At 38.1% G+C, this 144,179-nt stretch overlaps 1 protein-coding gene across 1 annotated transcript; it reads left to right on the forward strand.

Moving 5' to 3' along the window:
• The first annotated feature begins 1,007 nt into the window (after positions 1-1,007).
• On the forward strand, positions 1,008-90,744 carry DNTT (DNA nucleotidylexotransferase). The gene is made up of 11 exons (XM_074159078.1): positions 1,008-1,210; positions 4,530-4,704; positions 14,699-14,824; positions 26,172-26,342; positions 27,521-27,592; positions 30,608-30,731; positions 32,039-32,171; positions 59,381-59,483; positions 67,983-68,246; positions 69,700-69,783; positions 90,658-90,744. The coding sequence occupies exons 1-11, from the start codon at positions 1,008-1,010 to the stop codon at positions 90,742-90,744; spliced, it is 1,542 nt and encodes a 513-aa protein (XP_074015179.1).
• Positions 90,745-144,179: the final 53,435 nt, after the last annotated feature.

Below are 144,179 nucleotides of genomic sequence, written 5' to 3' on the forward strand. Positions count from 1 at the left end.
ATGGAAATGGGGATATTTACCGCTGAAGGAGATTTGTGCTGAAATAGATGCACATGCTGTAAACCTGGCTGTTGGCGCTCACTTTGCTTTGATGGAAGTTCAGGGTGATACCTACCTGGATCCAACACAATGTCTGCAACAAATTTTAGCGTAGTTCTCTGATTACCAATACCCCATCATCTAGGAGAGAACGGCACCTAGCCTCCATCATCTCCTCTATAGTTGTCTGGAGGTCACTGGGTGCTTAAAAGCAGGAAGGTAGTTACATTTTCCCTACTGAACCTGCCACAAATAGCAGTATTTCAGGGCAAAAAGTAGACAGCAATGTTGGCAATGCATGCCAAAGGTATATTTGCTAATGCTTTCTCCTTGTCTTTCATTGCCTTATTATCAAAACAGCAAAGGATTTCTTTTATTATAAATTTAATTTCAAAAGCTTATTTTTTGTTTGCTCTCTTAAAAAAAGCTATCCCTTTAAAATCAAATTGATTACACAGTAGTTGTAAGCATACAGGCTGTTCTACAATATACTATACTGCTATACTGTTATTTAGCTGTGTTCTAGGACATTGTTAGGAACTATAGGAATAACTTATTTTTTTTTTTAATAAATAGAAAATGAATGTGCCCTGCAATTTGGGAAAGTAATATTTGGAAAATATTAGAAATCAGAAATTGATGGAATGGGCCATTAAACCAGCTGAAGACATGGTTGATGTTTTGAGATAATTTTGCTATGAGCAATATTATTTGGATGAAGTCTTTATAGGTAATGGCTGTTTTAAGGAATTACAGCATATTTGCACCTGACTGGGGTAGTTCTGTGCAAGAAGTCCCAGCTGGTAGAAAGCAAGTGATGTTTCTGCTTGTGTAGCACCTGTTTTTGATTTCAGAGAGGAAACAGAAGAAAGTTACTTCAATGGGTGGTGACCTTAAATACAGCTGCTGCCTGGCAGAAAGTGTCTTATCTCCCTTTTACCCAAGTGAAAACACTTTTGCTTTGCGTCATGGATAGGATCAGAGCTCCAGCTGTATTCTCCCAGAGGAAGAGACAGAAAGGGATGCATTCCCCAAACCTTTCCTGCAGTTATGAAATAAAATTCAGTAAGCTTGTCATTTTTATTATGCAGAGGAAGATGGGAATGACCAGAAGGACCTTTTTGATGGAGCTGGCAAGAAGAAAAGGTTTCAGAGTAGAGAGTGAGCTAAGGTAGGGAAATGTTTATATGTGTAGAAATAACATGTAGTAATGCTGCTTGAAGCATTCTGATTTCATAAATGCAGTCATACAAGTGACTATGGGTTTTGCCTATGTATTTGGGGGATATACTTTGGTCTTCCCACTGTAAAGATGCTTCCTGAAGCATAGTTCATTTCTATTGTCTTCTGGGTGGAGAGCAGGCAGAACACATACATTAGCAAAACTTCTAATTTTTAACCTCTAAAATTTGTGGTTCTCATTTGTCTTAAGTCTGTCAATTTTAATGTGTCTGTATTTTTCAGTGTGCTGCTTCTCACGTGGAAAATAAAAAAAATGTAAGGTGTGAACTTGCACATGTTTTTCATAGCATACGTTTCTATGCATTTGTATAGTCTCACTGGAATTGATGAATCATGTCTTTAGCTGATCTAAATCAGCCATTGCTTATTTCCCCCTTGAAATCAGGTTAAAATTAATATAAACTGAAATGAAAAAAAGTTAAATATACAGGAATGGAAAATGTGATGGGTTGAGGGGGGCATTCCTCTAGAACATCTCTGGTATCTAGTATTTAATCTTCCGTGAGTATTTAATCTTCACTGATGTGAAGTTACTGGCTTACACATTGGTACAATCTGGAAGAGTACTGGAGAAAAAAACCTAGGAATAAAATACCACAAATTTGGCATTTCAGGGTGAAAATATACTCCAGCTGTAATAAGCCAACTCATTTTAAACTTCCTCCAAACAGAACTTTTCATGAGCGCTAGTTATATCATTATACGGTTTTCTGAAAGCTACATCATTATGTTGGTTCTCTGAGAAGCTGGAAGAAAACCAAGTATTGATCATTTCTCTGTATCTGTGTGCAGATAGTATACAACTGGGTCCAGGAGGATAGGGATATAAAAGGGATATAAAAGCTCATTTCCACAGATTTTTCAGTCCCATCAACTTTGAAAGCCTGAGGAAGAAGGGAGGATGAAATAATTTGTAAAGCAAGATTCAAGCAGAATATTGAACAGAAGTAGGCAATTAGCATCTGATACAAAACTAATGGAATTCTCAGGGGAAACAAGTGAACTGGGCTGTTCTGAATCCTACATTAACAATCCATTGAGGATCGAGCAGAGGCTTTATCTGGGCTGCTTTGACACACAGGTATTTACTGCCAATATTTCAGACTTTCTGTAAGTTGTATGCAAGGCAGGTGTTACATTTAATTTCAGATTAGCTGCTATTGGATAAAACAGAACTATTTAACTGTTGATTTTTGTTTTTGAAAATACCACAGGAAAAGCCATATTTGTTATGTTCTGTGCCAAGAAAAATGCACAGCTGTACAGGTACCAGAGGCAACTGGTGTACAGCAGCTAAACTGCTGCTGCGAGCATAGTGATTGGCAAAGTTCCCAGATCTGCAGCTTGGTAGAGATACATTACGATGAATATTTTTATAAAAAGTGAAATAAACCACAGGAAGCAGAAGCTCTATGTCTTTAACTGAATTTTTTTTTCTCAAGTAAAGATGTGACAGTTTAATTAAAGTAGAACCTAGCAGGGTTACGTAATAATACTATTAATAGTATTTTATGGGGATTCACCTAACCTAGATTTGTAATCTTACAGGTTAAAATAAATTGGAATTTTTAAAGGTTTTTTTTTTTTCCTCCAATGGACTCTGCTCTACAAGATGCACAGTATGGAGAGAAAAAGTTATGCTATCCCAGTTTTCATGTTTCTGAAGTATAGTACGTTCAATACATTTCTTATAATTCCAAAATGTAGTACATTGAATGCATTGTGGAGTTATGTGGTAACAGTTTGCTATGGAATGACTCCAGTATTTGTCACTGTGATTTGGCATTAAATCAGTGATTATTGGTATGAATCGGGGTCACAGGGATAGACCAAGGGGTTTTGTTGGCCTCCTAGTAAGTAGTTTGCTTTGAAAGGTTGTGTAGTCTGCCTTTAACAGTTAGCACCCATCATTTTTAAAGTCAATACTATCCAGCTTGCTCTGCCAGTGGTGCCCTGACTGCTTGGACGGGCTGATGGCCTAGCTTCTCCAGGTGTTACAGAAAGGCTGCAAAGCAATCGGTTAGGTCCATTAGAAATTTACTGTATATGCACAAGGCTGTCACCAGCATGGGCAGCAGGAGGCTACAAAGGCTTGCAAATGGAGCCAGCTGCCTCAGGACAATTTATGTTCCAATTCTAGGCTTATTTCTCTAAAAACTAAGTCAAACAATGACACTGTCTGTCTGTGCCTTTTCCCCAGTTTAGGAGTCTGTTGACTGATATCAGTTATTTTTGGCATATATCAGTTTCATGAAAATGAAGAGTTTCCTCCTTTATCTGTTGTTGTCTTTGTGGGTGACAGCACCCTCCTGGGATGTGTACGGAGGGGGAACTCTAAGAATCACTCAGAATTTCCTCCCAAGTTAGTAGTTTTCTAAACTTGCTGAGGAACATCAGCAGGCCAGGTAGAAATTTACACATCATCTTATGTATTGAAATTTTTTTCTTTAAACGTAACTTTGTCCTTGACCACTCTTTTCCTGTGGAAGGTGCAGAACTGTGTCTTTTTAATCGTGAACTATCGTGGGATTCTTTCCAATGTTATTTTAGTACATCAGTCCAAATTTAGTGTAATAAACTTTGTGCTACTGTATTTTTAAGAAATGTATGCCATATAATCTATTGAACAATAACTCAATTTGTAAATTTTGTATTCACTAAACTAAGATACCAGTTTTGTAAGAGACTGGCCTCTTAGTAGCAAGGCAGTCATCTTTAGATGGAGCATATAATTTGTAATATTTAAGTCATGAACATTTGACAATGCCATATGTAAAGAGCATAATGTAAGTGCAGAAAAGTTAAATTTGGAAAAGGATATTACTAACTGTAAAGATTTAAAGAATTGTTATCAGACTTTTTCATACTGTAAAGCTTTCATTTGTTGATCAGAAATATTGGGAAGGGGCTGTCAGGTATCATAAAGCAGCCTTTTCGTTATGGTACTGCTTGTGAAAGCCAAATATTCTCAAAGTTGCCAAAAAACGTGTAATAGGAAGGCAAATGATGCTGAAAGAAAGACAATGCTGCACCTCCAGGAGCTGTCAGGCTAAAGTCTTTCCTCAAAGCAGATTCAGTGACTGGAATAGATATATTGTGATATGAAAACACTTCCCACATCCTAACATGCAATATATACTACAATTTTCAGGAAATACATGGTAAGTAAATATGGAAATAGCGGCTCTGCATCTGTGTACGGTTGGGTTCAGGAAAAAAAAGAAAACTTTTTGTGTACTTCTTGACAGTGACTCTGTCACTCATATTGTGGCTGAGAACAACTCTTACCTGGAGGTGCTGGACTGGCTGAGAGGACAGGCTGTGGGTGACAGCTCCAGGTTTGAACTACTGGATATCTCCTGGTTCACAGCCTGCATGGAAGCGGGAAGACCAGTTGATTCAGAAATGAAGTATCGTCTCATGGTAAGAGATCCTTCAGTGCAAATACAGTGATTGATTTTTGATTTTTATTTTTTTTTTACCTAAAGACACATATACTTCTGTTGTGATATAATTTTTTAACTTAAAGACCTTTTTCCCTAAAGTTTACATGAGTAATTCGCACAGTTTTAACAGATTAAAAAGACCTTCCATATCTTCTGTATCAGTGTCTGGTGCTATTGAAGGGGAAATAGCCATCAGTGAAGCACTTGCTGCTGTTGTGGTGCTTGTGGTATTTCAACAAATACTTCAACGTCATGGTAAATGTCCCACTGAGAGCAGCATGTTTTAGTGGGTTCCTGATGGAATACTTTGCCTCTTCAAAACAATACAAAAATATTAAAACCTTTGCTGTTTGGAAGCAATCAGCTAACTGCTGGACCTCTGAAGAAACTGTGAAATAAAAGCTGCTGCAGTCTCTGGACATGCAATTACAAACTTGCCACCATCAAGTAAAACTGTGCTAAGAAAAAAGGTTTTATTATATTGTATTATCTGTCAGTGGGAGCTGTAAGTCAGAGGATATTATGAACGGCAGGCTGATTATTTGGTGAATGGTGTTTTATCTTGAAGCAATGGATGATGACCTATTTTCCTCAGATCTACATCTGACAAAGTTATGTGCTAATTTCTCAAATTGGAGCGCAGTGTGAAGTGGTGGTATTCAACGTCCCCGGTACAGAGTGTAAATGATGAGGGTGTAGTAGGGATGCTCAGGTGTGCTGTGCCCAGCGTGACAACAGTAGGTGCTGCTGGGCCATGAAACAGACCCTGCGCTGCAGTGGGGCGAACCCGTTCCCGTGTTCTACACGCGCTCAGACCTCGTGGGGATGGATTTAACCTCCACTGGTGAAGAAATAAATTCATACATCAAGAGAATTGGAAGGCTGACCTAAAGCTCTCTGAAGGGAGGGATTCCTGCTGATTCCTGAGGGTCTGGATTAGGCTCCGAGTGAACTGACACACCACTGCAAAATGATAACTGGGTAAGCCCTGGGACAATGGCAGGATCTGCAGCCTGTACCTTCCTGTGAGGCAGAGGATACCCGAATATTTAACAGCAACTTTGCACTGTTTGCTGCTTCTTCATCCTGATGTTTAGGTTATGAAGGGTCATTCATAAATACCACCCTTCCCCAAGAAAAACTGTGGCTCCTGATTGGTTTTTTCAGTCATCTTTCATTGCCAGAAACTTTTTTCCAGGATTTTACATATAAGAATTGCTATTTAATAACATTTCGGGGCAGGGGGGAAGGAGTGAATACACCAGATGGAGCTATTGCTCTCAGACTCAACATAATTCCATGACAGAATATATGTTTGTATTTGCAATCCTTCCAATGAAATATTTTTGCAGTATATTTATAATATTTTCAGTGAATCTGCTGGAGGGAGAATAGACCTAAGAAATTAATGCAAAATTGCAAAAAAATGGAAAAGCTTGTAACTACTGCATTATGTAATCTCGCAGGCAAACAGGTCATAAAAGTATAAATTAATATAAAGGGGAATACAAAGAAGTTCTCTAAACAAGAAATAAATCCAAAACATGAGCAAAATCTTGTCATCTTTTCATCTTGTCATCTGCAAATTAAACTGCATTAGTTTTCTTTTTTATATAATAGTCCTCTTGGAATACTGCTGGAGCAGAAACTTCTGAAAAAGGTAGCAGCACTGTCAGGAGATCATTATTATACTTTGAGACTGGCTCTGCAAGTAAGAGTTTCCATTTTTATTCCTACATAAAGATTTCATGCTTAAATGTAGAGTGTAAAAAGGAAGCCAGTCGGCTGTACTGTTAACTTTAAAGCTTATAGTTAAGACCAAACTTTGTTGTATAGTGGCTCTAAAGTAATAAAGATTTTTGTGACACAAACAAAGAAGGAGAAAAAATTCTAGTAATTCAGCAAATTTAAAATAATTTTATTGTTGCAGTGTCACCATGATTTTTTAAATTTATTTTTCTGCCTTGAGAAATAAGGAAGGATTGAAGTAAAGATTAATTTTCTTTTTAAGTACTAGACTGACTTGTACATAATGCAATTTAATTGGAGTTTCAATGAAGACAAATTTGGTCCATTAGGTCAGTCTTGTAAAATATGAAATGGAAGTGAATTAGCAAACCTTGAACTCAGGCTACATCATGAAGGCTTTGAGGTAAAAGGAATGGATTGCAGTGGGGGAATGTTTTGGGTGAATTCTCATCTACTTGGTAAAATTCCCATTAATGTCAATAGCAGTAAGATTTCATCTTTCATATCTTACAGCAGCCTATTTGGAAGGTTGTTCTTCTTTCAGGACATTTGTTTTAATGCATTACTAAAAAGAAATGTCTTTCTCCATGCAAAACAAGGGGAATAAAGTCAGAGTTCCCAACCATTAGCTAACATATTAATTACAATTGTCACTAAAGTACATCTTTCAGTGGTCATGAATGATCTGAGAGATATTCTGATGTTAGTGATTTATAGAGTATAAAACGTTGGGTGACCAGATCTAAGATGATCTGAATTCTTATTGATTCATTTGGTAACAGTTGACTTTTATAGTTAATAGCCATCTTTGATTTAATAGGCTACGGAAGTGTGGCAGCTAAACATCCGCTTTAAAGGGAAATAAAAATACTTTTCTGGTAAAGAAATGCCTTTGTCCAGAAACACTTTTCCCACCACAAGCAGATGGGTATTTTGGACAATAGCAGGACATGGACATTAATATGTATGCAAGGGCATTCCCACATGCTGGAAAGTACTGCTGTTTCCTGGGTAATGGAAAAGAAAGGAGGGGAAGCTGTCAGAGGGATAAAAAGAAAGGAAGAGAACCATAAATGCGTTGGCATCCTCAGCGGCCTTAGGAACTGTGCTGTGACTGCAGCTCATCTGCCTCTTCCTCAGTCAGAACCCAAAAATTGTTAGTTGGTTATTTTTTTAGAAAGGAAGAGATCTATTTCCTTGAACAAAGGATTTCCCTCCACATTAGTAAAAGGAAGTGCTGCATCTTTTGATGCCTTGCCATATCATGTAACAGGCAACTCCTATTTAACATTTTCTGGAGGGTCTTACTGTTGCCTTGTGAAAGAGAGAGGCTCTAACTAATGGAAGAAATCCTTCATACTGACAGTTAGAGTTTCCCAGAAAATAAAATGAAACTTATAAACTGGCTGCCTTCTCTTCATAAAATGCTGCATATCAGCAGAACTTACTATTTGATCAATGCTGTCTGGACTTATTCAACAGCTAGCAGCTTTGTAAATGTGGCCTGACACAATCTCTAGTATCTGTGCACCTTATTTGCTGCTGCTCCGTTTTCTCTCTCTTTATTTCCTTATGTCATTACACTTTGTGTATTTAAAAAAAAAAATTGACAAAGAGCAAAGTAGTCTACTGCAAGATTAATTCTGCAACTAAGTCTCGCTGCTGCACAAACTGATGCTAGTGGTACAGGCTGATTTTCCCACTTATGCCATGTGGAAAATGTCACTGTGAAGGAGTGACAGTGACATTCATTGTTACTGCAGCCTGGATGTGCGGTACGAACTCTGACTAATTCTAGCAATTAAATAGCCTACACATTTGGATATTTTTCAGTGATTGCCCCTGTGCAGTGTGCAATAATTTTATCTTAGTAGAGTGGAGTTACCTGCAAAAAAATTTCGGTCCTCATGTTTTTCTCATATCTGTAGTTGTTTCTTCCCAGTGCTACAAATTATCTTGAGGTAGTGTGAGTTTCCAGATTTGCTTGTTCTACACTGTGATTTCTACCGGATGAAACTTTAGGTTTATCCCATAATCTGTACTAATGATTTTATCCTATCTGGTCTTCCCACCAAAAAGCAGTATCAATCCTGTTCTTATGTTCTACTGATGATAGGATATCAGCTCTGTAGTTCTCATGCAGGCATCATAATATTCCACAAAAATCAAGCTATAGTAGTTACTATTTACTAGACATTTTTGCTGTTGATTTGTAGCCGAAGCTTCTTCTCTTGTTATATATAATCAAGTTATATAATCCTCTTAACTAAAAGCATAACTATTACCGATGCTCAAATACCTTTGCTAAGGCAGGAACAGGATGTTTATGTGCTGGTCTATCACCCTTTTAAACACATAGACTTTTTGCATTAATTTTTCTCTCATCCACAGTGCCAGCTAATGATACCTGTAGGGTTCTTGTTCTTTGTGTATCTATGTCCTAATGAAGACAATAGCTTATTATATATTCAGTAATATTCTGTTTGTTCACCGTCTTTGCAGCTGGCACTATCATTTCAAGCAGTATATTAGCTGTAAACAATCATAGTTTATATGATTTAAAATAAATTTTAAAGTATAATTCATGAATGTGTGCAAAAGTGGATGAGTTGTCTTGTTGATCCTGGCTGAAACCCTTTTCGGTTATTCCCAAGAGTGGTCTTACATGTAAAATAGCTTCCTTCATTTCAGTATATACTATGAAAACTGCCACATAATTCACTGCTCCTTCAGCTGTGCAAGCAAATGCCTCTTTTGTGTGTGTGAATACTGTTATTGAACTACTCTATCAAATACAAAGGCAATTTAGCATGAAATTATATGTGCGGGGTGTGTGTGTGAATGCACATACACATATTTATAGGCTTGCCTAGCACAGAAGCTAGCTTTATGTCTGTGTGTATTTGGAAACAGGGGAGAAAGGGCTCATCATTCTATTATTGAGGTGAAAATTTCCTCCATGTATCTTTGTGATGTTTTTTGTTGTTGCTGTTGAACGATTTCCTTGTGGCTTTTGTATAATGCAATATGTTTTTGACAGATCTGCCAAATGTTTTCAGACAAAATGACAAATAGCAAAGAATACACAGAGATGCTGAGAACACTGGATGTTTCCAAAGTAGTTCAGATGGGCACTTTTAATGAAAGCAAAGGAATTAAAGGATTGGGCATATAAAGCAGCAGAAAAGCTGGTGCTAGATTGCCTTTTTCCTGTTGCTCAGTGGTCAGGACACTCTCATTTTGAAGACTCATGTAAGGGACTCTTGCCAATGGGGACATGACTCTGTGCATCCTGCCTTTCAGGAGAATTCCCTTCCCACCCTACAGGGGTGGGTTGCCCACAGACTTTTTGTTGATCTTTATTGATTTTGCATGGAGCAAAATCAGGTAAAAAGCAAACGAGCATGTAGGTAACTTGGTGCTTGGGAAACTCCCATTTAAGATTTGGCACCTGGGTCCTTTTTCTCACTCCACTGAACACCTAGCAATGGTGTCTGAATTGGATCAGCATGTACAGAAGTGGCTGAGTGAGAAACCACATCAGAAGGTGAACACTGGCTGTCCAGGTGCCAGGACCACTGGTAACGGGTGGCAGCTATGAGAACTGCTGTGTGAGATGTGAACAGGTGAATGATCTGCTCAGCCTGGTGGCAGAGCTGAGAGATGAAGTCAAAAGGTTGAGGTGTACTAGGGAGGAAAGCAGACAGGGTCTAGTAACCCCTGTATCCAGCCCCGGTCAGGCTGAAGGCAGAAGCCTAAATGAAAATAGTGAATGGAGGCAGGTTCATGGTTGGGGCAGCAGATGAACTCCCCTTTTGCCCACGTTGCCCCGTCCGGTACCTCTGAAGAACAGATATGAGGTTCTGGTTGAGGAAGTCCAGTCGAGTGAGGATGTCAATGATGGGCAATCTACACCACAGATGCCGCCTCGGTCAAGAAAGTGTACACCCTGGATCACCACCACACCCACAAGGAGAAAAAGAAGGGTTATAGTTGTCGGTGATTCCTACCTGGGGGAGACAGAGCACAATATGCTGAGTGCACGCTCCTTATAGAGAAGTCTGCCGTCTTCCTGGAGCCCGGGTTAAGGATGTCACCAGGAAACTTCCTGGCTTAGTACAGTCCTCAGACTATTATCCATTATTGATTTTCCATGTAGGTGGGGAGGAAGCTGCGACTTGCAGTTCAAAAGCAATAAAAAGAGACTTCAGGGAGTTGGGAGGGTTGGTGAGGGAATCTGGGGCACAAGTTATTTTTTCCTCACTCCTTCCAGTTGTGGGCAATGGCACTGGGAGGAACAGACGGATCCAGTCGATTAATATGTGGCTCCATGGCGTGTCACTGCCATAACTTTGGTTTCTTTGACAATGGATTGGCCTATACAGCACCGGGCTTGCTGACATCAAATGGGAGACACCTCTCTCAAAGGGGGAAGAGGGTTCTTGCCCAAGAGATTGCAGAATTGATAGACAGGGCTTTAAACTAGATGTGAAGGGGGAGGAGGGTAATAATATCAGGCTTGTCTGCGATGAGCTGTGGGGTATCTCATCAGGGTTAGAGGGACGGGGTGCTAGTAAGGGCCTTCAGCCTGTTGCCCTGAGGCAAGCTGGTGGCTGCGCTGCAAAGTCTTATGGAGATGGACCAGCAGCTCCTGAGGTAGTTGAAGTCAACAGAGAAACACTTGTGAGACACTTCAAGGGGTGTTCTGCTAAGAAGGTGACACAGCCAACAGCCCAGCTGAAGTGCGTCTACACAAATGCATGTAGCATGGACAACAAACAGGAGGAGTTGGAAGCTACCACGCAGCTGGAAAGCTGTGATATAGTGGCCATCACTGAAACCTTGTGGGATGAATCCTATGACTGGAGTGTGGCTATTGAGGGCTACAAGCTGTTCAGAAGGGACAGGCGAGGAAGGAGGGGCGGAGGTGTTGCCCTCTATGTTAAGGAATGGATAGAGAGTGAGAAGTCCCTAAAGCCCTCCCTGGGGTCAGATGAAGAGACAGTCGAGAGCTTGTGGGTGAGGATTAAGGGGCAGGCCAGTATGAGAGACACTGTTGTGGGTGTTTATTACAGGCCACCTGATCAGGATGGGGAAGTTGATGAGGCCTTTCACAGTTGGCTCAAAGTTGCCTCACAATCACAGGCCTTGGTTCTGTGGGGGACTTCAATCACCCTGAGATCTGCTGGGAAGGCTACACAGCCAGGCATGTACAGTCCAGGAGGTTCCTCCAGTATATTGATGGTAACTTCTTGACACAAGTAGCAGAGGAGCCAACAAGGAGAGGTATATTACTGGACCTAGTACTGACAAAGAAAGAGGGACTTGTGGGGGACATTAAGGTTGGGGGCAGCCTTGGCTGCAGTGACCATGAAAAGACAGAGTTCAGGATTGTGGGTAGTATGTGCAAAACAAGTAGGACTGAAACGTTGGATGTCAGGAGGGCTAACTTTGACCTCTTCAAGAAACTGTTTGGAGAAATCCCATGGGTTAGGGCTCTGGAAGGTAGGGGGGCTCAGGAGAGCTGGCTGATATTCAAATATCGCCTTCTCCAAGCTCAGGATCAGTGCATCCCTAAGAGCAAAAAATCAGGCAAGGGAAGCAGGAGACCTGCATGGTTGAGCCAGGAACTTCTGAAAAAGCTCAAGTGGAAGAAGGAACTGACCACTTGGGAAGATTACAAGAATGCCGTCAGAGTATGCAGGGACGAAACAAGGAAAGCCAAGGCCTCCTTGGAATTAAAATTGGCAAGGGATGTCAAAGTCAACAAAAAGGATTTTTTCCAGTATATTGGAGGGAAGAGGAAAACAAGAGATGATGTGGGCCTGCTGTTGAATGAGACGGGTGCCATGGTGACAGAGGATGCAGAGAAGGCAGAGTTGCTGAATGCCTTCTTTGCTTCAGTCTTTACTGCTCAGGCCAGCCCTTGGAGGTAACAGAGAAAGTCTGTAAGAAGGAAGACTTTCCCTTGGTTGAGTAAGATCAAGTTAGAGAAGTTAGGTAAACTGGATATCCGCAAGTCCATGGGTCCTGATGGGATGCACCCGTGAGTGCTGAGGGAGCTGGCAGAAGTCATTGCTGGGCCACTCTCCATCATCTTTGAAAGGTCCTGGAGAACAGGAGAGGTGCCCGAGGACTGGAGGAAAGCCAATGTCATCCCAGTCTTCAAAAAGGGCAAGAAGGAGGAACCGGGAAACTACAGGCTGGTCAACCTACATCCATCCCTGGAAAGATGATGGAATGGCTCATTCTGGGCATCATCTCAAAACACACGGAGGAAAAGAAAGCTATCAGAAGTAGTCAACACGGATTCACCAAGGGGAAATCATATCTGACTAACCTGATAGCCTTCTATGATGGCATGACTGGATGGATGGATAGATGAAGGAAGGGCGGTGGATGTTGTCTGTCTTGACTTCAGCAAGGCTTTCAACACTGTCTCCCATAACATCCTCATAGGTAAGCTCAGGAAGTGTGGGTTAGATGAATGGACAGTGGGTTGGATTGAAAACTGGCTGAAAGAGCTCAGAGGATTGCGATCAGTGGCGCAGAGTCTAGTTGGAGATCCATAACAAGTGGGGTCCCCCAGGGGTCAGTACTGGGTCCAGTCCTCTTCAATATATACATCCATGACCTGGATGAAGGGATAGAGTGTACCCTCAGCAAGTTTGCTGATGACACAAAACTGGGAGGGGGGTGCTGACACACCAGAAGGCTGTGCTGCCATCCAGCGAGATCTGGACAGGCTGGAGAGTTGGACAGAGAGGAACCTGATAAAATTCAACAAGGGCAAGTGTAGGGTGCTGCACCTGGGGGGGGATAACCCCCTGCACCAGTAGAGGTTGGGGCTGACCTGCTGGAGAGCAGCTCCGAGGAAAAAGACCTGGGAGTCCTGGTGGACAACAGGATGCCCATGAGCCAGCAATGTGCCCTTGTGGCCAAGAAGGCCAATGGCATCCTGGGGTGCATCAAGAAGAGTGTGACCAGCAGGTTGAGGGAGGTCATCCTCCCCCTCTACTCTGCCCTGGGGAGGCCCCATCTGGAGCACTGTGTCCAGTTCTGGGCTCCCCAGCTCAAGAAGGGCAGAGAACTGCTGGAGAGGGTACAGCAGAGGGCTACAAAGATGATGAGGGGACTGGAGCATCTCTCTTAGTGAGAAAAGGCTGAGGGACTTGGGTCTTTTTAGTCTGGAGAAGAGAAGACTGAAGGGGGATCTGATCAACACCTATAAATACTTGAAGAGTAGGTGTCAAGAGGATGGGGCTAGCCTTTTTTCAGTGGTGCCCAGTGACAGGACAAGAGATAACGGGCACAAACTTGAACATAAGAAGTTCCATCTAAACTTCTTTCCTTTGAGGGTGGCAGAGCCCTGGAACAGGCTGCCCGTGGAGGTGGTGGAGTCTCCATCTCTGGAGACATTCAAAACCCGCCTGGACACGTTCCTGTGCAACCTCCTCTAGGTGGACCTGCTCCGGCAGGGGGGTTTGACTGGATGATGTCCAGAGGTCCCTTCCAACCCCATATCATTCCATCATTCTGTGATTCTGTGAATGACAGGATGATTCTTTTATGGCTGTTTGTAAATGCTTTATAATGACCCTGAAATAGAACTTACAGCTTAATGAATTAAATCCAAACCAAAAAATGTTTTCTTTCATTTTACCTGGAAGAAGGGAGAAAAGTTTATTTTGAAGTAATACAATTTTTTTTCCTCCACCACTGGGTTTAGCTACAGATCAAAAAAGTCAGTTATTTGAGCATCTCTATTTTTATTTTTATTTTCTCGTTGGTCTAACATCCCTTATGTTATATTGAATATTTAGTGTTTTCTGGGAAAAGCCTCTGTTCTTTTAAGCTTATCTGCTCTTAAAGCTGTGTAGTTTTTCAGTCTTACTCCAGTAATAAGAGTAGTAGTAGAGAAACTTGCCACGCAGAGAGACTTTTTTTTTTAAATGATAGTGCCATTGAAAACTTGCAAGAATTTACTGCAGAAAATGAAAAAAAGCCCAAAGCCAAACAGTAACCACCAGATAAACTGCTATTGTCAGTGCAGCCAATGTGAAGTTAAATATTTTTGCTAGAAAGATGGTAGGAGCATTATTATTCTCTTACCTTCTCTTTAAAGGTACATATTTTGGGCTCATGAAATGTATTTTTGATGTTTTGAGCTGACAGGTGTGTCACCTACCCTTCTCCCCCCTTTTTTTTTTTCTTCTACTTAGGAACAAGGTCAGTCTCCTCCTTTGAATACACCTGAATCAGAAGTGCCATCATTTGTTGCAAGCGAAGTACCTCAGTATTCGTGCCAAAGGAAAACAACGTTAAATAACTACAACAAGAAATTCACGGTAATAATTATTCTATCCATGAAATAAAAACTAGCATAAGTAAAATAATTAATACAGTACTTACATCAATGATTTATATGGCAAATTCAGGAGTTAAACAGGAAGCACAATGATAACAATTTTAAAAAGTTATAAAACTGCCATACTTAAAATTGAGTGCAAGCTTAATTGCATTCTTTAAGTACTGCTGAAAACTTAAACACAGTGGATCTTTAAATACACTAATAGCTTGTAAACACATGAATTTTTAAAACAAATGATAGAATAATATTCTGAAAATGTCTTTTAGCCTTTCATCACAGTCTTATTTGACATGTTGGAAGTAATGATAAGCAAAAGTTTGTTTTAGATCAGTCAAAGATACTTCACAATTGCTGTGCTGCCTTCTCCTTTGCCCAGGTGTTTGGTTCTTCAAAGTGTGGTTGTAAGCTTTAGATTTTCACAATTGCCTAGTTTTGAAAACAGATTGCATGATCAATGTAATTACTTTAACATGATGAAAAAACACCTTAAATTGTCCAGTTAAATACAAATCTTAAAGACTGTCATATATCCTATTTAATGCTCGTAACATTACACAGTTCAGTAGGTATGAAGAGCCTGAGTCATCTGGCTCTTAAGTCTAAATTCCTCTTAAGCCTAATGACTCCTCTTGGCTGGCTTTAGATACTCAGTGACAACTATTCAGTAGGAAACATTTGGCACAAAGACTCTAATGTAGTATAGTCCGAATAAATCTGGCAAAGTCACATTCATACATTTCAACTATAACATGAAACACCTCCTCATCTTCCTGAAGTTCTTTCTATTTATAATTGTTATGCTTTTACTTTGTGTATGTGCCTATAAAAACACTCAAATCTTTCAAGTAAATATTATTTGTAAGATCCATATAAAAAAAATTAACAACAGATACCAGTAATTTGAGAATAGGAAACATTTAAAAGGTAAATACTAAAACCTCTGGGAATTCAGAACTATAGCTAAACCTAGGAGTACCTTCAAAATGTCTTCATCTGAGAATGCACAGTTAAAAATTAATCAACCTAAATTTTGCCTTGTAGTGATGCTTTGAAATAACCATCAGTTATACTGATTATATAATACAGTTTATGGTACTGAAGTAGTTTAAACTGTGTGCTTATTTTAAAAAAAAATCTCTTTTTGAGAAACCTGATGGGAATTGGGTCTTGACCCTGCTTGGAGCCTGAGGTTGTACTAGAGACCTCCTGAGGTCCCTTCCAACCCCAATCATTCCAACATTCCCAAAACTGCTTCTTTTGAAATGACTAGCGTGCCCCAAGGCTGTGAATGTTACCATTTAACCTCTTGAAAGCAGTCATTCTTTTTCACTGTTTACAAATATCAAATCCATGCTGCTGTAGGGGAAGATGTCAGGCCAAATATAGTATGACCTAAAAAATCTGTAAAATGCTGTCCTTCTTGGAGAAATAGGAAGTAAGTTGCTTAGTTCTACACTTCCAGAAAACAGTGGAATGTGGGAGTCTGGTTCTTTGTTGAATTTTCTGCAGTAGGACATTTTGTCAGTAATTCTGAAGGTAAAAAATCAAAAGTACTTGTGATAGATAATGGCAAAGTACAATGGCTACTCCCAGAAGGCAGGAAGTTGTTGCTGATTTTTAATTATCATTAACATTTTAGCACAAAAAAGGTCTAGAGTAGGGTAATTCCCTTTTTAATGATACCTTTTAAAATTATTTTCTATTTTTGACAAATCTAATCTTTATTTTTAAAGTCACACAGTATTTTTCCATTTTCAAAGACTGTGTGCTGTAACTCTACTGAATATATAGTTTGTCTTCCAGCAATTGAATTACCTGTATTTAGTCCAAGATTCAGTTCAAAGGATAACTATGATAGCAGCAACATATTTACAGAGTGGCTTCTCTTATACCTGTGTTTCACAGAGAGGCAGTCCCTAAATTAATTCCAGATTTGTCATTGCAGCAATAGTACTGTCAGAGCACAACTTGTATTTGATAAGTGAATTCAGCTGAACACATTAGAAGCAGAGCCATTGAATGACTGAAGCACTGAGACTCCCTTCTGTTATCCCATATATCAAACATGTCCCAGTCTGGGTAGAAACGAGGTTTCGTAGTGACAAAGTTGGCAGTTTTTCATCCTCACACTTTGAGAGTAACAGTTCGGAGTTCATGCAGTATTTTATTTCTGGAGTTGGCACTGGACAAGGTGATAATGCATGTAAGCACATTATCAAAAGCAGAATCAGATGCATCAAAGTCTAGCATCTGCATCTTGACAGTTGGAATAGAACTCCTTAGGGCTGTTGCTCTTTTTCCTCACAAGTGAAGCTTGCAAGGACAGCTGAAGGCTTGGGTTTACAGACTCCATTCCCCGGAGGTCAGCCAGTCTGCTTTATGTCACAGGAGCCTGATTTTCAGTTTTGCTGTTGTTTTGTCAGTCTTGTATTAAACCTGTAATTCACATCTTCCAACAGATTTTTTCAGTGTGAGCACTCAGCAAATGCACTGAAGCATTGGTATAATTCACTTGTGAAAATTAGGTCCAAACTGTCTTGGATTATGTGTTGATGATAATATTTTGTTTTAACAACTTTATTCTATGAACCAGGGTTGTTCCTTTTCTTACAGATTTTTCTGTTTTGTTTTGTTAGCTTGAAAATAATGTATTTTTATCTTGCCTATAACAGGGCCACAAAGCTATTATTTGCTTATATGTCCTTGGATGAACTCATGGATTCTTGCTTTTACTGGTCTTTGCACTGATACCCTGTATGAAATTCCTCTTTCAAATGGGTAGTAGTTATGTTTGAGAAAGAGTAGTAGTTATTTTTGACATCTTTTAGTCTTTTCAGAAGAGCAGGAAAACAGTCACTAATAGGCAGTGATGTGCACACAACAAAGCTTTGAATGTGCTGATTTCTTGGGAAAGACACTTTTGGAGATATGGTTTCTGGAGAAATTGGTAATTAGTGATCAGTTTTAATATCAAGTCCTGTTCTCTATATATTTTACTCTGAAAGTCTATTTATTAAAAGCAAATTCCAGAGATATTTGATGAGAGCTCATGAGGACAACGTGGCGGATTAACACACCAGATGCAGTTTCTCTGTTCAGCTGTCCCATGTTTTCTCTCTATTGTAATAGCCAGAAAATAATTTCCAGGAAGATGCAAAAAACCAGTTTTACATCATGTAAGAAGCTACAGAAGGGTTGACAAAGATTGTGCAGATGTGAAGGTTTCATGACTCTGTTCACTATGAGGCACATCCTACCCGAATATTTTTTTTTTATGAGCCATTGAGTAGTAGCAAGGGCTGTTGTGTGAAGAATAGACCGAGTAGGTCAAATTGCATGCTAAGGAGGAGACAGTGGCATTGAGTGGCAGTTCATGGAGGAGAAATGCAACCATTTCAGACTTGTGGGGCCTCATGAAGTCTTTGTGTGGCTGTGTGTCACTGTACTGTGGCTTCATGGCGCGAGGCTGGGAACCACTGCATGGCCTTCACTGATCTGAGTGATTCAGGAATGCACCTGAGAGCATAGCCCTGACTCCACAGGTCAACTGTAGCTGTTCAGATGGGTAAAGATGCAAAACAAAAGGGCGAATCATTTCACCAGAGGTTGTACCTTAGCATGTTTCCTTTTTGTTTGTCTTAAACATTAATGTTATTATGGAATATAATATTACAATATTTTTCTCTGGCTCATTTGTAAATAGCTGGCCATCCTCCCCCTCTCCCACTGAAAATATACACTTGGTGGCTGCATTGTGTTTTCACGTGGTAAAATAAATGGAGTCATTCTGCTGTGCCCGAGAGGGGTTGTTGGATTTGAATATTAATACCAGACTGCAGTGAAATTCAGAAAGACATTCTTCTGTGAGGAAAATAAAATTTAATTCTTACAGAAGAAACTAATTATGGGAGAGGCAAATGGTTCTGTGGTTCTGAGGCTTATTGCTAATGCTACTGAATATTACTCTGCTTTGGCTGTTACTCATGGTAATGAGAATGTGGATGTTTAGCATGGGAAAGATGCCTGGTTTCCTTTCCACTCTGTTAGGACAAAAAAATCCCTGTTTAATTCTCTTTTATATCTACAGAAACATGTACCAGTTATGCCAATGGCTCAAGCATTTATTATCATTCCATTTTAAAACAGACCTCAGGAGAACCTCAACTTTAATTTTATAATGAACTTGGGAGCTCTATAGGTAGAAAACCACTAACTGAATGCATACTCTTAATAACATGTACTGTCTTACTGACATAGCTTACCTCAGTAAAAATTCTCTAGATGGTACCTCAAAATCGCAAATTTTGTAAATTTATGTGAAGTGTATACCTATCCAAAATGAACGGGTGATGTGCTTGAAGGAGGAAATGTTTCTTCTAATTTTTAAGGTAAGTGGGAGGGTACTCCCTAAAATACAGAATATAAATACACCTGCACTTTTTGCCAGCCCAAATTTGTTTGTGTACATGAAGTCTATGCTGCTTTCTTTGACCATATTAATGTGTGTAATATACATTTAGTGTTTCATGTTTCTTATTACACTGTGTATTTTTATCTAGGGCAGTGTTATATGATTGACACTCTAACTGCATTTTTGTGTTGTCAGCAAATCTTTTCTCACAATTGTGTTGTTTTTTTTCCTCATTATGTGGAAAAATGTGGAAACTTCTCAAGAGTACTACTCTTTTCTGTTGTAAGAAATGAACCTTTTATTATTGGTTAATACGAGGAGCCCCTGGAGCTAACAGATATTTGTTTCTAATAACAGTATGAATACCAGGACCCTGAGATCGTGAGCATCATGCTATTACTATTTTTCTTATTCACTCAGATCTTTTGTTCCTCCAGCCAATGTAAGATGACGTGATAATATCTTTGGACCTGGGCAAGCATTGGGCTTTTCAGTTCAGACAGAGGCCATTTTTATAACAGATGCTGTACAAACACATTATAAAAGACAATCCAAGCCCTGAACAGTTCACAGCCCTAATAGGCAGCAAATGAAAGGGAAACAATGGCAGAGAGGTCTGAAACAGCTTTCTGAGGTCACACAGCAGAGGAGTGGTGGGTGTAGGCATTGGGAGTAAGACAGGTGCCATGACTATGAAGCTGTAATACTTTCTTTAAAAAACAGATTAGATTTAAAATATATTCTTGGAAGTATAATATTGGTGATGTCTGTTTTCACAGAGGTTATTAAAGACTATTTTGTAAGTAGCAATGGAACTGCTTTGACGATCTTGTTGAAACGAGCAGGATAGTATGAAGCATAGCATGGGACCGTTAGCTTCCTTTGCTTCTCTGAGCGTGAGTGGACTCAGGTACTCTGGTATTCATGTTGAAAGTTACTGGGTTATCTGTTCAGCAGTCATAAACCAGCGTACTATTATTGATTACTGTTTTTTTTCTGAGAATCATTCTTATATATTAGTTGAGAGTCTTGCTCTTTGTTGTTGATTTCAGTCTTGTGATTTTTAGCATTTATAACATAACACTTTAGTGTGCATCTTTACATGTGCAAGATGCTTCCTGGTAATTTTGCTTTGTTAATGATATTTCATCTTATTAGTTTTTAAATACCAGATAATAAATGACCTGCAAAATTTCTGTCAGTACACCCATCCTCTTCCTTATTTTTAACATAATTCAACAAAATTTGTATCTGATCCGTTGGGATGTGGAAGTCCATTCCATCCCCAAATTTTTCCATAGCCCAAGTCTCACCACGTACATTCCACGATTTCCAACAGAGATGGAAAATTTGCAATAGCTGAAGAACTGAAATGTAGCCCAACTATGTTTAACATTTAATTGGAGCAACCCCTGCAGAATAGCCTGGAGATTATGAAAATCCCACGTGTTGAAAATCTCTGGAAATTTAACTTCCTGCTAAACCTTCTAGATGGGCAACCTGAATATTGATCTGATTGATAAAAAGATGAGGTGCTTAATGTAAGAAATATGAATATTTAGCATAAACAAGGAGTCAGTAGCTTTCCTTTGTATATCACCATAAGTAGATTTCATCAGAGATCTAATAGATTATGAGGTTTTTCTCAGCTAATATAGGAGTTTCATGTGTTTCTTCCCGCTGGTATATTATTCTATATGGATTATGATATTCAACGGACAGCAACTCCACTTGGAGAGCAGTTGCTTTCTTTTTTTAAAGCAGAAAGATTTTATCAAAAAGAATGTCAAAAGCAGTTTTATGTAAATAGACAGATCTGTAATTAATTGCAGTATTTGCAAGCAATGTTTTGCACAGGGAATAATGAATATTCAATACTATTTGTTTATTTAAAACAATTTAATGAGCTTCACAAAGGCAGGAAGAGACTGACAAATGCAAACTAGAATGATAAAATGCTTTGATTATATTTTCTCATTGACTGTCAACAGCCTCCAAGTAAAATTCTACATGTGATTGTCTTTTTCAATAATGGTGGTGAGACAGCTTTTCTGAAAACTGCCCTCCTGCTAGTAGGAAGGGGCCGATACCTCTCTAAAACAGCAGTGGTGCTGGTATATGCAGACACATTTATCATGATGGCTGATTATCCAGTGTAGAATACATCTATTTAAATGTGTGTGTGAGAGGCTGCCTCTTGGGAGTGAGAAAAAACATCCCTAGACTTTTTGAGCCTCCTCATCAAGAAGATGACTTTTCCGGTCTCTGTCATTACTACGTACTTCTGAGCAGGTACTTATGAGAACTGTTTTCTGTCTGTTTTGTCTGCATAGACTATTTTAACAAGGAGGTAGCAACTGTATCTTTTGGGTTCTGTCCTCTGATTAACCCTGCTGGTGTTAAGTGGCGAGAGAAATCTCTTGCCAAACACTGCTTTCTTGAGTATTCATGGGCACAGATTGTAAAGAGAGAAAAATAAAGCAAAAGTAATCATAATTTTGTGATTTGAACTGTAAACCTCACTTAAGGCAAGAATTAGCATTTTCTACTGCATAGTAGCAAAGAATCTTTGAAGCTGATAAAGAGTAAAAAGAATAAGAACTTGGGAGAACATCCAAAAAAATCCACAGCAGAGGAAACACCTGACTCCTATCACCCGCTTGAGAAATATATTTCTCCATTTGCTTTGCAGTACTGTGTATGCTGTGTTTTTTCTTTTGTATGCAAACTGGGATGAAGTCATGTTGCTTGTGACCTCAAACAGGTAGTTTCTCCTTTTTCTGCTTTAGTTTTCTTTCTAAATAGGAATTATAATGTGCACCTGTCTAACCAAAAAGTATGTAATTAAATACAACATAATCTGCTAAGCAAATAAAGATCTTAGATGTGGAAAAGAAGAAAAAAGAACAGCAGTTGAATAAATCCAACAATTAGCTACTGCAAGAGCCTTAAATGCAGCTGTAAAGAAGCTAAGGTTTTGTGTGCTATTTTTATAATAGAATGGTGGGCATTTTTGGTTTTTGTGTGTGTTTTTTTTCCCTCAAAGGAGCATTCTCCCCCTTCCCTTTGATTCCTTATACCCAGGGGTTAGTCGAATGTAAATAGTGGTAGAAAATGCCAGATCAAGCATCTTGTTAAACAGCTCTCTATCTCAAGAGGACTTCCATAAAATGTTATGAAAATGGAATTCAGAGCACTGAATCAGGGTAATTGGGGTAGCTGATAAATAAATATGCAGCTAAGGGTGGGATTCTTCCAGTGAGATGGACAACAGGTGACTGATTCTCAGAGAGATCAAGGACTGAAGTTATACCGACAAGAGAGAAGAAAGAAAATTCTCTGTAGCAAGCCCTAATTAAACTCTTGTAATAACACTTTAACATGGCAGCACAGGAAAAAAAAAAAGGAAAGTGAAGTTGGTTTTCTCAGCTAAGGTACCTATTTCTTCTAAAGAGATACTGTCAAACCAATTAAGATCTCATATTTTTGATTTGTTAAGAGGAAAGTTTGGCAAATCCTAGGGTCAATAGAGACAACAATTTCTTGAAGATTTTGATTAAAACCTTCATCTTGCTTCAATAAAACGATAATGTTTATAATATGAACAACACAACACATCAGATGGTCTATTTTTCTAGAACTGACCAAACAATGAAATGTAAAATGTAAGTAACCTACATTTATTGTGAAAGGTGCATTTAATTTTAATAAGCTGTTCTATTGATCTAAATGACTGTACCTCAGGTAGGATCTTGATGTTGTTTAAATTAGGCTGTATTCCTTCAATGCAGAGTGACAGATGCTGTCCTCTCTTCCATGAATGTAATAAAGGCACGACTTCACTGAACTTGCTGTCACATCAGTTGGAACTGACTCCAGTTCACTTGGAGATATTACACGTCGCAGTTAGGATGTGTAAGGCCTGCTGGTTTTTACTTGGCTTTGTTTTCCAATATAAAGCACGTTAATGGTAAGATAAAAATCAAAACAAAATATAAAATTATTTTTCTCTATATGATACAATTAATTATAACTGAAAGGATACCTGAGCCTAAATATGAACAGTGATCCCAAAAACACTGAGGGCAGGAAAAAGCTGTTTAATCTTATTTCTTCCTACTATCCACTGCAGTCGTCGTAGTAAGCTATTTGCTGTCGATATCTGTGTCACAGGATGTTACTTACCCTTATTCCAAACCATTTCTGAACAGACACAGAATTGTCATGGTTGAAAAGGATCTCTGAGATCACCGAGTCCAACCATACAGACACAAAAAATCCCCCTGCAATCTCGGGCACTAGAGCATGCCCTGAAGTGCCACATATACACATTTCTTAAATACCTCCAGGTATAGTGACTCCACCACCTCCCTGGGCAGGCTGTTCCAGTGCCTGACCACTCTTTCAGTAAAGGAATTCTTCCTAATATCTAATCTAAACCTCCCCTGCCCCAACTTCAGACCATTTCCTCTGGTCCTGTCTTTATTCCCTTGGGAGAAGAGGCCAACACCCACCTCTCTACACCCTCCTTTCAGGTAGTTGTAGAGGGCAATGAGGTCTCCCCTCAGCCTCCTCTTCTCCAAACTAAACATGCCCAGTTCCCTCAGCCTCTCCTCATATGAGTTGTTCTCTAGACCCCCCACCAGCTTGGTGGCTCTCCTCTGGACACGGTCCAGCAGCTCAGTGTCCTTCCTGTAGTGAGGGGCCCAGAACTGGACACAGCCCTCGAGGTGAGGCCTCACCAGTGCCGAGTACAGAGGCACCATCACTTCCCTACTCCTGCTGGCCAAGCTGTTCCTGATACAAGCCAGGATGCTATTGGCCTTCTTGGCCACCTGGGCACACGGCTGGCTCACGTTAAGCCGGCTGTCCACCAACACCCCCAGGTCCTTTTCTGCTGGGCAGCTTTCCAGCCACTCTTCCCCAAGCCTGTAGCGTTGCCTGGGGTTGTTGTGACCAAAATGCAGGACGTGGCACTTGGCCTTATTAAACCTCATCCCATTGGCCTTGGCCCATGGAGCCAACCTGTCCAGATCCCTCCATAGAGCCTTCCGACCCTCCAGCAGATCAACACTCCCACCTAGTTTGGTGTCATCTGCAAACTTGCTGAGGGTGCACTCAATCCCCTTATCTAGATCATCAATAAAGATATTAAACAAGACTGGCCCCAAAACTGAGCCCTGAGGGACACCACTGGTGACCGGCCGCCAACTGGATTTCACCCCATTAATTACAACTCCCTGGGCGCGGCCATCCAGGCAGTTTTTCACCCAGTGAAGAGTACACTTGTCTATGCCATGATTCGCCAGCTTCTCCAGGAGAACGCTGTGGGGGACGGTGTCAAAGGCCTTACCAAAGTCCAGGTAGACAACGTCCACAGCCTTCCCCGCATCGAGCAGGCGGGTCACATGGTCATAGAAAGAGATCGAGTTGGTTAAGCAAGACCTCCCTTTCACTATTGGCTTACAGCTCATTGAAGTGATAATTGCAGGCAGATGCATACTGACAGATGCACTGACAGCCATTTCTTTGATACGTTGTAATGCCTCCTGGGTCAAAGAAGAAACAGGATTAAGTTGGAAAACAGGAAGGGAATGCAGCAACTGATATAGTGGGACATATGGCCCTTTCAAGGCTGGGATCTGTTGGCTGCTCTTTGGAGATCGGCTGAAGAGTAAGATCATCTCTGGCAGCAGTACAGGAGGCAGGGTAGAGTGGGAGCTTTGCAAGGCTGTCTGTATCTGTAGCCTGCCCTGTGCCATTTGGATGGTGCATAAGAGCTTCCCTAACAGCCAGGTGGGGGATGCAGTTTAGATAAATATTTTGAACAGTGCAAGTCTCTTCTGGAAATGGTACACTCTTAAAAATCTCTCAAGAAACCACTTAATTTTGCAGTCTTGAAAATTTTTGAGATTTTGTGCAAGGTTTCATTAAGAACTCAGATTTCCAGTTGCTAATCAGCTGCAAGCCTTCATAAGTTCTTACCTTAGGTTATTCACAAACTTTTTTTGAACCATTTATTCTCTCCCAAAATATAGTATTCTACAGTGGGAAAGTAAAAATCCTGCCTCTCTTCGTCACCACTGTGCGATCTGTTCCTTGCATTTAGTTTCTAAAAATTGCTGCTATTAAGATTTATATAAATTCTGAGAGGGAGGGAGACTCCAAAGCTACATAGAATCATAGAATGGTTTGGGTTGGAAGCAACCTTAAAGATCATCTGGTTGCAAACCCCCTCCCCTCATCCCCTGCCCCCCATGTGCATAAATGACATATGGATAGTTAAAAAAAAATAATAAAAATTGTACCAGCAATCTCCAGGTAGTTTTGGGTGCAACGATTAATAAATCAAGCCATGGATAGCTGAAGAACCATAAAGAAAATGTGTTTCTATTTCCATAGGTCATACATCTGAAAGAGGAGAAAAAAGCAAATTTGTTCCTTAAATTACTAAATAGAAGCACAGCTACAAGTTCAAAAAGAAGATGATGATTTTCAGTATTGCCAGAGACTCCTTGGTTGTGTCTGAAAATGAAGTTGTCATGTACTGACCTGCTGGATTACTTATTTTTGGGCACAATTCTAAATATTATGGTGCTATTTCACGTTGATTTATTATATCTGCATAGAATATGGAAAGTTTATTTCACAAAAGATTGGCCTTGTTACAGATAATATTTTTCCCACATTTATCTCTAAAATACAGTTTTTATGATACCTGGAAAATTTTTAGTGGTTAGAAAATTATGCTGAATTTTTTTTTTTTGTACGAACTCTTATCTTTTCACCCCAGTATAAAGAAACCATTCTTGAATTAGCATACAAAGTACCCTTTCTAAGGAGCATACTGAATAGTTTAAGCTTTTATTAACCTTTACGTTTTTTCTACACCTGTCGTCTTTCCCCTCCCCAGGATGCCTTTGAGATAATGGCTGAAAATTATGAGTTCAAAGAAAATGAAATATTCTGCCTGGAATTTCTGAGAGCTGCTTCTGTGCTGAAGTTTCTTCCATTCCCAGTAACCAGAATGAAAGATATACAAGGGTTGCCCTGCATGGGAAACCGAGTCAGAGATGTCATTGAGGTAACATACCTCTGAATTATCTGCCTAGTGATTCTTTTACAGATCTCCTTTTAAAGGTCACAGAGTGCAGCATTGATATCTGTGTGTATTTACATGACGTGTATTTCCTGTACTAACATTATATTATCCTTGTTACTAAGAATGCAATGATTTCAGGAAACCTTTAGTTGTAACAAGGTTCTGTCATGTAACACCCGCCCTTTGGAATAAATACAAATCAGTAAATAAGGCAGTATCATCTTTGTATGTAATTTTTAAAGGCTCACTCTGATTTGGATGTGACAGGTTAACTGTTAATAGTTTTGTTCATGTGACTTCTGCCCTTGGCAACATCACTTCTCTCACCTGAATGCTTTACTAGCAATACTATTTTTGCAAAACTGGTAAATATTTTTGTACTTTAATGTTAAACCCAACCTTTCTCTGAGTTATAGCAGAGCCTTTTATCTAGGTGATGGATGGACTTTACAATCTTACTGGAACTTTGAGTATTCCCTGCATTTTTCTTTAATTCTTAGCCTTTTCAGGACCCCTCATCTCAGCTGCTGTTATTCCAGCAGGCAGCTGGTCAGGGGGTCTCTGCTGTCTGGAGAGGTCATTGCTGAGTGGTATGATTCACTCTGGCTCCTTGTTTGCCTCACTCCACCAGTTAAGAATGTAGCCTCTGAAGTGCTCTTTGTACCTCCTACCTGGGGACTGGGAATTCAATTATAATCCCACAGAAAATAGGATGATTTCTTGGGGTTTTATTGGTGGGGTTTGGATTGGGTTGGTTTTTTTCCAGTTTTTATCAGAAAGACTGAAGGAACTATACACTCAAGAAAATATGTATCTGTTCCTACAATGCTCTTGCTTTTAAGAGAAGTAAATGCAACCAAATGGTGAAATCTAATTTTCAAGACAACTCATTGATAACTTATGATAAATAGCTGCTTTCTGGCTATGAATTTATGAGTAAATAAGTACTATGAAATATATTCCATGATCCCAGTTTCTACTTCATCCTTGAGTAATTTTCCGTCTTAAAAAGAATTGCAGAATTTGATCCTAATGGAATAAAACAATATGCTTGCTAAGGATACTCTTCATGTTTGCACAGGTTAATAGGACTTTCTTTTAGATCATTTTACTACATTTTATCGTAAACTTGATGACTTTTAATGTTTTTCTTTGTTTAGGAGATTATTGAAGAAGGGGAGAGTTCTAGAGCTAAAGAAGTGTTAAATGATGAACGATACAAATCATTTAAGGTAAATCTTTTGAGGTTTGTTGCTGCTGTTTAAAATTTCCCTCCTTTTAGTAGAGCTTAGACATAACCACAAATTTCATTATGAAGGAACATCGAATATCAAATACAAAGAAAAGTCTTGAATACAAGAGAAAAAGAGAGAGAAATTGTGGTAGAGTAATGAATAGTGGTAAAATCAGTTTCCTTTCTAATTAATGTAATGCATACACAGTCACTCTTAAGCTTGAACTAAACAATTGCTTTTTCCCAAGAGCTAATGTAATGCATACTCTTTGCTGTAAGTTTAACCCAATTGGGTTTTTTGTTGTTTTCGTTTGTTTTTGTTTTCTCAGCTGATTATCGTTATAACACTACACTGTCTTATTCTGGAATTAAGAAAATATCAGGTGAAGAAGATGACTCAGATCTATTTTAATTCTCTTTTTGTAAGGCAGAAGGAAGAGGATTGGAGATATTTCTTTGTTAGGCAAATTGTAGGTTCAGAATCACGGTCACAGTTCCTCATAGTTACAGGGAGTCTAAACTGCATAAATACTCTAGTTGCCATTTCTTAAATATTCAGTGAATTCTGCACTGGAAAAATATATTTTCAATTTTATCTGCAGTTTTAATCTCTAAAAATATCCTGTTTGTGTCTTCAGAAAAATTGAAATCAGAGAGTAAAAAAAAAGAAACTTTAATTCTACCCTACATTGCTCACTTTTGCTTCAGCTGTTGAAAGGCTCTTCCATTCTCTCTGACCTGTAATACAAGTATGAAGGGATGTTCAGTGATAGTTGTTGATGCCATCCATAGTAGTACTCAGAAAATAGGTGTAGCTTCACATGTATAGCAAGATTCAGGAAACAGACTGGCTTATTAATGGTAATAGAGATTTAGGATCAGCCATTAAGTCTTATGTTTCAGTATTTAAGAAAATTTCTTGGGGATTAGAATGAAACCTATCAGGGGACAGATTACCTCAAATATGCTTTATGCCTAGTTTCACGTGCCACATTACAAGAAATTCATGTGGTTCTTTTGTTACCTGAACACAGTCTTGATGTTTTGGCTAAATGGGCTGCATCCAGTTTTTCCCAACAATTTTTTATATGTATCTAGGAAAGCCATCTGATAATATTAGTGAATTCCTAAATTTTACCGTTTAACATGTTTCTAGTAACTGCTGAAAATCACCCATCATGACTTAGAAATCACTGCTGGTCCCAGGACCATGGTTATCAAATAACTGAAATAAATTTTAGTCTGTGGTTTAGATGTAAGGTACATGAATGACACGGTCAGTTTGCCTCCTTATGGAAGTGGATGCTGCAGAGGACAAGTTCATATAACTAACTTTCACCAGCTGGAAAAAAGAGTGAGCAATTTTGCATACAAAATTGAAGAAATGGGCTACCTGCTTCTCGCACTGCATTCTTGGCAGTGTCTCTAAACTGACATCTATAAATATGCTGAATAATAATTGATCTTAGCATGGAAAGAAAAAAATGTGGGTTTTTTTTCCAAAAATTTAGACAGTTGCATATAATTAATTTTCTTTAGTTCTTTATCCAAATATTAATTAAATCTCTTGGAATAGTTCTAAACCCAGTAATAGACCCTTTTGAAAATCTTTTTGCACTAGCAAAAACATTAAAAGATAATAATCTAGGTACTTGAAAAATCACATTCTTTCATAAATACCCGATTTGGACAAAGAATAGGCAATTTCATGCATTATATACAAAGTGTAGGGTAATTCCTAGTTAATATTGTCCAAGATTTTAATTCTTCTCTTTTCTTTATCATAATTATTTCCAAGGAATTAATCTCATTAGGAAAACACAAAATAAAGCTAGTATGGTTGAAATTCAGAGGTTTTAGATTCAATGGAAAACAGCAGTCATTCATGTCTTACACAGCTACTCACTGAATTCTATAAAAGTACAAAGAAACTATAGAGAGCTTCAGTGCTGACAAATTGAACATAAAGAACGTGCTTTTGGGCAATCATGAAAGTTTTCCCTCTTGCTTTCATATGACTGTTCAGCTGAGCTGCTGATCCACTGAGTAATGCTTACAACTGTGACATTTTGATTTACATCCTTTCTTGGGGAACAAGTTACTGTACAAAATGACTGAATATAACCATACTAAAACTTCAGAAATGGGTAGACTTGGTTGGTTTTTGGTTTTTGGGTTGTTTTTTTTCAGTGGGCAAAATAGTGAAATCTGTGCTCCAAATAAGACATACAGGAATTCAGCTTGGCTCACATGAGCACTGAATAATTGTAAGACTCTTATATGCAAACAAATGAAAATTACCATTTACTTGAAACTGAATCCCGTTTTGGAAAACAGTATTTGACATGACCTCCAAACATATGGGTTTCATAGAATACAGTATAAGAATAGATTAGTTATCTTTATGTACTTAGCATCTGTTTCCATGCACCATTGAAACCCATTGCCCTTGGTGCAGAATTTAAAGAGCCACAGGGTTCCCACTAACCCCATCTCGTGGAGTGCAGCAACACCAATGTCATGTGTACAACTGAGAGCTGGTAGTGCATATAAGCCGAAATCATAATGTCGGTCAAATTAGGAAGACAGTCTTGAGACATCTCTTAATCTATGAAGTCAGAGTAAGGGAATCCAGCTACTTAACATTATTGTTTGCACTTGTATCAAGAAATGCAGTAAAAATAAAGACTACTATCCTTATTTCAAACTTCAGTTGAAAGTGTACATTTAGGTAAATCACATAAAGATGCTGGGGCTACTACCATATTATTTAGATTTGACTTTAATGAGAAATGTCCATGTATAAAAACAATTGTCTATTGTCTATTCAACACCACTATGCGAGGAAAGCAAGCTGAATCTGTGTGTTTGTATTGTACTATTATTTATCTTTGATGTAGAATAAACTCAGCCCAGTATTTTCCCTGTAAAACCTCATTGATACCTGCTTACTGTTAATTGACTTCTGCTTTAGAAAACAATGCTGATATGTGTGTTCTTTTACTGATCTTAGCAATTTACTTCAGTCTTTGGAGTGGGAGTGAAGACAGCTGAGAAATGGTACAGAATGGGTTTACAAACTCTGGAAGAGGTAAAAGCCAACAAGACCTTGAAGCTCTCAAAAATGCAGAAAGCAGGTAAGGTGAAAGTCTTACAGTGCTCTAAGAACTTGATAACAGAATCAGAGGAGGAAGCAACATTCATTTATACATCCATTTTCTTGCTACAGTGTCTTATGAATGTTAAATTATTAGGTTAAAATATTTGGACTAACAGAGCTCCTAATTAAAAATGGTGTCATTCAAAACATAAGAATATGCATATTTTTTAAAATTGCTTACACAAATACCCAATGAAATCTGTTCTTATACACAAAACAATTAATGGGTCATTATTGCACAGATTGTGAAAAAATTACAACATTAGGAAAGCCCAGAACCACTTTTCAGAAGAGACCTGTCTCCTTCAAAGCAGCCCTACTTTAGTGGTAAATCAAGATTTGTAATAAAGTACTTGTAAAATTCTTTCCCTAATCCTAGCACATCTTAACTTTAAAGTGTTAAACATGGTCAAACAAATAATGTTCCTTCTGCATAGATTTTTTTTTTAACGTGTACCAATTCCCTACATAAAAGGACTCATTTAAGCAAAGGAATCAGTTACATTAGGAAAAGATCATATAACATGACATTAAAATAATGTAACTTTATTTTTGCATGAAACCCATGTGGTTTACATCACCTCAGAATCCCTTGGATCAGCATCATCTGTAGTCCTCATTTGTGCTCATTTGTCCTTTTTTCTTTTACATATCATATCCAAATGTGAAGCAAACAGCAGGCTCTTTTGCGGCTCTTTTGGGCTCTTTTGATACAGCTCTTTGGTCAGACATAAAGATGGCTGGGATATTTCACATACCTCTGAGCCCTGTATTTGGGTAGAACCCCTGAAAGGAAAAGCACCTCTTAAAGCAGTATGTTCAGAAATGCCATTGATGTGAGCTGGTAGGGAAGTCAGGGTAATTTATTCAGGTTCTTAGCAAGTGCAGCAATTATCCTGAATGCTAAATTATAATGACAAATATGTATAAATTCTAAGGACAAATATGAAGGAAGGACGAGGCTGTCTCTTGCCTGTGCTCAAGGCACACGCAAGGAAGGAGGCTGGCTTCAGGAATGGTAGGGAGGAATGAAAAGACTCCTGAAGAGGCTGAATCAAGACATATTTCTTCCCACGACATATCCTAAACCAAACCTATGGTTTCAGGTTCAAGATCATGCATTTCTTAATTTTTGCCATTTGATAGGGTTCCCTTGCCCGTGGCATGAGTTTTGTGGTTTAACTTCTTGGTGAGAGGTGGCTATTTCAGATGAGGTTTACCTAGCGCTATGTAGATTTTGATAATTCCACAGAGTTATCAGCACTTTTTTGCTTTGATTTCCAGGGTTTCTCTACTATGAAGACCTTGTTAGCTGTGTAACTAAGGCCGAAGCAGATGCAGTAAGCTTGATTGTCAAGAATACTGTGTGTACATTTCTACCAGATGCTTTAGTTACCATAACTGGTGGTTTCAGGAGGTGAGTGAATGCAAATGAGGTCACTTGGCTGTTTTATTCAGGTACACAAAAAATGATGTTTGTGTCTTGGAAAAATCGAGGAAGCTTAGTGGGAAATCATCAGAGTTTGTTTTCAATGGTTGGGTGGGTTTTTTGGGGCATTTTTCATTTCTTTGTTTTCAAACGGGAGAGCAATCCTATGACATTCACAGAATCACAGAATTGTAGGGGTTGGAAGGGACCGACCTCTGGAGATCATCTAGTCCAACCCCCCTCCCAAAGCAGGTTCCCCTAGAGCAGGCTGGACAGGAACGCATCCAGGCAGGTTTTGAATTCTCCAGCAAAGGAGACTCCACAGCCTCTCTGGGCAGTTTGTTCCAGTGCTGTGCTGCCCTCAAAGAAGTTCCTCTGCATGTTCAGATGGAGCTTCCTGTGTTCCAGCTTGTCCCCACTGCCCCTTGTCCTGTTGCCGGGCACCACTGAGGAGAGCCTGACTCCATCCTCTTGACACATTGCCCTTTAGATATTGATAAGTATTGATAAGATCCCCTCTGAGTCTTCTCCAGGCTCAACATACCCAAGTCTCTCAGCCTTTCCTCATAAGAGAGGTGCTCTATTCCCTTGACGATCTTCATAGCCCTCCGCTGGACTCTTTCCAGTAGTTCCCTGTTCTTCTTGAACTGGGGGGCCCAGAACTGGACACAAGACTCCAGATGGGGACTCACCAGGGCAGAGTAGAGGGGGAGGATGACCTCCCTGGACCTGCTGGCCATCCTCTTTTTAATGCACCCCAGGAGACCACTGGCCTTCTTGGCCCCAAGGGCAGATTGCTGCCTCATGGTCAACTTTTTTCCACCAGGACTCCAATGTCTCTCTCTACAGAGCTCTTTCCAGCAGGTCAGCCCTTAACCTGTACCACTGTATGAGGTTATTCCTCCCTAAACTTGCCATTGTTGAATTTCATCAGATTCCTCACCACCCAGCTCTCCAGCCTGTCCAGGTCTCGCTGTATGGAGGCACAGCCTTCTGGTGTGTCAGCCCTCAGAAAACTTGCTGAGGGTACACTCTGTCCCCTCATCTAGGTCATTGATGAATTTATTGAACAAGACCAGACCCAGTACTGACCCCTGGGGAACACTGCTGTCTACAGGCCTCCAACTGGACTCTGCGCTGCTGATCACAACCCTCTGAGCTCTGCCACTCAGCCAGTTCTCAATTCACCTCACTGCCCACTCATCTAACCCACATTTCCTAAGCTTACCTATGAGGATGTTATGGGAGACAGTGCCAAAAGCCTTGCTGAAGTCAAGGTAGACAACATCTACTGTTCTCCCTTCACCCACTCAGCCAGTTCCTAGGGTCTTGTGTTTTATTACAATAGATGGTTGGTTTGTCAGAACAACATCTAAGAATAGCTTGCTGGAAAAACGATGTTTAGATCACATATCAGACTTGAGCATATTTTTTTCTCTTTTAGTGGATCTGAATTCCCAATGCTGAGATTATTATAAGGTCATGCTTGAAAGAAAGATACAATAGCTTTAAGGCAATCTTGGTGTTTGCTGGTCTGCATTTTTTTTTTAAGAGAACTTGCTCACATGGGATTGAAATGTGCTAAGGCAGAGTTTGTAGTGTTAGAGAAATACTTTGAAGTAAACACTGACTAAACTGAATATAAAGCACTGAATATATACTAACTTCTGTATAGATTGGGTGATCTCAGAATATCTTTCCTGCATGATTTTTGTTCCTAAAGCTTTTGGTCTTGCTCTGTAACACCAAACCTGAAACAGTTACTCAGGACATACACAATTCATTCTTTCAGCACTTAGTTGAGAGCTTTCCTAAAGCCACAAAGCCACACAACAAAGTATTGAGACTGGGAATGGTCTTCAGGAGTATCAGGTTCCTTGCTCTGTATCCCACCCTTATGTCACTACTTGTAGTACTTGTCATGCTCATAAATCTGTATTAATTACGTGCCTTTAAATATTCAGAGAATGTATTAAAAAGCTAAGTTTCAAAATGTCAATCCTAAATGATATTTTACCAGCCCATGGACGAAATGCTGCAGTGAAGGATTGTAGAAAGCTTGATTTAATCAAGTTTAAAAAAATTATTCTTTGTTTCTTTCATCATTATGTAAATATTTTAATAAGAGAAGTAGGCAAATATTAGTAATCAAATGGCTTGGTTCCCTTGTACTACACCTTGTACACTACTAACATAAGAGAAAAAACAGCTCATGATTGCTCTGAATAATATATTAGTTCCCCAGAATGCAGATTTTTCTTGTCTTGTATATTTATTTCATAATTTGGAAAAAATAAACAGTTGATTGTGTACAAGGAACAGCACTGCCATTAGTGATCTACAATCATGGAGATTCAGTAGGGTAGAGATGAACTACAGGAAAGATACTTTTTTTCCAAAGCTCTCAGACAAGCACATGGATGTATTTAATGAGTTACTAGACCTTTTCCATTAGATTTCTGGAATTTCATGAAATCAGACGTTGCAGTATTTCTTTTAATTAAAATTAGGAAACATAATATAAAATTCAAGTAAATAATAGTGGTGGGTTTTTTTTGAAACCCCAGCAAACTTGTTCATGGTCTTTTCTGTGGTTTGATTTAGCTTTCAGTCTTCTGTGTTGCTTCTTGTACTAGTCTTAATGCTAGTTTGTGTTTATAGCAGCCATAATCATGGATGGTGATAGATGAACCATCTTTCAGGTATAAATGGAGGCACAGTTCAAAGGATTAAGAGCAAACACAAGAGAAGCCACTATCTAAAGTACAAAAGCGTCAGGATATCGGTTCCTCAGTAGTCAAATTGCAAGCACAAGTGCAGGAACAGACTTGACTGACAGCTGTATCTTAGAGACCAACAGGAAAACAAAAAGAAGGATTGCCAATGCACAGTGAAAATGATGGAGTCTTGAAGAGAGAAGGATATTTTGAGCACAGATTTGGCTGATTGCCTGGAGACTGTGTTAGGACACTGCTTGTGTCAAGGAAGTGAGATTACAGGATTAAGCCAGTAGTTATCCTTTGCAGATTATGCAGTACTGGAGACTACTATTTTGTATTTCTAATTCAGAATGATGGAAGATTCAGAGAGAAAAAAAGGCCATAGATAGGAAGTGAAAATCAAATGTCTTCTTTAGATCTATGTGGGTTAGTCAAAGTACCAGACTTACAAGTTGTTAGAGTAAGGCATGAAAATTGTAAAAGCTGATGTAATCTTACTGAGAACATACCAAGACCTGCTGCATACAATTTATTTTTTCTTTTGCCCTAACATTCCATAGTTTCAGTTAGCCCCAAAATTCTTTCTTTTGCTTCTTCTCAAGGGTCATATTACTGAAGCAGACTTCAGTGTCTGCTACTTCCTTGATGCCTTTTCTTTCCAATTCTTTCATCTTTTTGCCTGTCTTGACAAAGCAATAACTCATAAAACATCTTTAATCAGAAATGCTTTCCTTGTGTCTTTGGTTGGAAATGGCAATAATACTATGGTTGAGGGCAACTCTCTTTTCAGCTATCTGAATCCATAAAGGAATATAAAGACTTAAAAGTAACTAAAATAAAGGGATGCAAAGGCAACTCGAACCCCACTTGTCTGGGTCATTTTGAAACAGAAGTTACGATACTGAATTGTACGGAAATACAGAAGTAGAACAGTTGCAGTTATGAAATAAATCGCACACGCATGGTGTGGAATGCATTTCATTGTCTTATAGAGACTACAGGTGAGGTCTATCAGCTTGACTTTAGAGAAGGAAGTACTAAAGATATTGGTAGTACAATATAAAGCATACCATGGACAATGTTATCAGAAAGACTGAACTTAGTCTATTTGAATCAGGAATTGGCATGGCATTATTTTCAGTGCTCAACCTCTCTTATTTTGAATTGCTGAGATTTAAGGACTGTTTTCTTCTTAAAGTTAATGAGACAAATTCTGAGGTGGGAATAGCACATCATATCACAGGTTACAAAAGCCACTGAGGGTGAAGTTTCCCTTACAGCACTGAGTTAAAGGGAGGTCCTGGCATGGGGGAAAAAGAAATTTGATTTTAGCATGTGACATCCCTGATTAGTACTGTGTTCATCCCAAGTATCTCCAAGTCAGGAGTGTAGTTTAGGCTGATGTATGTTATCACTTTTAAATGAGAGTTAAACTCACACCTGGTAATTTTTTTCCTGGCTATTACGAATATAATCTTATATTATGAAGAGAATTTAAGGTTTTTCAGAAGTAATAGCATTATCTCATATATATTAGTGCATGTTACAGAAAATGTGATTCCTTTTAGTAATGTATTAATGCTATTTATTAATAATATTAGCATCGCTATGGGATTGTTAGCAATGACAAGTAGACAGAGAGCTTCAGACTAGGTTTCATGACAGTCAAACTGGAGTAGTTTTCCCCCTTTCTGCCATAGCTCTATGATAGAAAATGGCTTCACAGTGACTTCAGTAAAAGGTTCTCATGGGCTGAATCATTATCACCACATTCTGCAAGATCCTGGGTTTATGCTAACTTGATTTACCTGCTGATATTGGTTTTGCCACGAGAGGTGATCTAGACTGAGGGCTTCCTAAGAGCAAAAATACTTGGAGAAAGCTTTAAAAAGTACATGTATTTTATGGCTTCAAGCGCTATACTAGTTATTAGTATTTTAATACACCCACCCCCCCACCCCCCCCCCAAATTTGACTGGAGAACTTCAGAAAGGGATCTGGAATAATAATTAAATAAAATAATAAGAATAAACTATCACGATCATTAACTGCAGTATGCCTTTCTGTTAGTCTTTCTGTGTGCTTTGTCCATATGATTCACAGTTTACAAATTATGTTTCAGTTTTCTTGTGGTCCATGTAGCACACTCAAATAATTGTGGTTACCTCTGCAGCAGCACGATTGTATGCCTATGATAAAAGCACATAGTGCCTATTGATGATATAGTAACTTATATTTTAGAAATTACCTAGGCATCCTATTGGTGTATCACAATTTCAGTTCTGACTTTCTTAAATCAGATTTACTTAGACATACTTTTGTTAGCTTCTTCTGTCTTTGCCTTAAGGTAGAGTGAAATAGACTAAGGACTGACTTTGTTTTAGGTAAGTTTTCATATTGCAGTTCTTAAGAAGGTGTCCAAGTGTCTTGGGCGATGCATCAAGCGGAATAACTAGTGCCTATCATGTACTGTTTGTCTAGGTGGGAGGCTAATTCCTCTGTCCTGCATCAGGGAAAAAAAACCCCCAAACTTCAGGGAAGTTTTGTCTCAGACTCTCTTATTACTGAATTCTGTTCTAACCTGAGCCTAATTATACATCACTATGTCCTTGTTTATATTTTATGTTATCTTTTAGAAATCAGGTTTTGAGGCTCTGTAACATTTAAAAATAAGGATTGCTAATAGAAAAGCAATGAAGAGCACACAGGACAGGGTCAGTGTGTTTGTCAGGCAGCACCACGATATTTTTATATATTAGAATGCAAAAGTTTCTTTCCTGTGTGCAGTGACATTTCATACAAGGCAAAGGAATGCGTAAAGGAATGACATGGTGCAGGACTCTGGTTTTTCCTGTTGTGTATCAAGAAAATTCTTCAAAGGTATCCGTTTTCAATCTCAGAAATAACGCAAAATTAATTAGCTAGGACAAAACAATACTTCCAGAGATTATTTTACAGGCTCACACACTGATGAGTAACTAATGTTGTTGTGGCACCTTCATTTTAGAAGTGAAACTTCTGTAGGGCATCTGGATTCATAATTATCTGACTGTATTGACACATGCTTATAAATGAGAGAATGTGAGGTCTTGCTATGTACTCGAGACTGTGGTTTATTTAACTGAGCTAGTCATGTGGCCTCTGAGTGAATTCCTTGATAAATCCGTATAAAAAGCTCTATTTGACCTTTCATGTTGGATGCTCCTAATAAAAGAATTCTTTAGCAGGCTGTAGAGGTTCTATAATGAGGCTAGAACACCTTTCATGACTTCAAATCTTTGTTAGATTCTGAAAAATAAATGTATTTGAAGTTCTATTAGGCAAATTGTTTTAATTGTTTTCTTTTTGGTCAGATCTAGGATTAAAATAGTGCCAGACTTCAAATGAATATAATTAATTTAGCAAAAGTTGCTTCCATTTAGTTTTTAGACAAACCCCTAAAGAGAGGTTCCTTATTCTACTAATCTCTTAATCTCTTGTCATTACAGTGTATCTTTGCATTTACAGTATTCTTAGATACAGTTATTTCTGTGCTTTTTTTTTTTAACTCTGACACACAAACTATAATAAGGGAAGATAAAAGATGAACCCAGCTGCTCAAGTCCAAATGCTGTCATTTCTGCTCACTTTCTTCCACTGCTGTTACAAGAAATAACATTTTTATCTGCTATTACTTCATTTTGTCAGGGAGAAATCTGCTATAAAGGAGCTGTGAAGCAAGCCACTCACTGAACATTTGAGCTGGTATGGTAGTTTGCACACACTCTAATTAAAGCAGATCCTAGAAGAATCTAGCAGTTCTTCCAGCAACAGACTGAAGAGACTGTTTGGATATTATTCATGAACACAGCTTTGCCTCTGATAAACTATAGTCTACTTTGGATGAGGCTTTTAACTTAGAGATGTTCCAATCTGATCTGGTTGGTCTTATAGCTTTGTAAAACAGCTTCACACTACCAAACTTCCTCAGTTTAGAAGTGTTTGACCTTGAGGTATCAGCATGCTCGGAATAAACATGTTCTGTGTCAGGAGTTACAGGCACTACAACTGGAGAAGAACAGAGGTCATCGCTAGTTTCTGCTTCTAAATTTCTGTAACCCATTAAAAAATAAGTTGAGGAAGGAGAAAATAATTTTTATCCAAATTAATGGCTAGTCAAGTCAATTTAGAAGATAATCTATTGGAGTAATATTCAGATACTTCCTTTTGTCATTAGAGCTTTGATTATTTTTCCACTCATTTCATCTGTTATTAGCCATGATGAATCATGAAGTAGAAGCTGATGAATAAGGTATCTGGGAGTCACGGACAGGAATAACTTTGTAAGAATCCATGAGGTAGTCCAGTACTCAGCACAGCATACTCTTTCAAAACTTTTCAAGAACTTGTATTGTTGATACAAGATTTTTTTACATGCCCTACTTACTCAAACTTTTATCACTTTCACAGGTTTATCAGCTCATAAGAAGGATGCTGTTTAGTTATATACCTCTGTTCTCTTTTAAGTTACTTCAAGTGCTGGGTGCAGAGTGAAGGCAGCAATGCCACTGATTTCTGTGAACCCAGAGGTTTTGCACCGTATATGTAAAGCCAGAAACTCCCTGGATTAGCCTTACAGTTTCCATGATAACCTACACCTCCTGAAATGCACTCGTAACAACTTTAGCAGTGTTTAGTATTTTCCCTTTCCTATCATCACTGATGATGACTACGAGTAAGCCAGAGCAAGGCAAACAATGTGCATACAGCAAGATGTCTAACCCCAGATTATATTATTTTAAGAATATTACAACAAAGACTTCTGTATTAGCTTCTTTTTTTTCTTTTTTTTTTTTTTTTTTAAACTGAGTTGGAAAAAATGAGAATGAAAGTCAAAACTAGAGGTTTCCTTGTCAGGCAGTCAATCTGAAATTTTACTTATGTACTGATACATGAGGAGATTTGTTACCCTTTTAATTCTAACCAAGTTTTTATACGAAACTGGATAAAATCTATAAAATTCCTGCATTGATGACTGCTTTGTGCTATTTACAGTATTTGTTGTTATACAGAATCTAAGGAATATTGGCAGTAGCATTTTGAAACTACAAAGGCAAACTTGTAGAGGTAAAGCATCATATCACAAGTACATTGCTAGGAGTAAGAGAAGGTGTTATCTTAAAAATAAACTATTTCTTTACAGTTCACATAAAAGTAGTGTTTTGTTCACCAAAGTGTGCAATTAATAGAAAAAATGCAAGAATTTATAGTAAAGATGCAACTCTTTATAGTGTAATAACAAGACTAAAATTCACAGGACTAACTGGTTTTGACCAGAAATTGTAAGTAGGTTGCCTTTTCCTATAAGAAGTTATTATAAAATAGTGTAAGAGAGAAAGTTTTCAGTTGGGTTTAGGCTGATAACTACATAGATCAATTTGGCTCTTATCAGAGGCAGGGGTGCCCTGTTACGGAGAACCCCACTGACAGATGTGGTAAGATGCAAAAGTTTAAAAGCAGCAACAAAAAAATAAAAGTGAGTGGAGTAGGAGAGAAAATTGCTGTGAGCATATAATTTGTGTATGTACATCTGTATGTGTACTGTAATAATACACGTATATGCAAAGACTCTCAATATATATAAAGAAAGAACATAATGACACCTAATCATAGTATTCAAAGAATTTTTCTCCTTTTGCTTTTTGTCTGATTTGCCCTTTAAGGTCACCTTCAATCATTTTTGGTACATAAGGGTCAGCCATTTGACAATTCTGGATTCCTGAATTATATGGAAATATTTTTAGAAAGCTTACCACTGCATAAAACCAAAATGTTAATGACATCACTAAGTCAAATTAAGTTTTAATGACCATAGTTCAGTTTTTTCTTTTTAGCCTGTTCACATACTTTAAGTAGCATTAAATGTGATTCAGTTGTCTTCTAATATCACAGCTGACCTGAATAGTCTTTTCAATTAGCCTTTTAGATGAAGCAGATCTGATATGTTTTAAATAAATAAAGATATCTTTTTATTGGTTAAATGCTGGTATTCACAGTTCATTTAATCCATTTATTGAGATGCAATTTTAAAAGAGCAACAGTTGCTTTGTGTAATGTTGGTGAATAATGTGTAGAGATGACACCCCACAAAAATCCCAGCATCTTTGTTTTGTAAGTGAATGGAATTTAAGAAAGAGGAACTCAAAAAGACCTATTTAGATTTTAAGAAAGATGCATGACTGAGAAATGAAGAAGTTACAAGAAGTTACAGATTGAAAACATTCTAGGAAATGGTGAGGAAAAAAAGTGAGCTAAAAATGCAGAGTTCCCTCATAAATTTATTCTGACATCTTGCAAATAATATAATCTCTAAACAGTAGATGGATACCCCATGTTTTTTAAATCTGTTCGTTCTATATTAATGTAACATGTTGGGGTTTTTTCATGGATTATTTTAGTTTTTATGATGTAATATGCCCATTCCTTATAGAAAAAGTAATAGGAATTTTTAGAAATCTACTATAGTTTGTTCAAAAGCATCTTTTATGTTTCCATTCTGTTTGATGTTTGTTCTCATTTTTGGATGACAGTTTCTGAAAACCTTCACCTCCAAAGGGTTTACCACCTTTGGAAAAAGTGACAGGCAACTCAGGAGATCTATGGAGATCTCGTTAAGTTATACAGAGAGAAAATTAGGAAGGCAAAAGCCCAGCTGGAGCTCAACTTGGCCACTGACATAAGGGACAACAAAAAAAGTTGTTATAAATACATCAACAATAAAAAGAGAGCCAGGGAGAGTCTCCATCCCTTACTGGATGAGGGGGGGAACATTGCAACCAAGGACGAGGAGAAGGCTGAGATACTTAATCCCTTCTTTGCCTCCGTCTTCACCAGTCAGACCAGCTACCCCCTGGGTGTTCAGCCTCCTGAGCTGGAAGATAAGGATGGAGAGCAGAACAACCCCCCCATAGTCCAGGAGGAAGTAGTTAATGATCTGCTTATGCACCTGGACACGCGTAAGTCTATGGGGCCGGATGGAATTCACCCAAGGGTACTCAGGGAGCTGGCGGGAGAGCTCACCAAGCCTCTCTCCATTATCTATCAACAATCCTGGTCAACAGGGGAGGTACCAGATGACTGGAGGGTGGCTAATGTGACACCCATCTACAAGAAGGGCTGGAAGGAGGATCCGGGGAACTACAGGCCTGTCGGCCTGACCTTGGTACCGGGAAAGATCACGGAGAGGATCACCTTGAGTGAGCTCTCACGGCAAGTGCAGGGCAGCCAAGGGATCCGCGCCAGCCAGCATGGGTTTATGAAAGGGAGGTCCTGCTTAACCAACTCGATCTCTTTCTATGACCATGTGACCCACCTTCTGGATGGGGGGAAGGCTGTGGACGTTGTCTACCTGGACTTGTTGACTACCTGGTCTGTTATGTAGAAGAGCTGGGTTGAGAATGATTTGGACCATAGATGTATCTTTTCCAGTGGCTTTGGTTATCAAAATGCAAGGAATGGCATTGTCATTAGCTAGAGAAGATTTCAGCACTGACTTCAGTTTTGCTCTTTTAGCTGCTTGTATGAGTGTCAGATTATAAATCTGCCCACAAGTAACTTGCTTTTTCCTGATGTAAGGTCCTAGCTCTGAAACAAATACCAGTCTATCATGATGGCTGGCTCATTAGACTCACCTAAGTGGAAAGAAGTGGTGACAGCTGTCACTAGGAATAACAATACTCCCAGCTCCAAATGCTAGCAGTTCAAGCATTGTCTCTCTTTAAGATAATATACCATTAGAATTCCAAAATGTTAAAACAGATTTTGCATTATTTACACAATTTTCTAGACAAGATTGCCAAAGTGAATGTTTCGAAAAGTTATAAAAAGGGATTATAATGGAACTATTTATAGTCCCAATATATCAATGAAATATACTTAATAACCTATATTCAACTGACCATTCCCTTTTTAAAAAGGTTAGCAATAACAATTGTGATTGTTATTACGTTAGGTTAAGTAAAAATTATTCATTCAGCATTTTAGAACAATTAACATATGCAGTACTGGTTACTATTAGCATTATGAAAATTAAACATGTAAATTACTAAGTTTTGGTATGACATATTGAAAATTTTTTTTTCTTTTTTTTTTCTTTTTTTTTTCTTTTTTTTTTAAGGGGAAATGCCCTGCCTTTCCTTGAACATGGTTCCCCCAAATGCACAATTCTTCCAATATACAAATACATCATTTTTCAGTGAGCATAAAACACATTAAATAAGCTCACAAAAGGTATTTTGCATAGGACATGGGCATTGGTGCTGATACAGTGTGAACAGAATACCATTTCATCCAAAAAAATCACATCAAGTCTGATAGCCCCAGGCATTATTATAACATACAGTCTGGGGCTGGGGTAAGGGAGCAGGTTGCATGATACAGAGCATGTACTAAAATTGATTTATCAGTGTGATTTTATAAGATAGAAAATCTGCTTCCTACACTAAGGTTGAACAGTTGCTCTTTGAATGTTCTGGTAATCTGGGAGTAGAGTAGTGTGATATGTCATGGGGGAATAACAGCTGTTCTGATTAAAAGGAAGCTATACAAATAATTGAACAAGTAATTCTTTACAAGAAAATCCCAGGCAAGATCAATGGTGATAACCTTACAACTATTCTGTAGCAGTCATGTTATATGTGCTGCAGTTAATTTGAAGTGCATAAAATAGGGCTCGTGCAGTTTGCAGACCCATTCTTTTTCATGCTACCGATATTAGATATATTATAATAGGAATATGATCAAGAGAGAATATTAATATCTAATTTTCAGTAAGTTTTTAATTTTATCACATGCTTCACTGTGTAAGAAAGTCTTGATTCAGTGACGATTTGATTAACACTTTTTGGAATTTTATTTTAGTGGCGTTTCCTTAATTTTTGGTGTGTGTTTTTTTTAAATACCGGAGGAGAATTTGTATATTACTGGGTATAGAGCTGTTCTGTAACACCACTGATATGTTTTGGCTTGCAATACTCACATTATCAGCATACAGAAACTAAGATAGTGAATGAAGTAGATCATACATTTATATTTAGGGTTAGTTGGAAAATATATGCCAAAATGTTTATAAACATTGTTTGGTTTCTGTGAAAATTTTCAGTTCTTCATTAAAGAAGTGGACATAAATGTCATTCTGTTTCCTGATAGAGGCTATAATTCAAGTGGTTTGTATTTCTTTAGTTAAATGAGGTTTTTTAGTCAGAATTTCTTTTTCATGATGAGCGCCAGTTATAGCAGTTTCATACAATGTTGTGTCATTTCACCTAAAGAAATGTGAAGGGGTATGTGCCTCATGGAAGAGGTAGTCAGAGGCACAGAAACCTCTGAAGTGTTACAATTTCTTTTCGAGATCACTGAAATATTTGGTTTGGGTTTTGCCAAGAAATTGAAATGACAACTTGAATTAAAATATTTCTGTCTCATTTCTATTTAACTGTCCATACCAATCCTTCTGCTTTCTCTCAAAATATTTTCCTGACCAAATCTGCTAAATCCTCATTGTAAGTAATAGATAGAGTGACTAGAGACAGAGAATAAACTATCAATTGCAATTATCATTCACAATTTGTAGCAAAATCAAGCACTGTCAAATATTTTTCCAGTCATTAGTGATTTGTTTAATGGTTGGGTTTTTTGGCCTTTTACATGGATATTCCAGGGAGGCATTATATTTTCAAGTACTGCTCTGAAAAGTCACAATAATCAGGGTATCTTTTACAAACATTTGGCATGAAGACAGCTACTATCATGCATTGATTTCTGAAATGCTCAGCCAGTGAATTTAAGTGGTCTGATTTTAATACTCAGGCCAGGAAGTATGATGAAGTAGGATATTTAAAATTTACTACTTGAAAAGTATTTGTTGTAAGTGTGTAAGCACTAAAGGTTTTACAGGATGTCTCACAAATAAATAGCTATAGAGTAAAACATATTCATGATAGTACATAAAACTGGTAAGTAAAAAACTTCTAAAAGTTATAGAGCATTAGGTACAAGGAGGACTATTAAGATAGTGGAATATATTCAGGGAAAGATGAAGTAGCAAGATAAAAAGAAAAAGAGAGAAGATTTCGGATAGGGTGGTAAGATAAAAGAAAAACGTAAAGAACAAGAGGTCAAATCAAAGATGTATGTGGACTTGATGAGAGAGGGATGCATTGTTTGTTAGCTAGTTCTGTTTCTTAGATTTTATCTATAAAATTGTTTCATTGGGGTTCACCTGCTAAAAGGAAGATGCCTTACAAAATCCAAGCAACTCAAAGTGGGAACAGAATGAAGAGAGACACTGTCTTTATAACACTGAGTGACCTGCAGAAGAAAGTGGTGCTTGTGTCTAAAGGCAAATCGAATCACAACTCTGCATAAAGGCAAATTACTACTAAACTCTACCAGGAGCCCTCAACTAAGTTGCTAGCAGTAAAGTCAACTATAAGGTAGTATTAATGGACCAAGGATAAAGCCTGATTATGATTAAGAGATTTAATTAAGGTGTTCAGAAAGAATAGTGCTAATGATACTCAGCCAACTTTCCATCAGATATACATAGGTGCATCAGAAAACAAATGTCTATTTCTCATTTTGTTTCAGACAATTGTACTTAAGCATCTCTACCTATGAACTCCAATGCCTGTCCCCAAGCAATTCAGGACAGATGTAGAAATCATTCCTTACATTTTGTCTTGTTTGCAGTCCTCCTTGAATGTGTGTTCCTTCCTCCGAGAGCTTTCTGATTTCTCAAATGTTTTCAGGTGTATTTCTTACTATTCATATAGCAAGATAATTTTATTTGTTAGTATGTTTTACTCCTAAGTGTTTCAGGGCATCTACACCAGAGATCAAGTTTTCCTGGAGATTTTGCTCTCTATTAGTGAGTAGTTACTAAGATGAACAATATTATTCTGTGGTTCACTGTTTGCAAAAGAGATTTTGCAAGCTCAGATGCAGATACTTCAGGGTTTGCAGGATCAAATGCATGTTGTTTAGAGTCAAGAGATTAAAAACCAGTTTGAATTGTTATATATAACATACAGCATCATTTTTGCTATGGTTTTATTCCTAGAAAGCTGGCTTGGAAACAGGATATTTATAGGAGTTTACTCATTGCTGATTTATTCTTTAGCAGAAGTCAAGTTTATTATAGGCTAGCTAGTTGCTGTAAAGACGGTTGACAGTAGAAGCAAAGAATGACATTTTCGTGGCAGATAATCCTGAGAAAAGCTGCAAGCATCGGTGACCTTGTATTATGCTTAGAGCAACCAGAGAGTATGTTTTGCAGATCCCAGTGAGCAAGAATAGCCATAACATTTTAATTGTGTGACATGATCATGCTACTGGTGTGGGGACATTATAATGAGGAGGTAACTGCTGGGTAAATTTTTTATTTGTTAGGATGTGAGTCAGACAGGACATTTTCTGCATAGAATAGAATCAAATCATAGAATTGTTAGAGTTGGAAGGGACCTTAAAGATCATCGAGTTCCAACCCATGTGCCATAGGCAGGGACACCTCCCACTAGACCAGGTACTAAAAAGGTTAAAAATAAATCATATAGGAAATGCCTGAATTACAAGATATGACCAGAAATAGTCCTCTTAGTAGCTTTCAGTTTAGGAATTTTGGAATTTATTATGGATTGTATACCATTAGCTGCAATAGATTAATAAAATATCTTAAAGTAATCACAACTAAAGTAGAATTATACATATTGCCACAAAAATGCCAAAAAGTTCAACTTCATAAATCAGCTTCTCGTGTGTTTGTGCCTAACCCAAATGCATAAATAATTACTTGTACTTCTCAGCCGTCACACCACTAGCTGAAACAGAAGTTTTAATTCTATTTTATGTTAGAATTTGCGGGGAGTGTGTATCTTTTTTGGGGTCGTCCCCCACGCCCCTCGCTCTGAGCAAGAAATGTATTTCTCAGTTCAAGGAATTTTAATAGAAATCTGTCATGCTTATATAACTTCCAGTACAGCTGAGCAGGAACCTTTATTTTTACGCTGGGTTGATTCTACAGGTTGTCCCATCTCTGCCAAGTGAAACCCAGGCTGAACATCTAACATCATTCAGACATTCTGAAAATGCACGTTTCCTTCCTTGCATGAACTTTAATATTGTCTTTTAAATTGTTTAAAGTGAATGTTTTGATTTTTGGAAATGCCAAAGTAGACGTGCATGAAAAAGACCATTTTGATGAAAGTTTCTCTGACAAAGGGATATGACAAAGGAATAATCCATTTGAAACTCTCAAGAGAATTATCTAGAGAAATTAAAATGGGCTGGCATTGAAAGCATGTTTTCAATCTACCACCAGAAAGCTTCAATACAGCAAAAAATGTTGCTATAAAGCTATTTGTTAATTTTGTTATAGTGTTGGTATAGAAAAATATATTTTTCTTTTTTCTTTCAAAATGAAATATTGTATCTTAAATATGAGCTTATATATATTCATGAGATTCTGAGTAAATAGAATAGAAATACAATTCTGAACCAAACAATTCCCTCCTGGACAGCAAAAATCTAAACTAGTAAATGGAAACTGCCTTAGTTGCAAAATAATTTTTTCTAATTAAAAAAAGTGTGACAAATAGCTTCATAAAAGCATTTTTTAAATATACAGCTTTCGTAATTAATAATGCAGACTGCTGTCTGCTTATTTCAGTGAATAAGTTGAATGCAGCTGACCTTTCTGTTTTCCCTGTTGCATTATTTATGATGTTAAAGAGGTCACTAGGTTATTGTTCTAGCAATATATAACTTGCTAGAAATAAATATAAATATATAGGGTTGCAACTAATGATGTTTGAAATCTGGCACTTGAGTAGATTATGTAGCAGCTGAGATCGAAACAGAAAACTAGAAATCTTTCTGACTTACAAATCCAGAATGTGAATGCATTTCAAACATTCAGTTCCACCTTTAGGCATTTGGAGTACTGTGAGTACTTCCAGCTCTTGATTTAACCCATCTAAATACCTCATGATGGCAAACTTCACTCTCTGGCAGAACACCAGCAGAAGGTGGACACAGCACCTGAATTTGTCTTGAATCAGAACAGTATCTATATATATATAATGATTACCCAGTTTGTGGTAGCTGGTCCTGAAAAGTGCTGGTCACCAGCTACCTCCAAAGAAGTTACACGAAAATCCTAAAAACGCTAAACTTCTCCTTTCATCATCTCATATTTATTTCTTGTTGGATAGAGGGAGAGGTAATTTTCCTTACCTTCTTTTCTTCTTTTTTTTTTTTTTTTTTTCCCAAAGTTCATCATACTTTATGAAAGTTCACTGAAACATCTGGCATTTTTGAGTGCACTGATCTCTTCGTTGTAGTCTTCATAAAGAGATGTAGCTGAATTTCCTTGGCCCTTAGTTTGCATAATTTTAAAGTCTTGTTAAGCCTTTGAATTAGTCCAAAGAGAATACGTATTTCAAGATGTCTGAGCAGGCCTAGTCTGAAATGCTTGCTCTTAGAAATAATAAAAATGTACCTTACCTCCAGTCAAGCCTGATTCTTCAATACTTACTTACATACTGGAAAGTGTTCTTTTTTTTCACTGCAGATTTCAGAATAATTAAAATTTTACAAATTTTGGTAACCAAAGATACTGTACCACTGTCATACGAACTGCTTCTTAAGAGTGAGAAAGTTTGCTCCATGTTTTCATAGAATATGCTGACAGTAGAGTTTACACATGCAAAACAAAGTAGATGTTTTAAGAGTAAGGTATCATCTGCATACTCAGATGATATTTCAGCTGAATATATGAGATCCCAAATCGACATCAATACTCATTGGATTGCATATCTTTTTCAAACACTATTGAAGAGGTTTTTCTTTGCCGTTGATTGGCACTCAGCAAATTTTATGTATGCAGGAAGTTTCTATGATGTCATTTGAAATCCTTGATTGGAATGGAGTGTAATTTAAAGGATTTGCCAAGACAGCAAAAGCAAAACTTCAGCTATGTGTTTCATGACTTTAAATAAAACTGTGACAGATTCATAAGCTTTAAAATGTGTACATTTCATATGCTTTAAAAGCTTGAAATTATATGGACAGCTTCCAGGTACAGTTGCATTATTTACATGAAATGAGACAGCACTCTCAGTGATTCAAAGTTTAAGCATAGTTTTGTTTTTGTTGGTGGAATAGTGAATTTACTTCAAATATAGAATTCAGAGAGCCTAGAGCCGCTAGTAGCAAAAAGTCTTCTTGTGTGCAAGCAAAATAGGAATAAATATTCAACACTAGTATGTAATTGGTGACAGCCACATTCAGGCATTTATGTCATGGAAAGCTGGAAGACAATAATACCATCTAAGCAGTACAACTATTATAATAGATAGAGATAGGCATACTTTCTCATTAAGAAGTAGGTGACTAAATTCTTACATCACCATTATCCTATTTTGCTGTCACAGTAGAAATGAGGCTGGTAGAGAAGTAGATTTATAAGCAATTTTAATATTGTGTAATAAATTTAGTTGAAACTTAATTTTGCAACTGTTTTTCACAATTGTTTGTTTTGACAGCTCTGAAGTTGTGTTAAGATTGAAGGGAATTAATTTCAGCATGAGAGTAATAGGTGGTCCTCCTCAAGACAATGCATATGAAAATAGATCAATCAGATTGCCAATAATGCTTTTGTTTCATAGAATGGTTAGAGTTGGAAGGGACCTTAAAGATCATCTAGTTCCAACTGCCCTGCCATAGGCAGGGATTTGCAGAATAGTGTTTTCTGGTCAATTTTTTTTTTATTCCATAATGTTCCACAGCATAATGTTTTTTTAGATATCCTTATGCAGATTTATTTGAAGTAAATATTCTTTGAAATAACCATTAGGCTAAAAGTCCATAGAAGCCAATATATAAACCTACCATTCACCATTCATTCTTTTCATAAGGTAGGGAAATAAATCTTTTCAAGGTTTTGCATTAAATTTTTTTTAACCCATTATATAATTTTAATGTAGATAATCTGATGGAGCTTTACAAGATCAGTGGATAACTAAATTTAGCAGTAGTGCTGGTTATTTAAGTTCTTCATTTGAATAACCATTTTCTGATTTATCTTCTTTTATTGCATTAAAGTAATATCAAATGTACTTAAAGCAAAGCTTGAAAAAGGACATCGGCATGACATGAAGAGGAGTACTCAGGTGTCTTGTTCTCTGAGAAACTGTGTCCAGATTTCTTTTGGGTCATAAAAGTAGAAGACACACAGTGTTAAGCATAGCATGACATGCGCTTGGTCTTTGAAAGTGCTTTCAATGAGAGTAGGTAAACGGTATGCATTACCTTGAGGCAATGTAGTCACTGAGGGTGAAATTAGGTTTTAAGTAAGGTTTAAGTAGTATTGCGCAGGTTTCACACTGGTTCTCCTTGCTTCAATGATTTTCACCCTTAGAGCGTAACTTGGAGTATCCAGAGATGTGGTGACACTTCTTTAGCCTGACGATACAACAAAGATCATTTGAGTAATGCATTCTCTTCATTGTTAGGTGTTGCTCTAAAATTCTCCTTGAACAGCAGGAACTGATGTGCCATAGCAGTGATATCCTGCTGAATAAATGAGAAACCAAAATTGCTTGGTTTTTTTTGTATTTGGTATTAAAGCTATATTCCCTTATGCTGTGTAAGTAAAGTTGCTGCTCCTAAGGAGAAAGGGATTTTTCCATTGCTACTTCGTTGCAGAGTTGGATTAATTTAAAAAATAAAATAAATAGCTTCCGTGGCTATGGAAAATGAGTTTTGCCCTCAGTGAATTCAAATTAGTGTTACACTGGGCAAGAAAAGTAGCATTTTAATGAAGTGTCCACCATCAAGCAACTCTTCCAGAGAAGACACCTGTGAATTTTTGCCAAATACTTTACCTAGTTCAGCTGGGTTTATGTTGAATTACTTGGCTGCTATATGCTATCTTTGGCAATTGAAACCTTTGTAGAAGTCTGATGTATAGTTGCCCACGAGAACACTGGCTCAGTTTTCACTATGTTTTCAGTTCAGAGGCAATCTAGTCTAAAATTATTTTATTCTTAAATCAGAGGGAAAAGTTATTCTGCAGACAAAGCTACAACAGCAATTATCTTTATTACCCAAAAATTACCTTAAATTGAGTCAGAGTATCTCTCATAACCGTATGGTTTATATTCAGTTAAATAAATAATGAATTCAGTTTTGATTTTAATTGTTTTTACTGGTGGCAGAATTTAATTCAGTTAATTTAGTTTGATTATTGCTATTTCAGACATTAATCAGCATCCTATTAAAACCATCTCACAGATATTAATTATGCACCAAAATAGCCCTGTGATGTACAGTCAGGGAAGAATTGATCCTCAAAGGACAGGAATTCCCAAATTTCCTTTGATATGGAATACAAAATTTCAGTCACTTTGGGTTTAGATTTCCAGAAATATTTAACTTTTTACCAGCTTGTTCAAACCAAGTCCAGTAGGGTGACTGAAATGCCAGGCACTAAAATCAAGAGTCCAGCTATAAAATGTTTCTGCAAGTATTTTCCCACACTGGCACTTCTCATCACAACAGGTGATGAGTACAGGTATGAAATACAATAGGTATTTTATAGTACTTTACCACCTATATGGCATTAGAAAGAAAAGAGAATGAATTTTGATACTGGCTGGGAACCACTAGCATCAAACTACCTTCAAAGGCAGCTAGGATCTAATTCAAATAACAAACCAGGAGAACATAAATTTTCCCAAGAAGCCAGATGTGCCTGTACCCATATCTATCTTCCACAGAGCCCTGATCCAATTTTGCTTTATTGTTTTCCTCATTGCTTCATACTACTTTATTTTTGAAAAGCAGGGACTGACTGCGTATGTAGACTGTGTTGGGATTCATTCACTTGGGGTCAATAACAAACAACACCTACCTTAGATACTTGCAGTGTAAGGTGGGGAGGATACTTCGCGGTGATTCATTTTTTAATAACCATGGGTAAAATTACGATCTAGGATTTGTATTTATCCATTGCATAAAATAACCTGGTAAGCTATACAGCTCTCTCTCCCTTTTTGCCACCCCAGTCCTGCAATGGAAAGCTTCCCTAAGTTTCACTTCTAGAATAAGAGCGATCTGTGATTCCAAAAACTACAGCCTTTGGGAAGCTTTCCTTTGGGAAGTCTTCCTGCGATAAATGATATAGGTGAGCCTTCTGACTATCTATTTGATGAACTATAAAATGGTATCTTGCCTTTGGCAGCCCTCAATCAATAGTCTTTGTTGGGTTTTAGGTGAAAATATAAAGATCATGCATCTACAGAGCAAGTGAAACTGTAGTAGAATTTGGCATGTTTGAGTGCCCCTAGTTTATTCTGACTGAACGTTCCCTCTTCCACTCTCCCTCTGCTGACAAAGTAATCATTGCATGGTGCGAGTCAGTCTTGCAAACAATTACTTTTTGCATTCTGCTGTCTCTGCTTTCTCTGTGTCAGTGATTTTGGAAAAACCTCTTAATTCAGAGCCTGTAAAATCAAGCTAGGAAGGAATTCCAGGGAAACAAAAAAAAATACGTAGTCCATGTGCTCCTTCTTCTCATGCCCAGGGTCTCTGAATTCTCAATCTCAAGAGCATGAAATATTTTTTTAAATGAATTATCCATTTTGGGAAAAAAAGGGAGGAATATTATGGTAGGGCAAAATTATAAAGACCTGAAAGAAAACTAGAGATAGAGGAAGCCAGTGAAGAAAAGCTACAGTACAGCAAGCTTAGCTGGAAAATACAGGGCTATGTGTATGTATTGTGAGTAATGGCAGATTTGGATACATCTGACCATAGCTGAAGAAAGAGGCTGCTCTTGGACAAGGGCCCTCAGAATTGAAGGGAGCTGATAGGGAAGATGGTGGTGAACAAATCTAGGACTTAGATTGTAACATTTCAAAGGAGAAACACATTTCTTTGGTTAGCAGGCAAAGCTCAGCGTATTTTGGCAAGACAGAGAAGTGAGTAATATTTCTATGCACAATACAGTATCAATAGTAAAGGTAATGATAAATCATTTTTTCACAGATCCATCCAAAGGTATTGTGCTGTGATTTTACTTTGATGCTTATATCTCCTAGAAATATGCCTGAGCAGTTACTCTTATAAACATAGGCTGTTGGTGTTCACTTTGTATTTCATGCACTTCAAGGGCTTGCAAGGTTAAGAAAAGCTCACAGTTTTACCTAAATGCAAGCACATGTGGAAATACAGTGTCATCTTCTGTATCCATTTGAACTTTGTATAAGCACAAAGATTGCTAAATGGTTTTCAGGGTTTTGACACATAACTCATTGCTGATAAAGCATGGTTTAAGCTCCTCCATTAGTGAAGTTTTGTGAGTGGTGGAGAAATGTCAGTCCATCTTTCCTCAACTAAAGTCAGTTTATCAGAACTGTCATTGATATGGTTTAGCGATTGTATAATATCCTGGGATTTCAAAATAGTCTGTACACATACTGCTCTAAAATGTCTAATCATTCAGATGTTGCCCTTGTAGAGTAAAACAATATGATTATCCTTTGCCATACATACATATATTTAAGTTTTGGTAATAATGATAGCTATGTTTGATGACTTGAAATCTAGTTTTTGTATTAAAACAATAACAGCAGAAAATTCCAACAATATTAAAGATAATTAATTGACTACTAAGAAACACTTGCCAGCTTTATACAAGTTTTGTCAGCCAAGAACTGAACACAGTTAATTAAAACAGTGCTCTGTCTTTTATAGTCTCCAGGCTTGAATAAATTACAAGGACAAAATCTAAGCTGCAATTTCAGTTCTGCAAGGTGCCAGTTTTCTTATAGCTCCAGCCCAACAAGGATTTAAGTTTAGATTTAAAGAAAAGAAAAAGAACATGTAAGTGGATCTGAATAGCAAATCCAAAACTTGAATGCATGTTCTTTCCTGTTCAAAGCCTCAGAAACCTGAACTCCCCAGTCATGTCCCTGATTGCTCTGCTCCTAGGGGCACCTATGCTTTTGCTTTGTAACAGCCCCAGCATTTCCAGGTATAAGCAAATAATTTCCCAGATCCTGCTTATGCCCAGGTAGAATCTAGAAACCAGACAGATTATCACTCTTATTTCATAGGAGGCCTAGAAAACAGACAAGCTCTGAGCAACTCTTATACACATTAAGAGGATGTATACTATTTTTTCTAAAATGTCATTGCAGCTGGTTTTATTTTTTGAAAAAACCCTCAAATTTTATATAAAAGTCTTGTGATTAGAGTATGTAGCAGAGGCTTGTCAAAATCAAATCCCTACATCTCCCACCAGCCATTAGTGTGTTAAAATCATGAGCCTGGGTGTATTTTTGCCACCCAGCATTATAAAATGTGAGACTGTAGAGCCAGGAAGAGAGAGTGTGATGCAGCGTACTGACTACGATGTCCATGTAGAGAGAAGAACTCTTAAGACTTTGCTCTCTGCACCAAGCACTCCCTCTGTGTTTTGTGTTTAACATCCAGTGGATGACAAATAACTGAAAACATCAGTGTCCTCCTTCCTGGATGAGTGGTTTTAATCCAGTAACTAATAACAAGTAAGTAAATAACCTGTGGACACTGGCGTGGACCCAAAGGCTATCTCTGAATTCTGGTCCTGGAACTGTACCCCATTTGAAGGCAGAAGGAGACAAGACTGGGGAGATGTTTCCTGTGAAGCAGGAAAATTGCCAATATTCCTAACTGAGAAAAATAAGGCAATAAAAAGATGAGGAATCGCTGCACCAATCATTGGACTGCCAAATGCAAGACAAAACCAGGCCCTGATAGCATCAATTTGGTGTTTGTTTTTCAAACAAAGTGTGTGTTTTCATTTTAAGTGAATGATGCTTAGTTAACCCCCTTGAGTCTCTGGATCATGGTGAAGCCCATCTGTAGCCCTGTGTGAGGAACCTGCTCTCTTGAACGTGATGGGGTTTGAAAAAGACTACAGCCTGCAGTGTTCCTCTTGGCGAGGTTCAGGAATGAACAAGAGATAGAGGTTTCATCTCTGAGACACTTAAGCAGGTGATGAATTCTCTGTTTTCATATCCCATTTGAAGACCAGAGGTCTGGCACCACAGTGTTTAACTTGTATATAATCAATTCCTGTATCATATCTAGTCTTTGGGTATACTTCAGCTTCAATGAACTGATGATGTGCATATGGAGTTAATTGTTTATGTACTTCCTGAGCTGGGGACAGAGCACCTTGGCACTATCCCATCCTATGTGTCCTTTATGTCATTTTGTGAATACTTACGGTTGTACGTTTGTATGCACACACACACAAATACGTAAATATATATATATATGAAAAGCCCTACTCTGATGGAATCCATGGCCAGGTTGCCTTCAGCTTCAATGGAATGATGGTCTGAATCCATGTGCACTTTAATGCATCTTTTTGCATGACACTTTAATGCATCTTTTTGCATGATTGACAAGCCGTGAGTAACATATATTATTCAACTTGTTAATTTACTAGATTTTCTATTTTAAGAAGGTAATACATTTTTCTAGAATGAAATATGTTATTTGGTAAAGAGTACTAGTGGAAATTAGACTAAATGTTGTAGTAACAGCCTGACAAATTCAGTCAGAAATTACAGAATCACAGAATCGTCATGGTTGGAAAGGACGTCTGAGATCACTGAGTCCAACCATACACACACAAAAGACCCCCACAATCTCGGGCACTAGAGCATACCCTGAAGTGCCACATCTACACGTTTCTTAAATACCTCCAGGGATGGTGACTCCACCACCTCCCTGGGCAGGCTGTTCCAGTGCCTGACCACTCTTTCAGTAAAGTAATTCTTCCTAATATCTAATCTAAAACTCTCATGCCGCAACTTCAGACCATTTCCTCTGGTCCTGTCATTATTCCCTTGGGAGAAGAGGACAACACCCACCTCTCTACACCCTCCTTTCAGGTAGTTGTACAGGGCAATGAGGTCTCCCCTCAGCCTCCTCTTCTCCAAACTAAACATGCCTGTGGGAGAATGGCTAGCTGAGAAGGGTCACGTAGACATGATCCAGCTGGCCGAGCAAAAGCTTGAGAAACATCGGATTCAGCCCCCGTAACTACTGGGCTGGTAAAGACACCTCGTCCTTGACTATAATTGTTGTAAGATAACAGAGAGGTTGCAGCTGCTCAGGCATGGGAAAAGAGGATGAAAGTAACTGTAAAGAAGGAACCAAGGGCGGAGTTGATCTTTCTAAGAACTAACCAATCATGAGCTTAACTTTTGTAATATGTATGAGCTAATTATGTTAGAACATAAAAGGCCACTGTGTGAATCAATAAACGAAGCTTGCTGATCACTCATATTGAGTGGCCCTGTCTTCCCTCCGTCGCGACACATGCCCAGTTCCCTCAGCCTCTCCTCGTATGTGTTGTTCTCTAGACCCCCCACCAGCTTGGTGGCTCTCCTCTGGACACGGTCCAGCAGCTCAATGTCCTTCTTGTAGTGAGGGGCCCAGAACTGAACACAGTGCGCAAGGTGAGGCCTCACCAGTGCCGAGTACAGAGGCACCATCACTTCCCTACTCCTGCTGGCCAAGCTATTCCTGATACAAGCCAGGATGCTATTGGCATTTGGCCTTCTTGGCCACCTGGGCACACTGCTGGCTTGTATCCCGTCAAAAGCTCCTTGTTCAACCAGGCCCTTTTCCCTGCCCTTTAATCTTGCGACACATGGGGACAGCCTGCTCCTGGGCCTTTAAGATTTCCTTCTTGAAGAGTGTCCAGCCTTCCTGGACCCCTTTGCCCTGCAGGATTATCTCCCAAGGGACTCTCTCAACCAGTGATCTGAACAGGCCAAAGTCTGCCCTCTGGAAGTCCAGGGTGGAGGTTTTGCTACCCCCCCCCTCCTTACCTCACTAAGAATTGAAAACTTGACCAATTCATGATCAGTAAGCCCAAGACGGCCTCCGACCTCCACATCTCCCACTAGTCCTTCTTTGTTTGTGAACAGTAGGTCTAGCGAGGCGCCTCCCCTAGTAGGCTCTCCTACCAGTTGTGTAAGGAAGTTATCTTCCATACATTCAAGGAACCTCCTAGCCTTGCCTGCTCTCTGCTGTGTTATATTTCCAGCAGATATCCGGTAGGTTGAAGTCCCCAACCAGAACAAGGGCTGGCAATTGCAAGACTTCAGCCAGCCGCTTACAGAATACTTCATCTGCCCTCTCGTCCTGGTTGGGTGGTCTATAGCAGACTCCCAGCACAAAAATCTCCCTCATTTGCCTTCCGCTTCATCCTTATCCATAAACACTCAACTTCATCATCACTGAAATCAAGCTCTATACAATCAAAACACTCCCTAATGTACAGAGCCAATTAATCCACAAATTAATCCAATGTGAATTAATTCAAAGAGAAGTTGAAATATAATTCTGACAATAACAGTAATTTTATATTGTGTGCTTTTATATGAGATTTAAACACAGTAACTTCAAAATAAAAAGCATTTCAACAAATGCTCTCTGGCTTGGGAAATACATGGCCAGTGAAACACCTTGGATTTCTTGGGATTTTATGGCTGGATTGATGCAGGATTTTGTAGATGTGGTTAACCTAAAATATGTATATGTTGAGTACCAGAGGAGGAATTGGGAATCAGTGCCCGATTCCATTAGCTTCCAATTCTTCCTTTGATTTTTTATTTATTTTTTTTTAGTAATTTTAGACAAGTTTTCTAATGTCACATTCTGCATTTCTACGATAGAAATAGTAAATTCTTTCCCTATGAAAAAACATTTTGAGACATGTAAGTCAAAAGTGCTATGTAAGAGCTTTGGGTTATTACGGTAATTTAAGAGATAATGAATGTCATCCTACAAAATAACTCAAAAAGTGTTACATGGAGTGCTACATGTTTTTTAACTTCTTGAGTTTGAATTGCTGTTTAGTTTCTAAGCCTGGACTGGTGCTTTGTTGGAACTTCTTTTGAAATCATTTCCACCTGTTTAAGCAGTTTTGACTTTGCTGCAGACATGGCACAATAGTTGCATCGTAGCAAGTTAGACTGCTTGTCAAATGTAAAGCCTAGATTTTCATTTCTTTACATCTTGCTGCTAACACTGTTCAACTATCCATCAGTTGTGTGATTTCCTGTCACACAAATGGCAGTTGACATGTCTGCCAATCAGTTCTGTTCCTGCAAATTTCCAAGTTTAAGACATCAGATTCAGTTTTAGGCACTATTTTAAGGGAATGGTCTTTTCCATTAAATACAAAAAAGCAAACCTTTTGGTTTTTACAATTCCAATTTTCACTGCTTGTATAACAATTCACAAGTTCTCTGAGCACCGGACACAGTGTTGAACTGAAACACACCTGAGCTACAACATCATGTACCCTTATGAACATCAGCAAGACCAGACTTGAGCACAGGAAAAGGCTTTGGAGATGTGCTACACTTATGTCACTACTCCAGACTTTGAGTGCTCACTCCGCCTCCTGCCTACTACACCTAGTTGTGTCCTCTGCTTCTTACAGCCAATGAATAGATGTGAATGTAGTTCCTGTTGTGCTGTTTAGACCAAAATGGTCTAAACCTGTGTTGGTTCTGCAATCCTCAGATGAATTGCACTCTAAGATAAATTTTCAGATGTTCTCAAGCATTTTATAATTCTGCACATTCTGATATCATGCTTTTGCCTGTCTGACAGGTTTAGCACATTTGGTCATTGGATGAAAGGCAAGCTGAATGCTTAGACTTAAATGAAGAAAAACAAGAGGTTATGACATAATTTTTTATTAAGAACATTTACAATTAAACTTTGTGCATATGGATTTAATTGTGAAATCCATAGTGGATGTAATAAACAAGTGTTAGTCACATTAAGGCTGAACTGTTCTTGAAAAAAATCAAGCTCAATCTCTTTAAAAATCACTGTTATATTTTAAAAGAGAAGAAATGTAAAATACTCGGAGATTTTATGTCTTCTATTAAAAGAAATAATACAATTATTCATAATCACAGTTTTGTTCATTAAAGTGTCCATCAAAAGCTAAAGGAGAATTTTAGCCTGCAGTAGTCAGACTGGCAAGTTTATCTGCTGTAACTGCGGTACTACAGTATTTTGATTATGGTTTTTCATCCAAAGATGACTGAAAACTTATTTTCTGGGACTTTTCTGGGAAGAAAGAGAGAGATTTAACATGACCAAATGGATCTCCAGTATCTACTTGAACAACACAGAAAATACATCAAAAAACTTAAATTATTGCTTAACAAAGAACACTAACAGACCCAATAAAAGAAATAGAAGATTCAAATTTGACTATGTTTCAAGAAACATTGCTATCACTTTATGCTGCAAATACTTTTTATAATGCAGTGAAATATTCTCTTTGAAAGTAGTGTGAAATTCAACAGGAACCTTAACTCTTTTAGTCTTCTTGTTATTAATTGCTTCTAGGGGCAAGACGATTGGACATGATATAGATTTTTTGATCACCAGTCCAGGACCAAGAGAAGATTATGAACTTCTGCATAAAGTTGTTGACTTATGGAAAAAGCAGGTATGAACTAAGTAACATTTGGCCAAAAAAGACATATTCTAGCAGCACTGGATTAAGCTTACACAGCGTTCAAAGAATGTTGACTCCTTTTTACAGATGACTGCAGTATTTTGAAATTGGATACTGCTCTATTTGATCTAGGTGCATCCTCCAGCTCTGAATGCTAAAGTTGAAGGTTATATCAGAAGTACTTTACACACATTCTGTTACATCTTACCCTAAGTCAGAGGTAAGAAATCAAGCTAGGTGTAGTTTTGACTGACATGGCAAAACTTCTTACACTTTGAAACAAAACCATATTTGTTTAATTCCTCCTTGAGATGGGAGTAGGTTCTCCCAAGGGGAACTATTTCAGGGACCTTCAGCTTTATGTGTGGTGTATTAGGGTGACCTCATGGTGTGAGGTGAGCAAGTCTAAAAGCTAAGGTACCAAAGCTCTGGATCTCTCGCTTTCTTTCAGCCCATAGGTTAGTATTTTTGTGAGTTCTGTTGGAATATTGTCAAAATTGACATAGTCTCCTGTGATGTCTGGGTTTGGAAGGATACACACATTTCACAAAAGAATTGTTCATCTAAGGGTTTTGGGGTTTTTTTCTGTTCAGCTTTCTTCAGTTTCAAGCAAGTTAAAAATTGGAAGAGTCTGAATTATAACAGGTGCAGTTACCTCAAAATATTCCTGGGTCAGAAATAGAGTATGCTGGGAATGATAAGACTTTGTTTCTTCTTCTGCCTTTCTAGCCAGCTAAGATATTTTTCAGTATTTACTACCTGTACTGTTCAAAGCAGTTGAGTACATTTCAACAAGTAAAAGGCCAACGCTGTGTCTGAGGTGAATCACCAAATGCTCCACTGCTAAGTAAAGTCACTTTTCAATGCAGATAGCCTGGAGAGAATGCTTTTGAATTGATTCTTGAACTAAGTACTTTAATTAATGTATAATGGGTTAACACATGAAAGGCATTAAAAACATTCAACCAGACAAAATCTTATCTGTTGTTAAAAGTTACCCGCTTCAAGGTGGTCAAAACCTTTCAACTGGCTTTAATGGAAGGGCTTCAAACTTGTTTTTTCCTGGTAAAATACAAACTTAGCTGACTTCAGTTGACTTTTGGTCTTTGAAATTTTAACAGATTATAATTAATTTTTTAGATTTCTGTGCGTTCCATCCTAATTCAGTACAGAAAGTGAATGCATTGAAGTAGATTGCTAGCAGATATAATTTATCATACTCCAATGAAAAGCAATGAAGCTGCGTCAATTAATGAGTGCTGAGGAGCTACCCTATTATCTTTTTATTTTTTATGTAAAGTTTCTTTCTTGGACATTCTACTCCCTTTATTCTGAAAAAAGTTGCATTTCTTCTCGAAAGCTGTCCTTTTATGTTCTCAAGCAGACTTGATCTGTTGATCTGCTTGATCTGCTGGTCCTACAAAAATCCTGTTTATTGTCACACAACAGAAAGGAAAAGTGATGCCAGGCTGAGGCTAGAGCCTACCCCTAGTGCAGTCTTTCATTCCTTCTCTCATTCCATCGCACTCCACTTACATTAATGAGAGCAATGACTGTGATCTGAGAAGTCTGGTAACTGCTGAAGTTTTTCAGGTCACTCTGAGCTGCTTTCATTAAATGGAATTGAAAGGAAAAAATAGAAAATAAATTTTTCTTGCTGATTTTTTTAAGGGTAAGATTTGGCAGAAGTGATTGCAGGGAGAGCATGGGAGGTCAAGAGTGGCCAAGGGTTTGATGAAAAGATTAGGATTCCTCTAGCAATCCCAGCATGAAGAAAATGTCAGAAAGGGAGATGCACAGTGGCCATAGAAACTAAACCCAAACAAGCTGGGAATTGTTTAAAGCTATGGACAAATATTTTCTGTGTTCTGCCACAATTTTTATAGCTTATACTACTAGCTGTACTGCCTCTCTGCTGTGGCAGTTGTAATATACAGGCATTTACTGGCACTCCTAAAAAATAAGCAAAATCAAAATGCAAAAAAGAGAGACGAGTTATACTCCTCTTGCCTTTTTATTACCTTTGATTTCTAAGAGGGAGGGGGGGACACAAAAAAAACCCCAAGCCTAAAGCACTTTTATACTTTTTGACAGTACACCTGTCGTCTGCTTCACAGCTTTCCACTTTTGTGCTACTGCTTCAAAGCCCAAATTCTTCAGAGAACATCACTGAGGTCAGAACATTGGCTTCCTTCCAGCAGCTCTTAGCGAAGGATTCTGCAATGTTTAACTTCTAAACTATGACTATGGACCTCAGCCTTATTTAAATAGTTTAAAAAGGCCTTTTTCTTGGCCAAAAAATGTAATGTAACAAGATCCTTCCATTGAAAGCTGTTGAAAACTAGGTGGTTAAATCAACACAATCATACTCTTTGATGCAGCATCACCAGGGATAAATGGACCAAGGAACAGAGAAAAGTAAGTCTCCATTGAGCTTCAAAGTAGAATGGCAAAACAGAAAAGCTGCGATGCAGTACACAGGTTTTGGTTTTAATGGTTCCAAAAAGCTTCATAAAGAAAGTAAGAAATTACTTCTCTGAGTTAGAGCTTGGAAGTCCATGGGAAAACAGGCTGAACCATCTGTGTCAATGCAGCTTCATTCACATACTGTGTAAAGACATTTTCATTTTTTGTTAAAAACCTATATAACTATTTAGCACTGTTCCTGTTGTTATGTATGTACTTTTAAGAAAGGAAGAGATACTGTTACTACAGGCATTCCTGCACTCTTCATTTTTTCCTTTTGCATTCATGTAATTATAATGCTGCATTTTTCTTTTGGCTTTTAGGAAAATGAAGAATGTAGATGCCTGACTGTGCTTACTTATTTTAGTATATTAGTAGTCTGGTTTAGACTCTATTATTCACCCTTGCTGAGGTGAACGTGTCAGGAAGGGGAAGGCTTGATGTTCCATTAAGGTGAATGGTGAGGAGCAAGTAACCAGTCTCACTTTTTCATTGCTAGAAACAGGTTTTTGTAAACAGCTTTCACAGAACAGCAGCATTTTCATTATTGAGTGACAGCTGGATTTCAGCAGCAACAAAACCCACTTCTAAGACAAGATACAAATAAAGGTTAATCAGTGCAAATGTTCATGGCATAGAGAGAGAAGGAAACATCTTTATTCCTGGACTCCAGTACTGGTCTGTCAAAACCTGGCTGTTCAGGACATACCCAGAATTAGACTGTTCTGATGTACAGGGAACTTCAAGATGAAAAAGGGACCAAAGCAGGTGTGTGATTAAGCAGCAGCTGCAAAGTTTTTTATTGCTGATCAAGTTTTGATGCCATCTGCTAATGATTCCTCACCCTACATGCTTGACTGCTCCCAGGCATCAGTTCCTTAATCTGTTCCACTTTATAGAATTCCATCTGTCTCACCTGGGTAGAGATATTTCTGAACTAACATGCCTACATCCTATTTTGGATTAGCTATAGGTATTTCACTGAAAAAATAATCCAGTTTCACTTTATTAAACCACTTTAGAAGCAAGTTAAGAGCAACAACATATATACATTTGAGAAGAACACACTGGATTACATTTTCAAGTGCTATGAAAGGGCCCTTAACGTTAACAGAATTAATCCAGCTACCAACAAGTATGAATAATCACAGCTTGTAACACTAAAAATATGATAGGATTTAATGTTATTAAAAGTGACAAAGAATGCTAATGAACATACTTGGATTGATTTTTCAGCTACTGATTGCATATATTTCTAAAAATTCACACTTCTCAGTTTGATCATGGATTTATTCTATAGCTATGCTATTGATGTGTCAGCACTCAATCTATTTAAGTAAAAGTGCATAATCATTCTAAAAAGGGAAAATTGTTGTGGGTACTGCCCTAAAAAAAAATACATTTGTTTTGATGGTGGTGTAAATTTGAGGAATGAAAATGCCCACATTTTAAAATTCAATTGTGTAAACAAGGTCTACAGCACTTCATGGTGTATAGATCAAGCTGAAATTTGCAAAGAACTTCAGAGTCAATGGCGTAAAGTAATGAGAAGGCTGCTGTTCTGCAGCTAGCAGTAGCCAAAGCTTCACACAATCTTCATAGCTCACTCCCCTTCAGGCAGTACTTTTTCAAAATGTGCTGAAGTGCCATTTCAGCTTTACTTTATGAGGTGATGGTGATGTCCAATGCCTAACCAAATTAAGTTAATTGGAAACATTATCCCAATGAATATCACCTAGGCTTTGGCTCCTATTTAAAGGTGATACCCTGGCTTTGAATCAGATTTCAACTGCTTGTTGAACTCAGCACTCGTGTATTGTTGCCTAATTTTTTTTAAGTTGAACTAGATATTTACAGTGGTTTACCTCCTCTCATGCTCCTTCTATTAGCTTTAGAAATTATCCAGCCAACACACTATGCAAAAACACTACAGAATAGCCCAGAGAGAGGTAGTCCTAAAATATCTTCCTAAGTCACCATCTGCAAATACTTAAAATGTATTCAATTAGCAAAACTGAATTTTCCCTTGTTGACTAGGCCATTCAAACGGCCTAGTCAACAATGGAAAACAATGTTAGGAAGGCTCCAATAATGATTTGTTCGATTTGTTGTAACTTCTTCATGATTACTTTGTGTTACATCACAGGGACTCCAGGGAGTGTTCCCTTGAAGTTCCTAAATATGAAAATAGGATAAGACAAAAAAGAGAGAAAGGACCCATCTTTAAACACTGTGGTTTAACAGGCAGAATTTGTACTCTCTCAGCAGCTGAGAGATCTTGAAGGGAAGACCTTGGGTAAGTGTGGTATCCAGGTTGCCTTTAGGTAAAGGGAACGTCTTCATTTTTAGTGTGGGTAGTACAGCAGACTGACATGTCAAATTTACCCTGTTTTCATTTACAACTAGATATTCCTGTAATGTGTAGCAAGCTGGAAAAAAAGATTCCAAAAAACTAAGTAAAGCTGATGCAGATCATCTATAAGATGATACAGCTAAGGGTTATAATGAAAATATTGATGAAGCAGAAGATACAATATATGACAAAAAGTTAAAAATTAATGTCTTAAAAGGCCTGAGCATTTTATGTCAAGGCCATTTTATCTATTACAGATACACAGGTAATACATAATCATATCTCCTCAAGAGCTTACTGGCTAAAAATACATGTATGGGGTACTGGTGGCCATGTGCAACTGCCCCCAGATCTCACTGAGATAAAACACTCCCTAGGTGCTCATCTGTTTGCCTGTGAAGAGAGAAACCCCTGTAGGCTGTGATGTCTTGCTGGATTTCTCAAGTGGTCAAAACCAAAGACTTCCCACGTACAGTAGGAATTCATAGAACCATAGAATGGTTAGAATTGGAAGGGACCTTAAAGATCATCGAGTTCCAATGCCTTGCCATGGGCAGGGACACCTCCCACCAGACCAGGTTGCTCAAAGCCCCATCCAGCCTGGTCTTGAACACCTCCAGGGGTGGGGCATCCACAACTTCCCTGGGCAACCTGGGCCAGTGTCTCTCGTAGTCCGTGTAAAGATGGGCTTTAATTCCTAATTTCTTGCACCAAAACTGAGGAGATCTGAACTTCATTTGAACAAAGAGGACACAAATACTGATACAGGCTGTGGCAAATGTGCAAAACCGGTGATCTGAGCACACTACAAACAGCATACAGGTAGGTACTTGGAAGTATAAAATAAGACTTTACCAAAAGTTAATCTAGTTAGGATTCTGCCTAGGAAAATAAATTATTTAGATTCATTCTGGGTTATGCTATATAATACCCCAAATCTCAAGGAGCAAAAAGGAAAATGAAGCAAAAGATGAGAAAGCACTGATGAAGTAGCTAGAAGATTTTTATAGAGAATGGGAAGAATGTCAGTGCTTAATAAAAGCTTGAAGTCATCAATTAATGATCAATGATCAATGAGATTAAAAGCATTTTTTAGCATTAAAAGCAACAAAATTAACCTGAAGGCAGGCATAGTTTCATCAAAATGAGTGAGATAATAAGCAGTTATGCATTAACATCCAAGCGCTGTTTTGAGTCTATATTTGGAAATAGTAAGCATCAGTGCCTTGTGATGTTGGGGTAAAACTAAGAAAAAATTACTGTTATAAAGATGGATGTGAGACGGCACCTGCTAAAATTAAGCATTTTCACAACAGCAGCCTTGGAAACCAGTAATCCAAGAGAATGAGCTACATAAGGATTTTTCTCATATTAGTTTATAATAAATCTTCAAAATCAGGAAAAAATCCAAAGAAGTAAAAGAATGTTAATGCAAGTCAAATAGTTATCATTAAAAAGGTTGGCCCAATAACCCATAAAATAGCCTGTGACTGATTCTCAGTAAAATAATGGGATTGTTAATTTGGAACTATCATCAACAAAAACTGAAAATATACCTATCAGTGTCTCTTCATGGAAATCATATCTTGTTACACTTTTGTTATCCTTTTTTTTGGTTAAAATTATAGCTCTGAGTGATAAAAGTAATTTTATTGCTGTAAAGTAGTAATTTAACATATTAACATGTAAAGTTACCACACTTGCATTGTATAAAATAAATAAAACCTGGTGTTTAATATGGAGGTACTCTTCCAAAAAGCAGTTCATTGTCACCCGTGTTCATAAGAGGTCTCACCTGGAGACCACTGTAGTTAAATATCAACGGCCATCAAATAAAATCACTTCTATACACACTCAGTTCAACATTGCAATTCAAAAAAACACCACAAAACTAATATGATTCTTTACCGTATATTAAGGGATATGTTAACTAAAAGTCAGGAAGTATTCTTGATCATGCTTTTTTATGGTGAGACTAGTATAAGAATTCCTAGTCCAGAGGAAGGAGAACGTGAAAACGTTTGAGGGACTTTAAGAGAGAGATATAAAATTGATCCAAGGATGTAAACAAATCCTGACGATGGAAATTTTAAGAAACTGAATCTATTAATCTCATCAGTGATAAATCTGAGAAGTGGGTTTGATCAATGTGTAGGTTTAAAGAAATGTAAAAAGAGATATGAAGAGATGTGACAGTTGTCGTCTTACCAATCTTGAAGATAAAACTAATGAGCTTATCTAGTCAGAATGTGAGTTAGGAAGTTCAGCTTAGTAGTTTTCCTTCTAGCAATAACAATTAAACAGCTAACAGACTATGAAGAAAGTGGTTTATGCATTATTGTTGCTAACATTTATAACAACGTTAAATTTCTTTTGGAAAGGCAAATCTCAGAAGACTACTTTCTGTGAAATGAGGAGCTAGAGGGAGCAATTGCAATGGTCTCCTGTATTTTATGAATCTAGAAAACTAAATTAATGCTGAGCATACCAGGACTTAGGCACGTGTGTTTTCATCATGTGGAATCCCTCAGAAAGCAGAATCTTTTTGCTAGCTGAGCTCTCCTGCTAGAGATGGCTTCAGTGACACTGAGAACTGCTACATCAAGCTCCATTTCTATTCTGAAGACTCAAGGATGACTGAAAGAAGTGGTGTGATGAATAGTATATGCTTTATTTCTTTGTTATTGTGTATTTGACGTTTTGTATTCTTTATAAAGGATGTGCTGGGAGGCAGAGAGAGGAGTGGTGCTCCTTGTCTTGTCCCAGGTGCTATGCTTTGAGTGATGAGAGGTTTTCTGTCTGGTGAGGGGAGATTGCACTTTACCTGAGGGTAGCTGAACATGCAGAGCTCTAAGAAGCTTTAGGAGTGCAGGGTAAGTCTGAGATGTCCAGCAAATCAGTAACCTTGGAAGCTGCCTAGAAATGCAAAGAACAGGCATAAAGACAGGCCTGAGGAATGACAGAAAGATGCTTTTTTTTTAAGAGCCTAGAGAGGAAGGTATACTGTCACCTTGGGAGCCATTGAAAGGTTGCTGGCTACAGAGCAAAGGTGGAAAAAAGCACTACCTCTTTCCACTGAGCCCTTCCTACAGTGCTGGATTAGAAGGAATTAATTTACAATGCTCTGTTACTTCCATTTTTCTCACTCTGAATGTTCTTTATTATAAAAAGAAAGTCTTGTTTATGCTTTAATAAAATCCGGCTCTCAAGGATCAATAGTTTTTTGGTGCACTCCCTTCAAACAGAAGGCATGGGCAGGGTGATTTGATGTCTCTGGAGACTCCAGACCTTGTCACAAGAAAATCTCACACGATAGACACCATCTAAATGCTCTGTTTGGAATCTGTCAGCAAGATCGTGCTCTGGACTAATCTGTTTTTCTAGATGTCTGCCACATAGGAAAGCATCAATCCCTACTGAGAAATTTCTGCTGACATCAACTATGAAAGGTTTAGGAGGAAAGGATGAAGGGAAGAATTGCAAATGTTGTCTCCTTAGTACAGGGAAGGACATTGCCACTATTGGATGATTACCACTGTAGATTTGGCCCTGCACAGTTCTGTGTTTACTGAAACTGCATTTTATGTGAATTTTTTTACAATTGTCTAGAAACTCTGGAATTACAGTAAAACCACTCCATCAATTCAATGTGACCAATGTCTTCTCTTTAGGACTTACTCTTATATTGTGATATCATTGAATCAACATTTGTAAAAGAACAACTACCGAGCAGAAATGTTGATGCCATGGATCATTTTCAGAAGTGTTTTGCAATTTTAAAATTGTATCAGCCAAGAGTGGACAACAGCAGTTACAGCACGTCAAAAAACTTTGATATGGCGCAAGTCAAAGACTGGAAGGCAATCCGCGTTGATCTGGTCATAACCCCCTTTGAGCAATACGCGTATGCTCTGTTGGGCTGGACAGGCTCCAGGGTACGTAACCACAACAGTCTTTGTTCTCTTAGCATTGCTGACCTGTTTTTCCTGTTGCAGGATCATTCAGGGTTCTTGAATTTTTGAAAAATGTTCCTTCTCTCCACATGTCACATTTCATGCCGTCATCCATGCGTGATAATAGATTGGAGCTGATGAACTTGTCAATGACATTTATGGATGTCTCTCTAGAGGAGCTGACATCTGTATTCTTCGAAGCTTAGTGTTTAGGTTCATGGACTGAAGAGCTAGATTTTCAGTCAGTTGAGTTGTCTTTTTACATCATACTAGTGTTAACAAGCAATTTAAAAGGTTGCTGAGTAGAGAGATGATTTGGAAAGTGTCACAGAATTTTACAGGAAATTAAACATTTGAGGAAGAGATGTTCTCAATTGGGACTTAATTTGTTTTGTAGGAAATTGGAAGCAATTTGGCGTCTTTCTTTTTGGATTAGATAAAATGCTTTCTTTTGGTTGTATTTTAATTGAGTGTTTTAAATTGTTAAAAATTAGAAAATTTTAAAATCTACGCATTAGTTTTGAAGTAGAATAAAATATGTTTTGATGGATATTTTAATAAGTTACGAAAACTTGAAATGGTAACTACTGTCACAATAGACACTGTAGTTACATAAAATAGTACAATATTATAAAAATAAAAGATTCTATCTAAATGCAAACTCAAAACTCAAGTGATTAATCTCTTTCCAGACAGAATTATTTTATAATCTGTTCTATATGCTTGCCTTCTGATGTTCATTGTCTTAGGGAGTGATTACATGGTATAATGGACAGCACCTGAGCCTGCTTTGAATGATCTTTTTGATGTGCTAGAAGCAGTACAGGTGCATTGCCACTCTTTTCTACTCATGTTAATTGGAAGCAGGATGTTTTAGACCAGGAAAATGCTGCAATTGATGTATTCTCCTGCTGAGCTGATGAGTTTCTTCAGTCACTTTTCTGTTTTGAGATAATAAAATGTATTTATTTGGACCGTGGATTAAGTCCTGCAGCTTCAGAGTCCTTCATATCCTGGAAGTGTTTGGTTACTTAAAAGCCCTTCTCTTGACTCTGTAGGTGGGTGTCTACACTAAAAATGCACTTTATGAGGCCCCTTGCTTGAGTAGGCAACGACTCTGTCTTTCTCTGCCTCACTCAGCTCCTACTCCCTGTTGAGATAATTCATCTACAGACTGTGGGAGCCCATCACAGGCTCTACGTAAGCTTACTTTCTCATAGAGTGCCCAGCTACTCTCAGAATAACCAACTGAAATGACAGACCATTGCCTCTCAAAACATTGTCCTTTCAGATGATCCATTTTTCAGCCTCTTGTCTTTTAATAGAGATCATTTTTACAGGTCTGTTTATTATTTGGTTTGGTGTTGGAGCGCTTACACAAAGGATAATAATTTTGCTTTGTCAGAATTGCTCATATTTGCTATATCTTTTTCAGCAATTTGGACGTGATTTGAGGCGATATGCTACTCATGAAAGGAAGATGATATTGGATAACCATGCTTTATATGACAGAAAAAAGGTACTGTTTATTCTCAGAAATAAAGCTATCATGTTTTTATTTCTGAATATATGTTTTCAGTTTATTTTTGATATTTGAGTATATAGAATATTTTAGCTTGATTCTCTATCTATTATGTGCTAAAACAATCTCCTGTTCACAAGATTTAGTTTCACTGACAGAACCTGATTAAATCCGAACAAGTAAAACCAGAAATCTTTTTTGGCATTGCTAAGGTAATTTAACAAGAATCATACCGTAAACAATGGTGTTACAAGGAATTGTGCAACCTTCACAAAACTGAGAATAACTCATCTACAAGTATTTGTAAAAACTACTTTACTGTCCTGTTTCAGAATGAAAGGTCGTTTCTGTGTCACAGGCACAATTTCAACAGGGATAGTGCTGATATTTCAAAGGAGGAAGGAATATTGAGTGGTACAGGCTCAACTGGAAGGCCTGAGGAAGGTTTGGTGAAGCATGATACTAAGTGCAGATGAGGGATCATCCTGCTTTTAAAGTCCTGCATTCAGAAGTCTGTGTGGAGTTGTGTTTAGTCAGGTTTGCTAGTCTTGGTATTATCTACCAATTAGTCTACCAATTACGGTAGTATTTCTGGTCTAAATGCTCTTGTCTGCAGTTATACAGATCTCTGCGTTTATCTGGCTTAATGTCTGTATTTGTATTAGGCCATTTTAATAATAAGCAAAAATCAATATTGAAGATGTTTACTAATGTCAGTATAGGGGAAGGCAAAAGTACCAGGTTAAGGTTTTACATTAATCTTTCCTATATATTCCCTGTAGAATGGAGACTGCTTTTAGTTTCTCTGCTTACATGCAGCATTGTCTCATTGTTTGTTTCTGAGACGCAGCAGTGATTTAAGCCCTCACTCTGTTTCAGCTATCTCCATAAGTGCTTCTCAGGCTCAGATGCTATAGCATCCTCAGTTCACATGCAAACCTGGGGAAATGATCAGACTAATGATACATTTGGTCAAATATCCTGTCTCAAACAATTGTCAATACTAGATGCTTCAGAAGAAAATATAAAATTGTGTGATAGATAAATATGCTATCAAATGTCTAAGGGGGGAATGTTTCTTCATGAACTCAGGGGTAATGTCAGCATTCAAAATATAAACTCTTTGCCTCAACATAATATAGCAAAAGTTATTATCTGCAAGTTAGTATGTGCTTTGTTAAATATCTTTTAGGGTGTAACAGATAACTGCACTAGGGAAATACAAAGAATTTAAGAAATGCCAGTGTTATATTTTGTGTGCAGCAAAATTTGCCTGCCTGGTATACAAGTATATATCATTAAATCTGTTTCTTTTACCCAGAACCCTGATGCATTCAGTGATGCAAAATGGACATTGTTTATTCATGAACAGCATCAATCAGTATTATTTTTTCTTTATTGTGTTTAGGCTTTCTATCCGATATATCATTCAATTCCTTCTGGGAAAGAAAATCTAAGTTTCCACATGGATCTCACTGGACTAGCCAGAATATTTCACAGATAAATAATGAATTTATCTTCACAATGCCCTCTGGGAAGAAAGATGCTCTTGTCTTTCCAAATTTTCAAGAACTGAGGCAGAGGAAGATTTAAGGCCCTAAAAATCCATTGCAGTTTGGCCTGAGTTTTCTCCTGTTGAGTATCTGCCTCAGGGCTTTGAAAGATACATAGAATTGTGCATGTCCATGACATGTTTCCCAAAGCCATCAGCTGTAGCTGTAACTGAATTTCCAGACCTTCTACATGTCAACTTACATTTCCTCACCGCACTGCCCAAAAACAAAGAAAAAGAATTAGTGGGAGAACTGAGAAGAAGAATTAAAAAATTTTCCTTATTACTTATTATGATGCAGGAATGCTATGACAAGAGCAAGGAGGAAAAAGCCAAGCCTTCAGCGAAAATTTCAACTCTCTTTACTGTTAAGACCTTACTCCAGGACCTCCGTATATCAAATGAATGATATGAATGGATCAGATGTCCCTTTCTGCTGGGGACTCCATTTGCTTTCAAATGTTCCCCCCAAGAATATCTGTCTCCCTTTTCTCATTTAATCCCAGAAACAGCCAGTTTACTCCCAAATTTTATTTTCTGCTGCAAAACACAGATGCACTACAGATTTCAAAAGAAGAAGTCATGACACTGTTGACACAGCAGAATACTGTTCTTGTCTCTGCTGCATTCTCAGAAATAGCTAAATTACACTAGCTGAAATTTTCCACAGTGGAAGAAAAGTCTAAGGCAGATATGCAGTATGAAAAGTTTCAGACCAGGCAGCACTGATCTATTTAAAACAGGGCCTTTTATCAAGTAGTTTTATTGATTGCCATTTTAACAAGAAGCAAGGAGACACCCCCCTGCCCTGCTTCTAAGTATTCTACTATTTACAATCTAATGTGTTAAATAATTTCTTTGTATTAAGTTAGTGCCATAAGGGACATTTTGAACAAAAAGCCTTCCATACTGCCACCCAGTGTGGAATGAAGTCAAGAATGTGCATAATACAATGGTGTCTGTAACTGTGAAAGTTAAGGTGATGAGCCATAGTGGAAGAGAAGTTTGCAGTAAGTTGTGTGGCTGCCAAGGTTGATTAATTTTCAGGGTCATCAGGTTAGTAAGCTTAAAATCAGTGATGAAAATAATTAGTAACTTTGTGCTCTTTCAGGGAATGCATACCCAAAACATGAAACGTTTAGTGGTTTTCTTCTTAATTTAATTATGTAGACCACAGAATCATCTTTACTGTAATTCTAGTGCTTTTATTTAAAAAACATTTGATTGGGGGGAAACTAAAAACATGGATGTTTTATCTGTACCATCTCTTAAATTTAGATTGGAACATGAACATAGGTATTTCATAAGGACACTTTCCTTTGTGGTAGGAAATCTTCCTTTCTCAAAGGAAAGCTTTCTCAAAGGTAAAAGCAATCAGGAAGCTGATATCCTTGTGCAAGCTGCTCAAGATCCCTCAACACAACCTCAATTAAGGTTAATTAGGAATCCTAGGTAAAAACTGAATCACATCTTTTCCATATTTCTCTCCTTATTTTCTGAAGAGAGGTGACCTGATGTCACTGTCTCTGTCCAGGCAGACAAACTTTCATGCACGAGACTGCAACAGTTCCTGGGGTATAATTCAGCAGTTGGCCCACATCTTTTCTGCTTCATTCTTCTTTTATAACTCTCTGTGTGTATACAGCAAAAGGAACAGAAAGATCAGGGAGAATCCTGATGAAGACCAAATCATTTCTTTGAAAAGAATTGCCTGTGGTTATTTAAAATTTTGCAAGCTGATATAAGAAGTTAATAAACCATGCTATAGCAAATATGCTTTGATTATTTTTTTTGATAGAACATAACAGTGCCTGTAAGAGAGTGTCTTTCATTATAAAAGGCAACAGTTTCCTGGTTTGCTCTACATTCCAATATATAATTTTATATACTTTATATTAATACTTATCAGCCCTTGGCGCTGGGGCTTCTGCTGTGGCCCACTGCCTGAAACGTGATGCGTGTCAGAGAATCCCAGATTCAAGCATTCAAGGGGAGAGTCCTGGTTACTTTAACGTATTTCCACAGGGATTCTGACAGGAATAGGGAGCATTAATGGAGCAGTTAGGAATCAATTACATAGCTTTTCAGAGGGGAACAAAAGGAACAGATATTTCCTCCAGGGACTCATTACAAAGTTATGCTGTGAAATTATTCCTGAGCCTCGATTATTTTTATTTTTTTTCTAGTGTGAATATTTTTCATATATTTGTGGGTTTTGCAAGACAGTGTGCAACTATCAAACTAATGTTTTTTTCAGTTCTGTAATAAAAAGGGCATTTTGTAGATCTCCCTTTAGCAGGAAAGTTGTGACAACAAAAATTGAAAATTTACTGCCAATTATCTGTCAGCCTCTTTTTCATAAAAGATGAGTGGATGTCCAATTCTCTGCTTCTTTAGAACTGTGTCCTAAAGCTATGGAAATCAGCTCTTGAATATACCAACTTGAAGTATGATGTTTCTGTGATTTACAACAGCTGGAGATCAAAACTTACAATGATTCCCACACTTATGGAATGAAAGAGTTAGTTGATCAGCCATCAGGAATAAAGAGAAATTGTACATTCCCCATGTTATTATTGCTGTTGCACTGGTTACAAAGGGCATGACACATTTACGAACAGGCCAATAAAATTCTCACTGTAAAACTTTCCTGATTCATGAATGAACAATATGCTAAGTAAAGTAGAAGTGCTTTTGCAAAAAATAATTTCATTTTTCTATGCGAATCATAAGGTCAGCTGAACAGTAGGCTCTTCCTTAGAAAGACTAAGGTCTTTAAGCTGGAAACTATAGCATCACTGATTTGTTTTTACACCCCTCCATATTGGATTGGGAGTCGTTTATCCCTTAACCAACAATAAAGAATTTTTGCTTACAACATGCACTGTGTCTAGACTTAATCAGGAGCTAATAAGAGTGTAAGTGCTGACCTCTGCTATATATATATGTAATGTGGTCATCAATTCACTGTCTGAACTGCAGTTTTTAGTCTGAATGTATATTTACAGTTTGCCACATACTGAGATTTGAAGGGCAGTTTCTTTGCAATGATTAGAAGTTTGTGATGCACTAGGGCATTCATTAGCAAGTTTTGACAACATCCTGACAGCTTTTTAACAGGGTGAAATGGAGAGAGATCTAGTGGCTCTAAGTAAAGAAGATGTAGGTCTAAACCCTGTTTTATTTTTAAACATCTGTCTTTAAGCTTAATAACTGTCATTGCATGAGAAGGCAATAAATGTGTGATTTAGTTTCACTTTAATGTTTTACTATTTTTAAAGTGATTTTTAAAGTGGCTGAAAAACCACAGACTTTCTATTCTTAAAGGAGTAGCTGTCCTTAAAGTGTGAGTGCTTCTCCCATTTTACAGTGTCAGCAACCTGGAATAAGATTTAGGAACTGCAAAGGTTGTTGGTTGCTCCTTTACCAAACTTTTGTGCTGTTAGCTAGAGTATCCTTGTCATGCAGAAAGGCACTGTGGAGAGTGTCTGAAGCTGGACTCTATGATACTGGATTTTTACACTCCTCACCAGGAGGCTGGGTGAGACTTAATGTGGAATGAAATGAAATGAAATGGCTCCCATGAAATGGCTCTCAGACTCAAGTGTGTGCTTTTCTTCAATAAGACTTCAGGAAAAACTTCCTTGTTCTCCAGATTATGAAATAATACAGTCCAGATGGCTTATAAACTTAAAGTCATCTTTAACATTGAACCGTGAAGTTTGCTCCACCCTAAATATAACGTCTTATTATCTGTCTGTAGTCTTTGTGCCTTTACTTTGTCTTTACGATTAATCTCGTCCAAGTCTCCATTTCTTCTTAACTTGACATCATTTCATTCAGTTTTGTAGACTCCAGTGTTGCTGCCTACTTTCTCCTGAGTAGTATTAACACCACTTCAAAATCCAGAGAATGACTGTAAAAAGGGTGGCTACAACTTAGTGGTGTAAAGTTACTTTCCTTTCCACACTATGGAAAGGATCCAATAGGCCCTTGTGACTTACCTATAGAGCTGCTGTAGCTCTGGAAGACATAAGCTATGTCTTTCTGCTGAAATTCAAATTAATTTTGATCACTAATTTTTGCTGTTCCCTACAACTGGGAGAAAGAACAAATGTTTAATGGAGAATTTGGATCATTCAAAATTTTCTTGTTCTCTTAATCAGAGGGAAAGTCAAAATGTTGACACTTTCTGCAAAGGGGAAGGTTTTTTGAATCTCAGCTTTGGAAACAATCCACAAATCAGACTGTTCCAAATCTCCAAGGCTTAGAAAGCTCTTGGGGCTGCAAGCTCAGAGGCACTTGGCTGACTTGGCCAGCTGCTCCAGGCTCATGGATCCAATAAGCTTTGGGGACACTGGCTCTGATGTAATTACAATTACTTATTTGAACTGAGGCTCCCAGTAGCCTGTCAAGCAAGTTGTTGAGAAGATGGGCAAGTTGGCAGGAGCTTAAATAGGCTTAGATTTATAAAAGTGCCTGGTAAATTAGATTATATTGTATTATTTTTTTTTCAGGGCAATATTTTGATAATGATATCATTTTTATGGAACACCCAGGTTTAAGTGAGTAAGAAAACTCCAACAAAACAAAATTCATTAGTGTTTTGCTGAACAGATCCATTCACAAGGCAATGGGATATTATGTTTATATAACTACACATGTATTAAGTAGAAATATTGTTCCCTAGAACTGTCTTTTCTCTGGGAATCCTAGAAAGTTGTATTCCAGAGATTCTCGGGCAACAGCATCCATCTATGGTGTTTCTCTGTAGAGCTTGGTGTAAGGATGCCCCAAACGTAAGCCCGGAAGATGCTTCTGAAAGATCTACTGTGATATGCAAAGCACTGCCCTACCATTTATAACATAGATAAATTTGAGTTTTGAAAATGCAGGATTTATCATCCTTTTTTTACTATTACTTCCTAACCAAAATCCCTTGTCTGAATTAATCTAAAATCATTATCAAATACTTCAGAACCCCTATTGTTAGAAAATAAGCTACTTTTTGGTTGTTTTTACAGTTTGGTAACTTTTTGGAAACTATTCCTTGCAGCTACAATAAAGAAGGATGCTTCAAACTTCCCCACTGTTACTTCACATGGTTTCAGCTCTGGTGGGACTCCTTACTGCTTTTTCCTTTCAGTTAAGGTATATTCAGTGTACTTGATGCTGTTTGCTGTTCAGCAGTTACTCAGAGCCAAAGAGCTCAGAAGTCTGCTGTATTCAGTGTCTGAGCTGTAATCATTTCCCATCTCACAGGAGTAGACTCTACATAAAACAGGAACTAGTTTCAGCTGCTCTGTTCCAGAAGTTCTGACTATTTCCTCAGTCAGAGGAACTCAAATCATTGTCTTTTGAGTACGTAGGCAAGCATGTGGGAGTTAGGCTGAATGAGAGGTGGGATGGTCTAGATGCATTAAGCTGCTGCAGGTGCTTCTCTCTATTTCTCTTTCATGGCAGGAGATATCTAGGGATGGCATGTGGAACAGCTTCATGGCCATGTAGAAAGCGCCTCTTTCCTGCACCTTTATCCCACCCCTACTGAGCGGATATCCCCAAGCTGGTTGTGGGATCCAAGGGTTGGATTTTTCTTGTAGGTTTAGATTTTTATCTTATATAAATCCATATGTTTTCCCAATAATATTCCAGAAAATCACTTCTAAGTCCAATTATTAGTTTATTTAGTTCAAGGCAGCAAAATGATGTCAATAATTAGCATTGCTTTATTTTGTAAAAGATTAGCTAGGGTTCCTAGGGTGTAATCGATTGATTAAATTATTAACATATGAATGTTCTTGCACTAACATTGTAGGTTGTTGGGTTTTTGTAAGAGGAGGGTCACAAGCTCAATGTTATTTTGAAGAGTCATTGGAGCAGAAAGCAGTTATTAGTTTTATGTCCTATGAAAATTTAAGATGGGAAATAGCCATCTTAATGTTTTCTATTGTTAAAGAAATATTGGAAAAAATATAACACTGTGTGGAAGACTGTATATGATTGATGACAGTTTTGTATTTAAAAACCATTGTGTGAATTTGAATGGCATTAAATGTTATTTAGTTGTTGAATAACAAGAGAAGTGGTTTATATAACTGCTCTGAATAGTAAATTCACAAGATGCCCTGAAAACATCATAGTGGGGCCCAGCTTCACAAAACATTAAATGCTGTACAGTTACAATAAAAATAGTAAAATCCTATGCTCCCAACTTTTTTAAAAGAGAATATTTAGTTTTACTTGGGAAACCAGTATAAGCATGAAAGGGGAGTTTTATCATGGGATTTCTTCTACACTGTGAAGATCACTATTGCACAGTTTTTAATTGCTTGCCTGCAGAAAGCATTTCTATTTAGGAAAATCCTTAACTGACTCTTCAGGCAGGGCTTGCCCTGTCTGTCTTTGCATATATCTGTAAAGCCAAATGAAGGTGTGATTAGAGCCCAGGTAGATGACTATTATACAACTGTAATGTTTTGATGATCTGGCTCCAAGTTGTATGTAAGTTTGCCAAGTTCTGCTCCTACGTGTCTTTTGCCCAAGTAGTTGCTTCACAGACAACCACAATGTTTGAAGCAGGCAGCCCACCCAGTCATGCCTGGAGACGTACTTGAACTTCTAGCCTCCCCCATGATATTCAGATTTTCTCTGGGTGCGTCAAAGTCCATGTTGCTGGCATGCCACTGAGCCAGTAACTTTTCTTTTTAAATAAGTCATACCTGACAGTGACCGTGCTGGTTGGAAAAGTTATGTTTGTGTAGTGGTTGTGCTTAGAGGATGGAATCAGCTCTGGGGAAGCCAGACTGATTGCAGACGGCTGGGCTGATACCTGTGTTTCCAGAACCTTGTAAACAGGTCTCCTAATAAAAAGTCAGCTTTGTTTTTTTCAACCATTGATTCTTTTCTGTCACTACCTAATACATTATTTCTCAAAAACATGTATCACTGGGAAGAAGAGCTGGCTATGATTCTATACCCTCATTTTATTGCATAAAGATGTGTAATATTCACACGTGTTTAACTGTGTATTCAACACTGATAGTCTCAAAAGCAGTTTTCTTGCATCATGTGAGAAAGTTTAATCCACACTACCTATCACTGAAAAAAGATGCCTCAGAATTTTACTTGCACGGTTAAAGAGACATTTGTTATGATTCTTTAAAAAATGGATGTTATAGTCTTTGGCAGATGCTGCTCTAAAACTATGAAGTTATAACAGTGAGACTGTCAGCCTTGAGAAGATCTTGATGAATTAAATATGCTGCAGCTGCAGAGTTTGCTTTAGATGTCTGCAATTATGACTGGATTAAAGCTAAAGTAAACATAAAGATGCAGAGTTTATAATACTGATTTCCAATGTGATCACTAGTTCACACAATCATTACTGCAATTACACAGAGTTATTGTAAACAGATGCACATACTTTCATTTATGTTCCAATTCTTCTGTCTCTCAGGAAAGCTGAAATTGCATATGTGATTTGGGAGATTTGTTCTTTTTGCACCTGGTCTATTTTTTAAAATTAAGAATTAAAATAATCTACTTTTCTTACCTCTTGGTAAATTAAAAAAATGATTATGCATTTTCTTCCAAACTGTGCTTTGCCCCAGTCTTCTCTTAGCAGTTTAAATGTTTCACATATAGCATATGATAGTTCAATTTTACAAAATCTGCATATAATTCATGTTTAATCCCTTTGTAATAGCAAGATGTACATCTAAAACAAAGATGAATGTACCTAATTGTTGTTTCATTTGCTTGGTGTGTTTTCTGAACAGTTCAGTGAAACCTGTATTGCTAATGAAAAGGGAGAGCTCTCAAAATACATAAGTAGGTGCAGATCCAAAATATTTTGACTATGCTTTTTTATTAATTTTAATTTCTAGGTCAGTAAAGAGCCAACCATTTCCAAATGTTTTAATTCAATTATTCAATCAGTATGCTTGGGTAAGTTATTGAATGTAGGGCAGCTAACAAAGTCACGGATTTTCTGTTAAAAGAAAAAAGAAATTGATTGAGAAGAAGCTAGGTAGAGAGGAAGCTGAAAAGGAAAGAGCCAAGAGCCAGAGAGAAAAATGGGATATGGAGTGGGAGTGAGAATGGGAAGTCTGGACACGTTCCTGTGCAACCTGCTCTATGTGAACCTCCTTTGGCAGGGGGTTGGACTAGATGATCTCCAGAGGTCCCTTCCAACCCCATATCATTCTGTGATTCTGTGGTGGATACACAGATTTGATAAGGAAGTGCAGAGTGGCTAGATAGAGCAATGAGGAATGCAAAGGGTGTGTTTGATATGTGGCTGCGTTGTGGAAAAAATCCAAGTTGGTTTAAGAGACTGAGCTGAAAAGGGGCACGAAAAAAGAATGACTGATAGGACATGAGTGGAAGTTTGATGGACTTAAAAAAGAAATTAAATTAATCAGGCTAATGCTCTGAACTGGCAACAAGAAATGGGTAACATTTCAATTGCCCCAAATAACTAAGTAAACCATGTTTATCTCGCTTTACTCTGGACATGGCATGGGTTGAGTCTGAAGTTACGTTAGAAATCTTAGATAAGAAATCGGGGCTACAACTTGGTATAGGGAAGAAGGAAAGAGAGGGAATTAGAACAGATACAGATTGTAAAAGCTCAGTTTGCTAAGACTGATTGATCCCACACTTGGCCTGCAACCCAAGATTGTTATCAGCGCTGGCAGCAAGTATTTGGTAGCCCTGTGGCACAGTGTATTTCCTGCCTAGTGAAAGGACCCTGAGTATGTTATAGGAACTGAAGGAAGCAGTATTCCTTTGAAGAAAAAGAACTCTCTATGCATATACATAGGAAAACTGAATTAAGGTTGAAATACAATCAACCATGTTCTGGGATTTCTTAAATTACAGATCTTTGATTTTGCAATCTCAATAATGTTCTTTTAAAGTGGTTTGTTTATAGTAATCCCATGTGAATTACACTCAACTGTTTCATAAAATCCAGGATTCTGCATTTTTCATGCTTCATTTATTCATATGAATCTTTTAAAGAAAAATACAGTAAGCCAACTTAACAGTATTTGACAAGGTAAAGCTACTGTACATATAATAGACTTAAAGCAAAAGAGAAGTATAGCTAAAGCAGAAAAGGAAGTAAACCCTGTTAATCTATTTAATGACTTTGTGATAAGACACAGAACTACAGTGGGCAATAAGGTTTTGTTCTGTTTTTGTTTACAACAATGTGCTATTTAACATTTTAAAATTGTTGCCCAGGTTGTCAGATAGGAAGTTCCAAGTTTCCCTTCATTTTGTGTGCCCCAAACTGAGAACATATTCTTATAGTCTGGATGGTAATGTATTATACTCTTTCTTTATTGTGTAATGTTTTTAATTATTAAAATTGTAATGGGAGATTGGATGCATAACTATGTAGTATTTCGCAACAAAGCAACCACACATCCATCATTTTAAACACAGAATAGTTCCATTTTATACACAGCATGGTCTTGTTCACAAACTAAATTTTATCAAATACAAAAGTGTTTGTTGAGTTAATTCAACTCATAATATTAATGTTTCTTAATACTTTATTTTTCAAAGTGTCAGCACTGGTCTTTTTATTTCTCTTTTGTCAAGACTACTTGGAGTAAGAACTTTGCATCTAGAAAGCCTGAAGACATTTTGTCACTCTGTGTTATGAAATAGTTAATAGGATAACTGCCTAGAATATCCCAACATTAGCCTGATTATTCTATTTCACTCAGTGAATCTACTTTTTATTGTTCAGAAACTTAATATGAATAAACCTATAACTAGAGTTAGAGAATAGTTGTAAGAGAAATATTCAAGTATGGTATTTCAAATTAAAAGCACAGGAAGTGTCCAGTAGTAAAATGAAATAAGAATTTATGATTCCAGCTTTTATTACCTTCAAAAATTATTCATGCCCAGAATTACTAGAATAAATTCCACTGCAATATTTTGCATCAATACTATTGCACATGATTTTGCCTGAGGGTATTGGGTCAATGGGTAATGCTTGTAATACTGCTTTTTCAGTCATGGTTTGTTACAAAGTAATTTCAAACAGTAATTTTTTTCTCTCTGATTTATTTATCATCTTATTTGCAGCTGGATTAGGAACAGATTAGTTTTTATTTTAAAGCAGACAGGGTGATGTGAATATTACTACAAAAAATACCAGTTAAACATGAGAATTACATTTGGAGATAATATAATGTCAGAGGCACTTCAGGTTATTTGCTACTGGAAACTCTTATGACACCATCAAAGGGAAAATGCACAGTGTCTACACTGTGCTGTGAAATATTGTTTTTGAACTTGATTAAATACTTCACATTTCAGCACAATTAGTACTTCAGCATGTATGTTCTATAATTATAATGAAATTGTTTGTACTGTTAATAGTCTCATTCATAAACATAGCATAAATATTTAGCAAAATGTCTAATTACAAGCAGAACAAAACCCACCAACACCCAGTCGTAAAAAGAAACCTCTCCAGAAAAAAAAACCAAAACAAACCCACAAACACCCAAATGGTATTGGGAAAAACAAGGGAGGAAAAATACCTGAAAATTCTTAGTTGCACTACTTAGGAAAGTACTAGTAGACTCTCAGACACTATAGTAATCCACAAAATGTAAAAAAATGTGTGTTGACCATAATGAAAATAAATACTACTCGGAGTCAAATATACTAATGGGTAATTACTACCTGGTTCCTTAGGGCTTCTGTCATGTTTTTTCATCAAGCAGTGTCTTGTACTGAGAATACTGTCTCACTGACTACTGATGGAATAAGATGCTGTCCCTCTCGGGCTGGCTGGCACTGTGACTATCAGAACCATGGAGGAGTTTCATTTTTCCATGTTACTTTCTGACAGCATTCAAACTACACAAGATAATAATTGAAAACAATTATTTGAAATATCTTTTTTAATGACAGGATTGTATGCATTTTTATCTGGAAATTGCTTTATTTAGACTTCCCCCCACCTTCCCCTCCTTCCTCTACTCCCTCCCCTCCCTCTCCATAAAATCATTTAGCTCGCTGTGAAAGTTACTGATTATGGTGATTCTTGTTAGCACTTTATCTACCCTAATGAGTCAGCTCATTATGATTTCAGAGATATAGCCACTATTTTATGGATTGATGTTACATTGTATTGCAATACTTTCATTGTAGGTTGAAGGCACTCAACCTCCTATCATTCAATGTACTGCAGGAATATATGGATCTCCTGTAACACTTTCTGTGCAGTTGCTTTACACAATTCTGGGTCTGCAACTGGTGTAAAATTGCTAAGCTATTTGCTACACTGAAGTTCTGAGCAGATTTATGTTTTCCACCACAGATGTACAACATTCATTCTTGTAAAACTAACAGTAGCGTAGAGAAGGAAGAGAAAATAGCTGACTTCCTGATCAGTGTTTGCAAAATATGCCTTCATCTTGGTCATTGCAAGTCAGTGAAGAGGGAGTGGAGCTGGTTGCAATGATGAAGGGAAGCTGCATGGCAGAACATGACAGACCTGTATGACAGATGGAAATCCTGGTGCAGGGGCTGCACCCGTTTATTGACGGCCATAAATACAGGGATTAAGGAGGCACACATCCAGCTGTTGAAAGAAAACAGAATCATAGTCCCTATGGGCAAACATTGATATCGCCAAATTCTGCTAGTGAAGGCAATAATTTTTACATGTTGATGGCAGTACTGGGCTCCTGTTAGTTATTTCAGTAAAAATATTTATATACTACCACATGTATTTCTTTTTGGTGTATAGCATATAAAATAAAATCACAGCCCGCTGTCTTGGTTAAGGTGATGGTCAACGACTCATATTCCACATGGTAAGGATAAAAAATAGCATGGATCTAGATATTCAGGGAAGATTTTACAGAAATACGCTTGAGAGAGGCTAGCTTTCACTCATTTGTCTCTAATTATTATGAATCATACTATTTCAAATAATTGGTTTTAGGTTAGTTAATTCAATTATAGACACAAGGACATGGTAATAACCCAAGCAAAATGCTTCTTTTCTTTGAAATTTGTTCCTTTCTACTGCTATAAAGGGTTATCTCCGTCTGCATTTTCTCATAGGTTTCTTAAAACCTTGTGGTTTATACCTTTCAGAGCTATTAGCTGGCCCAGTTAATGCACAAGCTCTGCAAGAGACCACTCCAGAAAGTGGTTGCTTTTGATAATGAGGAAGGTGGAAATATCTTTTTGCCAGTAAACAAGTTTTAAACAGGAAGTGATTGAAACACTTAAAGTTTGCAACATCCTTCCTCACCCTCCCTTGCGGCTGCTATTTTTGCTGTCACTTTGCAGGCACCTTCCTTTCAGGAGCCCACTCTATCAGAAATCCATTAAGATAAAAGAAAAACAGATTAATTTTTTTATTCAATCTGCTGCAGAGCTTTATTAAGACCCCAAAATGTTTATCTAGACTATTGCTTTTTCCCCACCTTCTCTTTCCATTACTGACTATTCTAAGCACCCCTTCGTTCTTGCTTTTTGTCTGGCTGGTGATTGGAGTAAATTTGGTTGGAGTAAAATATTCTGAGCCATTTTATTAAAGATTTTAGTCTGAGGTAAATATCTACCAGAAAAAAAACAAGTCAGAAATGTCTAAACTAAAATTCCATTGAATATTTCTTTTCACTATTTTCTTTAGTTTTACCTCCCTGACTTGTTATATGTGCAACATATGAGGCTCATCAGCATGTTCAGTACTGTAAGAAGTGTTAGCACAAGAGGCACTGTTAGGAAGTCAGGTCAAGTCAATCATTCAGTAACATTCTCCTCCATTCTGTTTTTTTGTCTTTTACTAGTCTGTTACTGACATTCTCCCTTTTGTCCTTCTCTCCTCTTTTATTTTTAACTTATTTTTAGAAAAATGTTACTAGCTTCTCAATAGTTGTGATCTCAGGATCATAGAATCATAGAATCATCTAGGTTGGAAAAGACCCTTGGGATCATCGAGTCCAACCATCTACCCTACTCTACAAAGTTCTTCCCTACACCATATCCCCCAACACCACATCTAAGCGACTCTTAAACTCATCCAAGGATGGTGACTCAACCACCTCCCTGGGCAGCCTCTTCCAGTGTCTGATCACTCTTACTGTGAAGAATTTCTTCCTAATGTCCAGTCTAAACCTACCCTGTTGCAGCTTGAAGCCATTCCCTCTTGTTCTATCGCTATTTGCTTGTGAGAAGAGACCAGCACCAAGCTCTCTACAATGTCCTTTCAAGTAGTTAATAGAGAACGATGAGGTCACCCCTCAGTCTCCTCTTCCTCAAACTAAACAGTCCCAGCTCCCTCAATCGTTCTTCGTACGACTTATTCTCTGAAAACCAAATTGAAGTTGATGGGGATCAGAAATATAACCAACTCAGTGTTTATTTTGAAATTTGCAATAATGTAATTGTCGATAAATAAAGCATGCAACTAGTTGTGCCATGGAGCGAGTTTGGATAATTTTTCACCAGTCAGTCTGTATAATCTGATTACATCTTCTCTTGGTGACTTTCTGAGAGAAGATGTACATGCATAGCTAAAACAGAACATATATTCTCCCTGTCTGTCTTCTCTTCTCTTGGGCTCTGCTGACTCAGTTTCTTTGACAGCGGTCCTTGTACTTGTCACACCCAAGAACTCCTAGACATCTGCATTCAGTTGTTGGCCTTGGAACTCGACTTTTTCTTTGAAAAATATACTTTCCTTGCCAGAGGTTGACTTCTCTGTGACCTCAGTGTTTTAAAGTTTTTTTTTGGTTGGGAGCTAATGGAGATATTCAGGATAGTGAGGCAGAGCAGGCTTCCCAGGTGAAAAGCAGCAGTGAACCTGCATGATTTCATAAGACTTACTTGCTAAGGTTCACCAGAAATCCACACAGCTCCCTGTAGTCAAATGAAAAAGCCTGTAACATTGGACTCTGTTTAATTTTGCACTGAGAACTTTTCTCCTCTTACTGAATTTGAGTACTGTCAGTCACAGGAACTAGCATTTGACTCTTGAAAATAGGAGGCAACTGGAATTAAATTGATACAAGCCATTAGGTATGTTCCTAAGGACTTTTAACTTCCAGTTGACAAAATCCGTGCAGCAGAATTGAACTATTAAATCATATTAATTTCCTCATATAAAATTGAGCCAGAAAGATGCATGCTTTTCTAATGTAATAAATTTTTTGCAAAATTTTAACAGTGAAGATAACATATTGTTTGCTTTCTGGCCTCTTTGTTCCTTCTTTTTTCCTTACTGCTCAGGCAGACCTCATTTCTGAGGTCTCATTTCTCAAGGCTGAGGGGGGATCTGATCAACGCTTATAAATACTTAAAGGGTAGGTGTCAAGAGGAGGGGGCCAGTCTTTTTTCAGTGGTGCCCAGGGATAGGACAAGAGGAAATGGGCACAAACTTGAATATAAGAAGTTCCACCTAAACATGAGGAGGAACTTCTTCACTTTGAGGGTGGCAGAGCCCCGGAACAGGCTGCCCAGGGGGATGGCGGAGTCTCCATCTCTGGAGACATTCAAAACCCGCCTGGACAAGTTCCTGTGCAACCTGCTCTATGTGGACCTGCTGGGGGCGGGGGGGGGGGGGGGGGGGGTTGGACTAGATGATCTGCAGAGGCCCCTTCCAACCCCATGTGATTCTGATTATGGCCCTTCAGGGTCTTTTGTAAAAGAAGGGAGTGAGCCTCCTACACAATGTCATAGTTTTCCAAAGGATAATGAAATACTCTGGAGTACTGACTGCATTCTTTCTGAATTACAACTGTAGCGCAAATAAAAGTCAGCACTATGAAAAGAGTAAGAAAAATGGGGTATGGAAGGAAATTCTTTAGTCTTTGACAGGGCATGATTTTGCTATGACTTATTCAAGAATAGATGTTCAAATAGTGTATGAAGGAGAGTTGGGCCAGTAATCAACTAGGAAACTTAATTCCAGTTTCTCAGCTAATATCAAGCATGATAAGGATTTGAAGAATGAAATTAATCAAATTTCCACCATGTGTCTCATCTTCAGAATGGTGGGTTGCACGTGTATATATGCTGTATGTACAAACCAGCCATACTTTGTTCTCCAGCAGATTCTGCTGGTTCAGAACCATTAAATCCCATTTCATCAATCATACTGTCTATGTAGTGCTACTGTCTTTTTTTTTTTTTTTTTTTTTGAGGTAGCTGTATGCAAACTAACTTCCTAAGCTCATCTTGAGATGGGAAAAATAATAATGAAATGCTATGGTGACAGACTGAGAGTTATTTATAGTATTACTCAATTATAAAAGGTAACTCAATTTGGTATTTTGCAACACACTGTTATTACCAAGCTATTTGGTAATGAACAGTAGGATATGAGTGTACTTGGAATCTGATTAAATGTGTGCCTTTCAAGAAGGCTGAGTTAATATTGATGGAGAGCTTGAGTAGACTTGGTTTTGGGAACTCTGTGCACACAAAGCTGGCAGAGCAGTTGCAGGTAGAGCAACAGCTTTGATGTCTCCCAAGTGAGCAACCTCAGCAAAGTATTGGTTTGTTCAGTGCAGTGTCAGGAGGTTGCTGTCACTGCAGTATTTTTCCTTCCTGACCAAACAGTGGAAAGGAAGATGGATGACCACAGTGGAGGCAAGTATGGGCTGAGTGTCTAAGCAGTATAGTTTCATTTCAACAGCCTAAAGAATTTGCCTAGGCTCACTGAAAGTACAAGTTGCTTAATACATGAACAGCGCATATCCAGTGGCCTAAATTTTCATATAATAGCAAGATGCTTTGTGTTATGAAAATAAAGAATTTGTGCACAGTAATTTCTAGTAACCCCTGTTTTCTTGGAATCTTTTCTTCTACATCTTTATGGGACAAATTGCTGACCATATTTTAAAGTTTCCTATCTTGATGCGTAGGGTCAACCTAGTTACATTGAACTACTCAAGAAGCAGGTTAAAGAGACATGTGAAGGTACTCCAAAAATGGAAGAAAAAAAGGGGTTTAAGGTACTTTCCAGTGCATTCTACTTTTCCCAATTATTTCAATGACATATATACAAAATCAGTAAAATCAGTATTTGCCCCCCAAAAGAAACATATGCTGTTGGCCAATGCTGATTTATCTAACTAAAACTAGAATTCCACTTTATTGAGTAATGGTTTTGTCTTGCTGGCTTTGTTGTATTAAAATGTGAGATGAAACCAAGTGACGATAGTTTAACATCTATGCTACATCAAGTAGTATAACATCTGTTTGAACATTGGCAGTGCTAGTGAGCATATCATCAAGCAGTGTTAGCTCTGTGCCTTCACTCTCTGCTTCTCTTTCATCAAAAGTATTATTGATCATTACTGCCAAAATGAAAAATAAGAGGTAGCAGTTCACATAAGAAAACATTTGGATGGCAGCTGTTCTACATTAGGTGTAGTTAATGGTCATGTTTGCAACCACAAATGTAATATTTACATCCATTGAAATAACAGAATTGATTAAATGGGGTAAGAGCAGAGTGACACCAGCTGCTCCAGAGCATTGTTTTTTGTAAGGTTGGTTGATATTGATTGGGCATGTCTTGGATCTGCTGAATATTAGTAAGAAGCAGAAAAAAACCACAACTATGCAAGCGGTTCATTACTTCTCTTAAGCAAAAAGAAAAGAAAAAAGGATGAAAGAACAGTAGTGAATGCAATAATCACATTTGCATCATTGCATAAGCTCTGCATAGATTGACAAAGAAGCAAAATCATAGGTTATGATTTTATAACCTTAATAATGCTTATATTGCTAGAGCAGTTGGAAGGTATCAGCTAGAGATTCATTTAGAAATGTGGCTTATAGCTACTGAGAATGGTATTCAGCATCAGAAACTTTGTATTAGAAATTTTTGCTGTCAAGCAAAAGAAATGAGTTTTTCTTGCAGAAAAACATAAAGTGACAGAACAAAAGAAATGCAATTTTGGGTCCCAGAGATATGAAGAGCTTCTATTAAAGAGTATCTATAACATCTGTGTACAAGTCTAAGATCTTTTTACTTGTTTTACTTTTTTGCAGTAATGTGCGTGTATGGATTGCCTTCTCTTGTTCTTAATAATAGTAAAAAAAACCCAACCAACAAAACGAAAGTCCTAAAATCCTGTCCTCCCAGGGCATGCTCTAGAAAAGAAATATCCCCAGTATTGTTACCTAATGGGCAATATTCAATCTCATATCTCCTTTTCTTTTATTCTGTTCAATATCTTATTTTTTACCATTTTTTCTAACCTCTACTGTTCAATTTAGTCTTCATAACCTTTCTAGCACAGTTAAACTGGCTTTTGTTCTACTTTGTGTCTTTGAAAAATAGCTGTCAGGAAAGCTGCCACTTGACTACTCTGGCTGCTGGAGCTGAACAGCGTCAATGAAAGATGGGCTTTTCTGTACAGTTGGACTTAGAACTTCAAATTTCAAGTACCCCTACAATGAAATGAAAACAGGTTTCTGATTTGGTTGAATCCCTGATGAAGTTTGAGTTCAGCTGACAATTAATGTTAGATTTCACTTTAGGGTTCGGTTCTTCATTGTGCCTTGGCAAAACTGTGGTTCCTGACAGGACTGAAATATCTATCAGGCACTAGAAAGAATAGGACTGATGGAGAATATCAATAAGCCAGTGGGTACCAACTGATGAGGTGAATTTTACTGATGATGCCCAAGCATATTTTAGGGGCAGCATGAGACTGCCCTGGGCTCAGTGGTTTTGCTTATTCTTTCTGGCTCATTGTTCTTTCTGCTTTCCTTCTAGCGATGCAGCAGTTCAGACAGCATTATGTAGCTTTCACATGCTCTGGTACCATACAGCTTGGCCAGGCTGCACTCCCAAGTCTTTTCTACAAGTGTTGATCTTTTTTTCTGGTGACTGATAAATACCAGGGGGGTTGAAAGGAGAAAGCATGAAGTGTCAGTAACCAGGAGCAGGATCTACCCGTTCCAGTAATCTGCCTGCCTGCTGCTTTCTAATTCCCTTGAGTTATGTGATCTTATCGGGAGTAAGAGACAGGGAAGCAACATCCAGATTAGGGAGTGAAGGAGAGGAATAAGGAGAGAACACAGAGGAAAAAGAAGGAAAAGTTGTGAATGTCTGGTGCCAGAACTTGTTCCACCATAACATGGGCCTGCTCTGATCTAGTTATGGACTCCTCTTCCTGACTCATGCCCATGGGTATGCTGGACACTATAACCGTCCTGGAGGCGGTGTTTGGCAGCTGAGAAAGGAAAAGTGCTGATACAAATGTTCCTAAACTTTATGTTAGTCAGATATTTTCCTGACTAGGTGGAATTCATCAGTGGGTAGTACTTTAGACAGCGTCTCCTCTTTCACAGTAGAAAGTAAATCAAGAAGATTATGAAACCTTAACCCTGAAGTTTTTATGACACTGGAGTCTGAGATTGTTCAGAGTTGAACACCAATTGAGACTTAACTTCAAATGATTCAAGAATTGCTGAAATATTAAGTATTCTTTTTCAATAGAAATGAGTTCATTCTTGCTTCCGAACTCCTCTAAATGGTTAGGTTCCACTGTTTTAATATTAATTTACCTTAGTAGCTTTTTAAATTAATATTGTACTTCAGTGATGAAAGGAATGCATAAGGCTATGTACTATACTATATCAGTCATCTTAGGGGAGTTGGCTTGTGGGTGGTTCCTGTGCAAGAATATTATCTTGTATTACCAGAAGTGCCGATATGAAAAAACAAAAATGATTTTTACGGTAAAACATTCATTAGGAGTGTCTGTATAAAAAAAAAAAAAAATAGTTGCAATTGTTGATTTTCAGCTTGCTTTTCCAGATGGAATACTGTCTTTTCAGCTAAGCCTTTGGTAAGTACTAGAAATTTGGAAAGCACTGATGCTTTTAATATTTGGCTATATATAATTATTGTAACCATTGAATCAGCTTTAATGCATTTATAGAGAACATTACTATATTAATTCAAAAAACATTGATGATTTTATTAAGAAAGTAAAGCTATTCACCCTCATGAAAGGGAAATGTAGGTTTTATTTGAGTTCTTGAAAACTCAAAGAGTTTTGAAAACATAAAGCAAATCAAAGAGTTGTAAACTAGTCATTAGAACTGAAAGCATTGAGCAGCATTAGAATTATTTTTTAACTTGCTTTCACATTTCAAAGTCAGCACACTGATGAAGACTCTATTCTGTAGAGGATACAATGGGTAGAACTGTCAAAAATTAACTCCTTTTAAACAGCAAAAAACATCAATTGAAATTTCCCTCGAACAGCTTTATTGACTTCCTTTTTTGTTTAATTCTTTCACAGAGGATCTTTCTTAAAGCTGGAAGTGAGGAAGAAATCTTTGCACATCTTGGCTTGGATTATGTCAAACCATGGGAAAGGAATGCTTAAAACGATTTGCCGGTGTACACCAGTTGACAGCAATGGTTTTTCTGCCAGTCCTGCAGTCTGATTTAGATCAGATATATAGATCTAGATATCTATATATATTTTTTTATATATATATAAAATATGCGTCTCTATGACAACTAAAAAATTTTAAAAATATATTAGAAGCCATTATACATGCTGATGTTCCTAGAAAAGAAGAGTTTAGGTTCTTTCAAATCATTTTCTGGTTTAGTCCTTGAAGTTTTGTACATGGGAGTGACAAGACAGAGCTTGTTTTGGGGGAAAACTTGAAACTGGTGAGATTTTTGCATGTGATAGGAATTTAACAGTAAATAATACTTGCTTGTTAAAATACTGCCAGCTAGGACAGTACCTAAATAATACAAAATATTTGAGCTGAGTCCAAAAATTACTGAAGTGCATGCTTATCTTTAACTGAATTTCTTAACTATTTTGCTGAATCTGTGTATAAAACTGCTTATGTATATAAGGTTTAATGACCTAGGCAGTAATTAGTCTGGCAGTCTCATCAATTTGAGGCTTCAGCTGTAATATCTTTCCAGGTGGGGCACCACTCTACAAAAACCATAAACAATTGGAGAATTCAGTGAGAGTTAAAAAATTTCACAGGGAGGGATTTTGGAAAGTGAAAGTGGAATAACTCAGTAGCATTCTTCAATTGTGAGGAAAATACACTATAAATTGAGAGTACTGATTTGGACTAAAGAAGATTCAAGTGGTGATGTGATGGTCCTCAATCAGGAATTTGAATTATAACCTGCATGAAAACAACTGCTTTAACTGTCACGCTGGTGGCTGCTCCGGGATGAGAGCTTTTAATTGTCTGTACTCAATTTAGATAGCTGGAAATTTATTTATTAGAAGATATATATGCATTGGATTGGAAGTCTTATCTGAGCTGTTTGCCTGTTGGCTTCTCTAGAATGGTATTCCCTCTTTTTGGTCAGAAATTAATCTTAGCTGTAAGAGACTTCCTGATAAAAGTAATCCTATGAGATATTTTGGTTTCAGAAAATTTCCAGGTAGCTCTTCTGACTGTAATGATAATGAACAATTTGTAATATATTTATCCTTTAATGAACAAGGACATTTAGTGCTTTAGTACATGAAGTTACCTACAGACCATTTATTTGTCATTTGTAGAATAAAGGTGATTAAGAACACCAAGACTGGTCAAATAATTTTATATTTCTTAAAAGTCTGAACTTCTTTTCCTGTTAAGGCTGAGGTTTATGTGCAACCACCTCTTTCTGATTGTTAAAAGAGGTAGTAATTGAGTTTTTGTGAAACATATTCTTTCATTATTGTAGTTAGACTCAGTACCATAAAACTACTTTGAAAATATCAGTTCACATTAAATTGTAATTATTTGTATAACTTTTAGGATACAGTTTATGCATCTCACTTTCTATCTCCTCTATTATATTAATGACAAATATTCTCATTCAGTTTTATGCATTTGTTCACCAAGGTAAAGGGTTACGGGATCAGGCCCAAAAATGACTGTAGGAAAATGAAGCCTATTTCTGAACGAAGAATCAGGTTTTGCTACAAGGACCTCATTCAATAAACACACCCATCTGGCTCATAGGTAGTGGGGAGATTTCCTAAGCTTTAGCAAACAACTTGAAACAATAGCTAAGCAGGAATGGCTTTGTTACGGAATCACGGAATTGTCAGAGTTGGAAGGGACCTCTAGAGATCATCTAGTCCAACTCCCCTGCTAAAGCAGGATTGCCTAGAGCACATCACTCAGGACTGCATCAAGGCGGCTCTTGAAAATCTCCAGAGAAGGGGACTCCACGACTTCCCTCGGCAGCCTGCTCCAGGGCTCTGTCACCCTCAGCAGAAAGAAGTTTTTCCTCATATTTGAATGGAACTTCCTATGTTCCAGCTTGTGCCCATTGCCCCTTGTCCTATCGCTGGGAACCACTGAAAAGAGTCCAGCTCCAAGAAGGAGGCTTTATCAGACTTACTGCAAGAAATGGATGCTATGCTATGAATCCATTATATAATTGGTGATAATCCTAATTTTATGGTATAAGCAATTTAAATTCTGTAATTTAAACCTAATTTGATACCATTAGTATAAACATAGGCAAACTTTTTTTACAAATATAGATGACATGATAGTTCTGATACTAAGAAAAAGTATGCTGATTTTGTTTACTTATTCCATTCAACTGAGGAACGCATTTTTAAGAGGACTACATTGCAAACTATTCTAAAACCTCAGTCACAGACATAGAAAAATGTGATAACAGCATAGAGTGTTATTCTTGCCTGTGCCAATAAAACTCTCCTTTTTAAATGCAGTTTTGCTTACTGAGCTGAAAAATATAATGCTACTTTCTAAATGACTCTAACTAGAAAGTACTGGCATTGCTTTATTGTGCTGATGTATGATGTGGTTTGCATCAGGGTGCTGACACTTAAGTAGCAATGATGTTTTTCAGTCCTAGTGGAAGAGAACAGTGTCTGAGCTAAATATACTTACTACTTGGCCAACATTTATCAGAAATTATGCATTTCGCTTGTGCTGTTTCTGCCTACTGCAAGTCATGGAGGAAATACAAAACATTCTGATTTCCACATAAAGAAATGTTTGAAATTCATAACTCCCGTCTTGCCTGCCTATGCATCACTTATAATTATACCACCTGTGGGGGAGAAGGTACCAAACACAAGTTCTGTCAGCTCCTTCAAGATTGGAAGAAAACAGCGTATCACTTTATTCTTTTCTTTCCCTCAATTTTTCTGAACTTTTTTTAGAATACCTTTTACAGAGAACGAAAAATAGGATTACTCACCGGATTGAATATTATAAAAGTTATAGAATTGTTAAACTAGAGGTTAGATTTAACAGAAGGTGAGATTAGATGACCAGGATGGCTTGTCTATGAAGAAGATAGCTTCTGTTATGAACACCTCCACTGAAGGAGCTAGTACTCCAGTCACTGCCATAGCTACTCTACGCAGGATCATCCCTGATAGCGCTAGCCAAATTCATTGTGCAAGCAATGGCAGAGCCAGAAAAGCATAAACTCAGTTTCTAGTAAACAAACTCTGAATCATAACATAAATGTGCTGAATCAACCTCTATTAGTTGAGCATATCTAGATCCATAAGAATACTGAAAACTCCCTACAGTTTGGAGGAACTGTTGGAGTCAATGGTAACGAAGCTTCTGAACTTGGTAAGTACAGGTGAGGCCTGGGGGCCTGAAAAAGGGCAAATGCTTGTAAAAAGAACAGACTGATGTTTATAATAGGAGGAAGGGAAGTGGGAAGTTCAGATCAGTGCATGTAATATCTCCTAAATTCCTAGAATGATTAATAGACTTTACTTTTAAAGCACCTAGAGGAAAATAAAGTGATAAGTTACTGGTAACTTGTTCATCAGAAACAAATCATATCAAACTAATTCAGTTGTAAAGTCCCTGGAGGCTGATTTTTAAAATGTCTGTCTCTCCTCCCCTGCTTCTACACCAAGGCAATTTGGAAATTATTAAGAAGAGAAGGATCATTGGTTTTATAAGCACGTACTAACTCCCTAAAAATTGATCAATGACTGTCTCTCTGGGAAAAACAGGTAAAAGTTAACAAGAAAACCACTCTATTTATTTCATGGTTTCTGGTAGTTTGTGATTTGTTGAATATCCCCGATAATGTTTTCCAGTGACAAACGTGGTATAACATACATTGTATAGGCAATATAATGCAGTCATTAAAAACAAACAAACAAACGAATCCAAATGCACAATTATGCAAATGCTTTGCTACAAATCTCTTACAGCAAAAGCAATGAGATATATTTGGATTGGTGCGTAATAATGTAGTTAATGTCATAAGTGACTCTAGGTGTTATAATATATGAAAGGAAGAGCTTATTGTATCTACACAATATTACAGAATTGCAACCTAAATATTCATACAGCTGACTTTCTGGAAATCTGAGAACTGCTGCTACTTTATATAAATAACTCTGGAAATTAAAAAAAACCCAACAACCAAACCCAAAGATCTGCATACCTTATAATCCCCAAATGAAGTGTGTTTTCTATAGCTTATGTATGGCCAGGATTGTTTGGATTTCTCAGGTAAGGCCATCTTATGCCTTAGTATGAAAAGTATTCTTTCACTTGTTGAACAACTATTTCCTTCTATGATACAGTTTCCCTTAGCACCTGCAATTAAAATAATCAAGTCCTAGGTCTAAAAGGTTAATTGAAGAAGTCACATAAACAAATGAAGACAGGGGGCTCTGAAAACCTTCCATAGAGGTTAGCTTCTGCTAGCATGGCTGTCAATCCTCTAGCTAGGAGACAATGCTGCTGGCTTTGCCTTTAAGGGCCCAATAGGGGCCATATTCATAAAAATGTCATGTGTATAGCTATAGGTGAGTCAGAGCTTCAGAGCTTTCAATTTCTAAATTCATCTAATCAGCTGATCTCTCTCTGTACACACATCAGGAGCCTCCTTTACTTATTTTTTTTTTAATGTTTCATTTTACAAAGAGGACCAAGTAATCTTTGCCCCTGCTGTGTAAATACACTACGTGCCTTTTATTTTAATCAGGATGCATCAGGTGTAACTGTTTTTAGCTGATGATGTTCCTTAGGAAAAAAGATCAGTTCACAGTCATGGCTAGTATTCCCCCTTTAGGATCTAATTTACTTGGGATGAATTGTCTTGTGCCTTTTTACAGCTTCTTTTGCGTGATTTGTGGTATTATGCATTAGGTCTGTCAAATTCTAACTCTAGATTGGATCTATTTATTTTTAACTAAAAAAATTGGATTTTTGAATGTGAAAATGAATCGTCTCCAGGTGTCCTATGTCTCTGCTGTAATTGTACTGTGCATGTGTAGCCTCGCATCTTGCTCAGGTATCTACAAAGTGGATTGCTCTAGAAGTGCCTGCTCTTGGTACTTAGAATCCCAGGTCTGTCTACCTGAATCATTCATTCCACAGTTTGATTTCAGTTCCTCTTTCCCGTATTCAGTGTTAGAGTGATTTGTAGCCAGAATGTGATTCTGTGGTGGCCCAAATAAATGCCAGTGTAAGTGCTGAACATTAAAAACACAAACCCCACAACTGATCAACTTCTATTTGTCCCCTATTTGTCCCCTATCTTATCCCTGGTCTTTGCTTCTTTCAGTTTGCGTGGTCAGTTCCTAGTTTGAAGGTTGTGTGCAATACAGTGAAAACGTACTTTGTGCCACCCTGGCCTAAAGGGCTTTGCTGAAGCCAAATATTCTCTGTTTCAGTATCGCAATCATACAATGTCAAATCATAAACAGGAAAGGCTTTCCTCCATGAATGCTGTTCAACCGCCTTCAGAATACTTAATTTTAAAGTATATTTAATGAATTCTTCCATAAATGTGTATTATAGGCAACCCATGAAATCTAACACTATTTTTCACCTAGTGCCTCTAAACAAATAGTATTCTTGAATACTACTGGAAATACAGGCAATCCATATGGGTCGCGCTGTGGGGGCTACTGAACTACATATCCCAGAATACCAAGTGCCTCAGGTAAATGTTTTATCAGTTAGTTGATCAGGATCACAGAATCACAGAATCTTAGTGGTTGGAAGGGACCTTTGAGATCATCGAGTCCAACCACATTAAAAAACAAACAAACAAACAAACAAAGAAAACACAACAAGCAAAACACAAACAAGGAAACAAAACAAAACAAAACAAAAACCCCACAAAAAAACCCCCCCCACACACACAAAAAAAAGCACCCAACAACTAAACCCCACACCCACAACCTCACACACAACACCCCACCACAAACCAACAATCCCGGGCACTAGAGCATGCCCTGAAGAGCCATGTCTACACATTCCTTAAATACCTGCAGGGATGGCGACTCCACCACCTCCCTGGGCAGGCTGTTCCAGTGCCTGACCACTCTTTCAGTAAAGTAATTCTTCCTAATATCTAATCTAAACCTCCCCTGCCGCAACTTCAGACCATTTCCTCTGGTCCTGGTCCTGCCTTTATTCCCTTGGGAGAAGAGGCCAACCCCCGCCTCTCTACAACCTCCTTTCAGGTAGTTGTAGAGGGCAATGAGGTCTCCCCTCAGCCTCCTCTTCTCCAAACTAAACATGCCCAGTTCCCTCAGCCTCTCCTCATAGGACTTGTTCTCTAGACCCCCCACCAGCTTGGTGGCTCTCCTCTGGACACGGTCCAGCAGCTCAGTGTCCTTCCTGTAGTGAGGGGCCCAGAACTGGACACAGCGCTCAAGGTGAGGCCTCACCAGTGCCGAGTACAGAGGCACGATGACTTCCCTGCTCCTGCTGGCCCAGCTATTCCTGATACAAGCCAGGATGCTATTGGCCTTCTTGGCCACCTGGGCACACGGCTGGCTCACGTTAAGCCGGCTGTCCACCAACACCCCCAGGTCCTTTTCTGCCGGGCAGCTTTCCAGCCACTCTTCCCCAAGCCTGTAGCGTTGCCTGGGGTTGTTGTGACCAAAATGCAGGACCCGGCACTTGGCCTTATTAAACCTCATCCCATTGGCCTTGGCCCATTGATCCAACCTGTCCAGATCCCTCTGTAAAGCCTTCCGACCCTCCAGCAGATCAACACTCCCACCTAGCTTGGTGTCATCCGCAAACTTGCTGAGGGTGCACTCAATCCCCTTGTCTAGATCATCAATGAAGATATTGAACAAGACTGGCCCCAAAACTGAGCCCTGAGGGACACCACTGATGACCGGCCGCCAACCAGATTTTGCTCCATTAATCACAACTCGCTGGGCGCGGCCATCCAGCCAGTTTTTTATCCAGCGGAGGGTACACTTGTCTATGCCATGATTCTCCAGTTTCTCCAGGAGAATGCCGTGAGGGACGGTGTCAAAGGCCTTACCAAAGTCCAGGTAGACAACATCCACAGTCTTCCCCTCATCGAGAAAGCAGGTCACATGGTCATAGAAAGAGATCAAGTTGGTTAAGCAGGACCTCCCTTTCATAAACCCATGCTGGCTGGCACGGATCCCTTGGCTGCCCTGCACTTGCCTTGAGAGCTCACTCAGGATGATCCTCTCCATGATCTTTCCTGGTACCGAGGTCAGGCTGACAGGCCTGTAGTTTCCCGGATCCTCCTTCCGGCCCTTCTTGTAGATGGGCGTCACACTGGCCACCCTCCAGTCATCTGGTACCTCCCCTGTTGACCAGGACTGTTGATAGATAATGGAGAGAGGCTTGGTGAGCTCTCCTGCCAGCTCCCTGAGAACCTTTGGGTGAATGCCATCCGGCCCCATAGACTTATGCGTGTCCAGGTGCATAAGCAAATCATTAACTACTTCCTCCTGGATTACAGGGGAGTTGTTCTGTTCTCCATTCTTATCTTCCAGCCCAAGAAGCTGAACACCCTGGGGGTAGCTGGTCTGACTATTAAAGACAGAGGTAAAGAAGGCATTATCTCAGCCTTCTCCTCATCCTTGGTTGCAAGGTTTCCCCCCGCATCCAGGAAGGGATGGAGATTCTCTGTCACTCTCTTTTTGTTGATGTATTTATAGAAACTTTTTTTGTTGTCCCTTATATTAATTGCCAGGTTGAGTTCCAGCTGGGCTTTTGCCTTCCTGATTTTTTCTCTGTATGACCTAACACAATCTCTGTACTCCTCCTGAGTTGCCTGTCCCCTCTTCCAAAGGTGGTAAACCTTCCTTTTTTCCCTAAGTCCCATCCAGAGCTCTTTGTTCATCCAGGCCGGCCATTTTCTCCGCCCTTTAATTTTGCGCCTCATGGGGACAGCCTGCTCCTGGGCCTTTCGGATTTCCTTTGCGAAGAGCGTCCAGCCTTCCTGGGCTCCTTTGTCTCTCAGGACTACCTCCCACGGGACTCTCCCAACCAGGGTTCTGAAGAGGTAAAGTCTGCCCACCGGAAGTCCAAGATGGAGGTTTTGTTAACCCCCTTCCTTACCTCACTATGAATGGAAAACTTAACCATTTCATGGTCACTAAGCCCAAGACGGTCTCCGACCTCCACGTCCCCCACTAGCCCTTCTTTGTTTGTGAACAATAGGTCTAGCAAGGCACCTCCCCTGGTAGGCTCACCTACCCTTTGTGTCAGGAAGTTATCCTCCATACACTCGAGGAACCTCCTAGCCTGCCTGCTCTCTGCTGTGTTTTATTTCCAGCAGATGCCTGGTAAGTTGAAGTCCCCAACCAGAACAAGGGCTGGCGTTTGCGAGACTGCAGCCAGCCGCTTATAGAATACCTCATCAACCTGCTCATCCTGGTTTGGTGGTCTATAGCAGACTCCCAGCACAAAATCACCTTTATTAGCCTTCCCTTTCACCCTTACCCATAAACACACCACTTCTTCATCATTGGAGTCTATCTCTATAGAGTCAAACAACTCCCTAATGTACAGAGCCACACCCCCCCCCCCTCCTTCCTTGCCTATTCCTTCTGAAGAGCTTATAGCCACTTATTGCAGCATTCCAGTCATGACCATCGTCCCACCACATTTCCGTGATGACGACTATGTCGTAGTTGTCCTGCCGCACAATGGCTTCTAGCTCCTCCTGTTTGTTGCCCATGCTACGTGCATTAGCATAGATGCACTTGACCTGGGCTACTTATTTCACCCCCATCTTTGGCCCTTGACACTCAGGTTCATTACCAGCGGGCCTGGTTTTATCCCCATCCCCCTTAACTTTCGGCTTAAAGCTCTGTCCATGAGCTTTGTTAACTCTTAGCCTAGTACCCTTTTCCCCTTCTAGGAAAGGGTTTTCCCATTGTTCTCTAGCAGTAATTTCTAAACGTCTATCACCTTTCTCTGATGAAATGTCAGAGTGTGAGTCCTCACTAATGTGGCCTCCTTCAAACCGTGGCATGCTTTCCTCAGGTTTAATCTTGACAGGCCCAGTTATCTCCCCTTCCCCCCTCATATCTAGTTTAGTCCTAACAGGCCCAGTTATCCCCCCCTCCCCCCTCATATCTAGTTTAAAGCCCTGTTAACGAGTCCTGCTAATTCCTGTCCCAAAATTCTTTTCCCCCTCTGGGACAGGCACATCCCACCTGCCACCAGCATGCCAGGTGTCTCATATGGCAACCTATGATTAAAAAACCCAAAGCCCTGTCGATAACACCAGTCCCGAAGCCACGAATTGACCTCCTGTCTCTTCCTATTAATTTCCTCACTCATAATAGCCACTGATGGGATAGAGGAGAACACAACTTGTGTTCCCGATCCCTTAAGCACCCTTCCCAAGGCTTTAAAATCTCTTTTAATTGATTTTGGGCTCCTTCTTCCCACATCATCCCTGCCCACCTGAAATACTAACAGGGGGTAATAATCAGAAGGGTTGACTAGAGTAGGAACTTTGTCCAACACATCCCTGACCCGTGCCCCAGGGAGGCAGCAGACTTCCCTGTGAAGGGGGTCAGGACGGCATATTGGTCCCTCTGCCCCCTTCAATAGAGAGTCACCCACAACGATGACCCTTCTGCTTTTCCTTTTGGAACTAGTTGTGATGCCAGGTCTATGGCGACTTGGTCTTTCTGGCATCAGTCATACCTGCAGCTGGTGACTGACTGTAGGGGGAGAGACAATGTGTTCAGTAAGTACAAATGCTCCTAGTTTGTTATGTTTTAGTTAGTGAAGACTCTTATTTGAAAAACAAGCTACTTTTTAAAAAAAAATATTATTGTGGCAGGCATTTGATTCTAGTTGCTTTATGACTGTGCAGCAGAAAATACTACTACATGGTATATTGCCTTTTGTCCTGCATTCTCTCCAAAACCAACATGTTAAAGGCATTTTTGGAAATAGCAAGGTTTCCCAATCAATTTGCCTTTATTTTTGAAGTTATAAGGGAAAAACATTTATATGAATTCAACTCAGAAGCATTTTTATTAAATAAAGAAAGCCTTTCTAGCAGGAGTAGCATTATTTCATGTATTTTTTGCTAGATACACAAACACTATATCCAAATTATCCTAAATTTTCTGTCAGCTTCAGTGTCTTTTTCTCTTCAGGAAGCTATGCATTAAGATGTAATAGAAAATAGCAAAAAAAGTCTCTATTTTTTAAGACTAGGTGATTTCTCTGCCAGGGGAAGTGTAGATTATATTCCAGAAATTGGTGGTTGCAACACTGGGGAAATAAGAGCAAATAATAAAAACCTTATCCCAGCACTTATAAGATAAAATAGTAATCTTTGTATACTTCTAACGACTAAAAGAGAGATGATTTGGAACTTTCTTCACAGCTGGGTAGAGAGGCTGAGGAATTTATATAGCTTCAAAAATGGAGCTTGACAAGGTTATGTAATTGCGTGACTAGGTAGGAGTGTTGCTGCAGTTGGAAACTATTGCTGATGATACGAGTCTGAAAGTGTTCAATTTTTGGGAGCCTAAGGTGGGTTGGAAGACCATATGGTCCTGTGGATTCCACTGTAGCATATGAAGGCACGGACCCCGGTCAGAGGTGCAACCAGAATCGTTTATTATAAGAAACACGCAGTTTATATAGTACTAAGTATCTTCTTTCCCACCCAACATGCCCTTGCAACCCCCAATTGCCTCAATCAGTAGGGTCGTTAGGCACTGTTTATGGGTCGTCCCCTGCCAGTGTTTCTGCTTCTTCTATTCCTTCCTCTGGTCTTGCTTCTTCCACAATCCTGTTCACCCACATTCCATAACTGCACTCTATGAATCCTACGCTTCAATACACAATGGCTAGGAAATTTTGCTTTTGCACTTCTCTGAAACGCAAAAGATCAAAGAGACAACGTTGAGCAAGATAGTGAGGATCTACTGCTTCTGGTGATCCTGAAATCCTTGTGTTCTGGTTTAAACTATATTATGATGTATTAGCTGGTTTTCTATCTTTTAAACTGAAGTGTGGTATCAGAGATATAACTTGGTGCCTTTTGGCCTTCTGCAGTACACTTTAAAGTGTGTTAAAAGCTGCTAGAAAGTGTTTTTTGTGTTGGCAGTATGTGAGTGGGAAGTGGCTGTTCTGGAAACCCTTCCAGACTAGTTGCAGGGCTGTAGCTGTTGCAGGGCACTTGACAAATGATGGATGATATAATTAGAATCCTTCATGATACCAACTAAAAAAGAAGCCAAAAACCACAAATACCAGTATCTGTTTGGAGAAGACCTCAGAATTACAGAGGGAATACAGATATTTCTCTCTCATTCTGATTTGCCCCTTGCTCCCAGTTAGATCTGACTTCATTAGGGAAAGAGGACCTGTATCTGAGGAACTCCACTGTCTACTATAGAATAAGCGTTCTCCTCCTACTCCTTGTTGAAAGGGCTTTCTTTACCTACTTGCCTGAAGGACCCAGAGGTTCCCTTGGACTGCATATGACCAGAAAGTGCGATACTGAACATCTTTAAGTAAATTCCTGTCAGATACAAATAAATGGGGCCTAATGAACCACGTATTTTAAAAAAAAAAAAAAGAAGCTGCAAGCCACTCTGGTACATGTGTGTATACAGGGAAAGATTTTTAAAAGAACCCAAGTGAGAAAGAAAGTGGGCCAATTCACTGTGAATTTTAGTGACAGATGGCTGCTGAGACAATCCACACTAGATGATAAATGACTATACATTAAAGCCTACAAACCACAAATAAACACTAAAACGCCTCCAAGAAACATTTGAACTGAAGTTTAATGATCATACAAAATTACTAGTAAATCAAGAAGTACAAGATGTTAAAAAGAAGAAAGGCTGAACTTAGAATAAACTTTTTTCTTACATAAGGGAGGGATGGACAAGTGTGAAGACTAATCAGGGCTGTCAGTGATGAACTTAATGTTACAATTATGCCAGTCCCTGAGAAATCAAAAGAAGAACCTCAATGAGATGTAATAAATCCTCCTAGAAGCAAATACTTAGTCTGTACCCACCAAGTAACGTGGGTACAGACTAATTCCTGCAAAATCAAACTTCAATGTATAAGGTAGGACAAATTAGCCACAGAAAATGGGCAAGTAATGAAAATGAGTAATGATGAGCTATTATGAGTTACAAATTTTAAGATAAGGTTGTAATATTTGTAAAACAACAATAGAGGCCCACTTGAGAGCTGAAGTAAATTACATTAATTTGAGTTCAAGTAAAACAAATGACATAAAATCTCATAGTGTGATAAACATCTGTCTCAATGGGATAGTTGTGACAAACCACTATTATGGGTAATTATTTTTTACTGGTGGGAAAGGGCAATAGTCTCTTCGAAAGTATCCAGCTTCCAGGTGCTATAGTCTCAGCAATTCCTTATAAAAGGAGCAAATAGCATTGAGAGTTATTGCAACAGGAGAACTTAACTGCAGGGTGTTTATTTTAAGAAACAAATAATGTGAAAAAGACACATGAATTTTGTAAGAAAACAGCAGCGAAAATCATTTTCTATAGGCAGAGGTTTACCATATGAAAAGGAATACTGTCATGGGTAACTCTTTCTTGTAACAAGACCTTCTATTATCCACCAGAATGTCCCCAGACTAACTACTGTATTGATACTAAAATCTAAATTACAGTATAGGCAAGAGTTAGGAGTTGTTGAAATCTATTAGGTCTAGGGAGATTTTGATTGAAATAACAGAGCAAGAAAATTGTAAATTTACTTTATAGGACACCGGATCTATATTAACAAAGAAATGTGTTCAATAGTTTGTATGAAGGCCATGTTAAATGTTATTTGAACAGGCTGAAGAATAAAATCACATTGCCATTGTAAGTTACCCACCTATGACTTTTTTTCTTCTCCAAAATTTTTCTCTTTTTTCTGCAAAGTTTTTGCTTGTGTAGATGGGGGAGATTGTTCATTTTCCCTTTTTCTCTCTTAAAAAAGATCACAAAACCAGACATATAATGTTGAATACTAGGTGAATCCCACTGCAAATATTTTATCTAAAAGCAGACAGAGAAGACATAATGTAATCTCAAATGATTATTCTGATATATCAGTCACAGGATGCCACTCGGTTGGTTCTCTAATGGAACAAAAGTTTTAGCCTAAAATTCTTAGCCTTTTGTATGTGTGATTCATATTCTTGTTGTTGTATCGATTCTTGTAAAATGCAAAAGTCATGTTTTTAGCTTTTGGTCTTCATACACAGCTTATCAAGAAAGTATTATTATGAATTCCAGTGCCACATCAGAGCAGTGATCTTTCCACTGCTGTGTCCTTTCTTTGATCTGGGTTCCTGTGCAATCTATATAACACTTCCTTAAGTCCTTAGTGCTTAATCAAACATGCCAGCCTTTTCTGTGCAAAACTAAGCAAACCACGTAAAACCAAACAAATATTAAGACACCTAACAGCAACGTAGTGTTGGGCAATGATTGACTTCTGTGTATGAGGAGATGTTTACTCTCACCCAGCACAAACCAGACTCTAGGCTTCTGAATCGGGAGACGTATTGCAGTTCATATTCTGCTGATTTTAAACTGATTAAAGGTTTATAGTCTCTAAAGAAGGCTGGGCTCAGACAGTGGAAGAATTGGATTACACTCATAATGTGAGCGATAAAATTTATGGAAGAAAAAAGTAATCTGACAATAGGAAGTTTGAATCGAGACAAATTTGTAATTGCAGTCAGAAAGTAAGCAGTGAGTTCGTTTATGTGAGAATATACCTTGATACTGTAAAAACAGAATACTGTTGGGACCTGCATATGTTATTTGATACTACCTTTTAGGAAGTTATTTAGCAGGGTATTCCAGATACTTCTTAGTGGCATTCTAGATTCCAGGATCCCCACACAATGGGAAAAAAATAATGTAAATTGAGAATGAAGCACAAAACAATTTGGATTTTTTTTTATTATTTATTTTTATTTAGCAGGACTATCATCATGCCCAAGAATAGTGAAGTTAACTTTACCTGGCAACATATTGTTCAACTTGCAGTTCTTTTACTTTATTTATGATTGTGAGGACCTCATGAAATGAGTTTATCAAGTTTTCTTTCTGAGAATGTTAACTCAGAATCAGCTCATAGCTTAGAAAATTAGGAAGTCTTACAAAAGTAATTTCAACTTCGAAGTTGAATGTTTAACAACCACAAACAGAATTAAGTATGTACAGATCAAACAAAGGTAATAACAAAATGTTATCTCTCTTGCCCCTTCTTTTTAATTCTAGTTTTTTGATAAATCTTACCTTTAGGTAAGGTAAATCTTATCTTTCCTTGCTAAAGAGGAAAAAAATTTGGTTCCCTCATTGTATTATCAAACTAATAGATTTTTACAAAGATGCTATGGCTATTAAAAATATCTTATCAAAACAGAAAACTCAGTTTATGGCATGCATTAGCATTCATGACTGATAATGCAAATGTGAATTACGTCGTGGTACACTCAATACACCATCTGCTCCAGAAAGAAAAAAACATCTGTTGGTAAACGTAAACTGTGGAGCTTATGCGCCATGCAATATGTTCAGATAATGTATGGAATAAATGAATGGGACATTGACAATCTATTGTGGCAGAAGCATTCAACTACTTTCTTACGTTGAAAAGAGGAAGAGCTCAGCTGCAAGTATTTTTGAGACAGTGGAGGAAATTTTTGTGCCATATCCCATCCAGATGGCTTTTGCTGAAGCCGGTCAGTGACAAGCTGCTGCAATCATCATCTGCAGTTACAAGATGCTTTAACATAGCATGGACATAGATGAACATGCTCCTCTACAGTAGAAGTTTCTGTGCTTGAATTTTCATCATGGTGATAAGACTGCGATTTGTGATACTGTTGGAATTGGCTGTATTTTCTGGATTACAGGATGAAAATCATTATCATGAAACATGTATATTCATATGTATGAATGATAAAGAAAACTGCTGCATCTTTAATAAGGCATCAGCACATGAACATAACTGTATATTTTAAATGTGCTGCACAAATATAAAAAATAGAAAATAGCCTGTAGTTTTCGAATTCTAAGGGTTTATAAAATCTAATCTTACAAAATCTAAAATCTAGCCCTTGTAAAATCTAATGTGCTTTTTTTTTCTGATTTAGAGTATCCTGTTTTCAGATTCATTTGTTCAATTGATTTTTTTAAGTGCTTATACAAAATAATTCTTTTTTTTTGCAGCTGAGTGGAACAGTTGAGACGAAGGTGAAAGTCTCGGAACACGACTGCATTCTGCATTCATATCTTATTGCACAGCTTCAGAAATTTCCTTGACCACTCTCCATCCATTGCTGCCAGCTCATGGAAAGCACAAAGTGTTTTTAACATACTTCACAAACTATAAGAATGCAGAAATGCATGTTTGACCATATATCTAAAAAGGCAGAAAACTTACAAAAATGTCTGGATTTTGTTTCGGATTAAATGGGTTTTTTTGTTCTCCACACTGTGAGGAATTTATCATAATCTGTTGTTAAACAAGTCAAACTAATGTTTGTGCTAGTGTTGATTTGCAGGTTCTGCTTATTTAAGCATCTTGAACTGCTAAAGTTTATTTGCCAGGGAAAAAAAAAAGCCATTCTGCGATATGCACAATGCTGGTATTACTCAGTTGTCACATAATCCAAATGATTAGGAAGGAGATTTGGGCTTCTGTAATTCTTCTCTGCAAGAACCCTTATGATGTTTTCATAGTCAGTCTCCCCATTGCTTTTGAACATCTCTTAAGGAAGTGTTGTCCTTGCATGTCACTGTTTCTTTTCTTTGGTTTTTAAGCATGTTCACATTCATTTTCAGGCCACAGATAGCAATGGAAGAATGCTGCAGAAAAAATATGTTTAAACTATTTGTTTGGATCATACTCATCAGCCTACTGTTCTTTGTGGTACTGCTAATACCTGTGGTGTCTTGACTCCATGTATCCGTTATCTGAGGGAGCTTTTTATCCTTAAAGCTGTCAACTGAAGCAAGTCCCACAAATCTTTGTATTAATATTAGTATTAGCACTTTTATTAGCACATTTATTCACCTGCAACAGGACTGACTGACCAAACACAGGATGAAAAATCTTTGTAAAAATAAACACTAAAAAAAGGTAGATGTTGCAGTTCTTAAAAACTGTATGTTAAATTGTTTTCCAATATTGCTACATTGGAAGAAGTATATTCTATGGATTGATATTCAAAGTACTAAAAGGATCAATGTGTGGACTAAACTCTTTGCTACATGTGGTTTCCCCAGCTGTACTACCTAGAGCTGTACTCTAGTAACTAAAATAATTACTTTTAACCCATTATCTATCTGTGACATACCTGAACCACATATCTTCTCTTAGTAGACCTAGTTTAAATATTTGCTTCTGTCAAGCTTTCCTGGAACTTGTGGTTTATTCTGTACTCCCTTTTAAAAAACTGGGGTGCAGATATGTTTTTCAGGACTCCCCTGTACAGATAAACTCTACTGTTGACTATAAATGGTTTAAAAATTCCAGACAAGACACAGGCAGCAGTTTTTTTGATAAGTTCCAATTTGTCAAAAAATAGATTGGGAAATATGGACAGGTTCACTGCTATCTTGCTCTAAGAAATAAAAGCACAGCCTAAGACATCAAAACCCAGATAATAAGAGTGATCTATCTTTCTTAGTTGAAATAAAGATAAGTTAATAGAATGGACATCAGCCATCATATCAATCACTGGACTAGCATCTCTCCTCTTTTTCATATTTGGACTGTATGCTGGATATAGGAAAGGCTATGTACTATAGAGAAAAACAACAGCTAAACAATCTTTCCCAGTAAGAATAGCCTGCTTTTTTTTTTTGTTACTGTTGTTTAGATGGAAAATGTTAGAGCACATCCAGTAGCAGAGATCAGAAAAATGATGTAAGCACAATTTAAATGCCTGAGGGACGGAAGGTGTTGAAGAAAGATATAGTTGCATCCATGCAAGGGCATGCAAACAGTGCCATAGAATTTGGCCTCTAAGTGCCAGTATATAAATTAGGAACAGTGTTGGGCTAAGAATGGAATGCTCTGAGGGACACCAGAGCTGAGCTCATGCTCTGTAGAAAATTAAAAATCCCACAGCAGCCCAAGGTCAGAAACTGACCACTGGTCTTCAAATTACAACTAGACAAGACTAATATATAGGCAGAAAAAGATAGTGATTTAAATCTCCTCATTAGAGTCCTATGGTGCAGTGACAACTGAAAGAACACAAAAAAGTGCATTAAAAAATGAAATTATTTTAAAGTTTTTATATTTCCGCAGTCATGTAATTCTGAAATAATTCATAATAGATTTATAGGAGATATGGCCTTTGGATGAAAAAGACAACTAATTGAAAGCTTACACAATATAGGAGACTTCTAAGTTGAGTGGTTGTCCTAACAACAAAGCAAAGCAAAATGGCAGTCAAAAATATTTGACAAAAATTTTAAAGGTATAAAAAAAAATTATCAGCAGTAAAGTTTATAAATTATTACTGCAATATTTCAGCTTGAGGAAACAAAAATAAAACTGTAGCTATACGATTGGTGTTTTTTATATTACTTAACGTAAGTTGCACTCTGTGAATCTGGGGACCTTCTTAAACAGGTGTTTACACTTGGCAGGAGACATGGAAATATGTGTTGAATAGTAGGTGTTGGTGCCTCTGTGGAGATGCAAAATATAACTCAATCATTGTGAATCTGTAGAATATGTCAGAAATCTTGTTTTACAGTCTTTAAAATGAAGGAAGAAAGCCTGAGGAAACAGACAAGAGAGTGAAATCTAAGAACCAAAGGGGAAGTAGAGAGTGAGGCAGTAATAGAATTCTCAAGAAGCTGCTCTCTCCTGGGAGAGAGCAGAGGTGCTGGCAGCTGACAGGCCAAGATGAAGGGCTGTCTTATATGCCTGACAACAGTGGAAAACAGACATAGAGGAGCTGGAGGAATAGAAGTTTTTTAAAAATAATGCCTTAGTAAATAATGCCTGAAGAGAGCAGGTTGCTATAAAGCTAAATACAAATAAAAGTGTGGAGTAAATGAAAGGCTCATAAGGAATCAAAGTAATGGCTGCAATTCTCCAGATTTCAGTTCACCAAGCATTCAGCCTGTCTTTTTCGCAGGACTGCAACAGACAGGACAGTGGGGGAGTTCTCTTCCAATATAAGATGAGATTTAATTATGTTGCAGATTGCCACGTCTCCTCCTATGTGATCACAAAAATCCTTCTCTTTTCTCAATCTGTTTTACAACAACAACACATTGCAAAATCAAAGTAGATGTAAGGCTCATAGGAAGCCTCCATTGCAAATACGAGATTCAGTGGTTAAAATGGGATGAAAGAAATTGATAAGCATTATGCAATTTACCTCTAGTTATGGAGGAGGATTTTCTGCAGCTTTCATGTTAGTTACATTCTTCACTTGAAAATGCTGCATTATTTATTGCATGCATAAAGCTTCATTCTCTAAGGTCTGTGAAGAGCTTTTTTATTAAAAAGAAGTGGCAGCATGTTCTGTTTCTTGATATCACACCAACAGGAAACACTAGATCCACAAGTGCTTCTACCTCCTGCGATTTGTATCGAGAGTATATTTAAATCTACTACTTTTTTTTTTTTTCTCAGAGGATCATGGTTCTAATAGACTGTTGGATATTTAAAATGTGAAAGATGACAGGTTGATTAGTTTTTGTACAATTTTTAAAGCTAAGAATGTAACATAAGTAATACAAGATGTTATTTTCAACTGGTGAAGAAACAGAACAGCAGTTAACTCAGAACTGTTACTGTTTACCAAGATATTTTGGAAAAACTGTGCTACTGTGGTGAAAATATTACATATATATTCAAACTGTGCATTTATTATACATAGTAGTTAAATTTAAATTATTGTGAGCTATTTGGTATGGGATGTACCATGGTTTCTGGCTTTAACAGTTAAGTGGATTGCATTTCTCATATAGAGAGATCTCTCTCTCTTTATTAGAGCAGTACAGTAAACTATCTTTTTGCAGTATAGTAAACTATCATTTTCAGCTGGTGTCCACAAGATACGGTTTTAGCCTTGCTATAATTTAGATGTCTGCTCTTGTTTCCTCTCTGCTTATGTTCTACTTCTTTCTACTACTCTATCAATTATAGACATTTTCAGGTAACTCTCATTTCATTTTTTTTAAACATTGTAAATTTTCAAAGACGCAATGAAATATGAGAGCAATATGAATGCATATGCACTGATTGTCCTACGGTGGTTCTACTGCAGGGAGGAGAATTGGAAGCTGTGATGACAACTCAAGGCAGTTCCCAACAAGATGAAAGAGTCTGCCTGGAAACAGCTGAAGCATAGGTCTGAAAAGAGGAATGAAGGATTTTAAAATGGGGGAAGATTAAAATAGGAAGCTGAAAGAGAGCTTACATTGCAAAAGGTACTGTGTTTCTCCACACCTGTTTATCTACTCTATACTAGTCCTAATAGAGTTGTGTACTTTTAAACATTTCATTTGAAATATTTAAATGACATTTGAGTTGTCAAAACTCAACTGATTAAACATGTGGACTATTCTCAAGGGCATTATAAGATAACAGATGACATTTAAGAGCTCACTAATACTTGAAACCTCTTTAAACTGTAGATTGGAATCATTATTTTCATTACATAGATTAAGGTACTGAGACACACAGTAACATAATCAGTTGTTCAAGGTACCTAGCGGCAAAGCAGGGAAATGGTCTTGAAGCTTAGTCCTGTCTTTGACTAGACCACACTGTGAACACACTTGTTCTGACTGGACTAAGTCTTTTTAATCTGGAACATATTACTAAGACTTTGTCAGGATAGCTACTATTTTGAAAATGTTTGAAATGATAATGAAAATTATTACTATTTCCTTGTGGGAAAGAAACCTAAACGGAATAATGCTGACAAGTTTGCCATTGTGTTAGTAACTCCCTGCTTGTGCTCAATGTTTATATTATTTTCTAGAACTACTGAAGGAACAATCACTTTAATCACAGGAACAAAACCAGCTTCCATTTTCCCCTTTTAAAAATAATCATGGGGTATCAAAAGCATATGAAACAGAGATCTGTGATCTTTGTCCCAAAGGAAATTACCTTTGTTCTTCCTATGGTTGTCCTCTCCAGTTGTTTTCTGTTTTTTTTTTTCTTCCGTACTTTATATACTTGAAAACTATTCCTAAAATAATTTTTTCTAGTAACTATAACCAGCTTGGCTCCCTTGGACTCAATGTGCGTTAATAAGTGGGAGGTATTAGGTTCCTTTCTGGAGTGCATCTCCTGCAAGAAAAAATGTGGTGAATAGGAATAATCAGGAAATTTGCTCCAAAAAGTCATTCTGGAGCTGGACTAAAACAGTAGTGTAGGTGCACCCAAGGACTCAAAAGGTATAAGAAGATTTCTACATGCTAACCTTCTTTGTCTCCCACTCCCTGTAAAAAAAAAAAAAAAAACCTTCAAAAGTTCTACAAAAAATTCTGTTCACTGTAATTTTTGGTGGTTCTGTTTGCCTGTCCTTTGTCTTGTTAGGAAAAGTGACTCTTCGACTCTTGGTCAGTGATGATACAAGTACAAATTAAAACTTCAAGAATGCAGAGCCAGTTTCTCTGTTAAGCAAATTCTGCTAAGGTCAGTAGTAGAGAATTTGGTGCCAAGAGCAACCTCTGCTGCACAGTTTAAAATCCATCATATTTGCTGTTTCAAAGGAATTTTCTATCAGTGCTCCATAACAACTGTTGCAGGGACATAAAGCCAAGGGTTGCCCTTGTAAAAAGTTCCAAATTCACTGATGCTTTTACTGTAAGGTTAAGGGATTTGTTCCCTAACATTTTTTTAATCGGGTTAAAAAATCAAAGTTATGAGCAAACATTAGCTTTCCCACCCCCCTCCACAATATCTGTCTTGTTCTTGTAGAAAGGTTTCCTGAGAGGTAACTAGCCTCCACTTATGGAAGGCAGGATGGATCTCCCATCTGGGATTTAGCATGATCATCACACATGGAGAATGCTAAAAAATTACTCTAGAAGCCTGAGAGATCTCAGTCTCATGTTTCAGACACCTCACTTGCAATGAATTAAAACCTACACTAGCATTTTCTGTGAGACAAATATTCTATTTTCCCCTCTCAAAAGTACTTTTGACACCCAGACAAGAAAGATAACCAAGTGGTGAAGATGACTTCAACCATGCTGTGCGTTCTTGGCTCATGAATCTATACGGCTCATGAATCCATACCTACTGGGATGAGTACTGATGTACACAAAATCTGAGATGCTCAAACAAGTGACACAATGTTCTTTAAAATATTCCATTATAATGTTCCTCCCTTACACTCTCCTACAGAAAATCATGCTTGTTCACAGAAGGAACAGTGACGATTCAGAGCTGAATGAGTTTTAAGGTCTGAGACAGCTTTGAAAGCTAAAAGCTTGTGAACTATCAGGGTTAGAAATGGATGACTTCAAGACTCTTAGGAATCTCCTATTAAGAGTGGTAAACAGCTTTTGGTTCTTCTCTGATCCACAGCAAGGTTTTGAATAAAATATGAAAATTATCTAAGATAGATTAAAGGACTTTGTGATTTTTAATGTATTATTTAGCATTTTTATTTGTGAGGTTTCTGTGTTCAGACTCACAGAAAAAAACCATAACATAGCTTTTGCAGGTCAAGGGACTGGAAAAAAAAAAAATTGAATGAGCTTTTGAACAATGGTTTAAAAAAGTTTTCAAAAATTTGTGCTACAGTTCTAAGAACAGTTGATTCCCAATAAATGCCTAAGTTTGATTATTCCAAACTTATGAATTTCTTGTTTTGCAGTTCTAGAACTTTTTGCTCCATAGGCCTGTTAGCTCAATATTATTTTTATGCTTATCACTTCTATCACAAATCCTATCAATTTTAAACCCCACAAATTTGGAGTTTCCCATATAATATTGAAAAATTGTATTTTTAGGTCACTTCTTGGCATGTAGATGATCCACTGCTCTTTAATTCTTACTTGAATCTGGAATAAATAGGATACAAATAAGCTGATTTACACAGTAAGGGAAAAGGAACAGGAAGGATCCTATCAAGTTTGAAGAGTTCTTGAATAATTCTCTGATTTCCTGCAGCATTTGTTCATCCTCTGCATACTTGCCCCAGATGGAACTTTATCTACTCCTGCAACTTCTGTCTGTACTTCCTGAAGCAAATTTTCCTGTTGCTGAAGATAATTTAGTTCAGCATTTTCAAAGGGGTTTTAATTGTTTGTAGATATATTGAGGACCATTTAAGTGAACGCGTCATCAGTACAGTCCTAAACATAACAAAATGACAGAATGAGCATATGCTGGGTTTTGGAGGGTTTTTTTGCTTGGTTGGTTTTTGTTCTTTCTTTGCTACAGTACAAAACAGATCAAAAAGTAAATCACTGCCAACTGCATATAAATATAAGAAGACATATCTTCATAAATATTTAAATAATTGTTAAAATAGCATTCCTAGTTTTGTACACTAAGTAGTGCAAACTGGCAAGTATTATGGTTCCAAATGTGCTGCTTTGTCTGTTCTGTAATCACTGCAAAGATATAATGGGGTTTACTTTAAAAGAGAAGCCACTCAAGTGGATTGTGTTTGTTTTCATGGTTTTGTAAGACATGGATGCTTTTGGATGCTTTTGGATCCTTTCTAAAGCATTTGAAAGGAAAAGTATAATTTTTTGCAGATGTGCCGCTGGGATTTATGAAGCATGCAAAAATTTTTGTACATTTTTTGGCTTGGTATCTAATAATTCTTCCTGAAAATCAACATATTTCTTACCCCAGGCCCCTGCCACCTTTCTCTTGGACCAACACATTGATCAAACTACATAGGGTAGTCAGCCTCTACAATGATGGCTGAACTTTCCAAGGGTGTGGTTGCATCTTTGCCAAGGTCACGTACCACCATGCTGACCTAGAAGCAAGCCAATGACTAAATCACTGTTTACTACGTTTTTCTGCTCCAGCAAGATATGATGCGTGCCCATCAATGTTGCACTGCTATGTGAACAGAAAAGTTGTGCAGAGACTGTGCCAAGCAGCCAAGAGTTGTCCTAGGCATTTTGTAGGTGAGGAAATATCCCATTTTTTTATTTTACATGGATTCATTTTTGGATCCACTTATTCCCTATAAAGAACATATCTTTCTTTAACCTGCTTTGGAAGTGGATTACACTCACACACAAAAAGACAAATACAGAAGCATAGGTTTGTTTTTGAATGAAGCCAGTGAGAAAGAGCTGTTTACCACCAAACTTGTTTTACAAATGCTTTCTGATATAAACAAGTACTAAAACTAAAGCTTTTAGGGAGCACAAACGCAATATAAACTAGTGAAGAACAGTTGATAAGAAGAAAGAAATAATTCAATTTGATACTTCTGTTTTACCAAGAATGTATGAAGCAGGAAAAAAAGTCCACGTAAGGAAGTGCCAGAGTATTGTTCTACTTTAAGAATGTATTTTATATCTTGGGATTCATGTTTCACACTAGAAGTAGGATCTGCTATACGGTGATGAGAGAAGTAAATATGAGCGGGGTTATAGAAAGATGTGCTGGTCCTATGCTCTGCCCTTAGTTATTCCAGTCCCTAATTAACTGGTCATATTTCTCCCTTTTTTAGTACTTTCCTTTTGCTTCATTCTGATAAATGTGCATATGTAACCATGGAACATGCCTAAGCCATTAATACTTACATATTAGGCATTATTTTCCTCTCTCTGAAAGCAGTGCTGGCTTCTCAGAAATGATCCTCTTGATTACTCAGAGTGATGATTCCTTAGAGTACACTTAAATGAGAGATGACAGTGTACCTTTGAGCCACTCCAAATCTTCCACTTCATGTTCACATTCCAGTACAGTGACCTCTGGTAGAGTAAGACCCTGGAGAGTAATGTTTTTACAGTCTCATTACTATCTAGTGTATTAGACCATGGCAAAAACATAGCTTAATGAAAAATATGTCCTGTTACAGTGAATGATCTCTTGGCAGCAATGGTTATTTTAAAGCCTTATCTATGGCCTTTAAACTAAGCTTTCACCATCTGTTCTACCTTCTAATTATACATGCAAAAAGAACATAATTCACAAGTGTATCATAAAAGTGGATAATGTAATTGATTAAATGATATTGCTGCGTGTATTTTTATTTGGTTATTCACTGCCTCTGTTTTGCTTTTTAGCTCATAAATCACTCTGAATAAATTGTACAGTGACTTTTTCTTGGCAAACAGACAAGAGATGAGCTCTCTCACATTTGAGGAGAGGCAATGAACTGATGATAATGATGGGTGGAAAGAGAATACCAAAGAGGTACAAATACTGTCAAACATCAAGTATACATGCTCCAGTTCTTTGAAGGAGTTGGAACAACTTGCTCTCTTGCAGTGCTTCAGAACATGAGGACGTACTTGGCAACTGTGTTACATTAAATAAAGAGCAAGAAAGAAATTGCTTGCTTAAATGGCATCTGGCAGTCCGCATATAACCTTTTGCATGACATTACAATATCTGTGCATTGTTATGAATGGAAATCTTGAAGCTTTCTTTTGTGAAGTCATCCAGCTTTTATTACTTTTTTTATTACTTTCAAAAATACTACAATGAATTCAGTTTCTATTACATGCTAAGATTAAGTTCAACTTGCTGAGGGCCTCAGGGAGGAAAAAAAAGCCTGTATTTTAAAACAGCTCGGAAAAAAAAAAGAGTCACAATAAGAGGAAAGAAAAATTACTTGTAATTTGTTACCACAAATAGGAAATTAACTGAGTTCAAAGATTTCAAATAATAATAAAACCCAAAGAATAGTGTAGCCTTTACAATACTTCATTTCCTTAAAATTAGCATATTTTAGTGAATCTGCAGAAAACTGGTTGGGAACCGATATCCTAACCTAAGGTCTGCTTTAAGCGCTTGCTTAGGCAAGATGAAGTGGAAATTTAAAGTGCCTTCTACAAAGCTCTAGTAAAATTGTAGACTCCCTTTAGATTTTTCTGTTTGAAGATGTAATTAGTACTAACTGCACTTACATTTCATTTTCAGTGTTTCTGCAGTAACTTTTCTACAGTAATATACTTTATGTACATTTCGCTATGCTAAGTGTGTACATAAAACACATAGCACAGGAATGTATTTGTCTGAATGTATGAAAGAAAAGACTCATTATGAAATCTGTTTTGAAAGATGCTTAAAATGAAGCAGAAGAAACTGTGATTCTTAAATTTTCAGCATTCTATCCATTTAGCAGTCTATCCACTTATGCTGTGGTTTTTGTGATTTCCAAGAGGTTTTAGCCAACTTCTTCCCAAACAGCTCTTCTCTATTGTTACCTTTGTCCCCTGATTTAAGGAGATAAGGAGAGAGAGTTCTTTGTGACATTAATGTATATTTAATTCAGATCATTACTGGTAGTTTGGCCTCAGTCTTCATCCAATTACTGCAGTACACACCCCAGTTATGTCCTATCATTCCTTTTCCTCTTTTTCTAATATCTCCTCATTCTGAAAGGTAATTAGGAAAGCCTGCCACCTATCTTCCTTGCGTCTGTTTCCACTAGATGTGAATAGATTGAAAGGTGGACTGTAGTGAAACAAAACAATCTGTAGTATGTTTGAGTATTTGAATAAATATTTTTAAATATTTGCATTGACTTCACAAGGATTTCCTAAGTATTAGCAATGCAGTCCAGACAAGGCACTACTGTGATTTTGCCAGGAAATAACATGCAGTTATTTCCTGAAGAGAGGTGTGTTTTTTTAGTATCAACGAATAATATGTTCCTCTTACGCTATTACGTGAAAAAGAAGTTTATGCTTAACATACGTTTGCTTGTGTATTGGATTTATGTGGCAAGGTTTTGGTAGCAGGCGGGCTAAAGGGGACCTTCTGTGAGAAGCTGCTAGCAGCTTGCCCTGTACCTGATAGAGCCAATACCAACTGGCTCCAAGACAGACCTGCTGCTGGCCAAGGCTGAACCTGTCAGCAACGGTGGTAGCGCCTCTGGGATAACATTTAAGAAAGGGAAAAAAGCTGCTGTGCAACAGTAACTGCAGCTGGAGAGAGGAGTGAGAATATGTGAGAGAAACAACTCTGCAACCACCAAGGTCAGTGAAGAAGGAGGGAGAGGAGGGGCTCCAGGCACTGGAGCAGAAATTCCTCTGCAGCCCATGGTGAAGACTGTGGTGAAGCAGGCTGTCCCGCTGCAGCCTGTGGAGGTTAACGATGGAGCAGATATCCACCTGCAGCTCATGGAGGACCCCATGCTGGAGCAGGTGGATGCTCTAAGGAAGCTGAGACCCCTTGGGAAGGCCACACTGGAGCAAGCTCCTGGCAGGACCTGTGGTCCCATGGAGAGAGGAGCCCATTCTGGAGCAGGTTTCTGGCAGGACTTGTGACCCTGTAAGGGACCCATGCTGGAGCACTCTGTTCCTGAAGGACAAAAAGAATGTGTGATGAACTGACCACAAGCCCCATTCCTGATCCCCTTGTGCTACTGGGGAGAAAGAGGTAGAGAAAATTGGGTGTAAAGTTAAGCCCAGAAAGAAGGGAATGGTGGGGGAAGGTGTTTTAAGGTTTAGTTTTTATTTTCTTATTATCCATCTCTGATTTAATTGGTAATAAATTAAATTCATTTTCCTTAAGTCAAGTCTGTCTTGCTCATGATAGTAATTGGTGAATGATCTCTCCCTGTCCTTATCTTGACCTATGAGACTTTCGTTATATTTTCTGTCCCTTGTCCAGCTGAGGAGGGGGAGTGATAAAGCAACTTTGGTGGGCACCTGGTGTCCAGCCAGGGTCAATCCACCACAGCTTGGAGGTAAAGTAAATATATGATGGAGTGTTAAAAAGCAGCCATGAAATGTAGGGAAGCTTGAAACTTGTAGGGAAACTGTTCTACTGTGCTTCTCCCCATTTTTTAAAAGATTTATTTTATATTGGGTTTTTCCTTCCTTTACCTTGTCTTTTTGTTCATCTGTTTTTTAAGCTTTAGTGGAATGTAACTCTTACACTAGAATCAGGGTTTAACTTTCAAAAACACAATTTCCTCTTAAGTTTGAAACTGGGAAAAGGAAAAAAGAAATCCTTATTATACTCAATCTTTAAAAACTTCAGGAGAGACAGAAAAGAAATCTCCAAGGGTTCAGTATATTTAAAAAGATATTAATTCTTTCTCTAAAGCAATGATTTAATATGGCAGATCTCTTGAGTTTTTCTCTAACCAGGTATCAATCTTTTCTTACTTTCCAGTAAGGAACCACAGAGATACTGACTCAGCTTAACAATGTTTATAGTAGATGTTATTTTAACTATACTAGAAATTATTTCGGGATATGGAGTCAGTTGCAGAAAGACTCTAAGAGGCTCGCTGATCATCGATGAGAAATTGTTCACTAGATAACTATAATGCATATGGTGATCTGCAGAGCTTTTTTGGCCAGCTGCCCAATTTCACTTCATTAAATGCTTAAGTTTAATTAGACTTTGTAGACTGACAGATTATAAAACCAAAAGGGGCTATTGGGATGATCCATGCTGACCTCCTTTGCAGCACAGGCTGGAGACTTTTGCCAAACATCCCCATTCCAAGAATAAAAGTCTTTTCAGTCAGGTATTCACTTTTCTTGTAAAAACTCTGGTGATGAGTTGTAACACCATTGACCCAGTGTTTCCTAACTATCATTGTTCAAATATCTTCCTTACCTGAAGCTTTGCACCAGCTAATGCTGGCCATGGGTGGGGTAAGGCCTGCCCTTGCCTCCCGAGGTTTCTACTGTGAAGAAGTGGCCAGGATGGGAGCAGCCTGTGCAGAAGGTACTTTTCTTCTTCTTTCTTTTTCCTCCACCCTCAAAACAAGGATTTTAAAATTGACCTTTCCACCCTGCAGCGCAGGGGCAGGGCTGGCACCATTACAAAGCTTGTGTGGCCTGTGGGTGGAGGTGCCGTGGCCATGACTGAATTCCTTTCAGGGCCGGGCCCGGTCTAGCTCTTCTTGGGAGACTAGCTGCTGTCTCAGTTCGTCCAGTAAAACTGTGCCCATGTATGGGAGCCAAGTGGCTCCACATGACACTAAAACAGGTCTTCCTTAAATAAGGTCCCTTACTTGGGAATGTTGTCATCTGGATGGACACCAGGAAGGTGGTGGGCCCCTGGAGCTGGATTTTAAGATTTCGGAGTTGCCCTTAATTAGTAAGGAACTTACTCAAGTATGTCCTCAAATGGGGAACATAAGTCTACTTTATAAGTGAGATTGTCAGTTAAATTTAGATGAGTACATAAGGCATGCAAGGATAGAAAGGGATTCCATATAATAGACTGCTGGTAGCCATGCTTGCCATAGGCATCAAAAGGAAGTATCAAGTTACTGTTAATAAATGGCTGGCTTCCAATGGCAACCAGTGCGGGTACTGGGAAATCTAATGGTGCGCACTTCAGGTGGTGTAATAAGCACACTGGGAGCTCCGCTTCAGTCTCACCAAACTTAAAATTGAGACTGTGTTCTCCATGCCTTGATTATGCCTTTGGAATTATACATGCTCATAACTAATTCTAAAGGGTATTTATTTTTAGGCAGAAAGAATCTGTAAAAGCTCAATTAACTGATCTGTAAAAAAAGAGAACAAGAAAAAAAATGTTCTCAGTTAAAGTGAAAGAACAGTGTTACTGGTTTGGTTTTTTTTTCCCAAAATAAGTGAGTAATAGCACAGAGTTATTTACTTTGCATGCTTGTACTTACCTGTACTTTCAGAAGTTGTAACATTCAGACTTAAAATGACTGTAGCTATAACCTGTATTTGTACTTGAGCCTGATTATCATTCATACTCTGCTGCTGAAACAAAACTCGGCTGTAGCTTTAAGTTCCATGGGGGTCATGCTGTCCACTTTCTCGGTTTGATAATATATGAATAACCTTCTTAGACTAATACTAATTAACTTTGTACGGTTTCTGCTGTAAATTATTTTCTGAGCCACTTAGAATTCCTCTCAGCCAATTGCATACATGGCAAAAGGTTAATTGTTTGTGAAAGACAAAGAAAAGGGCACCTTTGTGACTCCCAATAGAAATTAAGAAAATAACGAAATCTTTCTGTGGGAATTCATGTACTTCATGAGTGATGTACAGACTGCAAAACTTCTATGATACTCAAATATTTTCAGGAGGAATGTTTGACAAAAACAGAGTGTACATTTGTGTAAAATAAAGGCACGGATTTCTGATTTGTTCAGAAACCCAGCTAGTAACAGATGTGATGATTTGAGCTGGTCTGTTTTGAGAGGAATTATATCATGGATATACATAAAATGCATGTATTCTCTATGCTGATCAAGTCATGCTGGGTTGTTCAAATTAGGCTACAGAGTGCAGGAAAATTGTGCTTCTATACATGGCAACCACTATCATACAAATAGGGGTTGCGTAATTATTGTGGTATGAAATATTTATGTGGCATATCATTACCAGAAGAGATGTGAATTGCAAAATACACCCAAAAAATGACAAGACAAACTGCATGTGATGCCACACAATGATGTAGGTTTTTAGAGCTTATTTAGAGCTGATTATAATGCAGAGTTTATAGAAACATCTTTTTTTTTTTTTTTTAAGACATTTGTAATATATTGTCTCTTTTGTTTCTTTCTGACTTCTGTATGAAGAAACTCATTGTTGGTTGGAGAATCCTGAAAATAAAATAAAAATAATTTCAAAAATTGTGTTAAAAAGCTTTTAAAAGTAAAGAAATAATGTGACCTTGCTAGGAAATTATTTCTTCATCCTTCACCCAAGTTACTTTCCTTCTGCTCAAGGAACAGTTTTTTCTTTCTCCCTCACGATACTTTTTGGGCTTATACTTCCTCTGCTCGTCTTCTAGAGTTGATTGTGTAAGCAAAACTGAGATCGTTCAGCTTCGATGAGTCTTATATGTGTAAAAATCTCACATGTGGAGAAATAAGGTAGGTTTTTGCAACCTAGAATTGTAGAACATTGTGGTTTTTTGTTACTTGTGTGTACTTACACATAATGTTCTGTAAAAATAACTAACATTTTTCAGACCTCAGTCTGAAAGCTGTGAAGTGTAATAAAGAGGAAAAAAAAAATGGAAAATGGATAGGGGTAGGGAAATAAAATAAAAAGCTAGAAAGTTAGTGTGTGGGAGACCTGATGGTGGAAGTAAGGTAGAAGTAAAAACTGTGCTTTTGGTGCTAAAAGTTTTGCTGTTGATTTCATTTTACATAGCTAAAATGATTGGGTACATTAAAACCTGGGTCCTGAGTGGCATTTAAGGTACATTGTCCATTTATCTTGTGTAACTTAATACTATGTTTTCTTGGTCATCAGTGTATAATCATGTGAAATGTCAACTTCTTTGAATTCAGTGGGTGTTTTCTCATTGCTTTAAAGAAGGGGCAGACTTCATGATTATATCTATTTACTTTACTAATGCTGATGAACCATGAGAAAGAAACAGTTTAATAATGGAAAACTACTATTGCTGTCTTCACAGTTACCATTTCCAGCTGCTGCAGGTTCTCTGAATTGGCAGACATGGCATTTACCAGCAACAGTAGAATCAGCAACACTGATGACAAGCGGAACTTCATTGCCTCTAAAGCTTCTCAGTATGTGAGTAACTTCTGAGTAGATTTTATTATCTCTGGTGTATAGATAAAGAAAATTAAGTATAGAGCAATGTATTCTATTTAAAAAAAAAAATAAAATTGTTTACACAGAACTTTAAAACAATTCTCCCTTGGTTGGAAAGGAAAAATGAATCATTGATAAACTAGAGGCAACAGAGAGAACCTGTAAAAACAATGATTTTTACTGAAAACTTGACAAGGAATCGTGTCATACCAGTCTGAACTGACAAAGGTATTAGTTTCTGGATGAAGTTTCATTTACAAAACTGATTTAAGATGATTTGGGAGAATCAAATTGAGAGAAGCTTTAGAACCTAGAATGGGCTGGCTGAAACCTCTACAAGCACTAGTCTGAAAGAAGTTTTACACCTTTAGTTTACTGACATTTTTTCTTCTCTAAGGAGCTTGATTACTAGAGGTTCTGAAACTTGTTTCTGACCATATGGGAAAGCGTAATCTTTTTAGGAATGATGAATGATCTGAAGATCACCACCGAACAGTTAGAATTCTAACAGAAGAAGCTAGGAAATATTCACTTCTTATGGAAATGATATCTACCTACTTACTGGAGATGAAGGTTGGAGTCATTTGCAATTCGCATCTGTGGAGTCATGCTGTAGAGAGGACAGTGGTTAAAGGGTTGGTTTTGTGCCCATATAAATAGAAAGGAAATTAAATACTTCTTACAGTGAATAGTCATGATTGCCGTACATACCTTTTGTAGTCAAAGTTGCATGCAGGAAAGAAAAACCAAAATAGATGGTGACTGGTTTTTACACTTGAGACTAGCTTTAGACTTTGCCACAATCTTCTGTTGAAGCATTTAGGTTATACAAAAACAAAACAATGAATTTGGCACACTGACAATACCTGGCCTTTTTGGCAAATGGTATAAGCCATACAGTTGTTTTCCAGTCTTCTGCAGACAGGTCTGACTGGAGAAGCACATGTACCACTGTTTGAAATTTGGTGTGTGAAAAATACTAGGCTTTTGTGGGTGAACAGGATTGTGGAAGAAGCAAGGCCAGAGAAAGGAATAGAAGCAGCAGAAACACTGGCAGGGGACGACCCACAAACAGCGCCTAATGACCCTACTGATTGAGGGGAATTGCACCTGTCTGGCAGTTGGGGGTTGCAGGGGCGCGTTGTCTGGGAAAGGAGATATTTGGTACTATATAAACTGCATGTTTGTCATAATAAACGATTCTGGTTGCACCTGTGACCGGGGTCCGTGCCTTCATACGCTACAGGCTTTGTAGTATAATACTGTATCATCATATAGTTTGTATTTTGATTTTTGGTATGCAAATATACCCAGTTTGGCAATGGCTATAATTGAAGAAAAGGAAGAAGGTTCACATAAATACTCTAGAGGAATAACACCTATAGAAATCTGCAAACTGGGATATGTGGCAACTTTATACAGTGAGGATCATTTCAGCAGAAAAGCGAAAATAAGGAATTACAGTATCTAGCTATTACTACTCTAAAAGATTAAATGAATACATTATTAAAAACACCTGCTTCATTTTGCTTAATAACCAGAAGGTGAGATGTTCAGATTTTCCACTTAAAGAACCAGCTTACAATTCATTGTTACAACCATGAGTACAGCTGGGCCACATAGTAGTGCATTACGTTCTTATTGTTACTTAACCAAGGAAGACCACAAATCTTATGCAAGTGTGGTGAGTTGAAGGCTTAAAAACAGCAGTAATTTAAAAAGTGGTTTATATCGATATGACAATGGTATTTGTATTCATGTTTGAACATAATCTGGACTGAGAGGTCACTATTATTAATGCTATGGTGTTCTGTGTGGGCAGAATAAGGGAAAAGAAAAGGAACATTATCCAGGAGTTCCTGTGTGTTGAGATAAACATGTTCAGTATATCACTGAGTCCTTTCCAAAGAGCTGACACTCTGCAAGGATCTCAGCAAGGGGTGGCTTAGGAGAAGAGGGGAAAACATAACAGTGACAAACTGCAACTATTTTGCCAAAAGAGTGACTCCATTGGAAGCTTCCAGACATAACAGAGCTATGATCAGTTCAGCTGGATAAGGAGATGGACTTTCCAATTAGAGCTCTGTATGAAATTTAGTCAGTGCCATTTCCATATAGGAAATGTACTTGGCCAGATGTCTCTGTGTTTACTTATTGCTAGTATTCTTTCTGTAATAAGTATTTAATATTTAATATTCTTTCTGTAGCAAAGTGTTACTGGCTTTATTAGTTTCAAAGCAGTGCAATCTGCTACTGAACATGCTGAGAAAATCACAGATTTGATAATGAAAGCTGGAAAGAGAAATGCTGCAATTTTCAGTAAGACATTTGTAGTTTGTATGAGGCTAGAGATTTTCACTCATTACAGCTTTCGTAGTGCTTCACATGTATTTCTGACATATTTTTGTTAGTGTTCCATATTTTGATCTTAACAGAAACAAGGCGTAGCGTATGAAGAGACAGACTCAGATTGAGGGAACAACCAGAGTCAGAATCATTTATTCACGATCACAAGTTCCTTGTGTACCAGCTGAAGGTCCGCACAGTACTTTTCCACCGGATTTGCAACATCCGCAAGTTGCTCAGCCGAGAACTACTTGCAACATGCAGCGTGGATCAGGCCACAGTTCCTCCAGTCAGAGGCATTATCACGCGACGTGCGACGCGACGTTCACGCACCCTTTCTTGGCTTCCTTTACTTTGCTTTGTATCTTTTACTTTGCTTTGTATTATGCTGGCTTCCTGCTCCCCCAGAACAGAGTAATCCTAAATAGGAGCGGTTGTGTGCCTGTACGTGTAAGAACATAGCTATTCATTTCATATTCTGTATATCATTCTATGTCACAGTATATTAAATGATATGCAAAATATTAATCTTACCTATTTTCTTTATAATCCTGTAGCTCTTCTACAGAACTTAAAACAGTAAGGTTGGCAATGTAAATGTTTTAATACTTCACAGTCCCACATCAGCTTCATATCCAATGGGTTAAGACAGATTTGAGTTCAGGAGCATATCTGAGCATCCTAACTGCTTGGGTATCTCTTGCTTTCATGAGGTTTTATTTCTAATGGCAGAAATCAGTTGTCATCTAATTTTAGGCTATGCTCAAAATAAACCTGAATGCTTGATTCTTAGTTCTAACATATAGAACCAAACGATAAGAGTAAGGTTTCACCTGCAGAATTAAATTCTTACATGCCTCTATGATATCTGCAGTTCACAATGCACTTCTCTGACCAACATTATTATTTTTTTTAATTTATCTGTGTCTATAGACTGCTATGAAGAAAGCAAGCAAGAATGGTTCTGGCATAGGCTCTAAGGCCTCTGCTACTTTGATATGTGTTAGGGAAACTGCATATTTACTCCAAGAATAGATGATTAGTTGATTGGGCACAACTAGAGAAGCCTAATAACTACATTTTCTATAACACATCTACTTGTAGAAAGTTTATAGTATTAAATAGACCTGGAAAATTCAAAAGGCCAGGGAAAATAGATTATTAGTACCTGAGTAAGAGGCTGAGGAAAAAATTAATTGGTAGCCGAAACCCATCTCTTTCTGGCTGACCAAAGGCAGAAAAATGTTTTTGAAACAGTTTTTAAGCAGTTGGCTCCTCAGGACGGCCTGTGCCTTTGCTTCTTGATCACCAGTTACCACTACCACCACCACCTCTAGTTTGGTTTTTTAACTAATGAAGTACGTAGTTGACAGTGTAAGTCTAAGTTATGCATATAAAAGTAGTTTTAAGCAGTGAAATATATTTAAGCACATATATAAAATACATTTATAAATATACTATTCTATATATTTAGATGTAAGATATGTTCATATTGTTATTCATGTACTCAGTGATCCCTTTTGTCTGTATCATTCACCTAGAGCACTTATTACAATTAAATCCTCTATGGATAAAAAAAGTATGCGCTTGCATAGGGCTTAATTTAATTATGTCCAAATGTTCATTTCTTATGCCTCTGAAACAATTGTAAAACAGGGGGTTGGGGCTTGGTTGGTGGTTTTGGGGGTTTTTTTTGTTGGGTTGTTTATTTTTTTTTTTACAAATAATTAGCAATATATTTACTGAGAATATCAACTATGTTTTATAAACAAACTTGGTCTTTCAGAGAATTATTCTGTCTCTTTTAACCTTTTCCACATAAAAAACCCTCAACTTATGCAGACTAGACCACTGAAGAAATATTTTTCAATTCACCCAAGCTAGGATCAGAATATACTGGTATGTGGCATTGTTTAAAAAAAACCTTCAAGATACTTGAAGCGATGCTCTTTGTGCACTTTGCCTGAATCGTTTTATGCTGGAGAGCATATTTTCCCTGTATAAAAGTAGAAACTGCTTATCTCAGTGCTGAGGAAAGTCTGTGCCTCAAATACAAATGAGTAAGTAAACTGACTTCTGAAGAATGCTTCCTTGTGCTTGTAGTGAAGCTGAGTTCTGGGAGGAATACTGTCATTCACTCAAGGTTTGTGAATGGTGGTGCTCTAAAACCTTCTTTCCCCTTGATTTACAGTGCAGATGGTGCAAACATTTAATCTAAACAGAATGTATTGTTAGAATAGTCTAGACTATAGAGGCTATGATAAAGAGACCACAAATGGGAACAATTTGGTTTTGAAATCTGATTGCAGGGGTAATGACTTGAAAATCAACCTGGCAATTTTGCATGATTAGAAAAGTGATATTCATATTGTTTTCTCATTGTGTTTCCAAACGGAAACAGACTTCTGCCACATATTACATATCATCTGTCTCATAGATGACTCAGTTTGTCTCAGCTTCAATCTCTCAACAGTCTCAGCTACTCCACGTGTGGAGCTGTTCTGTTGTTTTGACAGGCAAAGACACGTCAAGATCATGTATTAGCCACTTTTCCACACCACTGAGTCTATATGAAGAGCTCAAGAAAATGAAACCAGAGAACGATATTTAATTTTTAAAGTTTTTGTATTACATCAAGTCTGTCTATGCAAAAATAGACCTCTTAGAGAGCACCTTTGTATTTAAATAAAGACTTGTATTTATTTTAACCAACTGAATGACCATCTAATTTTGAATCCTTCATTTCCGTGTTGAGCAAGTACATTTAAACTCATAGGTGTGCTTCTAGCCCTAGACACTCTTTTACTGAAAGGAAATAAGTAGGGACAGTGTAGCTGATCTAATACTAGGTGAGAAGTAGGGAACAAAATAAAGAACATAATGAAGCGTGGATGTATGGCATTATCTTGGTAACTGCAGACAGTTCAGCTCCAATTTCAAAAAAAATGTAGCAGAGCTGGAAAAAGTTCTGAGAAAGACAGGCAGGATGACCAAAATGATGGAACAGATTCCATAGAAGTAAACTTAAATTAGAGAAGGGTACACTTAGAGATTCAGAACTGGAAAATCCTCTTCTCACTGTCGCTTACACTTTGATTCTTCTGCATAGTGTAAAGCTAATGTATTTCCTGTGGCATTGATTGGTATTACTGCAAGAGGTTATTGTAACTTCCTCTGGAATACTTTTTCTCTCACTATTGGATTTCACTGTCAGGTGTGTACAACCTTCAAATGTTTGAGGAAGGATATCATTCATTCTTGCTCTGGTTTATTTAAGGCTGTATACTTATTTGTTTTTCTTTCATTCCATGTTTCTACTGCTTATATTCCTCATTGTGTTACTGTGCTCTGGGGAAAAGAAAGGAAAAAAAACTCAGATAAGAGACCCCAGAGTTGCTGGAGTTGGCAACCACTCCTAACACAGCTTTAAAAGAGGTAATATTGTTGTGGAACTTAAGGATGTTGAAGCAGTGTTAAAAAAACAAACAAACAAAAATCAAACACCCCCCCGCCCCAAAAAAAAACCCAAAACCCCACAACCCATAAATTAGGAGGAAAACTCAGTTCAAGTAAGTAGCATTTATAAAATCAAGATTGAGAATTCAAGTGAATACAAACAATAAATTGTCTAATTCAAGTGAATTTTGGCTCTGAATTTTCCATTGTACTGAACCCTTCTGCTTCTATGTTCCTTAAACCCATAAATTTGTTGATCACCAGTGTACAACACTGCTCATTTTGACAACTGCCTGAACTCATTTTTCACAGGAATCTATAACTCAAGTCCTCCTCTTACTTCAGTTACATTCATATCCAAGACTTGTTACTCTCATCTTCTTGATCTTGCTCTCCTGATATTAGGAAACTGTTTAATTTTTACTTATTTTATTTTTTTATATAAATCTATGGCATGACAGCCTCTGCCTGAACTTTGTTATTTGTTCTCCACTTAGGGTCATTCTGTCTACAATCTTGTCATAATGCCATAGAAGCCAAAAGGACCCATTCAATAATTTAGTGCAGTATATCACAAAACCATTTAATTTTACCTACCTATTCCTATTTTAAACCTTGCAATTTGGATGAGTCTATTTCTGTATTTTGAAATCTATATTGTTCCATACCAAGGAAAAAGAACAGGAGAGAACAGACAGCCACAAATTACTAGGGTATTCTAGGGAAGAATATATAGCCAGCATCATAGGTGAAAACAAAACTTCTAAATTCCGTTCTTTCCTCACATGGGAACAATTTTGTCACAGCGCAGAACTGAGGAGCAGTTTGACCCTGGGTTTGTGAGCAAGATATACTAGACAGCTGAGGAACAATACACTTTTTTTAACTGTTTTTAAAAATGCAGCTCATTTCTCTGACATACCAGTATTGGTCAAGAATATCTTCTCTACACATGATAAGGTTTTTTATAGTGTTTTGCAAAATAATTTGCCATCTTCCTACAAATTTTTATTCCTGGATACAGTTTATATGACTGACAGCCAGTAAAGTACATATGTGTCTTTATCAATAACAGGTATGATTGGTGTTAGTTTTGAGGTCTTTTCAGTGAGCAGGATAGACTTTGGGGTTTCTTTTTTCTGAGGTTTTATTGATCACACCTGATCTTATGGTCACTTCATTGCATTATGGTTTTAAACTCCAACTCATAGGGAATCTCCCCATTATTCATTAGGGGTAATAGTCTGAAGTTCAATGAAGGAAAAATACTTTGACAAATTTGGTGGCCTTCTATGATGGGATTACAGTGTTGATGGATAGGGGAAGAGAAATTGACATCATCCACCTGGACTTGTGCAAAGCATTTGACACTGTCCTACACGACATCCTTGTCTATAAATAGGAGAGACATGTATTTGACAGATGGACCACTTGGTGGATAAGGAAATGGCTGGATGATTGCACTCAAAAGAGCTGCAGCCAAAGGCTCAATGTCCAAGTAGTGACCAGTGATGAGTGGTGTTCCTCAGGGATCATTGCTGGGATTGGTGCCCATCTTTGTTGGCAACATGAACAGCAGGATAGAGTGCACCCTCAGCAGGTTTGCTGGCAACACCATGCTGTGTGATGTGGTCAATATGCTGGAAGGAAGCCATCTAGAGGGACATGGACAGGCTTGAGAGGTGGGCCTGTGTGAACCTCATGAAGTTCCACAAGGTCAAGTGCAAGGTCCTGCATGTAGGTCAGGGCAATCCCAAGCACAAATACAGGCTAGGCAGAGAATGGATTGAGAGCAGCCCTGAGAAGAAGGACTTTGAGGTGTTGGTGGATGAAAAGCTGGACACAAGCCGACAATGTGCGCTTGCAGCCTAGAAAGCCAACCATGTCCTGGGCTGCATCAAAATAGGGGTGGGCAACAGGTTGAGGGAGGTGATTCTCCCCTTCTACTCCACTCTCATGAGACCTCACCTGAAGTGCTCTGTACAGCTCTGGGACCCCCAACACAAGAACGACACAGACCTGTTGGAATGGGTCCAGAGGAAGACCATGAAGATGATCAGAAGGTTGGAGCACCTCTCCTATGAAGACAGGCTGAAAGAGTTGGGGTTGTTCAGTCCAGATAATAGAAGGCTCTGGGGTGACCTTATTGCAGCCTTCCAGTACTTAAAGGTGGCCTACAGGAGAGATGGGGAGGGACTCATATCTGGAAGTGTAATAATAGGACAAAGGGTAACAGTTTTAAACTGAAAGAGGGTAGATCCGATGAAATATTAGGAAGAAATTCTTTACTGTGAGGATGGTGAGACGCTGGAACAGGTTGTCTCCAGAGAAGCTGTGAATGCCCCATCCATTGAGGTGTTCAAGACCAGGTTGGAAGGGGCTTTGAGTAACCTGATCTAGTGGAAGGTATCTCTCTGCATGTGGCAGGGAGGTTGATCTTTAAAGTCCCTTCCAACCCAAACTATTCTATGATTCTATGAAAAAAGCATTAATCATGAGCGTGATAAAAAGCATGAATGTTATTGGAACTGAATTACACGTCACCAACGAGGCTGCCGTTTTAGCATTTGTCTGTTAACTTCAGTCATTCAAAATCCATTTGATTTCTTAGACACTGCAAAAGGATTGTAGACAATGGATGACATATACAGTAACAGGGAAAAATCAGAAAGTAGTCAGATGACAAATATTAAAAGCTTTTACATTTTTTCTAGTGAAGAGCTTTGTCCCGGTCTGCTTTCATACTGAGATCAAAACATACCAAAATCAATACTTTCTTGATACCAATGAACATGTTTGAAAGTTAGGAATTTGTAAAGCTCTGGCTTTAGATAGCAATGACAGTCTTTGGGAAATGCTAATTGCAGCATTGTCAGTCATTCACATTATTTGATATAACCCCTGTATAACTGTACAATTATATTTCATCATGTATTTGGAGCTAGCTGGCACAATTTGGAACTCCTATAAAATTTTGGACTCTTATTCTCTTGCTCAGAACCAGTGGCATGAAGGCATCAACTCTCCTTTTTTTTTTGACACAGATAGGGTATTCCAGAGTTGAGCAGGTCAGTACATCTTTTCCATCAAACTGTTATGTCCTGGGTCTGGCGGGGATAGGGTTAATTCTCCCCAGGATCCAGCAGGGACACAGGTATCCCATCCCATGGGAGCCATGCCCAGGGGTAGCCGGAGCTGGCCTGGGAAGGGGAGGGACAGGAGCGGAGCGGGCTGGGGCCTCCCGGGTCCGGGCGGCAAGTGGTGGTATTGTAATCGTGGTTGTATATTCCTCTCTGTGTTATTGTTGTTGTTGTTTCTTGCTCCCTTTGCTGTTCTGTTAAACTGCCTTTGTCTCAACCCGTGAGTTTTGCCTTTTTCTTCCCATTCTCCCCTCCCGGCCGCGCTGGCGGTGGGGGCCCGATCTGAGCGAGCGGCTGCCCCCTGGTTCTTTGTTGCCGTCTGAGGCCAAACCCCGGCACTGTAATACAATGCAGATCCTTTGCCTTCTGACAGTGAGAACAATCAGTTTTAGAATGTGTCAAAAGCTTGCTTTTCATTGGGGAAAAGAGTAAATTGGAAAGGAGGTGACCAGCACATTTCTTCCACAATTGTAAATCTTTAAGTCTGAAAAGGTATGTTGTCCAGTTACCATTCTTGTACCAGAAAGGGTTTTTTTCCTGCTAGTTCTAATAAAGGGCTGTGTGGATTGATGCCAAGAGTGGAGAGGGCTAAAGCTGAGAGCAATAACTGAGAAAACAGAAAAACATTTTGAATTGTATTTTAACACAACAGAGATTGTGCTGAGTTAAAAATATTGCTAGCAGAATCATTTGAGGGTAAAAAGAATCTACTGCTCACTGTTTGGCAGAGACTGATCAAAGAAAGCAAAAGCTGAATGAACCCCCTCCCCTGTCCGTGAAGAGTGTACTTACCATGTATTTATTACCTGTCTGTCTGGCCACTTAGAAAACACTATTAGAATGATTTTGGTACGCAGGTGAAAGAGAACATTTCTCTTTCATATCTTTGCTAATGCTAATGCAAGCCAATTTGTATGACTATACTGGTCGCATGTGTTTTAAGATTTGCTTGGAATTCTGTTCATATTTGTTATTAATTCCAGTCTTTAAGTTTCATATATTCAGTTCCTAGATATATTTTTCTTCTTTTCATGGTTAGTTATATTTGTTTGAAACCAAGTTCCTGTTGCATAAGAAGTCAGTCTCTCATGTCTATACGGGAATGGCTGTCAAGCTGTTAGGTTGTTTTTTATTTATTATTCTTTATTTTTGTCCACCAGCTACTTTACAAAGGTCTGTGAATGTTGACTAAGAAAGTGGAACAACTTGTTAATATCTTTAAATTGGCTATGTGGGACTCTGTCTCTCTATTGAACACCCCCCATATTCCCCAGAAAACCCAAGATGTTGGGATACAAATTAAAAACAGCTGAAAAAACATTCCTGCATTTAAATTCACAGGATTATTTCAATAGGAAAAATTAAGTTTATTTTTCCTTAACTTTTTTATGTCTAGAAAATAATTACATGGCTTTAGGCTGCCTGTGTTGAGATGAGAATGAAGTGAAAAGCCCATGTATTCTTTTTCCATCTTCTGAAAAATGATAATTTTACAGTTGTTAGAATCCATCTTCTTTCAAAGATATAATGACATGTTTTCCTCTTATCTATCCTTAAAACATTAAATCTTTTATATGAATTGGTTGACAGTTTTTGAAGGATAACCTTTTCAACATCATAAAATAAATGAAAGCGGTGAAGGATTTAGATTCAAAATGCTTTACCAGTGCACTTATAATTTGATGAGCACTGCTATCATTTTTCCAAAATGGCATTAGATTAAATTTTATTCATCCAGCAAATTCTTTTGAAGAGTCTCACCTTTAAAAGTTGATGACACAAACCAGCTTGAAAACGTGATTGTGGTATTTCAGATGCCCTGTCTCTAGAGTTAATTATTTATGATGCATGTTGAATATTTTGTATGTTTCTTTACAAAACTCATTACCTTAGTATTATTATTCTAAAAACTAAACTTACAAGGACATAATATATTTCCTTCTCCATAGTAAGATCGTGTCTCTAGTAACTTAGCGCATTTTTCTGCAGGCATTCATGTCAGCAGCACACGACCATGATGTGAAAGGAAATTGCTTCCAACGCCTCTAAAATTGCTTGCTTGGCTTGAACTAATCTTAATCGAATTTCTGTCTGAGATGTTTAAAAACCTTACAGAATCTCATCCTTTGAGCACAGCTTTGCTAATTTGATTCTACATTCCAAAGTGATGACAAATTTTGAGGCCCTGCAGGGGCTGATAATGTTTCTATGCAGGTGGCATGAACCACACTGTTCATTAATGTGGCATACCTTTATAATGAATGTCCTCATATAATAGTTAAGGATGAAAGTTGATTGTTTTCCCATTTAACTGTGTTGCCTCCTTGTATAAGGCACCCAATGTGCATTCAGTCTTCAGAAAGAAAAATACAGTGTATTTATCTTCAGATATTTAAATTGGGAAGAAAGCCAAATTACTAACCTTATAAATGTGATTACTTTTTAATCAAGACAATTAAAAAACTAGAGATCTACCACAACAGAGAAAAAACAGAAAGGGCAGAAAGATCTGTATGATATCATCAAATTACTTAGAAATTACTATGAGTTTGTAACACTTCGAATAAGTTTCAGATGCCTGATAAATTGAATTGTTTCTTTCTAAATGAGGAACCAGATTTGAGTTTCCAATTACTGAATTGTATGTAATTAACTCTCTTAGGTATTTCTAAACTTACAATGTTAGTTAATTGTACAATTGTTACTTTAACTTAATGTCCAAAATGTTCTTGAAGGTACTTTTTATAAAACATAACTTCTGTAAGAAAAACTGTTCCTATTGATATCAGAGTGAGCTCCAAACAATGGATGTTCTTTTTTGCTCTAAAAATAAAACATTGTTAAAAATAATAATCTTTCTCATTAGAGTTTGAGTAAAATCTCACTGAAGTGGTATTCTGTTAAAATAAGAGTCGCCTAAGTGTGCTGCCTAGTAATAAAACTCATAGAATCATCCATAAAGAAACAGTCTATATACTGAGAAATAAGGTGCCAGGTCTCAGTTTGGATTTTCTGTTTTCTACACTGATTGCTCCTTCAAAGAGCAGTGGATATTCTCTAGTATTCTTTTCTGTAAAACAGATTCTACTTGCTGTAATATCTAATATAGAACAAAGCTGACAGCAGTAAGCAATGTATTTTCCTTGACTTCGCCTCACATTTTGTCACCTATGGTATGTCTCGTCACAGATTAACATGATATATTGTAAGCATCCTAATGCAGCAGGAAAGTCAGATGTGCAGTTGTAGTTAGGGAATCATTTTATTTTTTATTCTAAGTGATACTTACCAAGCTCTTTAGAGCTATATATGTGTAATTAATGAACTTTGCAGCTTTGTGGGTAGAATTGAACTTTGACATACATTTTTTTAGTGGGAAAAATAAATACTTTTTTAGAGATTTTTTTTTAATCTAAATGTCAGATTTACATGTAATGTATTCTTCCTCAATGCATTTATATAATTTTGATGGGTATGCTTACCAATAATTAATATTTTTATTCAGATAGTTACAGGGAGAACAGGCTATAAATAATGCAACGACCTTGCACACACATCCGTATACAGATATATATTTCAAAATCATGGAAGAAAGCTGTGCTATTTAAGGTCAGACTTACTCTCTAATGCACATTTTCTCACTATAATCAATGCAAGGCATCACTGATTTCAACAGCAACGTAGGGGTGACAGTTCTTGAAGTTAACTGTAACAGTTAACTCTTCCTGTTTTCTCCAGTATGCTGGGTTCTTTTGCATAAAGCAACCAGCTTTCCACCTCTTACTTTATAATGTTCTTCACCACAGATCATGGCAATGAGACTTTTTCTGTAAAGCAATATCCAGTCTCTTCTTGTTATGTGCTCCACAGAGATTTTGTTAATTTTGACGAGCCCATTATTATGCTGTTATCTTCATTTGTTCAGTGTGCTACTAAACTAGCAGTTCCTCTGAGAGGGTGAGAAAAATGCTGCTTATGTTTTATGACTTTTATTACTTTTTATGTAATCTGTTCTGCACAATTTCTTTTTTTGACTTCATTCCTGTTGACCCTGCAAAGATATATTTAGCACCATACAGTTTGATGACTGTGGTACTGTCTGGTAGTTTTTTCAGTAAGGTAGTTATTCTGTAGCCTGCACTGACTTTGACCTGCTTTGACCCCAGTATCTGCAGAGAATGAATTGAGAAAATTCTCTGTGAGTAAATCTCCACTTGGCTTACCATACTCACTTCTCAGACTTGAGAAGCTGTTTTTAAGCACTATGAATTGATGTCTTCAGAAGAGGTAACCTTTGAGGAAAGCAAAAGGTCGGGAAAACGAGTATGGGTTGGTGGGTTTTTTTCCTTCTCTGTATCCCATAGAACAACAGGGAATTTGCACTGATACGTGGACTGTGGTGAAATATAATGAGAGAAACTCCTTTGTGTTTTAAAACCCTTTTAAAAGATCTGGGAGAAGGCAGTGGTGGCTGCCAGTTGTATAATCTTGCTCTTCTTATGAATTACAGGGCATTGCTTGTGTGCAGTGGACCTCAGAAAACCTGCAGACTCTGCAAGCTGGGGCTGTTGTGAACTTGTGAAAAATCCTAATTTTCTGTTCCTTTGTGGGTTTTACCACATTGGGAAATGTTCTCGGTCTCTCTTCAGCATCTTGAAGAACAGATGTTAACTATGAGAGCGAAGAAGTACTATTTTATGTTGAACTAAAATACTGTAATTGTTTACATATGTGACCTTGTTATCCTTTATTAAACTACCTACTGAGAATGATCTGAAGTAGAAGAAACCTAAACTATTAAAAAAGTCAGACATAAATGTCCTTAGATTTCTTAGTGAAATGAACCTATATGATAAAGATTCTTCCAAAAGACCCATTCCATCATATGCCACAGTATCAAAAAAAGTTGAGTATTTATTTAAGTCCTCACTCACCTGTGGAATAATTCCTAAAATAAGAATATTAAAAATACAGCATTGTTCACACATTAAGGAAAGGTACAAAATCAAAACGTTTCCAGGGTGGAACACAGAGGGAGCTGGTATGCGAGGAATCCACTACATCTATGACTCCCTGAAAAATATTGCTTGCAAAAGCAACACAGAGGATGGAGTGGAGTGAAGATTCCATGGCCAAGCTCTGTGATTACACAGCAGAATGGGAACAAGGCGATCCTGTGGAACTGATAAGCTGCATGCTTGCTACCCTGAGCCAACAGTCTGTCAAATTTTGATGAAATGCTGTCCTTTGTGAAAACTTTGCTCATTATAATGTCATTTTAATACCAAAACACACCTCCAGCCCGAAGGCTACCCGCCTCCAAGGTACGACCACTCCTCCTTGAGTCTGCGCCCTGAATTTTTTGTAAACTCTACCTTTAAATGCGAGGCGAGAGAATTTTACACCAATCATAAAGGTATTTATGACTAAAGTCACTCAAACTCCACCTTGAAGGTAAAAAATAATATAAAAATAGCCTGATAAAGGGGGGATACTGGGGAAGACACCATCGTGAACAAGTCAGGCAGGACCCCATCAGGGACTGCCTCTGACTCCCGGGACCAGTCGAGGGGCTGAGCCTTTCTTCCCCCCCATAGGGACGCCTGTGGGTCAGACTTAGACTGTGCCGAGTGCTTCCTCGGGGAACTCAGAAATCTCTCTAGAGGGTTACCTTTTTACATTTATAGCCAGGCTGTATTGTTTGGAACTCTGTTGCGCGCTTTGTACTATTAACAATATTTTTACTTGCATGTGCTTTGCAAACAGTGTATTTATCACCGGCAAACCATAAGAACCTTTATATCTGTTGCTTAAATAAAATGCTTAAGTAGCTAGCCGTTTCGGTTTCTCATTGAACACAACCAAACACTGGAGAGTCGCTGTGCTAGTTCATGAGCACGACTAGACTGAAGGTGCAGTCCACTATTAGTGTATCCAGAATTGTGATAGTTTAATATATTAAACGCGACTGGACTGATAGTGGTGAATTGGGCATCACTCAGAATTTAAACCCAGCTGCCCCTAGCCTCCCACCTCGGTGAGGAGTGTTAGATCGCAAGGGGGTTTATTTTCTGCCAAAACTATTTTGCCTCTTGACACAACACTCACCAAATTACCTGATCTTAGTGCAAAGAGGTAAAGCTTGTTTATGCATTAAATGCATTTTATGCATTTAAAATCACTATTAAGTCATTCTTCTGAATTTAGTTTTGTGCTTCTTGGCACATGAATGAGCCAAATGTATTTCCTTATTTTTAACTCCTCCTGTGTTTGGCAGCAGTGACAAAGTAACTTCAGACATTGGCTAACATAGGAAGTCTCTCTCTATGACAGAAAAGGAAAATGTACAAAATACCTCATAAAACTGAGAAGAGAGGAATGGGTTGTAGTTCTCCATTTCATACTTGTCCACTCTTGTAGAAATGCCAATGGACAGTAACAGAAGTGCTCTCCAAGTTAAATAATTGCAGGAATTTGTATATATTCTATGGCCCTGTGCAGGTTTGTAAGGCCAGTTCCTAACCTGGGAAAATTATTAAAATATAGATTTATTTTTTTTTCTTTAGGGAGCACTTGCTGTCTTTTAAATAAAACTGCTACAGGCTGCTTGATCTACTACAGGCTGCCCAATCAGGGGGAGCTTATTGACAAAGCCACCTTACTCCAGCTCCAGGAGGCACCATGCTTGCAGGCTGTCATCCTGCTGGGGGGACTTCAACCATCCTGACATCTCCTGGAAAAGTAGTACGGCAAGCTGTAGGCATTCCAGGGACAAGGGAGCAGAACAGAGCTGGTAGATCTTTAAGGACATTTTCCACAGAGTGTAAGAAATCAGGAAAGGAAGGCAAGAGCCTGGCATGGCTGAGTCAAGACCTGCTGGCCAAACTAAAGGGAAAGAAGGAAATTCACAGGCAGTGGAAGCAGGGACAGGTATCCTGGGAAGAGTATAGGGATGCTGCCTGGTTGTATAGAGATGGGGTCAGGAAGGCTAGGGCGCAGTTGGGGCTGAACTTGGCAAGGATTACTATAGTTATGTCAGCAAGAAGAGGAAGGTCTAAGTACCTCCCTGATAAGCAAGACTGGCAAACTGGTACCAAGGGCTGAGGGGATGGCTGAGGTACTCAACAACTTTTTTGCCTCAGTTTTCACTGGCAGCCCTCTCTCCCCACACCTCTTGAGTGGATGGACCACAAGACAGGGACTGCCTCCCATTATCCATTAATGGCTAAATGTATAAAGTACAGAGAGTGTAGAAGGAAAACAATATCCTAAAAGTGAATATTTCTAACATTGCTAAGGCTGTTAAAACATTGGGTTGGGGGTAAAAAATGTTTTGCTGTCTTATTCTTTCATACATGCATGTATATGAGTATACACACAGACATACAGTGTCTTATTCTCACACACACATACAGTGTCTTCTCCAGACTATCCTGGAGTTAGGGGAGAAGAATTACACTGCTGAACTCTTATGCAAGAGCAATCCAACTAAACTTGTTTAGACCACAGATCAGACTTGTAGTATTATATACCCTAGACAGTTGTGGGGTTTGTTGGTTGGTTGTTTTTTCTTCAGGGAAAGCTATAAACTTCAGTGTACATTTTTGCTTAAACAAGGAATCTGTGTTGTCTACTTTTTAGTTTTCTGTAAAAAGATTGTACGCTGTCGTATAATAAAGTTTAGAAAGAAATAGTCTGTTGTTTCAAGAGACTCTACTGGGAAAAAAAAAGAATTAGTGATTCCAGAAATTTCTTTTTTATGCATATTATGCTGTTAATGTGCAATGTCACAAAAATTTCTAGAGAAACTTACCTAGGTAGGAAATTTACAGATTTATTTTTTTTTCTCAACACTTAGCTTTAGTGTGATATAATGATCATTTTGTTCTGCTCTTGGATATGGGTCTTCTGTTTTTGTTCTAATCAGTCAGAGTTTTAATCAGCTCATTGGAATGCCTATTACTAGAATGCATCTTATGAGTGTTGAAAATAATTTTTTTAAAAATGCCTCACACAAATTTAGAAGTCCAAACTTTGGTCTATATGACTTTTTTCTGTTGTTGAAAAGTCTGGATTATATTGAACTGTCTTTTAACTTTTTCAATGATAATACAATTTTTGCTCTAAACTTTACAGTTACTCAGAAATCTGGTTTTAATATTAAAGATGCAGAGTTTCTGTCAGAAAAAGAAAGATCCTTTCTGAAGGGAGTTGAAAGAATAAAGGAAGTGAGCTTTAGTTGCAGGCTATGTTGTTTTATGTCCTCTCCTAGTCCACGACATCAGGGAATTTTCTTTGCCTTATGTGTCTCTTTTTGGCAGCCTGGAAAGACTAAATAATACTACACAAATACTTCTCATGTTTACTGGTGAACTAATTAGTTCTGCATCTGTAAGCAGCTTACAACCCTGCATTCTACTATATAAAATACCATATAGTATGTATTCTTGACAACTGAATTAGTCACAGCCATAAAATGTGGTATTTTTTTTCCTAAAATATAGGAAAAAAAAAATCTTACTCTAGTGATTCAAGTATTTTAATGAAGGGCATGTAATAAAATGGTTTGTTCAGTTATATTAAATGTTACAATCTAATTGTTCAGTAATATATTTTTAGATACTCTTAAACAGACATTTTTTATTTCCTTAGATTACCTTTTATTTTTAAGTAAGTTTATTCTGCAAGAATAGCAGCAATACAGGAAATTAGAAGAATAGGTGCGAATTATAAATTTTTTGATTCATATTTCAAGTTTCTGGAGTTCTTTCTTAGACCTACCTGTTTTGTAAAATCTCACAATTACTGTCCACAGGACTGACATAATGTAAGTTTCCTTACTATGAAAATGTAAAGTAATCATCAGCTCCTCAACATCAGTGTTACTCAGAAAATTCACTACAGGGTAATTGCTAAAAGTTCTTTTCTACTTTAAAGCCTACACCAATTTTTTTTTACGATATGTTCTCTCTTTCAAAGTATCCAATTAACTCCTTATAATACTTTTCTCTTCAGTCTTTGCATGTATATATTATTTTCTTTTTTTCATGTACCCAGCAAGTACCCCACATTCATTGCTATTTTCTAAGAATGATGGGAACGTTTAAATTAAGTTCTGCTTTATGTTAACTCAGATGACCTTGCCCTATCTCCCTTACTTACACTCAGATTCTTGTGTATACTCTGTAGCTTCATCACCAAAAAGTTCTCTCTTGAACCATCGTTTTAATTCTTTTTTATGATATTTCTTGCAGTTTATGTTTTCTTGAAATTCAAAAGACCGCAATTGTAAAAGATTGTAGACTGTGAATCTGACGGGAAAAGATGATATTTCACAGGTATTCATACTTCCCTATTATCACTATTAATGGAGCCCAAGTTAATAATGTCTAAAATTCATAATAATCTCTTGCCAGCAGACTACATGAAGAGAAGATAATCAGTTTAATGTAGGGTTTGATTCTTTTGCAATAAGGCAAACTGTATTTGTGATATACATAGCAAAAACTTCTGGTTGGCATTCCAGTTCACTTGTTCTAAGCAAAACCAAAATGACTCTTAAGAAAACTTGGTAACAATAGCTTTTTCGGAACACCTGATTTCAGATGAAATGCATCAAGAGGTGCCTGTGTCTTACACTGACTATAAAGGGAGTCCAGTAATTAACTTAAACTAGATGCCTACCATTTATAGAGCTAGCTGTTAATGAATTAATGACGTACAGCTAAGGAAAACTGCATGATTGGTCTGTCATGATTAGTAGGACTGTGTGGGACCTTAAAGCTGAGAAAATACAACTAACAATCTAGTGTTAATGGAAAAACTGTAAATGTAATTTGAGTGAAATCCCTTGCATTTAAGGGCCCCTTTTCCTTTACTTCCTGATTGCAAATTTGCTTTTCTCAGATTATGACCAAAAGTACTGTTGCCATAGCAGCAAGTTTCTGCTTTTGAAGAAAAGAAAGGGCAGCATAACACATACAAAAATAAGCATAAGCTTTTGTGGTGGGGAGAGGATATAAAAGGTAAATATCTTATTAACCCTACGTCATTTTCGTGGTTTCGGCCTAATTTACCAAAACCAGACTGACAGATGGCCCTTCCCCCCCTTCTCCCCCCCCAAAAAGAGGAGAGAGAAGGAGAAAGAGATAAGGAGATTCAGAAGTTTAGAATGAACTGAACTACTTTAATGAAGAATTAATATTAAAATAAAAATAAAGAAGAAAATAATGAAATAGATACAATATATACAGAACCGTATCGAGCTCCCAGGATGACAGTCACGTCACCGGCAGGCACTGGGGAAGTCCCAGACTGGACTCAGTGATGAATGGGAACTGGATTCTGGCTCTGGAGTCGGGAACACACGGATCGGGATCAAAGGCAGATGAACAGACAGAGTCCTCTCTGGACATCGGCCATCGCAGGAAGGGGCTGACCCTTTGATCCCTCAGCCTTTATACTGAGCATGGGGCAGATGGGATGGAATACCCCAGTTGGTCAGGTTTGGGTCACCTCTCCTGTCCACTCCTCCCCAACGATGTGACCCCTCTACGTTTTTTCTGTTTCCGACGCTCTAAGGGGACAAATAACGAAATGGGCTGACCTTGGTTGTTATAGCAATAAGTATAAGCAAGGGCCTCTCTGCACACCATCCCTTGGCATGGAGCACAAACATTGGGCTTATCATTCTGAGAACGAGCAGTTTTCTCCACAATATGCCATTACTTTCAGAGAGTTAGAGGAGGCCTAGCTAGGACGTAAAGTTACAGAACAGAAAATTGGTTCAGTTTTACTTCAAACCGGGACAGTCATTTACCTTCTGTCAAAGGCAGAGAGAGTGGTTTTTCTGCTGGGGTGGAAGAACAACCAGACAGGCCAACCTTGATTTCTTGTACAGGAAATGGTGTACAAGACACAGTTCATTTATATATCCCGAAAAGAAGGTTTAGCACAGTTTAGAATTAAATCAGCACAGAGGAATAAATGCTGAAATTCAGCTACATTCTTTGCTGTCCCATGGCTCGTCCCTGGTGTTAGCATACCTGTTTGCCCTCTACGCTCTTATTTTCATACCATCTGTCTCTTGCACTAGATGACATACAGAGGCCTAAGTGGCTGAGCATTTGACAGGTATTATGGAAAGGAGAAGGGGAAATGGAGGATTTAGTCTTGATCTGGAAGAAGAAATCTATTTCAGTACACTTGGTTTTTATGGAAAAAGTGAGTTTTCTAAAAATGACAATTCCAATGCAGGTGGAAGATTGGAAATGAAAGATGGAATATGTTGTGGAAATAGAGGAGCCAGGTTGCCACAGTAAACTCTTGGAAGCTGATAACCCTTGAAATTCAGGTTATAGTTAGACAATCACTATACCTATTACTGCATACCAGTGTTTGTCTGATATGACCTGTCTTAAGCTTATTTGCTGTTTTCCATATGTTGCAGTGATCCTCAGTTGTAAAATTACAGTAAATAAGAACACTAAAATAAATCCTTAGAATAACTTATTGTGCTGGGTCTGGCGGGGATAGGGTTAATTCTCCCCAGGATCCAGCAGGGACACAGGTATCCCATCCCATGGGAGCCATGCCCAGGGGTAGCCGGAGCTGGCCGGGGAAGGAGAGGGACAGGAAGTCACCCCGGGGGAGGAGTGGAGCGGGCTGGGGCATCCCGGGTCCGGAGGGCAAGTGGTGGTATTGTAATCGTGGGTGTATATTCCTCTCTGTGTTACTGTTGTTGTTGTTTCTTGCTCCCTTTGCTGTTCTGTTAAACTGCCTTTGTCTCAACCCATGAGTTTTGCCTTTTTCTTCCCATTCTCCCCTCCCGGCCGCGCTGGCGGTGGGGGCCCGATCTGAGCGAGCGGCTGCCCCCTGGCTCTTTGTTGCCGTCTGAGGCCAAACCGCGACAGTCCTTTTTGGCGCCCAACGTGGGGCACTCAGAGGGTTGAGATAACGACAGATCTGACCAGAGCGTGTTAAAAGGAATTTGTTATCTTTATTTATTGTATTACTTGCTGGGCACAATGTTGCTTCGTTTGTTTTCATGGCTATGTCATGTAGACTCTTACATGCTCTATGTACTCCCCGTGATGATGTTTATCACCTCTGGGAGAGGGATCAGGATTATAATTTTGCTGTCCTGTGCGATATCAGCCAGCTTATGATATGATAGCATCACTGTTCAGATGGTTATGTTGGGACGTTTATTCAGCACTGCTTTCCTGCCCATATCTTGGGGAATTTCTTAATAATCACACTCTGTCTACGGGGGAAGCAGGGGGGGATGCTTTCCCCAGCTCTTTCACCTCCCTTTTCTCTTTCGTGCTGGGTATGGCAGTTTTTGAGAATTTTGAACACTCTTGGGACATGCAAACCAGCTTGGTCCTATTGCTAGGTCTCCTGAATGTGTTTCATTTTTTGTTTAGGGTTAAGCAACTATTTAAGACTACCACCCAGAGATCTGCCCCGAGGCTGGAGAGTCATGGATGGCATGGCATGTGGGAGAACATGGGCGGGTATCTAGAGAGTTTTTCACCTCCAGTGGTCTGGGATTTCACCCCTGAACAATTACAGGACCCTGATAAAGTGATAGAATATTTGAAAGGAAAATGCTGTGGCTATTCCAGAGAGGCACAACTCACCGCATTGTGCTGGGCCCTGGCCAGTATCTACCAAGCATTGCTCAATATTGAGCAGCATCCTCAGGAGAAAGAGATGGAAACCAGGCTGACAGGCAGTGAGGCTGCTGCCACCCCTGCGACAGACACTGTGGCTACTCCAACCCCTGCAGCAGGCGCTGCAACTGAACCAGAAGACCAACCTGTGCCTAAATCAGTTGCCCCTATCCACACCAAGAAATCAGTTCGCTTAGTGAGGGATGACGATGATCCAGGGTCATCATGAGAACAAGAGGAAGAGGCAGAACCAGAGATAATCACTCGATCCCTGTCCCTGAGCGAGCTGTGGGACATGCGAAAAGATTTCAGCTGACTTCCAGGCGAGCACATTGTCACCTGGCTGCTCTGGTGCTGGGATAACGGAGCCAGTAGCTTGGAATTGGAGGGTAGGGAAGCCAGGCAGCTGGGATCTCTGTCTAGAGAAAGGGGCATTGACAAAGCAATTGGGAAAAAGACATAAGCCCTCAGCCTCTGGAGGCGACTCCTGTCAGGCGTGAGGGAAAGGTACCCCTTCAGTGAAGATGTTGTATGTCATCCAAGCAAGTGGACCACCATGCAAAGAGGTATCCAGTACCTGAGAGAATTAGCCGTGCGGGAGATGATTTATCATGACCTGTACAATGCACAGTTACCCACAGATCCTGATGAGATCCAGTGCACAAGGTCCATGTGGCAGAAGTTTGTACAGAGTGCCCCATCGTCATATGCCAACTCATTGGCAGTGATGGAATGGAGAGGCGAAGAGGGACCAACAGTGAATGAGGTGGCTGCCCGACTTCAGCAATATGAAGAAAGTCTCTCTTCTCCCCTTGTCTCATCTGTGGAGAAACTGTCCCGGAAGGTCCAGCAACTTGAAGCGAATATATCCTCCCCACCTGTACGAGCCAATATCTCAGCTGTTAGGAGCAGACATTTGTCCACTCAAGACAGAGAATACAGGGGGTACACACCACAAAGCACCCTCTGGTTCTGCCTGCGTGACCACGGAGAGGACATAAGGAAGTGGGATGGACAACCTACTTCGATCCTATGGGCACGGGTACAGGAATTGCAAGGAAGAACAACCACAGAAGGGGATCTCTCCAGGAAACGTGCCACCCCAGTTTCCAATGTGCAGTTCCCCAGACAGAATAGAAGGCCTGAGCTTACTTCTGATCCCCTTGAAGGAACTTCCAAATCATTTCTGCAAGAAGTGAGTAATGGATACTATGACCAGTATTAG

This window comes from Numenius arquata, chromosome 15 (genome assembly GCF_964106895.1).
Source record: "Numenius arquata chromosome 15, bNumArq3.hap1.1, whole genome shotgun sequence".
NCBI classification, from domain to species: domain Eukaryota; kingdom Metazoa; phylum Chordata; class Aves; order Charadriiformes; family Scolopacidae; genus Numenius; species Numenius arquata.

Excerpts from the sequence above, each read along its gene's own strand:
- DNTT (XM_074159078.1), top strand. The coding sequence starts at position 1,008 with ATGGATAGGATCAGAGCTCCAGCTGTATTCTCCCAGAGGAAGAGACAG. Across the intron at positions 4,705-14,698 it reads AAATGAAGTATCGTCTCATG|GAACAAGGTCAGTCTCCTCC; the intron begins GTAAGAGATCCT and ends TCTTCTACTTAG. Across the intron at positions 14,825-26,171 it reads ACTACAACAAGAAATTCACG|GATGCCTTTGAGATAATGGC; the intron begins GTAATAATTATT and ends TCCCCTCCCCAG.